The 137595-nt window shown below is 43.9% G+C and overlaps 5 protein-coding genes, 1 long non-coding RNA gene, 1 other non-coding gene and 2 pseudogenes across 12 annotated transcripts; 6 read left to right on the top strand and 3 right to left on the bottom strand.

Annotated features, from left to right (window-relative positions):
* The first annotated feature begins 28006 nt into the window (after window positions 1-28006).
* Window positions 28007-31722, top strand: Nat8f2 (N-acetyltransferase 8 (GCN5-related) family member 2). Its single transcript, NM_053096.3, has 3 exons — window positions 28007-28110; window positions 28221-28365; window positions 28692-31722. The coding sequence occupies exon 3, from the start codon at window positions 28766-28768 to the stop codon at window positions 29480-29482; it is 717 nt and encodes a 238-aa protein (NP_444326.2). The 5' UTR covers window positions 28007-28110; window positions 28221-28365; window positions 28692-28765; the 3' UTR covers window positions 29483-31722.
* Window positions 31723-36010: 4288 nt separating this feature from the next.
* Gm38847 lies at window positions 36011-40812 on the bottom strand. Its single transcript, XR_869210.3, has 3 exons — window positions 40552-40812; window positions 40199-40342; window positions 36011-38091 (listed from the first exon to the last, which is right to left on the bottom strand). It is a non-coding gene; the product is annotated as a predicted gene, 38847 (long non-coding RNA).
* A 10941-nt stretch (window positions 40813-51753) lies between these two features.
* On the bottom strand, window positions 51754-53323 carry Ptges3-ps (annotated as a pseudogene).
* A 6963-nt stretch (window positions 53324-60286) lies between these two features.
* Nat8 (N-acetyltransferase 8 (GCN5-related)) lies at window positions 60287-66757 on the top strand. Of its 3 annotated transcripts, NM_023455.4 has the most exons (3): window positions 64865-64966; window positions 65215-65351; window positions 65924-66757. In NM_023455.4, the coding sequence occupies exon 3, from the start codon at window positions 65995-65997 to the stop codon at window positions 66676-66678; it is 684 nt and encodes a 227-aa protein (NP_075944.1). In that variant the 5' UTR covers window positions 64865-64966; window positions 65215-65351; window positions 65924-65994; the 3' UTR covers window positions 66679-66757. The 3 variants fall into 3 exon arrangements, with proteins under 3 accessions (NP_001348989.1, XP_006506599.1, NP_075944.1); NM_001362060.1 differs by lacking the exons at window positions 64865-64966; window positions 65215-65351 and adding an exon at window positions 60287-60587; XM_006506536.3 differs by lacking the exon at window positions 65215-65351 and having other exon boundaries at window positions 64267-64966.
* A 9414-nt stretch (window positions 66758-76171) lies between these two features.
* Window positions 76172-79926, top strand: Nat8f5 (N-acetyltransferase 8 (GCN5-related) family member 5). The gene is made up of 3 exons (NM_023493.2): window positions 76172-76237; window positions 76433-76519; window positions 79094-79926. Exon 3 carries the CDS (start codon window positions 79168-79170, stop codon window positions 79849-79851), a length of 684 nt encoding a protein of 227 aa, NP_075982.2. The 5' UTR covers window positions 76172-76237; window positions 76433-76519; window positions 79094-79167; the 3' UTR covers window positions 79852-79926.
* A 7340-nt stretch (window positions 79927-87266) lies between these two features.
* On the top strand, window positions 87267-89100 carry Nat8f6 (N-acetyltransferase 8 (GCN5-related) family member 6). The gene is made up of 3 exons (NM_001201389.1): window positions 87267-87325; window positions 87417-87543; window positions 87907-89100. The coding sequence occupies exon 3, from the start codon at window positions 87979-87981 to the stop codon at window positions 88657-88659; it is 681 nt and encodes a 226-aa protein (NP_001188318.1). The 5' UTR covers window positions 87267-87325; window positions 87417-87543; window positions 87907-87978; the 3' UTR covers window positions 88660-89100.
* A 3986-nt stretch (window positions 89101-93086) lies between these two features.
* Window positions 93087-105027, bottom strand: Alms1-ps2 (ALMS1, centrosome and basal body associated, pseudogene 2; annotated as a pseudogene). The gene is made up of 8 exons (NR_040440.2): window positions 104897-105027; window positions 100897-101014; window positions 99549-99752; window positions 99028-99269; window positions 98379-98532; window positions 97622-97685; window positions 94067-94166; window positions 93087-93243 (listed from the first exon to the last, which is right to left on the bottom strand). The product of NR_040440.2 is annotated as an ALMS1, centrosome and basal body associated, pseudogene 2 (transcript).
* A 1882-nt stretch (window positions 105028-106909) lies between these two features.
* Mir6375 (microRNA 6375) lies at window positions 106910-107004 on the top strand. The gene has a single exon (NR_105794.1). It is a non-coding gene; the product is annotated as a microRNA 6375 (primary transcript).
* A 24372-nt stretch (window positions 107005-131376) lies between these two features.
* Nat8f3 (N-acetyltransferase 8 (GCN5-related) family member 3) lies at window positions 131377-136513 on the top strand. 3 transcript variants are annotated; one of them, XM_030255683.1, is made up of 3 exons: window positions 131377-131793; window positions 134544-134711; window positions 135291-136513. In XM_030255683.1, exon 3 carries the CDS (start codon window positions 135366-135368, stop codon window positions 136047-136049), a length of 684 nt encoding a protein of 227 aa, XP_030111543.1. In that variant the 5' UTR covers window positions 131377-131793; window positions 134544-134711; window positions 135291-135365; the 3' UTR covers window positions 136050-136513. The 3 variants fall into 3 exon arrangements, with proteins under 3 accessions (XP_030111543.1, NP_001032931.1, XP_017177330.1); NM_001037842.3 differs by having other exon boundaries at window positions 131400-131793; window positions 134490-134711; XM_017321841.2 differs by lacking the exon at window positions 131377-131793 and having other exon boundaries at window positions 134490-134711; window positions 135294-136513.
* Window positions 136514-137595: the final 1082 nt, after the last annotated feature.

Raw genomic sequence — 137595 nt, 5'->3', positions numbered from 1 at the left:
CCTTGTGTGGCAAGTGCTTTTTGACTGAGCCTATCCCTAGCTCCTAGCTCCGCTTTCCTCGAAGCACTACATTCTAGCTAGAAATGAGCAGCTGTTCCAAAGCATAACACAGGCTCTGGACTTCACTGGTTACTGTAGAGACCATTGTTCTTATATGGGCTCAAACTGCCCTTTGAGAGACATGAGAACTTATGTTAACTTCCTCCCTGGGAAATGGAGACACTTTATTTGTTTTCTTGGTCAGAGGCTCACAGGGATCAAACACATCCCGAGGAGACAATAAGCTTCACAAATCATCTTCCAGATACAAATTAATAAACTGTACCAGCCACGCACAGGCCAAAGTGGAGGATGTATTTAGTAACTGGCATTGCTTACACGGTTGCTTTGGGGTAGCTCATCCCTGCACTGGCATTCAGAGAGTGGTGGGGCAGCATCCCCCATGTGCAGGCATTAGAGGTGCTGTGGAGCTGGCTAACTTGGACACTGGCATTAGTAGTGCAGACAGTAGCAGCCTCACACCAACATTGACTGAGGAGTTCCTGCCACCACTTTATCCCACTGTTTCCATGGTAGGGACGCCAAGTTCAGTGCCAGGATCCCACAGTGGTAGGAAAGATCCAGCTCTTAACAGTCCTCCTCTGACTTGAACATGTAGATTATGGCTCCCTTGCCACCCCTCCCAGTTTTTTCAAGTAGAGTCTGGGTGTGGGGTTCTCACCATCCCAGTGCTCATGCGAATGCAGCAAGAGCATTACTCCTTGCCTCGTCTTCCCAGCCCCTAACGGTGTTGATTGCTTAGGTACTTGTTATGTCAGGAAGAATGTTTAGACAAACCTGATGACTTTCCATTTGAGATGTTAGGTAACATTTGTTTTCACCCTCCTCAATGATATCAGACTTGAAGTGACATTTGCTAAGACATGTTTCAAAATCCCTAGTAGCAAAACAATACAAGGAATTAGTGTTTACTCTGACTGAGATATCTCTGGACCATCTTCCTCAGTCATGGGCTTCCTTGCTCTCAGATACAAGCTTTCCTTTCAAGTGGTTGAACATATTTTCCGTGGAGTTCTCATCGTCATTTTCCAGTTTGTCGTGGGAAATCTGATGGTGGCTACCAGACTGAACATGGGTCAACCATCATAAAAATTACTCAGAGCCTGAAGCATCCTCACAAATGAATATGTTCTCTGCACACAGGTCTCTGTGGGCGAGTAACACTGATCTAGTTGTTTTATTCTTTGATTCCTAATGGACCTTAGTTTCATGACCTCAGTAATATTGTTTACACAGCGTGATACATTCTTTTTAAGGTTTTTCAAGACAGGGTTTCTCTGTGTAGTCGCTCTGGCTGTCCTGGAACTCATTCTGTACACCAGGCTGGCCTTGAACTCAGAAATCCGCCTGCCACTGCCTCCCAATTGCTGGGATTAAAGGCGTGTGCCACCACTGCTAGGCTAGCATGATACATTCTTAAAGTAGTGAAATGAGTGTTTTTTTTTTTTTAATTAAAAACAACGTGATTGAGGGCAAAGTCTGAGTACCTACTGAGCATGAAGCCTTAGAGACCAGTAGACACACACTCCTGCAAACACAAGATCTTCAGTGGCCTCTGCTCTCTCGTCCTGCCTCAGCCTCGGATCCTGCCGCCAGGGGGCGCCGCGCGTCCAGAGCAGCGCTGAGGCGCGCACCCCTTTCTTACACCTGCTCTCACACTTGGCCTTGGAGGGCGCACAGCATCTCAGGAGAAAAGTGTCCGCAAGGCAGGAGAAGCACTCGCTGGGTCAGTTCCTTAGAGCGGAGCTCACCTTTAGTCTCGGTCGTCCCAGAAAGATCTTCCCCACGGAAACAAGTCCGCCACTTCCGGAAGACACAGTTCCCGCCCAAGGTGAGAGCTGCTGAGCTGCTCAGGAAGTCTTTCAGATGCTGGTGGGTGTCGCCCTCACCTTCTTCCGATGAGTCTTCCTCAGCACAGAGCCTGAGTTGCTGACCGAGAGGAAAACAGATGCTTTTCAGGAAAAGGTGGAAATTGAAATGGTGTTTTGAGTCGTGCCTTTGTTCTTAGCCAACATCCTGGCTCTCCTTAGAAACCCTCAGGTTCTCCCTGGGGTGGAGACAGATTACCACCACGGGAAGATTCACTGCCCTTTGCAAGAACATTCTGGACTCTTATCAAGTGGGCTCTCAGGAGGAATTAGGGAGGCATCCACTTGGGGAGGTGAGTGAGTGTTTTTGATTGAAGGAGCTCCAGGAGTGCTTGGAAGACTGGGGCCACATTAACACCCTCAGCCAAGTGGGGCGTTCCTCAGGACACTGAGTTTTCCCGGACACTACGTTAAACCGAGGTGAAACCTCCTGTTTTTGGCATTCTGGAGGCAGTGAATGGCTCAAGATCAAGACACTGCTCTTAAAGAGGCCACCAAGGAAAGGAGTGGGTGACAGGTGGCAAGGTCCTGCCTCTACAGGTTCTGTATCCTTATTCGGCAGCAGACACTCAATTCCAGGAACACAAGAGACCACAAATAGGCTTTTCCCCTGAGGATTGACTTAGCTAGGGTATTGGGGGATGGGTGGGTGGGTGGGTGTGTGACATAGCAGGAATAGCTTCTGGCTTTGGCAGGAATGTGTCCTTGCCGCTGAGTAAAACTGGGAACAGAACTCAGGTCCCAACCTGAGTAGGCTATTACCCTGTAGCCTACTCCTGTAGTCTCACTTAATGCTACCTAGGCCTCAAAGAGTCTACAACCTACCAAAACAGTGACAACATTTGGAGACCAATATTCAAATATATAAGCCTATGGGGGAACATTTGACCTTCAGTTGGTAACAGCAGCTTTCACCAGGACCTGAGTTCCAGCTTCCAGTTTGCCATACGGAAGAAAGCTGAAGGCAGCACTGACAGACAAGCCATGAGTTTTCCATACATGGCCTCGCCCCAGCAGGATCTTAGTTGCTCTTTTATAGTCATGTGCTCAGGGTGCTCAGCCCCACCTGAATCCTGTTAAATCTACTGTCAGTTTAGCTCCAGAATGTATGTCCACATGGTTGGAGGCTCAGAGGTCTTAATGTCTTCACTCTGGTCTCAGCTACCTCTGTGTCTCTTGGTTCTCTGCCAATCCAATGAATTCCTTTGTCAACTCAGACAAGGCTCTCCTTCAGACCATACAAACCATGAGATGCTGACAGACCATGAATGCAAGGTGGTGGCAAATCACACCTCTGAGTGAATTAACCGTAAGTCATGTCTTTTGTTTCTGCCAGACTCACTTCAGAGCCTGACCTCAGGTAGCTTGGTTTCTTTCAAGCAAGGTTGTTCTCCTTGTCTAGCTGCTTTGTGAGCCATCTGGGGCCCCTGCACCTGGGCCTTCTCTAGCTCAAATGCTACACCTGCCTTTGGAGAGGTCTGCTGCCATCTTTCTCTCTCCTGACTGATTCTCTTATATGTATCGTCATATAAACACAAACACAGTACATGGATCCCACTAATTAAAAACAATATCTATCTGTTCCTTGTAAGGGTTCATGCTACATGCACTATAAGTTGTTGCCTTTCCTCTCCCTCTCTCATTCCTCCCCCATCCTAATGTTTCCCCCTTCTATGTAGGGTGTCTTTCCTCCAAAACTGTGACCATATTCTCTTCAAGCTGCATCTTAGTCCTGCTCAGGGAATCTGTTTCTCTCCCTTCAACCTGAGAGCTCCCTGACTGATGGCGAGAGGTTAAGGAAGCTCTCCTAGAGCCTTCATCCTAAGTCTTCCCTGGAAGTCCTCACTGCCTCGCATCCTCTCCTCCACATCCTCCGGTCTTTATTATTGATTTTTGTAAAATTCTAAAGGTTTCCCCCTGTCCCTCAAGCCCCCAAACTCCTCAGAATCTTCTTCTGTATAAGACCCCACCAAGGCTGCCTTCCCTCTTTCTTCTTAGAACTTGCTTGCCTCCTTCCCTGGTGACCATAGGCCCAGGCTAAATATTATGCAGCAGAATACATCATGATCTTGTATTCTACATATTATTCCTGTCCTGTGGCCCTATTTCTGCTACCTAGACCATGTCCAAAAGCTACCCAACTTTGCCACATGATGACTCCTGAGGAGCTTCTGTGATGTAACGTTCTGTCCTCCTGGAATGTCTCCTGAGCCCACTGGCTCTGACTACAACAGGCCCAAGCTAACAGCAGCAAACAAGCACTGGCTTACAGACATCATGACCCTGTGCAGGACGCCATGAGTAGAGACAGAAAGGCCCTCACTGATGTTTAGGTCAGTACTGGGGGCAAAGAGCATCCACCTCATGGGGGTATCTTGCAAGAAAAGGTGCTCTTCTGTGTCAGTCTTGCCTGGATTGTTGAAGTACTTCCTCAAATAATCTGTGAAGTTGTGCCTTTCCCCAGCCTTGAGCAGGCTAAACAGACACTGAGTGCTTGCCACAATGGGTTTATTGACCCAGGTGGAGTCATCACCTTGCTGCACCTGCAATTCCCTACAGGAATTTAGAAGAATAGACTGCCCTCTGAACTTGCTTTGCAACATAATCCACCTGAAAAAATGGGTGGGTTTTGTGGTCTTCCCTTTATAAGCTGGAGCTGCAGAATTAAACTTTGAGCCTTGTCCAGAACCTTGTCTTGGCTTCATCCTTCTCTCCCTCCCCATCCTTTTCATTTAACCCCCCACCCCTTTCAGGTAACCCAGTTTATCCATGGCTAAAGGTAGTGCCTGAAAGAGGGGTCTGAAAATGTGGGACCCGCTGAGAAACTCTGTCTTGGGTGGAGCTCCACAGAAAAGAAAATAAGTAACAGCATCCTGCACAGTGAGCAACGAACAGCATTAATGCTAGAGCTAGTTATAAAGTTTACTTTTTGGAGGCTGTTGTTGCAGGAGGTACATTAAGGGGATACATCTAGGCTGAAGAGGTGTTGACCTGATGCTGACTTCACTTAGGGGTGACAGAGTGATGGGAGGGGAATTCTATATAGGCATTTGTCCAGGAACTGCATCAGGTGAGGGGAGCAGGGTTTAAAAAGCAAATGTTAGAAAAATTCTTAGTTCAAATAGATTTATGCTATCCATGGTTCTCAGAAGTAGGAATGGTAAATATACAAATGACATGAGAAAGAGAGAGGAAGAATAGGTTTCAGAAAAGCAGTTGTCCCCTGTCTAGCACACATTAGCAAAAGAGAAGGAAAATGAATATAAGCTATTTCAGCACTCTCCTTGGGATAGGAGGAAATCAGGAGATATCCTGCTTCCTTTCTGGCTCCCCCTGGAGATATCCTTAGTTCTGGTTATATCTAGGTCCCTTTGAGACATCAAGTCCTCTTCCCTCTCTGTCTATTGTCTGTTCTTGGTGCACCAATCTGTCCATGTGTGTCAGTTCATGTCTGTTCTTGTTTCGTTGTTTGAGTGATTGTTGCTCTGTATTTCATGTTCAAAAGAAGAAGTGGTTAAAACTTTATTTTCTGGCTGTCCACCCCTTGACTTAGTTTAACTTGTTTAAAAGGCAGTCTCAATTTGCACAGCAGAACTGATAAGTTACCATGCACCATCGCTGGGAGTCAAGCGCAGCTGGGGAAGCCCTGCTAGGGGCTGATCATCTGCCAAGCCACTTTTAAAGGGGCCAACAGCCTTTCAGCATCTTTGATAAGGGAGTTGATGGCTAATTTTTTTCCTAGAAAAAAATCTCTGTAGCTGTGTTTATTGGATTCAGCAAGTTTGACAAGGTGCTTTTTCTTTTGAAATTACAGCTAGAAAGGATAAGAAAAGTTTGTTTGGTCTAGATGTGTAAGATGTGTGTAGCCACTTCATTTTGTTTCTGACTGGTTTTAAAGGTATAAATATCTTCTGCATGTCTTGGTTATAGAGTATTGGCTTATAAGTTATTTGATATGATTAGAAATTTGTAACATTGGTAACCAAAAGTTGGCTTAAAACTTGTAACTTGCCGGGCGTGGTGGCACACGCCTTTAATCTCAGCACTTAGGAGGCAGAGGCAGGCGGATTTCTGAGTTCGAGGCCAGCCTGGTCCACAAAGTGAGTTCCAGGACAGCCAGGGCTATACAGAGAAACCCTGCCTCGAAACCCCCCCCCAAAAAAACAAAAAAAACAAAAAACCAAAAACTTGTAACTCACGGTTGGAATCATTCTAAACAGCAACCTGTGGCATGAGCCAACACAGGGAAAAAGGTCTCTAAAGATAACTTCTAAATTGTCATTATGTTTTGTGTAATTCTTATCCTAGAAACTAGACTTATAATGGATAGGATTTAAAACAATGTCTCTTTAATGAGATATTAAAAGCTGTACTGTCATGCATTCATATGTAAGAACTGGCAGCCAAACTTTGTAATGTGAAAGTAATGCTCTTGGTATTGATGTTTAAAGAGAATGGATTGTTTACACTGTTAAAAATTGGTTATTGGTCAGGTGTGGTGGTGCACACCTTTAATCCCAGCACTCGGGAGGCAGAGGCAGGCGGATTTCTGAGTTCGAGGCCAGCCTGGTCTACAAAGTGAGTTCCAGGACAGCCAGGGCTATACAAAGAAACCCTGTCTTGAAAAACAAACAAACAAAAACAAACAAACAAACAAAAAAGGTTATTGTTTTCCAAAATTATGGCTATGCTTTAATATTGCAAAAGAAATGTAAAGATTATAGTTAAACTGCCAATGTTCCATTGGCTGCAGTTTGCAATTTGATTACATGCTCAGAATTTTTAACTCACACATATTTGTAATTTTTAAAAAATCAAGAAAGTAGAGATGATTGCAAGAGTAATAAAGAGTTAAAAACAGCTGTAGCACAGTACCAGCCTGCTGCTCCTTTTACACAAGCTTCGTTGGATACAGTGGTAGAAGCAAATTTAACCTCCCAGGATTGAAAAGGAGATCTTAATGGGAGTTTATGTAACTCCAGAGGAACTGCTACAAGCAGCTGGTAGAACTTTTGGAGACCCTTAGGCAGGAGTTCCTTTTGTTACACAGTTAGCTTATGAGAATGCCAGTGCAGCCTGCTGTGTTACCATCCAGCCTTATCTGGATATATTCATCTTTGTGCAGAAATCAGATCTCATACAATCAGCATCTGGATATGGCTGCTGCCTTGCAGGGGACTACAGTACATGCAATGTTTTCACAGCACTGAGGTGATAAGGAACATTTTATAACTAGCCATCTGGACTCAGTTTAGATGATCCCAATCTTGTTGGCAACATCTAGGGCATCATAATCAGGAGCCAAGCAAACATACGCCTTCTTCACTCCATCGGGCCTTATCAGGGTATTGACTTTGGCTACATCAGCATAGAGTTTCTTTTTTTGTTTTGTTTTGTTTTTTCGAGACAGGGTTTCTCTGTGTAGCCCTGGCTGTCCTGGAACTCACTCTGTAGACCAGGCTGGCCTCGAACTCAGAAATCTGCCTGCCTCTGCCTCCCGAGTGCTGGGATTAAAGGCGTGCGCCACCATGCCTGGCTAGCATAGAGTTTCTTGACAGCCTGTTTGATCCGATGCTTGGTGGCCTTGACATCCACAAAGAACACAAGCGTGTTGTTATCCTCTATTTTCTTCATGGATAATTTGGTGGTCAGTGGGAATTTGATGAGAGCATAGTGGTCAAGATTGTTTCTCCTGGGCGCATTCTTTTGAGGATAGTTTGGCTGCCTCAGGAGCTGCAAGGTCTTGGGCTCCCTGAAGGTGGGTGACCTTCGGATCTTCTTTTTTTTTGGCTGTGGACGCCTTTCAGCACTGCCTTCTTAGCTTTCAAGGCCTTTGCTTTGGGCTTCAGCATTGGGAGGGGCAGGAGCTTCCTTCTTCACTTTCGGTGCCATCTTGGTGAAAAAGGGATGAGGAAAGTTTTAAGTCATTTTAGGAAAGACTGTCCAAAACATAGAGGCATAGACAGGCAGCAGAGTCACTCCCCTGGAATCTATCCTAGGTGCAGGGAGGGTAATCCTTGGGCGGGGCCTCAGGAAATAAACCCAGATTAAGAACATTTACAATTGAGTTCATGCAAAGCTCAGAGCAGCTCAGAGGAGGCTTGTGTAGCTTTTCTTTTGTCTTTGTCATCCTGACTAGCCCCTAGAGAGGTGTTTACTGGATTTTGTTTATTGCTTTGCTTGTTCCATGTGGAGGAGGGATCAGCCTCAGACCCCAAGGCACTCACAACAGCAGCTTTTAGGGTCATGAAGCCTTTTCCTAGCCAAGAAAATCCATTTCTGAATTTATCAGAGCAACCCCAGGAAGCGCAGGATTGGACCTCAGTTCTACCACCCCAGAAATGGGCATTCAGACGCTGCCTACAGGAGTTTTGGGGCCCTTGCCCCCAGGGACTTGGGGATTACCTGGCTTGTACTATTCCCTTGCATCTTAATGGTTGAAATAGGTTTAAATTTAGTATGTCTGCTTGTAATTTTAAATAACCCATGAAGCGATATCATTGGAAAGTTTTACCTCAAAGAATAGCTAATAGGGGGCTGGAGAGATGGCTCAGCAGTTAAGAGCACTGACTGCTCTTTCAGAGGTCCTGAGTTCAAATTCCAGCAACCTTGCATGGTGGCTCACAACCATTTGTAATGAGATCTGACGCCCTCTTCTGGTGTGTCTGAAGATAGCTACAGTGTACTTACAATATAATAAATAATTAAATCTTTAACAAACAAACAAACAAAAAGAATAGCTAATAGTCCAAAAATTTGTTTCTGCTTCAATACAAGAAGTTAGGACTTTGAATCTTTCAGTGTATATTATTCATTATATGAACAGTATTTTATTAGCTGATCCTTTTGATGGTGTTTTACTATAAGCCTTTGCTCTTCTTATACAACAAGTTTTAAAATTTTGGAGTAGTTGTTGCTCCATAAAAGATTCAAATGCAATGTCTTTTTCAATATTTGGGGCTTCAGTTAAATCCTAAACAAATTATGGCACATAAAATTCAAATAAGAAAAGATAGTTTACTTGCTTTAAATGTTTTCAAAAGCCATTAAGAAATGTTAATTGGCTAAGACCTCACCTTAAGTTTGCCACAAGAGAACTTAAAATTCTGTTTGATGACCCAGCCTGTGGGTCATCAGTGGGGTCTGCAAGAGAGAGAGTGGAGACTGAGGGTCAAGAGACATGAAGAATGTAGACAAGCAGTCTGTCTGATCAAGTCTCAAGTCTCATTTATTATGGGTATATATGCACTCGCTGGGGAGTGCAGCTGGAGACACTTAACCACAAGTCCAGGATATGTAGGAGAAAAACAAGATGTTATCAGAATGGGTTCACCTGTGGTGGACTTCTTGCAAAAACATGCTAGGAAAACAAGTCTCTCATCAGAATGGAAAAGTACCACCTGTAAGTAAATAGCCCGAGATGGCTGTGGAGTTGATAGCCGCTTTCTGCTAAGAGTCGGCTCCCAACAGTTTGATATTTCTCAAGAGGAATACAAATCCTAATTCCCCTGGACAATGAACTGATGGGGGACAAATAGCTTTGCATAAAGTAGAGGAAACTATTAGCCAACAACAGATACATTATATAGACTATGATCATTTATTGGCTGTTTCACAGCAGTCCTTTGGCAAAAGGGACCATTAATGTGGTCCCATTCATTAATGTGGACCATTCATCTTTCTTCATCTCCAATTAAGTTTGAACACCCTATGATGAAGCTGTTGCTGTGTTAATACAGAACTTTAGGATAAAATCATGAAAGTATTTTGGAAAGAATGTCTTTTGTTTTTGTTTTTTATTTTTGTTTTAGTTTTTGTTTTCAAAACAGAGTTTCTCTGTATAGCCCTGGCTGTCCTGGAACTCACTCTGTAGACCAGGCTGGCCTCAAACTCAGAAATCCGCCTGCCTCTCCCTCCCAAGTGCTGGGATTAAAGGCATGCTCCACCACTGCCCGGCAAGAATGTCTTAAGAACCTGATAAAATATTTATTCCTCATTCCAAGCAGCAATTAAATTGGTTATTGTAGGATACTGATATTTGGCCTACTGCATGTGCAATTTTTTCGGGTGAAATTGATAATAATTATCTAAAAGATAAGTTGTTACAATTTGTCTCTATGAATGCTTTTGTATTTTCTGTAAGGTGTCATATATAGCCAATAGAGAATGTGCTCACTGTATTTACAGATGGCTCATCTAATGGGAAAGCAGCATATGTGATTGGATCACATGCTTATTCTCTTGAGTTTCTTCCCGCTTCAGCACAGATTATTGAATTATGTGCTGTAGTCACCGTTTTTGAAATGTTGAAAAATCAAGCTTTTACTTCCAATATATATATGGTTTACAATTGCTTGAAATTGCTCCTTTTTTAGATACTGCTAATTCTCAAATTTTATAGTTATTTATACAAATACAGCTTAATTTAAGAAACATGCACTGTTCCTTACTTTATAGGACACTTAAGACTCATACTGGATTTCTTGTACCCCTAGGCAATGCCATAGCAGATTTGTATACTAGGCAGATTATAGGCCTTACAGGAACAATTAGCCAAACAATCTCATTCTTTAAACATCAAAATAGTAACAGTTTGAGACTACAATTTGGTATTTCTAGAAAAGTTGCATGTCAGATAATAAAGACTTGTCCTCAGTGTCCTCAATTTCTTCATGTAGGCCTTATGCCCAATCATATTTGCAAATGGGTGTAACTCATTATGCAGAATTTGGAAAATTGAAATATATACATGTCTGTATTGATACTTGTTCAGGATTCCTTTTTGCTTTTCTATATGTGGGAGAAACTTCTAGAAATGTAACTGACCATTGCTTGCCAGCCGTCAATGCTATGGGATACCTAGAGTCATCAAGACAGATAATGGGACAGCTTATACTGGAACAACTTTACATCATTTTGTAAGGAATTTGAAATTGAATATAAAACTGGAATCCCTTATAACCCAATGAAACAAGTAATTGTTGAAAGTACGCTTTACACTCTGAAAAATTGGCCTTTAAAAAACAAAAGAGGGGGAGTTATATTCCTCAGAATCACCAAAAGCACACCTTGCCTTTGTCTTATTTGTTTTAAATTTTTTGCAAACTGATGCTAAAGGTTAGTCTGCAGCAGATCACCACTGACATCCAGTCACTTCCAGCTCATATGCCGTGGTTAAATGGCGAGGCCCCTTCACTAATACATGGAATGGCCCTGACCCTGTTTTAATATGGGGGCAAGGTTCTTTCTGTGTTTTTTCACAAAAAGAAAACTGTTGGGTCCAGCCTGCGGCTCTCATGTCTGGGTTCAAGCCTGGAAGGCATCTTGGAATCTGGAAGAAAAGAGGGAATCTAGGCAGGTAGAGAGAGAAATGGAGTCAAGACTGTATTCTGATTAAGACTCAACTTTAATGTTAAAGCCAGACACGCTTTATAAAGAAGAGGGGAGGCCCATTCCCAGTCATGCAAAGTTCCTTTGAAGTTGTCAGATCAGCCTTTTAGCAACTTTCTTTTGAAACTTCGAAAGAGTGTTAACTCTGGAAGATCTTAGAGAACCGGTTCAGCCTCAGGCAGGTAGCAGGTAGTGGCACATCAAAGGAGAGGGATGAGAAGCAGCACAGCAGGTGGCTCTGCCTCAGTGGCAGATGGTCTGAGCCAGCCTAGCTAGGCTGGAAGGAGGTTACAGAAAATGGCGTCCGACTGCTGCCTGAAAGATTGGTTCATCAAGTAGACACAGATCATGAGCCTTCTAATGATTATAATACCAATGATGAAGATGGCTCAAAATTCCTATCAGCCAGCTGAGTTAACCTGGAGTGTAGTCTCCTTGCTTACTAGAGAGCAAGTGTTTTCTATCAATTCTCAAAGCCACCCTCCATATACCTGGTGGCCAGACTTTGTGTTTGATCTTTGCCAATTAGCAGCTGGATTAGATACCTGGGACATTCCCACAGACGACTTTAATTTCTACATTGCTTGGACCATTAATTATAATTTTGTTGCTTTTAACTTTTGGACCTTGTATCTTAAACAGATTGGTTGCCTTCACACAGGATCTGTTTCAGCAAGCTCAGCTATTCACCATGGCAGTTATCCATTGCTATGAAGAAATGTATTGAGTGCATAGTCATATGTCCTTCCTGACTTTGGTCTGAATGGGAAAGTGTGTGCTATAAAAGTCCAGTAGTCAGAGATGGGTAAAAGTGTTTTTGAACTCCTATCAACCTAAGGCAGAGACATATATCAATGCTATGTTTGTCCTCCATGATGGGTAAGAAAGAGCAATATAGACAACAACCTAAGAAAGGAACAGTTACCTTGCCACTCTTTACCCTAGATGGGATTATTGAAAACACATAAATCTTATACCACCATTCAGCTACCTGTACTACTCATCTTTAAAAGACAAAAAAGGGGAAATTGTGCCCTTCCTCAGCCTTGAGCATACTAAACAGACCTTGAATGCTTGCCAAGTGGACTTAATTACCCCGATGGAGTCATCACCTTGCTACACCTGCAATTTCTTACAGGGATTTAGAAGAATAGACTACCCACTGAGCTTGCTTTGCAACATAATTCAGCTAAAACAATGGGTGGGTTTTGTTGTCTTCCCTTTATAAACTGGAGCTGCAGAATTAAACTTTGAGCCTTGTTCAGAACCTTGTCTTGGCTTCATCCTTCTCTCCCACCCCATCCTTTTCATTTCCAGCCCCCCTTTCAGGTAACCCAGTTCATTCATGGCCAGTGGATGGCTACATGATGTGTATACTGTCTTGGTTATAAACGGGTGTCAAGCTCATTCCACTGTTGACTGTGGGGCCTATTTTCTAGACCAAAGCACTGCAGGGGATGAAAAGGACACATTCAGCAAAGCTGTTGCATCAGCATGGTGGCTGAGTGATCTTGTGCACAACGGTTAGGAGGGGGGACAGGAAGTCAGTTTGGGTTTTTGTTTGTTTGTTTTGTTTTGTTTTGTTTTGTTCTTTTGAGACAGGGTTTCTCTGTGTAGCCCTGGCTATCCTGGAACTCACTCCGTAGACCAGGCTGACCTCGAACTCTCCTGCCTCTGCCTCCTGAGTGCTGGGATTAAAGGTGTGTGCCACCTCGCCAGGCAGGAAGTTAGTTTGGACCATCAGGATCCATTGGCCTAGGACCAACCACAGCTTAGAGAGGAAGAGAAGCCCTGCTTGTCCAGAGTACAGGCTTCTACAAAGAGGTATGTGCCAATGCCAGTGACTAGGCTAGAAACCAGAGGTGGCAAAGTACACTGGGTATAAGAGGCTAGGATATGAAGGGGACAGAAAGGAGAGTGAAGCTTCCTGAAATGATGAGGAACTTGGGGCAAGCCAGAGCTAGCTTTCCCTCTAGGATAATCCTGTGTAGATCAAGATATAGATATGGGTCTCCTCCTGTAACCTCCCCCACCCTGTCAGCCTGGAACCTGTTTGCTCAGGAGTGGAGCTTGCCGCTCAATCATTCTGCCATGCCCACTGCTGGAAACTGCCACTTTGCTGTTCCGGAGCCATACACGTGGTCACCCTGCTACTGGATTCCAGGATTATTTGGCAGGAATCAGGCCCCTACCCCTCCTTCATAACTGAGTGTTGGAATAGTAAAATTGAGCTTTGATCAGGATGACTGTCTTAGCTGCATCTTTCTCTCGTGCTGCCTAGCCCCTCTTCTCTTCCAGGTTTCCAAGATGCCTTTTCAGGCTAGAACCCAGACATGTGATCCACTGGCCAGACACAACATTTGGCGCCCAACGTGGGACTGAGAAACGGCCGAGGACATTTGGAAGAAACACTGCTGGTTTAGAGCTCCATAGAAGAAGAAAATAATTAAAGGAAATTCATACTGGAGAAGGTCGGTATGGGCTAAGCTGAAACAGCATTTAACCTGCGCGCTAATTCACTTAGGTTCAGCAGTGAGGCACATCAGGAGCTAGGAACTGTAACAGGTAGTTAGCCGTAGCTCTCAGAAGCTACATTTTTAAGCGTGAGAAAAGAAAGGGTTTATTAAAAGAAAATTAAGAATCAGGCGGATGGCCGCAGTAAAAACATCAAAAAAACAAAACAAAACAAAACAAAAAACAAACAAACAAAAAAAACAACCCTGCATCATGTGGGAGGAAAATGTCCCAAAAAGCAGAGAGAAATTTCAGGAGTGCCATTCTTTGTTCTCTCTGGGCTTTATAGTAGAATTACTCTGCCCCTTTTGTGTCTTGTCTAATGTCTGGTGCACCAATCTGTTCTCGTGTTCAATTCATGTATGTTCGTGTCTAGTCTGTATGAATGAATGTTCTATATTGGATAATAAAAATGGCTAAAATACTTTATCTACAAAGCTGAGAGCTGCCACGTGCTTCAACCAGGAAACAGACACATGGCAGGAGGGTCCCTGCTGGAAAAACTGCTCGTTTTAGGAAAAAAGGGTGAGTCTACAGCCTCTTAGTTTCGGGGTAAAAAAGCTGATAAATGGTTCGTGATCAATGTGTTTGACAAATGATAAAGTGCTTTTTATTCTATGATTGTAGCTAGAAAAATTAATATTCTCTGATTGGTCTAAATGTAGCTGCTTCATTTGGTTCTTTTTTATTGGTAATGTGCTCTGCGTGTTTTCACAATCAGCTCATAAGTTGTTGGTTACGATTAATAGTTGTTACATTGCTACATATGGTTAGTCTTAAAATTGATAACTCAAGTTTAATGTCTTCGGACATGTGGCATAAGGCAGGCCAAGAGGCTGGGTCTCTAAAGATATTTCTAGTTTAAATAATAAATAATGTGGTTCCTATCCTAAAAAGTAAAATTAAAGATAAGATTTAAAACAATGTCTCTTTACTAAAACATTAAAGCTTACATGTATTCATAGGTATTAATTGGCAGCCAAACTTCATAATATGATAATAATGCTTCTAATATTGATTTTAAAGATGATAAATTGTTTTAAACTTGGGTTTTGCTTTCCCAAGGTTGTAGATATTATCCTAACGTTACAAAAGAAACTTGAAAATTATGGTTAAAATTGCCAATGTTCCATTGACTGCAACTTGCAGTTTGACTACAAATTTAAAATCTTTAACTCACCTGTATATTGTAATTAGGATAATTACAAGTGTAATCATCTTATGAGAGCACTAATACAGCTCTCTGTGGCCATAAAAGCTCAGAGCAGCCTTGGTAGGGCTTGTGTGACTTTCTTTTGTCTTACAAACGGTGCCTACGAAAGCTCTTGAAACTTGCCTCTCCCTGCCTCCAGGGAAATTTTGTTTTAGCTAAATGAACAGTGTTGCAGATGTATCCAGATGTTGTTCTAAATAAAGTTCTAAGGGTCAACCAGACTGTAGAACTTATAAAGGCATTACAATCTGGCTTGCCTACTTCATGTAAAGTTATATTATAGGTTTAAAGGTTCATTTTTTCCTTGCATGATAAAGGGTTTGCTTCCAGTGAACTGGTAATCACTGAAAAATTTTGCCTCTAGGTATGGCTAATATAGCTTTACATTATGTAAGAAAAATTTTTATTGTTTCTGCTTCTATACAAGAAGCAAAGAGTTTAAATCTTTCAGTGTATATTGTTTCTTAAGTAGAAAGTATTTTATTAATGCTTTCCAAGGGAAGTTTACTTTAAATCCTTGCTCTCACCCAGAAGATTCAGAGACAATATCTTTTTATTACTTAGGGTTTTAGTTTACTACAAAAGGTTTTACAAAAAATAAAGAAAGCTTTTATAATTGTTATTAATTATATTCATTGGTAATTAAATATTAGCTGTGCCCAAGACAATTCCTTGGCCAGAAAAAAAAAATTGTAAAGTCATTTTTCTCATCCTCCCAGGCGATTGTTGGCCCACGTGGGCCCAGCTAGCTGTTGTGGGGCGGAGTCTTGAGACATACAGTTCCCCCTGTTTCAGCACAAATAATCTAGTTGTGTACTGTAGATGGTGTTTTAAAATGCTGAACATTCAAACCTTAATTTGTATATTAATAGTCAATGCTATATCTCTGAGCTCACAATTGCTTAAGATTGTTCATCCCTCAGATACTATTAATTCTCAAATTTGCAATTGCTTATGCATATATAACTCATAGAAAAAATGCTGTCCTTTTAAAAAGGCAGTTTTTAGACATTTATTAAATTGTCCTAATTGCCTGGGAATTTTAAAACAATGCCAGGATAAATTTATATCTCAGACAGTCTATGGGTCGTTCATATAAGGTAGATTAAATATATAACCTCATTCTTTGTATATTCATAACAGTTATGGTTTAAGATAATATTTTAGTATTCTTAAAATTTGTGCATGCATAATTTTTTCCTTTTAGTGTCCTCAGTTACTACTTGTTTCCACATAATAGTGTTAATTCTTGAGGACTTTTACTTAATAATTTGCTACAAATAAATGCTTTTATTTCTAGTTAATAAATAAATAAATTATACACATATGACTCTTAATAACTTTTCAAGCTTTCTAGTTACAACTGCTCCTTAAGAAAAATGATTGAGGGGCTGGTGAGATGGCTCAGTGGTTAAGAGCGCCGACTGCTCTTCCAAAGGTCCTGAGTTCAAATCCCAGCAACCACATGGTGGCTCACAACCATCTGTAATGAAATCTGACTCCCTCTTCTGGAGTGTCTGAAGACAGCTAAAGTGTACTTACATATGAATAAATAAATAAATATTAAAAAAAAAAAGAAAAATGATTGAAAGCGCAATTAGTCACTGCCCCTTTACAGCCAAGTATTTAAAATGTTTTGTCAACAAGTTATTAATTCAAAAGATTAGATATTGTGAAACTTTAAAACTTTAACTTCTTAAAAGACAAAAAAGAGAAAAAATGTATCCCCATACATACTATTTAGTGCATTCCCATGCACACTATTTAAATCATACCTTTATTTTCAAATTTTGAAATTTAAATGTCAAAGAATTTAATAAATGCTTTATAGTATCTTAAATGGATCTACTTATTGGCTTATAGTTTGATCCTAAATAGCTACCTTATTAGGAAAGGGAAAAACAAGTTCTCTCCACAGAATGCTGCAAAAACATTGGTTAATTCGTGTGACGAGCTGGCAGGTAAGTTGACTCAGTGTCCTGATTAAAATGACTAAGAAACTAAATTAGATTCATGTTTTAGATCCATCCTTGCTTACAATTTTTCCAGTTTAGACTAGCTTCAAGTCTTTTAACTTTATGGCAATAGTACATCAGAGACTGTATATTCTGACTTAGTAAGATTAGTCATTTAATAGAGTCATAATGATTTTTCTCTTTTCTTCAGTGTGACCAGTCATTCTAACTCAACCTTAGACTAGTCTAATATTCAGTCCAATATTAGAGATTCCTATATTCTTAATTACCTAGCAAAGTTAATTCAAAGCACATCCCCCACTTCCCCTAGATCCCTAACCTCAGAAGGATTGCTGGCCTTACAGCTAGTGGAAAAAAGCTATTGAAGAGCAATTTGTCACTTATATAGATTATTCCTTGCCATTGCATCTGTTAATTTTTAATACGACTCATGTGCCTACGAGACTGCTATGGCAAAATTTTCCTATAATGTGGATACATTCGAAGATTTCTCCTAAACATAATATCTTGCCATATCATGAAGCAGTGGCACAGATGATTATCACTAGAAGAAGGCAGGCATTAACTTATTTTGGCAAAGAGCCAAATATCATTGTTCAGCCCTTTAATGGAACTATAGACAGCCACAACCCCCACAATAGGTTGATAAAACTTTTAAATGTACATGATGTGATATTTCCTAAAATGACTTCCTTACAGCCTTTATATAATGCTCTATTGATTTTTACTGATGGCTCCTCTAAAGGGCGAGCTGGATATCTTATTAACAACAAGTTATCATAGAGACTCCTGGCCTTTCGTCTCAGTTAGCCAAATTAACAGCAGTACTAAAGGTCTTTCAGTCTGTACATGAGGCTTTTAATATCTTTACTGACAGTTTATATGTTGCACAATCAGTACCCTTATTGGAGACCTGTGGTATGTTTAACTTCAATACACCGTCAAGATCTTTATTTTCAAAATTGCAAAACATCATTCTCGCCCGGAAAAATCCGTTTTATATTGGCCACATACGATCTCACTCGGGTCTTCCTAGACCTTTAGCTGAAGGCAATGATTGCATTGACAGAGCTCTAATAGGAAAAGCCTTAATTTCAGATCCTGTTGCTTTGGCCAAACGTGATCATGAAAGGTTTCATCTCTCTAGCCATACCCTAAGGCTCCGACATAAGATCACTAAGGAGCAAGCGAGAATGATTGTAAAACAATGTCCTAAATGTATTACATTATCTCCAGTGCCACATTTAGGAGTCAATCCTAGAGGCCTTATGCCTAATCATATTTGGCAAATAAATATAACCCATCATACAGAATTTGGAAAACTAAAAGATATACATGTTTGTATTGATACTTGTTCAAGATTTCTTTTTGCTTCTCTACATACAGGAGAGGCTTCTAAAAACGTAATTGATCATTGCCTGCAAGCCTTTAATGCCATGGGATTGCCTAAACTTATTAAGACAAATAACGGGCCATCCTATTCTAATAAAAACTTTATTTCATTCTGTAAGGAATTCGGTATCAAACATAAAACTGTAATTCCTTATAATCCCATGGGACAAGTGCTACATACTCTGGTGGAGTCAGCTTGACAGGCGAAAGTTTGGAAGCTATCTCATGAGGAAAAGAGTTTCACGAAAGCTCCCTCCTGGAGTCTGGCGAAAGCCATGTTCTCCAGTTAGGTCAGTTTGACAAGTGGAAGCTTGGAAGCTGGCCGTGAGGAAAAGAGTTTCAAGGAAACTCCCTCCTGGAGTCTGGCGTTCCCCCTAACCCATAAAATTAATTTTCCACTCCCGCGTTAGTCTAGTGTATGGATCCACGTGCCCTCTATTAAGCATTACCCTATTATAAGTGCCTTTTAAGATTGAATTCTGACATAGCTAAAGCCTCTCCCAGTGTTCCAAGATCCCAGATTACAGCAAGGAGTTTAACCTATTCAGTAACTAATTAAGCATTACAATAAAACGGCCATTAGCCCAGTTGATCTGCAGAAAGAGCCTGGGGATCTCACTGAGATAGAAATCTTTACTACAGGCTACATTCCATGCCAAGAGCAAGTTGATATACTATCCTGATAAATGGGGATTCTCCAGACAAGATAAGATTTTACAAGGCCTAGGAATTTAGGGGTCCGTGACACTACATTATTCTTGAGGCCTGTCAAGAGTTAAAACCCCCCTGGTGCTATTAACACTAAAGTGTGAAATTCTTGCCTGGCATTAGGCTGATCCTAGGCAGGGCTGTTGATCTCTATTGTAAACATTTATCCAGTTTCTGCAAATTCCTTTCTTGCTTGTATCTGGTAAATTTCAGTGTACCTTGTCTAATTGTGATTTGTAGCTCCTGATAATTCGCTTTATTATAAAATAGTCTAATGCTCGACCAGACATTACATTCAGATTCAACACCTCTCTTGTGTGCATCTGTTTGTCAATTTAATCCTAAGCTTTGCCCACCTACTCTAGAGACCCGTCCTACGCAGACACAGGGGCCCAGAGGGTCTGTGGCAGACAAGGAATAGTTGAACGTGCTCATCACACCTTAAAGAATTGGCTTTTTAAGACAAAACAGGGGCAGTTATATCCCCCAAGGTCACCAAAGGCACATCTTGCCTTTACTTTATTTGTTCTAAATTTTTTGCAAACTGATATTAAAGGTCAGTCTGCAGCGGATCGCCACTGGCATCCAGTTACTTCTAATTCTTATGCATTGGTAAAATGGAAGGACCTGCTGTAGTGGCTATTCCTGGTTGTCAACTTGACAATATTTGGAATGAACTACAATTCGGAATTGGAAGGCTCACCAGTGACCCTTATCTGGAGGCTTGGAGATCCTTATCTGGATCTTGGTTTGAAGATCTTGAGCCATAGTGGCTATGGATTCCAGAAGATTGAATCTCCGAGTTAAGGAACACACCTTTAATCTGGGCTATGCCTTTCATCTGGGATTAAAGGTGTGGTGGAACACACCTTTAATCTGGGCTACACCTTTTGCTGGAGACAATATAAGGACATTGGAAGAAGGGAGTCTAGCTCTTGCTCTTGCTCCTGCTCCTTCGCCTGCTTGCTGCGTGAGACTGAGTAACTGCTAGATCCTTGGACTTCCATTCACAGCTGTGACTGAACGATTGTTGGGAATTGAGCTGCCGACTGTAAGTCATCAATAAATTCCTTTATTATCTAGAGACTATCCATAAGTTCTGTGACTCTAGAGAACCCTGACTAATACAGAAGTTGGTACCAGGAGTGGTTCTAGAGTAACAGAAGTACAAGGATGAATCTTTTAAAATTCTGGAATTGGCTTGTTGATCCACCAGCACTTTCAACTATTGAAACCTCTCCAGATTCTCTCCCTCCTGGGAGCTCAGAGAATTTTGAAGACCCATGGTTGAAACTATATTCCGAACTTAAAGAAGCTAATGCCCTTGATTTTCTTAATGAATTAGGTGATTCAGTGCACAAAGCTTTCTACAAGATGGGGAAAAAATCGAAAAATGATTTTACAGGCTGGCTGCTCTTAGTATCTGTGGAAAAAATGATGAATGAAAGGAAGGAGTTGTGTGATAAAATCGAAAGGCTCCAGACACAAGTAAACGATCTAAAAGTTGCTAAGTGTGTCCTTGAGGAGAATCTTCTCTCTTGTAGCAATAGAGCTCAAGTTGCAGAAAATCAAACAGAAACTCTCATTGTAAGGTTGGCTGAACTACAGCGAAAATTCAAGTCTCAGCCTCAGAGTGTGTCGACAGTTAAAGTAAGGGCTCTAATTGGCAAAGAATGGGATCCTACAACATGGGATGGGGATGTGTGGGAAGACCATGTTGAAGCTGAGAATTTTGAATCCTCAGATTCTCAAGGGTTTGCCCCACCTGAGGAAGTAGTACCCTCAGCCCCACCTCTTGAAATAATGCCTTCCCCACATGAGGAAATTAATTTTGCAGAGTCTGCTCACGGCCCACCAATAGTTTCTTCTAGACCTGTAACCAGACTCAAAGCAAAACAGGCTCCTAGAGGGGAGGTAGAAAGTGTAGTCCATGAGGAAATTCGCTACACTACTAAGGAGCTTAATGAGTTTGCTAATTCATTCAAGCAGAAACCTGGTGAATATGTGTGGGAATGGATTTTAAGGGTGTGGGATAAGGGTGGAAGGAACATAAAACTAGAGCAGGCTGAGTTTATTGACATGGGTCCTCTGAGTAGAGATTCTAGGTTTAATACGGAAGCTCGCATAGTTAAAAAAGGTGTCAAAAGTTTGTTTGAATGGTTGGCTGAGGTGTTTATCAAAAGATGGCCTACTGGAAATGACTTGGAGATGCCTGATATTCCGTGGCTTAGTGTTGATGAAGGGATTTTAAGACTTAGGGAAATTGCAATGCTAGAGTGGATATATTGTGTAAAGCATAATTGTCCACAATGGGAAGGTCCAGAAGATATGCCTTTCACCAGCTCTATAAGACACAAATTGGTGAGAGGGGCACCAGCACATTTGAAGGGTTTTGTTCTTTCCCTTTTCCTTGTGCCAGATCTTAGCATTGGAGATGCTTCTGCTCAATTAGATGAATTAAATTCACTGGGTTTAGTTGGATTCCGAGGTAACAAGGGCCAGGTGGCAGCATTGAATCGCCCGAGACAAGGTGATTCTAGTTATTATAATGGACAGCGTAGACAAAAGAATGTTTATAATAACATACCCAGTAATGGTCAGCACAGGAGAGGTGAAATTTATAATGGCATGACTCGGTTGGACCTTTGGTACTGGCTAACCAATCATGGTGTTTCCAGGAATGAAATACATAGGAAGCCTACTGCATATTTGTTTGATCTGTATAAGCAGAAAAATTCTCAAACAAATGAAAGAAAGGCTACATTAGATCGTGGTAAACAGCCAAATGAAAGAAAGGCTACATTAGATCGTGGTAAACAGCAATCTCGGCCAGTGAGTCAATTTCCAGACTTGAGACAGTTTGCAGATCCAGAACCCCTTGAATGAAGGGGTGGCCAGGTTCCTCTGAGGAAGGATCTTGATAAGACACTCAAAGGTTTTGCTGTTACCCTTTCTCCAGTTCTTCCCCAGAGGGACCTACGGCCTTTTACAAGGGTAACTGTACACTGGGGAAAAGGAAATAATCAGACTTTTCGGGGTCTGCTGGATACTGGTTCTGAGTTGACACTGATCCCAGGGGATCCCAAGAAACATTGTGGCCCTCCAGTTAAAGTAGGGGCTTATGGAGGGCAGGTGATTAATGGAGTTTTGACTGATGTCCGACTCACAGTAGGTCCAGTAGGTCCCCGGACACATCCTGTGGTGATTTCCCCAGTTCCAGAATGTATAATTGGGACAGATATACTCAGAAATTGGCAGAATTCTCATATTGGTTCCCTGAACTGTAGAGTGAGGGCTATTATGGTTGGAAAGGCCAAATGGAAGCCTTTAGAGTTGCCTCTGCCAAAGAAAATAGTGAATCAAAAACAGTATCGTATTCCTGGAGGAATTGCAGAAATTACTGCCACTATCAAGGACTTGAAAGATGCAGGGGTGGTGGTTCCCACCACATCTCCATTTAACTCTCCTATCTGGCCAGTGCAGAAAACAGATGGATCATGGAGAATGACAGTTGATTACCGAAAACTAAATCAGGTAGTAACTCCAATTGCAGCTGCTGTACCAGATGTAGTTTCCTTACTTGAGCAAATTAACACATCTCCTGGCACCTGGTATGCGGCTATTGATCTGGCAAATGCCTTCTTCTCAGTACCTGTCCATAAGGACCACCAGAAGCAATTTGCTTTCAGTTGGCAAGGCCAACAGTATACCTTCACAGTTTTGCCTCAAGGATATATTAACTCTCCTGCCCTGTGTCATAATTTAGTTAGAAGGGATCTTGATCGTTTGGATCTTCCACAAAATATCACATTGGTGCACTATATTGATGACATTATGCTGATTGGACCAAGTGAGCAGGAAGTAGCAACCACTTTGGACTCATTGGTAACACATATGCGTATCAGAGGATGGGAAATAAATCCAACCAAAATTCAAGGACCATCTACCTCAGTGAAATTCTTAGGAGTCCAGTGGTGTGGGGCATGCAGAGATATTCCTTCTAAGGTGAAAGATAAGTTATTGCACCTGGCCCCTCCTACAACCAAGAAAGAAGCACAACGTTTAGTGGGTCTATTTGGATTCTGGAGACAACACATCCCTCACTTGGGTGTGTTACTTAGGCCTATTTACCAAGTGACTCGGAAAGCTGCTAGCTTTGTGTGGGGCCTGGAACAGGAGAAGGCCCTTCAACAGGTCCAGGCTGCTGTGCAGGCTGCTCTACCACTTGGACCATATGACCCAGCAGATCCGATGGTACTTGAGGTGTCTGTGGCTGATAGAGATGCTGTTTGGAGCCTCTGGCAGGCCCCTGTAGGTGAATCACAGAAAAGGCCTTTGGGATTTTGGAGCAAAGCTCTACCATCATCTGCAGACAACTATTCTCCCTTTGAAAAACAGCTCTTGGCCTGCTATTGGGCCTTAGTGGAAACTGAACGTCTGACAATAGGACACCAAGTCACTATGCGACCTGAACTACCCATCATGAGCTGGGTACTATCAGACCCTGCAAGTCATAAAGTGGGACGTGCACAGCAGCAGTCTATTATCAAATGGAAGTGGTATATACGTGATCGGGCCAGAGCAGGTCCTGAAGGCACAAGCAAGTTACATGAAGAAGTTGCTCAAATGCCTATGGTTTCTACTCCTGTTACAATGCCATCTGCTGCCAAGCATGCACCTATAGCCTCATGGGGTGTTCCCTATGATCAACTGACCGAAGAGGAGAAGACTAGAGCCTGGTTTACTGATGGCTCTGCACGTTATGCAGGCACCACCCAGAAGTGGACAGCTGCAGCATTACAACCCCTTTCTGGGACAACCTTGAAAGACACAGGTGAAGGGAAATCTTCACAGTGGGCAGAACTTCGGGCAGTACACATGGTATTACAGTTTGTTTGCAAGAAGAAATGGCCAGATGTACGATTATACACTGACTCATGGGCTGTAGCCAATGGATTGGCTGGATGGTCAGGGACTTGGAAAGATCACAATTGGAAAATTGGTGAGAAAGACATCTGGGGAAGAAGTATGTGGATAGATCTCTCCAAATGGGCAAAGGATGTGAAGATATTTGTGTCCCATGTAAATGCTCACCAAAAGGTGACTTCAGCTGAGGAGGAGTTCAATAATCAAGTGGATAAGATGACCCGTTCTGTGGACAATCAGCCTCTCTCCCCAGCCATCCCTGTCATTGCTCAATGGGCACATGAACAAAGTGGCCATGGTGGTCGAGATGGAGGTTATGCTTGGGCTCAGCAACATGGGCTTCCACTCACCAAGGCTGACCTGGCTACAGCTGCTGCTGATTGCCAGATCTGCCAACAGCAGAAACCAACACTGAGCCCCAGATATGGCACCATTCCTCGAGGTGACCAGCCAGCAACCTGGTGGCAGGTTGACTACATTGGACCACTTCCTTCGTGGAAAGGACAGCGTTTTGTTCTTACTGGAGTAGATACTTATTCTGGTTATGGATTTGCCTTTCCTGCACGTAATGCCTCTGCTAAAACCACCATTCACGGACTGACAGAATGCCTCATCTATCGTCATGGTATTCCACACAGTATTGCTTCTGACCAAGGAACTCATTTCACAGCCAGAGAAGTACGACAGTGGGCTCACGATCATGGAATTCACTGGTCTTACCACATTCCCCATCATCCTGAAGCAGCTGGGCTGATAGAAAGATGGAATGGCCTTTTGAAGACGCAGTTACAGCGCCAATTAGGTGGTAACAGCTTGGAAGGCTGGGGCAGAGTTCTTCAGAAGGCAGTATATGCTTTGAATCAGCGCTCAATATATGGTACAGTTTCACCCATAGCCAGGATTCATGGGTCCAGGAATCAAGGGGTGGAAAACGGAATAGTTCCACTTACTATCACTCCTAGTGACCCTCTAGGAAAATTTTTGCTTCCTGTCCCCATAACTCTAGGTTCTGCTGGCTTAGAAGTTTTGGCTCCAGAGAGGGGAGTGCTCCTACCAGGAGCTACAACAAACATTTCATTGAACTGGAAGCTCAGACTTCCCCCTGGTCATTTTGGGCTTCTAATGCCCTTAAACCAACAGGCTAAAAAAGGAATAACAGTGTTAGGAGGGGTGATAGATCCAGATTACCATGGGGAAATTGGATTACCTCTTCACAATGGTGGTAAGCAAGATTATGTCTGGAGTGCAGGAGATCCCTTAGGGCGTCTCTTAGTACTACCATGTCCTGTGATTAAAGTCAATGGGAAACTACAACAGCCTAATCCAAGCAGGATGACAAAGGACGCAGACCCATCAGGAATGAAGGTATGGGTCAATCCTCCAGGAAAAGAGCCAAGACCTGCTGAGGTGCTGGCTGAAGGTGAAGGAAATACAGAATGGGTAGTAGAGGAAGGTAGTTATAAATACCAATTAAGGCCACGTAACCAGTTGCAGAAACGAGGATTATAAAGTAATATGAATGCCCATTGTAAATTTACTAATGCGTTTGCGATTGTACGAGGGATAGTTATATCATGTTAGGCGTATTTACAACCTTGTTATTGTTTCATGTGAACATGAGATATTATTTGTGTCAAGTTGACAAGGGGTGGATTGTAGTGGCTATTCCTGGTTGTCAACTTGACAATATTTGGAATGAACTACAATTCGGAATTGGAAGGCTCACCAGTGACCCTTATCTGGAGGCTTGGAGATCCTTATCTGGATCTTGGTTTGAAGATCTTGAGCCATAGTGGCTATGGATTCCAGAAGATTGAATCTCCGAGTTAAGGAACACACCTTTAATCTGGGCTATGCCTTTCATCTGGGATTAAAGGTGTGGTGGAACACACCTTTAATCTGGGCTACACCTTTTGCTGGAGACAATATAAGGACATTGGAAGAAGGGAGTCTAGCTCTTGCTCTTGCTCCTGCTCCTTCGCCTGCTTGCTGCGTGAGACTGAGTAACTGCTAGATCCTTGGACTTCCATTCACAGCTGTGACTGAACGATTGTTGGGAATTGAGCTGCCGACTGTAAGTCATCAATAAATTCCTTTATTATCTAGAGACTATCCATAAGTTCTGTGACTCTAGAGAACCCTGACTAATACACCTGCTAACTAACGAATGGAAGGGTCCAAATCCGGTTCCAATCTGGGGAAGGGGCTCGGTTTGTGTTTTTTCACGAGATGAAGATGGAGCTCGGTGGCTGCCCGAGAGATTAATTCGTCAGTTGAACACAGATCCTGAATCTTCTTGTAAGTATCACTCTGGAGACTAAAATTACTCTTTTGCTTAGAATTCAGCTGGGAACTCAGGCTCCCAGAAAAGCTGTTTTCTTGCTACTCTCTAAGCCAGCTCCCCCACAGGAAGCTGGAGACTGAGCTTTAGCTTTACAATTTGCAACTGAATAAAGTACCTGGACTTCCCCAAAAGAAGCTTTGCATTGCTACTTTCTCATTGTCTAGATCTTGTTTTTTCAAGCAGGTTAATCAACATCCTCCAGCAAGACCTCAGAGCTTACAGGTGGCGACTGTTATTTTCATTCGAAGGACATTCCAACACGTTTTGTGGCTTTTAGGTCTGATTTGAGATTTAGATTTACTACGAGGGCTAGAAAAGCAGATATTTCTATACTAGAAGAGATATTCTGATAAACGGGCTTAGTCCCTTAGCTGGCCTCTGGTTTTCCACCCTTGCTGTTACTGCAAGGTCCCCTTAGTTCCTCAGGTTGTGGGAATAACAGAGATGAGGAGGATGAGTTCCAGCTCCTATTTTAGCCACAAATCATAGTGTTACTAATGACATAATTCTTGTCTAGGCCTTGCTAATTCTGAGGTTGACAATTCTCCTTTAGGAACTGCACAGTACTCAGAACTGTGCATACTAGTTCGTGATCATATGAATACAGTATGGGTACCACTTGGTGCAGAGATTTACTGCAGGAGAAGGTCCAGCTTGACCATTTCTGGGTTCCCTGTGAGATACACCCGGTTTGGATTGAGGTTGGTATCTATTTCCAGTTACAACCAAAAATATCTTTCTAAGGCTCTGCCTCCCCTCCACAAAAGATACCAAGAGCCACAGGTGTGGGTCATGACAGCATCCAACAGGAGGAATCGGATCAATTTCCACCCAAGCCAAGATTAAAAGCCCACTCATCTACGGATGAGAAAATCTTTTGATCACCTCAGTTAAGCGTGGCTTTATTAAACTTAATTAATAGCTAACTACTCAGGTATTCAGTAAAAAAATTTCAACTAGGAAATTACCTATTCAGTACTAATTAACATTATAAAGTCAGAGCCTACAGCTCAGGGCTATTCTGTTAGTTGTTTACTAGGACAGAAAGGACAGTCTTATCCAGATACGGTTTACCATAAAAAAAGTTAGGAAATCCCATGGAGACAGGTTTTTTTCTTTAGCCCTAAAAATTCAGGCAGAACTATTAAACATAGATAAATTTTTTGCCTCAGGCCAGCCTTTTCTTATTTTTATTAACAACAGGGAGGAGATGTAACCTCCCCCAGCCCCTCAGCCTGAAACCTGTTTGCTCAGGGGTGGAGCTTGCCGCTCAATCATTCTGCCACGCCCACTGCTGGAACCTGCCGCTTTGCTGTTCCGGAGCCATACACGTGGTCACCCTGCTACTGGACCCCAGGATTATTTGGCGTGAATCGGGCCCCTCCCCCTCCTTCATAACTGAGTGTCAGAATAGTAAAATTGAGCTTTGATCAGGATGACTGTCTTAGCTGCATCTTTCTCTCACGCTGCCTAGCCCCTCTTCTCTTCCAGGTTTCCAAGATGCCTTTCCAGACTAGCAGACATGTGATCTGCTGGCCGGAAACAACACCCTCCCATGTCATATTTCAGCTCTTGACCCTTGGTTTATGATTGTCCAGGAGTCAGCCAATAAAGTGCCAGACCAGATCTGCACCCTAGAGGTTCACCAGGCTCTGGTAGGTTTTACTGGATGTCATCGGAGGCAAAGGCCATCCTGGACATTTGGATCTGTCATATTAGGTGAGAGGACAGAAAAATGAAACTTGGTTCTCTGTAGGTCTGGAGTCCCAGAGCCTTCTTGAAGACCCTTGAGTGGAGAGTTTTTGCATTGATCCTTTGCTTTTCTGTAGACTGAATCATTCCAGTTGCTGGAAAGAGGATTTGTTGAAACTTGGACCTGGGAACACAGGAGTTTTCAACTCTGGGCCCTGAAGAGGAAACAGAAGATCTCAGAACAGCACATCTTTCCACAGTGTAGAACCTCAGTTCCCAAAGGTCAGAGAACTTGTCATTAGAGGAGGAGGGTGACAGGGAGGGCTCTACACATAGCTTCCTTTATTAAATCTTCAAAGCCTCCTAGAAACCAGATGCTGTTTTACCCTGGTCTCTAGGGGAAGACACACGGGCTCAGAGAGGTCATCGGACATGTCCCAGGGACACATAGCTAGAAAAGGGAGGAAGTGGGGTCATTAGTGAGGATGGCTTGACACTTCTCTCAGTAGTAGTGTCAACAGAGGCACACCTGTGAGTGGAGTCTCCCTGGCTTCTGAGAGTCTGGGAGGAAATTGGGGGGCTGACCTGGTTTCCTCTATTTCCTGCAGGGCTCAGGGAAGTTATGCAAGAAGGTCTGGATGTCCCTTGTGATCACTGATACTTGAGAGCCAGAAGTCTCCCCATGGCTGCTTATCACATCCGACAGTACCAGGAGAAGGACCACAAAAGGGTCCTGGAATTGTTCTCCAGCGGCATGAAGGAGCTTATTCCTGCTGCCATCCGACAGATGCTGACACTGCCTCATTCTCTCTTGCTCTTACCTGGAGTGCCTGTGACCATAGTATTGATGTCTGCCTCCTGGCTCCTGGCCACATTATACAGCTTCCTCTTTCTCCTTTGCCTGTGGCTTATTTTCTGGATTTCTTGCAGAAATTATGTGGCTAAAAGTTTGCAGGCAGATCTTGCTGACATCACCAAGTCTTACCTGAATGCACATGGCTCCTTCTGGGTGGCTGAGTCTGGAGACCAGGTAGTTGGCATGGTGGGTGCTCAGCCAGTCAAGGACCCTCCATTAGGGAAGAAGCAGATGCAGCTCTTTCGCCTGTCTGTGTCCTCACAGCATCGAGGACAGGGAATAGCAAAGGCACTGGTCAGAACTGTCCTCCAGTTTGCTCGGGACCAGGGTTACAGTGATGTTGTCCTTGAGACTGGCAGTGTGCAACATAGTGCTCAGGCTCTCTACCAGGCCATGGGCTTCCAGAAGACAGGCCAGTACTTTGTCAGTATAAGCAAGAAGTTAATGGGTCTTTCTATTCTTCAATTCTCTTACTCTCTCCCTTTTGCTTCAGGACCAGGGTATAGTGGGAAATATTTAAAAAAAGGTCCCATTCCATGCTAGCACCAGGTACTCTCTGGCCCCAGTGGTCTCACTGCCTCCATGGCTTGTCCTATGTAGCAACTGCCCATCTTGAGGATCTCTTGCTGGGGATTGTAACCTGGTAAAATCAAAAGTCTAGAGGCTTGTGATTTATCAGTCAGATTTAAATTAATAAATTCTCAACCCACAAAATGTCCCCACAATGAATTCAAAACTCAATTGAAATAAACTGAGGCTACACACCTAGATGGGGCAAACATACCCTATTTATTATTTAATCATCTATCCAATAAATTCCCAATATATATGGCTCCCAGGACTGTGTGCTTCTGGCTTCTCATCCTCTCCTATAGTTTTGATTTTGTCTCCTGCCCTGTGTCTCTTCTTCTCTCTAATATTTCCTGTTACACAAAGGATGTGATCCTTTTTTGATTTGTGTGTCCAGAAGGCTTCAGTTCACTCTGCTCTAGGAACAAGCCACTCCTGGCAGTTTCCCAGTACCAATCCCAAGGGCTCCCTTTGCACTCCTTTCAGATGCAGCCATGCTGGTGGTGACCTGTGGGTGTTGGCTCCATTCTGCCTTTTTAAGTATCTCTCTTTCGTCTTTCTAGTGCCATGATAAGATAGCACAAAACCCAACTGAGTCCATCCTGCACACAGTTCACTTAGGAATCTGTTAGCTGTCAGTATCAGCTAGGTGGTCTCAAGACTTCAAGGCAAGCAACCTTGCTGAGCTGAAGTTCCAGCAGCTCACAGGATTTAAATCTAAGACTTGTGTAGAAATGGAGCCTCCACTGGTAGAGGCACAGCACAGATCAGGGTGGCTGCACTGAGAGCACTGGAGCAACGAAGCCTGTAACTTACACCTAAGCCACCTCTGTGCAGAGGGAGGAAGGGGACCTCTGATGCAGTGAGAGTAACTTTGAATGGCCTCTCCTGGTGGAATGATCCCTCCTGGCCTCTTGGTCCCAGTCTTATGGGAAAGCACAATTAAATGCATGAAATGTACTTGGGGATTCATGAAGATGAAATGGGATCAGGAATTGTATGAATATGTCACCCTAGGGAAAATGCCTGGACCAACTGGCACTCGAGTAGGTTGGACATCAGTGGGCTTCCAGTGCTCCTGGATTTCCTCTGTAAAAAGTTAAAATGGCAGTTCAGGAGTTGGAACAGCACTGTAGAGTGGAGAAAGGCAGTCTCAGAACTAATAAAGTTGTTGGCTGAAGATGACCCTGCTAGGCATAAGAGACTTCCAGAATTGTTAAGGAAAGGCCCAGAGGGACATCAAATCACAGATGTGGTTTCCACTGCTTTTGGTTGCATGTTGGAACTGGAGAACTCCTTGCTGAGGACATGACCTGTTTGGTTTCAGGACACAGAAGAATCAACAGAGAGTGACCTGGAACAGCCTTGTGTGCTCGCTGGGTTTCTAGTGCCAAGAGGCTCGATCCAGGCTGCTGAGGGACAATTGTAGAGACAGTCTTGCTCCCTGTGCTGTGTTGTTACTTGCCGGGAAGATGTATGTTGTAGTGTTATAGTGGCATTGTTATGTTTGCACACACATACTTTCTGATTAAGGCCTCCATAGGTGGATATTCCCATTGATTATTCTAAATCAAGACAAAATTATGTGATGTGCAGGCCACAGGCCATAGTAAGAAGACTAGTACTATTGTTTTAGTTTTTATTAAGCAGATATAAACTTTTATCAGCTTGCCTTCATTTCTTTTTATGCCCAATGACTGCTGTACCAGCATCACTTGTAAAGGGAGCCTTTTTCACAGTGAGAGGTAGTCACTCCAGAGACTCATAATTTCCCTGATTGCTGAGCATAACTGACTGATCCTTTGATATAATCCGATATTGGGTCATAAATGGAAGAAAATGGATATACACAAACACACACACACACACACACACACATCACCTGCTCCAAGGCTTGGAAGAGTTATGGAAGCGGATGCATAAAGATTTAAGATCTGGAGTGGGTGGGATACCCTGTATCTCTCTGGTCTGAATTGAAACTTCCCCTTTTAGGGGGCTGACAGAGGCCCAGGAGACTCTGGAGAGCGTTCCTCTCTGATGTCACCCAGGCAGTAAACATTTATCAGCAGAGAGAAGCCTCTTAGGAACCCCAGGGTTGGAGGTTTGTAAGTCATTACCAATGCAATGGCCATACTGCCTGGGCAACCCGTGCTCCTGTAAGTAATCCCTCAGCTGTGCTCCTGTGCTCCAATAAACTGTTTCATCAAACTTGACTCGGGTGGATCTGTGTTTGGTTGCTTGGTTACTTAGTTGCTTGGGTCTGTCATAGTGCCTGGATGATGAGAATAGATGTTCATTCACATTCCCAGGGAAAGTCAGACACAAAACACCCAAAACCAGATGGTTTTACTCATTTTGTACCCACTTGGGAGGGAAGCCAAATGACAGGAACAGAAAGGCCAAGCAAGTCCAGGGTGGAAAGACTGCCAAAGTGGGCAATCAGCATGTCCTTGGCACCTGGGCGAGCTGTGTGACCCTTCACCTCCTTACTGGAATCTCTCCTGCTCAGGGACTTGGCTCCTGGACACAGCCTTAGCACTCTGCTGGACCTCCTTGCCAATGCCCCGCTCCTTCCTCTACAGGCATAGGAGCAGCCCAGCGACAGCAAAAATTGCTGGCAGCATCCAAACATGCCACACTAATAGCCATTGACATCCTCCCACTCTCTCCCCCCCCCCCCGCCATTATCATTACAATCTCAGCAACTGCACTTTCAGCTAAGAGGAAAGGGTGACCCTTTGTCCTTTGTATTCTGTCTGTCATGGAGAGTTATTTCTATGCCTCATGTCATGTGTTCCCCTCAAGGGTAACACTAGCTGCCATGTTACCTGATGAATAGAAGGGGGAACATGGAGCTTTTTACACCAGAAAGACCAGTACCAGCACATAAATGTCCACCCTAACACAGGGTCTTATCCAAGTGCCATTTACCCATCTCCAGGAGGAAGGGAGCAAACATTCATCAGTGGCCTAGTACCAATTCTTCATAAGTTAGTAGTGCTTCCCCATCTCCTCCTGAAGGATGCAAAGACAGAGCCCATGCTGTGCTGATGGCTGCCTGTATCTGTGGATGGGATTGGCATCACTCAGTCAGCGCGGCTAATACAAGAAGGAAGATGCACTGGAGTTGGGACGTCTACACAATAAATAGGAAATTGTGCCAGGAGCTCTGAGCCAAGCTGCTCAGAGTTAACCTGGGAAAATGGAGGTGGCCAGAGTTTCAGGAGACAGAAACAGGAAGCAGTGTCTGCTGGGGATGCTTGGGATTTGATAAATATGGTTATGCACAACACTTTTGCTGGAGCAATGGCCACTAAGTCTTACAGTGTAACCATCGGTTAAGCTCATGTTGTATACCTTTCATCTAAAAAAAAAAAAAAAAAGACAAAGGAAAGAGAATTGTTTGGAAAAGAATAAACTCAAATGCTCAAATGCTGATTTCCAAGGTTAGAAAGAGCAAACTGTGGGTGGAGTTTTTGTAATAATGGAGTGACTGTGGCCAGAGCCAGTGGCTGGACCACTTTGACTCTGACTGAACTAATGAACTAATGAATTTTACTGTGGGTTACTTCCAGGAATGCCGGTGAGAGGGTACTTACAGGAGCAGAAGTGACTCACAAACAGGCATTACAACAGGTTGGAGACTGTCCTTTCCAAGTGACTCTTGTCTAAACCTCTTCCAGCCAGCTTGGCTGGTTCGTGCTTTTTCCAGGCAATTTGTCTGGTCTTGTTTTTTGTTTGTTTGTTTGTTTGTTTTGAAGCTTGGCTTGTCTAAGCATCATTTTGAAGCTTTATTGCTCATTCTAGGCGGGGAGGTGCCTACTGAATCTGGTCATTTTCAGGGACTTCCTGAAGCTAATGTGAGTTGTTCACTTTCCTGCTTAAGGAGCTTCCCTGCCGGATGGAATGTTTTGATTTCAGAGGAAGTTTTTACATGACATAGTTTGTACATGGGTGCTTGCCTATATCTATGTATGTACTCCATGTGTCCCTGGTACTATGGAGGTTAGAAGATGTCAGATCCTCTATAACTAGAGTTAAAGATGGTTATGAGCCACCATGTGGGTGCTGGGAACTGAAACCATGTCTTCTGAAAGAACAACACATGCTCTTATCCACTCAGCTGACTCTCCAACCCCAAGGAAGATTTTAAGGATCATGGGGAGGGCTACACAGAGTTAGTGAAACAGATGTTCTTAACCTCAAATAGTTAAATCTATGAAGTCCAAGTTCAGCAATCAGAACATGGCTACTCCCACCTTGAACCAACAGTCCCTGGCAGGTAGCCTGGCAGAGTCGCTCACTACAGTGTGTGGCTTTGGTCCAGTCTTTGTTGATTATTTCTTGCTTTAGGGTATACATCCTTGAACTCTTTCCTTCAGAGCAACCAGATAACCATATTAATTTGTTTGGTTACGAATCAAGGACAATTACTGGACTAATTTGGGCAGCTTGTATAACACCTGCCTGGAGTTGACTAAACAATCATTTTTTGGTTGATTGATCATTTACAAAATGTATCACATTTATTTACTTTGTGTGTATGGTGCCTGTAAAATAGTCCACATGAAATAGTTATTGACAACCAAACTGACTGAGCAAGTTACAAGTGTTGAGTCTTTTTTTTTTTTTAATTGACAGCCAGACCAAGAATGAATACATTCCTTTGAAAAGCTTCTTGGTGCTCAAGTTCTGGCTTGGAGTGAGATAAAACCATAATTACTTCAGTACTCGGGAGTGAAAGGAACATAATGAGAGAGTTAGAACAGCTGAGTAACACTTGGTTCCTTCTCAAGGCTCTACGCTATCTTTCAAATACTACTGAATACATTTGGACCTTGGTTAAGGTCACAGACAGTCCTTGAAGCATTGCCAAGGCAGAGGTGGCTGTTGGACGGTGGAAAGCAGAGAAGTGACCAAGCAGATATAAAACAGTTAGAACAGAATGGCATTACCTCAATTGTTTCACCTGTGTGCAAAGGTGGGCATGTACAGGCCAGAGAACATCTTACTGATTGGCCTGGGTTGTATGTCTTAACACTCACTGCAGGGTGATATAACTGAACTTCTCGAAGTCACCTGGGTTTAGTCCCTAGTGGTGGCAACTGATTTGCAACTGACTTTTTTGGGGGAGATATGTTTCTTCACAAGCATCAGGACATCAACAACAGACCAAGAGAAGGAGAAGGAGAAGGAGAAGGAGAAGGAGAAGGAGAAGGAGAAGGAGAAGGGGAAGGAGGAGATCTCTAAGATCTCTTCAAAGAAGAAGAGAAAGAGAAAAAAGAAAATCCATGTAACACCGTTGTCTTGGTCAAGGTACTCTTATAAAAGAAAGCACTTAATAGGGGTCTTGCTTGCAGTTTCAGAGAAGTCATTATCTTCATGTCAAAGAGCATGGTGGCATGCATGAGCATGCTGGTATGCATGACACTGGAGCAGTACCTAGGAGCTACATCCTGGTCCTCAGGCAGAGGCAAGGACTCCTATTGCATGAGCTTTTGAAACCTCAAAGTACATCTCCAGTAACATACTTCCTCCAACAAATACATACTTCCTAATCCTTTCAAATAGTGCCATTCCCTGGTGACCAAGCATTCAAATCTGTGCGCCTATGGGGGCCAGTCTCTTTCAAACCACCTCAAGTACCATCAGGGAAAATCAGGGAGTTGCCTGGGGTTTCTTAAGGTGCCCACATCAGCACAAGGAAAGAATTATAAAACCTGTGTCATTGGAAGTCCCTGAACAACAGGCAGTTAGCTCCATCACTCCCAACAACCATGGACTGCTTATGTAGCCCAGGAGAGGGGCTCACAGGCCGTGTTATGTTTTGAGGGTTTCCAAAGTCATGTGAGCCTTCTTTCTCTTTAGGATATGTCTCAATCTGGAGGACACAGCTATGCAGTACACTGCTTCTATATGAGACTTTAGATCCCAGAGCGCATCAGAGACCTCCACCTCCAACAGCTCCTCTGTTCCTACACCCTGGAACCTCCCTAGGAAGCCCTGGCCTTGGTGGCTAAGAAGTGACAGCAGAGCAGGACCTCACTACATAATACCATTATCCTAAGGGACCCACAGTTGAGAATGAAACTGGATCCACAATTCACAAGGCAAAGGATGTCTGGACATGGACCGAGAGATGTCTGGTAAGGATAAAGGGGCATTGTTGTTTGCCATCTGGGCAAAGTGGAGCCAAGATAAATAGGTTCCATGGTGCTCTGGTCCAGCCGTGAATGCCAACAGTGTTATAGCTCTTAGAAGAGAAGCAAGAAAGTTTGGGTGGCTCATGCAGGACCAGTAGCTGAGGTCCCAGCCTCTCAATAGGGACAGCTACTGCTGCAGCTCCAGCACCAGAAGCAGAAGCAGCAGTGGTAGTGGCATCGGCAGCGAGTCCAATGTCCAGTGATGAATGCTTTGGGAGAAAGAACTCTTCCCCAAGTGTTACAGCTCAGTAAAAACAGCCATTCTCCAAAGATCTTCAGTGAAATAACTTGTGCACTTTATTCCATGTGGACAGGGACTTTATGAACATTGAGGAGTGGGGTGGGATATAGGGTTAACTGTTTCCTATGGGCTCAGTTTGAGATGTTAGTGGTGATTTCTTTGCATGGGGGAGGACTCCAGGTGTTTTCTCTATGTGACTGACTGCGCATGCTCCTCTCAGTGGAGTGCTGTGGTTACTTGTTCCAGAGCAGGTACAGAAATGGGTAGGGAACAGCTCAACTCCTGCGGCTCTCAAGTCTCTGGGATTCCCTGGGGTCTGAGTCACTCAATCTTACCAGGTCTTCTGTCTGATGGCATGGTCCACTTGCCCCACACCTCCTCCTATTTGTTTTATGAAGGAGAGGTTTCCTTGGGGTAACTGTCTCCTGTGTTGGGAACAGTTTGATATTGAAGCAAGACCTGGAGAGTAGTGATCTTTGCAATGCTACTCATCTGCTGTTTTAGAAATCGGATAAGTCAGGGTGCCAGAAGAAGCAGGGATCCAGTGACTTCTCCAGAGGAGAAGCCAAGCTACCAAGGGGTTTGAGTACCATAGGGTAGGGGTATTGGGAGCACGAGTGCCCAGAGATCTCGCTGGAGATCTTTGAGCATTTATATATCTTGTTCTACCAGCCTGGATTCATTGACATAGAAGCAACATTGTTCCCCCAGCAAAACACATGTCCCTCCCTGTTCAGCAGTCAGTAAGTTCGGGGCCCTCTGGTTTTGGAGAACAACTCCTGCTAAGGAGGCTGTTTGGTGTTGAAGACACACAAAGCTGTCTGCAGTGGAAGTCATTGTCTGGTCCTGGAAGTCACTGTCCAGATGGTGTGTTTGGGTGAGGGCTGTTCCAGCAGTCCCTGTGGTGCCCAGTGAGACAGCGAGTTCAATGAGCAGAGGGATGAAGATCTCTCTTGTCTTTCAGTCTCCTCCTAGCTATAAGGTGAGTTCTTGAGGTTCATAGAGATAAACCCAGAGAACAATCATTATGGAGAGGCAGAAACCTTGAAGGGGGGGTTAGTGCAGGAACCAGTAGTGACTTTGCACCAGAAAAGAGCAGGGGGGTTAGCACATATAGGTTTGGTGATGGCGATGTAACAGTAACGTGTAGGATGCTGTCTTGAGGAGGGTCCTACAAGGCAAAAGGGAGGGGTAGATCAAAGAGAGGAGACTGTCTTGTTCTTTCTGTGTGGGTAAGGGTCCACGGAGTTCATGAAGGAAAATGTCAGTCAGAACAGCTGCCAACAGCGTTCAGGAAAGGGAAGCACAGAAAAAGTGTTGGGAGGAGTTGTGGTGAGTGGTTAAGGGAAGGAAGTACTGTAGCCGGGAGAGGGTGGCCTGGAGTTCCTTCTGAGATTGATTTTCCTGTTGAAGAATATTAACATGGGTAAAGAGACTGATTTGGAGACAAAGACAAGCTGGTGAGAGACAAGTTGGTTGACTAAGGTGTATTTGGCATAGTCATTAGGGTAGAGCTGACCCATGACTTCCATTTACCAACATTTGTCCCAGGGATTTCAGATGGAAAGTTGAAAATGAGTTTCAAGGTTGGTGAGCATGGGTGCTACCATGGCTGGTGGATTCAGTTCTACAACTCCAATATCAGCAGCCTCCATATGTGGAGGCCTACTGGGAAGCATTCACTTGTGTTTCAGCAAGGAAAGGAAAGCAGAGTAAAGAGCTGGGGTAGTGGGGATGAAATTAGGGTGTAGGGGGATTTCAATCTTGGTCCAACATCCTTCAAGTGGGCAATCGTGGGTTCCTATGCCCCTTGTAGACCTTTCTAGAGAAGAATCACCAGTGGTGAGTGTTGGGAAGGTTATAGAGCGGCTAGGCAGAACCAGAGTTGTATGAAGAGTGACAAAACACCCAAGAAAATAGAGGAGAGGAGAGCTTGTGGAGGGCACATGGCCTGGACTGCAGTCACCAGGTCATGGATGTCCTTCTAGAAGATCTTGTTGTTTCTTTGGGGTGGGGGTCTCCTCTGCCTCCTTTGTCTCCTCTGTCCTTGATCTGTTAGGGAGAGGAGAGCAGTGTTCTTGGTTGGTAGGGTGGTGTCAGACATCTCTGGCAGGAACTCATATAGGCCAAGACTGATCCTGTGAGAAACACAAACAAAACCCCTTCCAGTTGTAAGGAGTGAGTCTGGTCCCTTCCAAATCCCATCCAAGGGATGGTGCCATCATACTAGGGTAGAAGGGGTTATTTCTGGTGTGTGCCAATGGAGGGAGATAGGAGGGTGTTTGGTGCTCTTGTAGATGTTAAGTATATTTACGGTAGTCAGAGCTGTCTTAATTGTACATTAAGGGGATAGGTTGGGGAATGTGGGTTGTGGGAAAACTCAGCTAATCAAGGTCACCATGACTGGGTAGCCTCTGGATTCAGCACAATATGGAGGACTCCCTTCATCAGCAGGGCTTCTCTTTCTCTGACCTTGTCTGGGGAGTTTTAAGGCCCTACACTTGCTGCTACCTGAGGAATGTCACCTAGCCTCAGTTAGTTCATAGGATCAATTTCTTTCCACCTGAGAAAACTTGTTCAGCCAGCACCTGAGATTCCTGAAATGTTTCCCCATGCTGATGAGGCATTCCAAGTACCCAAGCTCCCAGCCAATGACCTTTGCACATCCTGGATGTCCCTACCCTAAATCCCCCAAAACTTTATAAGCCTTGACTCACCCTAAGTAAAGTTGATCTGCTTAGTGACAGCTGGTTCCAGTGTGGTCTTTCACCATGCATACTCACAGGGATTCCAACCCCCCTGTTCAACATCTCTGCTCCCACTGCCCTGATGGATTGTATTGGCCAATGATCCATGAGAGCTGAGAGACCCACAATGGGCAACATCAATTTATCATAGGGCACTGGGTTTGAGAGCTCATGGGTTGTTACCCATAGTTGGTACCAAAGCTGAGGGAATGCACAAGAGTAGTATGTTTTTATTATCCTTTGGAGTTGAGGGTTAGCAAGCCTGAAGCCCCTTGATATTTGTGTGTGTGTATGAGCAAATAGAATTGGTCTGTTTGTTTGATGGAGGCTATAATTGTTCCTGTAGATGCAGTTTGATCAGTGAACACATTTCCCTTGGATGTTGGACCTGGCAGAGGGCTGTGAGATCTGACATGCTGGACATAGAAGGGAGAGTCTCTTTCCTGTAAAAGGGTGGAAACCTGTATGAGTAGAAGGGAAAGTGAGTTGGCATCTAATTTAACAAAGGATTTGGATAGCCAGGGGAGCAAATTGGCAGCATGTACATTGTCTGAAAAGAGGTGAAAGGGCCTATTGACTTACCATAGGGCTAAATGGACAGCATATAGTTCTTTATATTGGGAGGGGTGATGGGGTAGCTCTTTGAATCATACAATGGGGCTGGGGGTTCATCCTCAGTAGTATATTATCACTGCAGCGCCCCTCTCTCCCCTAATGGTAAATATTGAGGGGTTCCAATTATGGGCTTTCTTGAAAAGAATCTGGGGGCAACCATTGCAAAAGAGGGAGGGTAGAAACCCATTTTTCATTAGGGTAATAGTTGTCAATTTGCTCTGGGAATCCTATTAAGCTGATAGCAAAGTGGGAGTGATTTTTAGGTAGACATTGAATATTAGAAATGGAAAAGGGGTGACAGAGGTACCAGGTACATTTAGAATATACTATAATGCTAGTATCTAGACACATGCTTATAAAGTTGGCCTCTTCTCCCATCAAGATGGACACCCTACTTTAAAAATCCCACTGGGCAAGTGTTCCTGATAGCCAAGAACATGTGCCTCACTGGGGCTCTGGGAGGAAGAAGACCAACATCCTTTTTAAATAGTCTCCTTTCATCAATTCCACTCTCAGACCAAAGGAGAGCAACTGTGGGCCAGCTTCTCACTGACCTGTCCATCCCTACTGCAGGGAGAGGACACCTGCTATAGCCACTGTCCTTCAGCCAGCTCTGGACTGCTCAGCCCATGCTGTGATCCAAGTTGGACCAAGTCTGGGGCTCTGCTGAGAGAAATCCAGACGCCACCTACCCAGGACTCATCTCTTCCCACCCCATCCAGCCCAAGGTCTTAGAGACAATCTCCTAACCAGTGTCTGAGATGCCTGTGAGCCTGCAGGGGTCCCTCTTTCAGAGCCTTCTCAGGGCAGCTGAGTCTGCCCTAGGCTAGACCCTCCAAACCTCTGAGTCACAACATCCCTTTTCACTTTGTCGGTGGATTACCTCAGCGACTTTGTGACAGTGATGTGGAGTTGAGTATCACAAGGACAGGCAGGAGTCACACTGAGGATGCTCTAAAGCCAGCATGCTGTGACTTTGAGCCTCAACGGGATGAGCAGAAGTTTGAAGTCACCAAGGCTGCCTGTTCTGGACAGGAAGGGAGGGAAGGTTTGGGGAACCTGGACAGCTGGGAATAGACCCTGTCCTCAAGGAGGCCCCAGACAAAGCACCACTCCCTTCCTCCATCTTCCAATCTCTCCCAGGCCTCCCACCTCATCCCCAGTGCCAAACCCTGGCTATGGCAGTACAGAGACCCAGTCTCCAGGGCAGAGGGTGAGAGGAGGGTAACTGCTGACCTCGGCATGAAGGGCTGTGAAGGCATCTAGGACAGTCAGTTGTGATGCATCTAAATTCTGTCCCCAGAGCAACTGACCCTGAAGGCCATGCTTTACTCTCTAGGGTGACTGAACAGAGCTGCAGCAAAGCCAAGAAAAACAGAACAACAAAGCCAGAGTGGCCATGAGCCAGCCCAGCTCAAGGCTGCTGAGCACACAGCTTGGGATGGGGTAAGTAGGAGGTTGGCAGCAGGAGGCCATCACACAGCCTGTGAGCACTGGGTTCTCCTAAAATGCAGCTGGAGGCTTAGGGTTAGCTGGGCTCTGAATGGTAGATGGAGTGTGCCAAAGCCACCTCCTCCATACTGACACAAAGCCTTGCTTGTCTTTCCCAATCCTGGAGTGCAAGAGTGACTACTGGTTTACACAGCCCCTCCTCCACCTTATCCCTGCTGGCTTCTTATCCAAATACATGTGACCCACGAAAACATCTCTCTCTTTGTCTCTCTGTCTCTGTCTCTCTCTCTCTCTCTGTCTCTCTCTCTCTCTCTCTGCCTCTCTCTCTCTCTCTCTCTCTCTCTCTCTGTGTGTGTGTGTCTGTCTCTATCTCTGTCTCTGTCTCTTGGTCTCTCCTTTCTTCCTTCCTTCTCTTTCAAATAAATTAAAATAGAAGTTCTGGGTGTGGTGGCTCATGTCTATAATCCCACCACTTGATTAGTTTGTGGGTATGTGTAGGTACTTCTTTGGGAAGTGGGCTACCATAGCACTGAAGGCCACTAGGCAAAGTCATTGCCTCCTAGCCAAAAGAATGGACATATGCCAGTATCTGCCATCTCAAGAGTTACCACAGGGGTTGGAGAGATGGTTCCATGGTTAAGTGCACTGGCTGCTCTTCCAACAGAATCAGGTTCAATTCTAAGTCCCACAAGGCGGCTCACAACTATCTATAACTCTAGTTCTTGAGAATGTGATAGCTTCTCTGGCCGCTGTGGATGCAGGTACACAGAAGCCGCCATACACATACTAGTACTAAAAGTACAACGGTTTCTTTATAAAAGAATCTGTTTGTCTCTTTGTGGTCCTGGCCAGTGCCTAAGTACACTTTGTTTCCCCAAGGATTTATTTATTTATTATTATATGTAAGTACACTGTAGCTGTCTTCAGACACACCAGAAGAGAGCATCAGATCTCATTACAGATGGTTGTGAGCCACCAGGTGGTTGCTGGGATTTGAACTCAGGACCTTCAGAAGAGCAGCCAGTGCTCGTACCTGCTGAGCCATCTCTCCAGCCCCTAAGTATACTTTGGCTGGTCCTCTGAGTTTGCTTGCTTTTCCCATGAAGCCCCAGAACCATGTGTTTTTCTTGTCTGCCATGTGGCTGGCCTCCATCTCAGGTTAATCCAAATGGCACATCTGACTTCATTTCTCTTAAGCTTCTAACTACAAAGCTCTAATAAACTTGTCTCTAAAACTCTAAAATGTGGTCCATGCATTTGAGTCTGAATTTTTAGACAATCACCCAGAAGCCCTTGCTAGAGCTGCCTTTTGTCATTCTCAAGTTTTCTAGACCCTTAGCTCCTCAAGCTAAGAAAGTCTCTGTTGTTCTCAACACCACCACATTCCTTTATGGATTACATTTAATCTGTAGGTTTGGGGGAAAAAAAAAATCTTTTTTTTTTTTTTTTTTTTTTTGAGGCAGTCTCTTGCTACATATCCCAGAGTGGCCTCAAACTCTCCATCTTCCTTTGCCTTGGCCCCCTGAGTCCCAGGTGTCTTCCACCATGCCTAATTAAAAAAATTTTTTTAAGTAAACAGAACGAGTGGGTTCCTCCCTCCATGTATCCTGGGGCTAAACACTAAACAGTGCACACAAAGCATGGAGTTCAGGAAGCCCGCGGGAAAGGTGACAAGGTGCTGAGGCTCAGGGACTTTGCTCCATACTCCTTACCACATCCCACTGCCACACTTCTCGGCCATTTGGGAGGTTAATGAAGCAGTATCTGTCACCAGCACTTTGCTTCCCCAGAGCTTCTACCCGGTGCTCCACTTTTGATCCTGGAGCCCAGGCTGGGAAGCCTCCATCAGGCTGAGCACCACTGTGAGCCCTGTGAGCTTTGGAGACTGCTTGTCGCTGTGTGGCCGGGTACTCACCAGAGAAAAATGCTCAGAAGTGTATTCAAGCCAACAGAAAGCATTTGCCAGACAGACTGGGTGTTCAAGATACCAGTGTAGCCCTGAGCCATTCTCAAGATGAACTTCTAAGCACAAAAGCCATGTTCTGGGTTAACTTACTTTAATTATCGAGAACAGTTAACTACGCACGTTAAAAAGCAAGGTTAGTGCATTTTAAGACTTTCCCAGAACTATGGACTTGGATGGATTAGGCTTTTATTTAGTTTTGGCAGCTGGTGTTGTCTCCATGCTGAGTGTTGCAGCCTACATGGAGCGTTCATTATGGAGTCAATTGTGCTAAGGTCTTGGGGCCCGACTAAGATCTGGGGCCCTTTACATTCCTGACTGGTCTTAGTGAGTGAGTCAGATTATGAACTCATCCTGTTTTCAAGAGGGATAGTTGGTCCTAAGGATCAGACAGTCAGTGTTGATGGTAGATTTGTTTGCCACAGACCAAGAGAATAGAGACTGGTATCAATTATTTGATTTCTGTTTGTGGTGGGGAGGGGTTAGCCAAGGCAATATTTTTTTAATTACTTTGATCATAGTTGCTTGTTCTAACTTCCCATTGGGTCCATTCATTTAAAAGCAAAGATAGGTTGACTAGCCTCTGCCAATGAGAAGCTGAAGAATGCATCTTTCAGGTCCAAGACTGAGTACACCTGTCCCACCAAGTTTAATAGGGCCCTAGTTCTCCAAGCTAAGAATCAGACTCATGAGAGTCCAAAGTCCCGGTTTTCGTCACAGGCAAGAGAGGTGTATTCCAAGATGACTGGCAGGGCACCAGAATGCTGCAAGCCACTAGGCAATTTGCACTAGAATTCCCCTTTTTGTTTCCAGGGTCATTGGGTACTGTTTAATCTGGACAGAGGCGGCTGAACTGGTTAGTTACAATTATAGGATCTTGGTGATCACCCAGACCTGGGGGGAGGGGGGGGATTTCTTCTGATACAGTGTGAGATACCAAAAATGTGCTGGGTATCTGTAAGTCTATGTCTTATCAGCAGAGAAGATGGTGGCGGCTCTCAGTTATGTAAAATGTCCTGTCCCAATCAGCTCTTTGTTGTTTAAACACCCTTAGGCTTCCTCCCAGCTACTGGGCCCTACTTAGACCTTTAAGTCTTTCTAACTTTCATAATTTGCTTTTAGTATCTGGGGCCAACTGGGTGACAAAGAAAATCTTTTTAGCAGCTATCCTTTAAAAAGGACTTAGTGAAAGTTGTTTAAAGTCTCCTTGGTCAGTCCTGGACACAAGGGAAAATCTGTCTGGCAGAGATTCTCCTGCCTAGCCCAAGGGAGTTGTTTGTTTGCTTGTTTGTTTGTTTTCAGAGAATGGTGGGTTTACAAATCATTGGTTAAAAAGAAGACATAAGTCGATGTACTGGCTGGTTTTGTGTGTCAACTTGACACAGGCTGTAGTTATCACAGAGAAAGGAGCTTCAGTTGGGGAAATGCCTCCATGAGATCCAGCTGTAAGGTGTTTTCTCAATTAGTGATCAAGGGAGAAAGGCCCCTTGTGGGTGGGACCATCTCTGGCTGGTAGTCTTGGGTTCTAGAAGAGAGCAGGCTGAGCAAGCCAGGGGAAGCAAGCCAGTAAGGAACATCCCTCCATGGCCTCTGCATCAGCTCCTGCTTCCTGACCTGCTTGAGTTCCAGTCCTGACTTCCTTTGGTGATGAACAGCAGTGTGGAAGTGTAAGCTGAATAAACCCTTTCCTCCCCAACTTGCTTCTTGGTCTTGATGTTTGTGCAGGAATAGAAACCCTGACTAAGACAGGAAAGAGAAAGGAGTGGAACTTTCCCTTTTCCTTTGGGCTCAGCCCAAGGGAACTTTTCCACTTCCCTGGGGCTCCTCAGAGCAGGCACCAAGCAGAGCAGAAGGCACATTCACCTGGAGAACTATTCCTCACTCTCTGTGTGCATTCCCCTTCAATGGCAGGGAACCCTGGGCGAGAGGCCTGGCTTTCTCCAACCCATCTCCCCATGCTCTCCCCCACACTCCACCTCCCCCCAGGGACCAACCCTGACCATGAGCAGGAGGCAAGCAACAAAACAAGCCAGCACTCCTGTTCCCTGAGTGGGACAGGTAGAGATTTTTGGTTACTCTGGGTGACCTGGCAGAGCCAAAAGGACTAGATCCCCAGCAGAAGTGGGTACAGATCTTAAGCCAGGTGTGGACAGTTGTACACCAAAGAAAACCACTGGTCACTACGGGGAAACAAAGCTGACAGAGACACATAGAAATACACACACACACACGCACACGCACGCACGCACACATGCACTTTGTTTTTTAGAGTTCATACAGATACTGACCACCTATCATGCTCTGTGTGGTAGTTTGTATGAAAATGACCCCCATAGCATCATAAGAAGTAGCACTATTAGGAGGCATGGCCTTGTTGGAGAAAGCGTGACTGGTGTCAGGCTTTAAAGTTTCAGAAGCTCAAGCCAGGCCTAGTGTCTCACTGTCTCCTCCTGATGCCTGTGGATCCAGATGTAGAACTCTCAGCTACCTCTCTAGCACCATGTCTGCCTGCATGCCTTCATGCTTCCCACCATGATGATAATGGACTAAACCTCTAATCCATAAGCCAGCCCCAAATAAATGTTTTCCTTCATAAGAGTTGCTTTGGCCATAGTGCCTCTTCACAACAATAACACCCCAAGACACTCTGATACTTGGGATTGTGGTGCATACACTGTCACCTTGGTGGGAACAAAAGCAAGTGCAGCTTCAGCTATGGCTAGAGAGTAGCCTACAGCCCACGAGGCCAGTGGTGGGATGGGAGGTGATACTGAGCGCAGAGTAACAGAAACCCACAAAACCCAACATGCTTTCAAGATGCACTGGGACTGAGGCCATTGGGTTTCCAGGAAGCCACCAAGGATATGAGGGCACAGAGGACCAGTAAAACCCACAGGCCTTTCAGCTTGACTTCTGTTTTTGCTGGCGGGAGTATGACTCAGAATCTGCCCAGCAACACTCACACACTCTGCTCCCCACGTCAGACCCCTAGTTTAATTTCTGCTTAGTATTCACATGCTAGAGACAATATCAGAATTCCTGAGACAGGGTCATCCATTGTTTTGTGACAGTATTGCTGGAAAGATGCCACACACACACACACACACACACACACACACACACATCTACTTACCGCAGATAGGATGATGACAGACCAAAGTACAGACACCATCAAAGTCTAGCCTAGTGAATCAATGACTTTTATTGGCGGATACTGGCGAATGGGTACTTACAGGAATAACTCACAAACAGCTGCATCATCAAAGCCTACTCCATCTTGGGTAACAGTCCACAAAAAAACAGAAAAACTTGAGAAACTGCATACTGGCACCTCAACAGGTTGGAGAGTGTCCTTTCCAGGTGGCTCAGTAGGTTGGAGTCTCTTCTAGGTAACGTGGCTGAGCTCCATTCTTCCATGGCAGAGTCTCCCAGCAGGCTGTCCTTACTGCTCATACACGCTCACATGCTTGAGGAGGGAAGGGGAGTGAATCTGGTCAGTTTCGAGGACTTCCTGAAGTACTTGCAATGCTTAATTCCTGAGTTTAGGAAGCTTCCCCGCAGGTTGAGCATTTCGCCTCCCCTTGCAACATTTCATTGTCTTACCTCCCTATAAACATCCTGGGTCTTAACCTTAGCTTCCCTCTGAGATGGAAGACTGGGATCCTAGGAAGCTGGTGCACAGAGCCCATTTTCTCTTGAGCATCATGAGAATGGTTAACCTGGATCCCTAGCTTGAAGATAACCAGAGTCGCCACAGCCTCTACCAGGACCTGGGTTCCAGCCTCTGGTTTGCCATGAAGAATCTGCGGGTAACATCCCTGAGCTTTCCAAAACTGGCCTCTCCCTACATGAGCTCTTATGTTCTGCTGCAGCCCTCTATGCACCTCTGAGGCCGTCCTCCTGTTCATCACTGTCCGAATGGTGCTGGTTCTTGTCTTTTCTGGCCTAAATGTACCTCAAGGTTAGTGCAGATTTCCTTCTGGCCTGTGTCATAATGGACAGGCCATAAGGCACACTGTTTCCACTGATGTCTCCTTAGTCAGCATTAAGGCTCCCCTTGCAAACAATAAACCCACTAAGTCTACAACATTGTGGGCAAATGAGACCTTTTACCAATTTCAAAAACAAACAAACAACCAAACCATCCACAGATCTCTACGCATAGCTCCTCCTCCTGCCTTGACTAACCTGTGTTCCCAGTGAATAAAGACAGATAAAGGTTTCACCACCACACTATCATTTAGTTTCTCGGCTAAAAGCATATTCACAGCCTCATGTGCATCTGGACTCTGTACTACTTGGCTAGGATGTGGGTCCTGTATAGCCAGGTCTCTACTAGTATCAGTCACTCATTCATTTGAGGACCATCCCTTTCCCAAGGACTGTGCCTTCATCCTGCCTCCAGAGCATCTCTCCCTTCAGCCAGAGACCAACCTCTTCTGTGCTGTTTCTCTGGGCATCCTTCTCCGAGCCTGACTTGTCAGGATTGTACCTCCCCTCCCCTGTCTCTGGCCCTTGTCACAGCTGTGAGGGTATCCCACTTTTCCTTGGCCCCAAAGCTCCTAGGACACCTTCTAAGCGAGGGCTCACTATAGGCCCCTCTCCATCCATGCAGGGTGTCATTGGACAGCAGGGCCTTCGCAGGCCTGCAGGCCAGTGCTACGGGAGGAGGAGCATCGCTTCTGCAGAGACAGCTCCATGGAGAACAGTGTTCCTCTGAGTTACTCTTGCCTGAAAGACAAACCCTCAGTTAACCCAGTGAGATGAATGAGCTGTTTTCCCGACTCTCAGCAGCCTCCAGAGTTCACAGGGCTGTCCCCTGTCCAGGGCCTGTCCTCTGGAAAGCAACACTTCTAGGGCTGAGAAGGCTGCACAGCAGGTAAAGTCACATGATAGTTGGAGGCACAGAGGGTAAGGCAGATCAAAAGCATTCATTGTCCTAGAACAATGGCCCAGGCAAGCTTAGACAGAAACCCTACCTCAGAGGGCTTTCCTGCTGAGCCAATGAACCTGGACTCTTATCAAGGACATTCGAGCTTGGGGTGAGTTGCACTGTTGCCTAATTGTGTGCATGGGACCAGGTTGTCCTCAGAGAGGGCCAAGTGTGCTGTATGTGAGGCAGTGTAATGTGAATAGATCAGGAAGGAAGGTTAAGGACCCAGGGACCACCCCAGCCTACTTTCCCTCCCAGATTAGCTCCATAGGGATCAGAAAATGAATAGACAGGTTCTTTTCTTCCCTGTCACATTCTAGTTCCTATCCCTTGGTTTGTGATTATCCAGGAACCAGCCAATGAGGTGCTAGACCAAGTTTTCTCCCCAGAGGTGGGGTAGATCCAGGCAGGCTCTTCTGAATGTCCAGTGTGCAATGTTCTGGGACTCTCTGCTCTGTGTTACCAGGTGAAAGAACAGAGAGGCAAGGCTGGAGGATTTCTGTGGGCCTCAACCTTCCTGGGGACTCATAGATACGGTATTTTGGCTTGCGCCATTTTTTTGTTTTGTTTTGTTTATTTGTTTGTTTTTTTACTAAATTAAACTTTCTAATTAGAGGGAAGAGGCTTTTTGAAACTTGTACTTGGAAACACAGAGCTCTGCAATGTATGGACCTAAAGAAGAACCATCTAGACACCAGATTGCCTGCCACTAGACGCTGTCTCAAGGCAGCAAAAATGCAGAGAACCTGTGACTGAGTGAGGGTAGTGATGTGGAATGGAGGCCACCATACTAAATCCTCACAATCACCCCGGAAGCCACCTGTTGTTTCACTGTGTTCTGCAGAGGAAGACATGGAGGCTCAGTGAGATCAGGTGGCATGACAAAGGTCGCAAAGATGGAAAGGAGGGAAAGCCAGGGGAGTAGCTGGGTGTTAGTGATGCCACACTTTCTTCCCATGAGATATCCTGTGGCTTCCTGGGTGACACTAGAAAACACCCTCGAGCCAACTTTACATGGCTCCTAGGAGCTTGGAGCAGGGTTGAGGGGTCTCAGTGGACGCACATGGTTTTCGTTCTCTTCTGCAAGGCTCAGGGAGTGTGCTGGCAGGTCTGGATGTCCTTGGATGCAGGCGGATGCAGATTTGAAACACAGTAGTCTCTTCATGGCTCTTTATCACATCAATACCAAGAGAGGGACCACAAACAGGTCCTGACTTGTTCTGTAAGGGCAGGGAAACCCACTACTTTCCAGCTTGCATTGGTGCTGCCCTGAATCCTGCTTTAATTTGGGGTGCCCATGGCCCTGGTTCTGGTGTCTGGCTCCTGGCTGCTGGCCATTACATATAGCTTCTGTCTGTTCTTTTTACTGTGGCTCCTTGCTAGACAGCCCTTGAAGAAGTTAGTGGCCATGTGTTTACACACAGACCCGACTGACATCACCAAGTCCTACCTGTGTGAGCCTGGCTCTCACTTTGTGGCGGTTGAATCTGAGGGCCGGGTGGTAGGCACGACAGCTGGTCTGCCAGTTAAGGATTCTCATTAACGAGGAAGCAGCAGCTATTCTTCCGTAACTGCATGCAACTGTTAACTGCTTATGTAACCCCTGGAAGGGGACCCTTGGAACATTTTTGTTTAGAGAGTTTCAGTGTCTCTTTCACCCCTTCCTCCAGGTCTTACATCCACACAACTCTGCAGTGTTCCCCGAGCCATGCGCGGGGAAATATAGATGACAAGAGTACAGACCGAGAGTAATACACACTTTTCTTAGCAATTTGGCTAGCTATTGGTCTCCACGGTAACACTGAGGGAAAAAAAGAAATTACTCTTCACACCAGTGATTGACCGAAGCAGCGTTGTTTGGGTATGAAGGCACATGCTTAGAAGGCAATTTGATAAACATGTGCATCAATGTAAAAAAAAAAAAAACCATAGCAGTAGACTCCACTCAAGGCCTATAGCCTCTCCTGACACAGGATCTTACCAACTTACAGTACCGTACCAGGGTTCTCCCCTGGGAAGCTGGCTTTACACTCAACCAGAAATCAGTCAGATGTACCCACAGCTGTACCCCTGTCATACCAGCAGGACAATCCTGGCCTGTCATGTGCTGACAACAAGACCATTTGCCACAATTCTCCCCCAGAATCTTGCACAGCCCTTTTCTGACACTCTAAATGTTAACCAGTAGGGAAGGAGTTTTCACCCTTGCCTGATCTCCTCATGTCTTATCAAAAATAAAAATAAGAAAGCTCAACATAACAAGCAAGCAACAGCAGTGTCAATAGTCTGTATTGTGTGGAGACACAGAGAGCTCCTGACTAATGGAGATGCCTCTGTCCTCACACTGGGATAATCACCCAACAACCATGTGACTAGTGGGAGTGTCCTTTCCCACCCACATGAGCACTTTGATTCAATTTTGTTTATTTCTCTCTCGTTTTATTTATCTAAAAATTGTTCTCATGCAATCTATTTTAATCATGCTTTTTCTCTCCTCTAGCTCCTCCCAGATCCACCTGCCCCAATGCCCAACCAACCTTCATGGGTTTTTCCCCCTGTGTGTGTGTGTGTGTGTGGGGGGGTTATCTTGTTTAGTTTTGATATTTTTTTGTCTTATTGTTTACTTGTTTTGATTTTTTGTTTTGTTTTGGAGAAAGAGGGAGGGAGGGAGGGGGAGGGGAAGGGGAGAGGGAGAGGGATTGTTCAAATTGTCTAAACTGTTGTGCTTCCCATTCCTCCAGGTGCTTTTACAAATCTGTAATACACTCCAGTGCATCATTATAAAACTACATCTCTTATCGTGGGTCAGTCAAATCTCTGAAGGGACACTTGTTCCTTCTAAGCAAGCTCCATCTGGCATTGGAATTCAGCTTCTCAGAAGACACTGAAGAAAATGTCAGCATGATTTAATACCTCAGCAAAAGATCCAAGGGAGCAACATTGAAAACAATTACATGGATTCGGACCTCACCACATGGAGTCTTCCATGATCTGTGCTCATTCCCCATGAGCCACTTGGACTCCTCAGTTTGCATTGCTGTCATGAGACAACCTCATGCCCCCTGAGTTTAAAATGGCTAGCCTGAACTATGTGATAGTCTCTGGGTCTAGAAGAAACAAGGGCATGTTCATGCTGGCTATGCCCACTGCTTGAGAAGCTCTGTGGTGGTTTGAATAGGTTTGACCTCCACAGATTCATGTGTTTCAATGTGTGGCCATGGGGAGTGGCACTATTAGGAGGTATGGCCTTGTTGGAGTAGGTATGGCTTTGTTTGAGGAAGTGTGTCACTGTGTAGATGGGCTTTGAGGTCTCCTATTCTCAAGCTCTGCCCCGTGTGGAATCAGAAACTCCGCCTGGCTGCCTTCAGAAGACAGTCCCCTTCTGTTGCCTGCAGATCAAGATAGCTCCTCCAGCACCATGTCTGCCTGCATGCTGCCATGCTTCCCACCATGATGAAAATGGACTAAACCTCTGGCACTGTAAGCCAGCCCCAGTTAAATGTTTGCCTTTATAAGAGTTGCCTTGGTCATGGTGTCTCCTCACAGCAATAAAACCCTAACTAAGACAAGCTTCCTGGGTCTGATAGACTCTAAGCTGGATCCACTGGGTTTTTTGCCCCCATTGACCATACCTTGCTACTGAAAGGACCCTGGGCTGCACTAACAATTCTTAGCCTCAGTGTACTTTCACCCAAGGGAGACGTATCGACAGCATACTCGCAGGGATAGAGATAATTTTCTGGGTAGCACTATCTACCCACTGTGTCCATTGCTTTGGGTGCTATTAGGGGTTTCCATGAACCAATGCACATCTGGCCAGCATCCACCAATGCCCACACATTCTGCACATAAGCAAGGAAATAACAAACCTGAAGATCTACATGGGTCCTCCAGTTGCCCTGCAGGTGACCTTGACCACTCCTTCAGGGAAGCCACTGATATCTTCTTCCCTAGCAGCAGGAGCAGTGGGGATCACCAACATCTGTTGCCACTCCTTAGGTGAGGAGCCCTTGGGCTTGAAAGCCTTCTAGATTCTCTCCCCCTCCTCCCCCCCTCCCCCCTCCCCCTCTCTTCCTTTTTTCTTTTTTTCTTTTTTTTTTTTTTTTTTAAATCTTCCAACAGTTTATTAGAAAGAATGTAGACATTTAAAAAAATCCCCACTGTCATGAACATAAATTGAGGTTTTCCAGCCAGGGCATAAGCTGAAATCAAAACAGAAAATAAAAAAAAATCCAATAGTGTATTTAACATTGTCCACTCATTTGCCATACTGACTGTGCAAATACAAATCTGGTCTAAAATGTACATACTCTCAAGCAACAATGTACAGCTTTCTTTGTCCTCCATGCTAAGAGATGTAAAAGCTTAAGGGCCAAACAATACCAAATGTATAGGCTTCAAAAACCATCTAAGTTAGGGCATCCACTAGTTTTTGCTAAAATACACCTGAACACTGACAAGTGATCACATACAATGATGTAAAGTACATTTTTTTTTTTTGAAAAATAAACTTTAGTGGAATAATTTTGAAAGGTATCCTGAAAGAATGGCAGGGTATCAGTTTAAGGTATTAGCCAATTTGTTTCCGCCTCCTTTAAATCCATGGTCTAGGATCTAAAACTTTCATCTTTCCCTAAGCTGAGAGCTTTCCTAATGTGTAAGTAATTGTGTTATGATGAAAGACTTAGATGAAATGCAATTATTTGTCCGAGCTGCTGGAGCAGTTGCCTAGGATCAGCTGCCTCATGGAATCCTGGGAAATGTTCATGCATAAGGATACTGCCTTAGCTGACTTAAATCGCCCCACACAATGGTACATAATCAACCCTTAGTGAAGCCTTTCAAAAAAAAAAAAAAAAGAAAAAAAAAGAAAAAGAAAAAAAAAGGTTGACAACTGGGTTAGAGGAGGCAAGTACAGCATATCTGCCTTTAGAGCTATCGACTCAGGGGTTTTCTCAATTGTGAAATCTTGCAGAAGTTATTTTCCTTTCTCAAAATCCAGGCGATGACAACAGCCCTTACTCCAGATCTGGCATCTTTTCATCATCACTGTCTTGTGAATCATCATCTGCTCCATCTACTTCTGGTAAATCTACATCCTCATCACCACCCATGTGATCCATCATCTCAGAGAAACGGTCAAAATTCGACATGTCTTCATCTGAGTCATCCTCCCAGTCTTTCCAATTATTGAAGTCCACACTGAGCCAATTAAGCTTTGCCCTTTCCTTTGTTAACCTAGGCCATGACTGGCCGGATTCTCCTTTTCGCAAACAACATAAAATCGATCTGTCTGTTCTTTTATGCTTGGAATCATTTGGATCGATACAATGAAAAAGATCAATTTCATTTAAATGCTTAAAATTATCGCTTCCTCCAAGACAACTGAAAGTAAGTTTGGATTTTTCAAAGTTTACATTAACATCTTTACTGTCTTCAACACAAAATTCAATGAATACATAGTCCCTTCGATCGTACCACTTTGCAGAAGCAGGCTGCATGGTGAACGGGGCAGAGGGCCAGACAAACGGGTGGGCGGGCCTCGCTGGCGGCGGCTGGCGAGTCGACTCCTCTCCGGCGGCGACTCCGGCGGTCTCTGCCCGGTCGCGGCCTCTCCTCCCCTTTTTTCTTTTATATTCATGCATTATGTATGCAGTGGCCTGCCTGTATGTAAGCCTGTAGGCCAGAAGAGGGCACCAGATCTCATTTCAGATGGTTGTGAGCCACCATGTGGTTGCTGGGAATTGAACTCAGGACCTTTGGAAAAGCAGCCAGTGCTCTTAACCTCTGACCCATCTCTCCAGCCCCTAGATTCTCATAAGTATAAGCTCTGTCCTTTCTTTTGTCCTCTCATGGTTGCTTTACCACACTATGAACTCCCTTTGAAAACCAGTTCAGAGCCGGGCATTGTGGTGCATGCCTTTAATCCCAGCATTCGGGAGGCAGAGGCAGGCAGATTTTTGAGTTTGAGGCCAGCCTGGTCTACAAAGTGAGTTCCAGGACAGCCAGGGCTGCACAGAGAAACCCTGTCTCAAAAACAAAAAAACAAAAGAAAAAAGAAAGAAAGAAAGAAAGAAAGAAAGGAAGAAAGGAAGGAAGGAAGGAAGGAAGGAAGGAAGGAAGGAAGGAAGGAAGGAAGGAAGGAAGGAAGGAAGAAAGAAAGAAAGAAAGAAAGAAAGAAAATCAGTTCAGGTCGTTGCGATTCACCAGCACCTCTTCTGTTATCCGAGAATTACGCCCTACCACGAGGCTGAGTAAAGCCATTGAAGCCCACAGCAGACCAGAGGGCCCTGACAAAATAAGTCTCTGGTAAACACAGACTCATCTACTCAGTGAACCGTGCATCTAACACCACCACAACCATGACGGCCCTTTACAATCACTTCCACCAAAGTCTTATCCCGCAGTGGCAGACTGGCATGCCCCATTAGTGCTCTCTTCCCAGGATCTGCAGTACAGTCCCTGCTCTATCAGCCATTCAGGGTGATCCCTGTACTTCTTTGGTAACCACATTCATCAAGGAGTTGCTCCACTCAGGAGAGAAACAGAAACAGCCCACTGGGATTTGCCCTGTGGTCCAGTCTGACTTTCCCCCTAAGAGACAGCCAGCCTACAGATAGGTATCTTATTGTCCATAGCAATGGTCATGAAACTATCTTTACAGCCAGGAGGCAGGATATCTTGCCACATAAAGACAAATGGCCCTATCATGATTGTCCATGCAGATGCTCCATCCTCAGACAGATCAGCCTCCTATAATCATCTATAGTAGGATCAGGTGCCATCTTCTCCCACCTCATCTTTGACTTTGTGTGTCCCTGTTTGGTATGTGCCTGGTAATATATTTAATACATCACCAAAGATCTGGGAACCACTGACTGTCTATGAACTCTATCTATACTACCACCAAAAGACCAAATAAATTATTCCACTCATGAGTTTATTGGATTTATTTGTGGTTATGTGGGGAAAGGGTTAATTACAGGAGCATGGCTGACTTGTCACCCAAAAGCCCACCCTAGCATGGTAACAATGTGTGACAATGTCTAATAGGCATTTGCAGATAGGTATATCATCAAAGATTTTCTTCACACTCTGTGAATGTGTCCTGGAACAATGAGTCTAGTATCTGTCTTCTGTGTTCTAGTGATTTTTTTTCCCGTGAGTTCTGTGAGCTTCCCTATTTCCCCCAAGGAGGAATGTTTTGAGATAGAGCGGTGGTTCTCAACTTGTGGGTCACGACCCCTTCAGTGGTTAAATGACCATTTAACAGGGGTTGCACATTAGACATACCACAAGTCAGATATTTATAAAAACATTTCATAACTCAGCAAAATTACAGTTATGAAGTAGCAACAAAAATAATTTTATGGTGTGTGTGGAGGGGTCACCACAACATAAAGAACTGTATTAAAGGGTAGCAGCATTAGGAAGGGTGAGAACCACTGTTCTAGAGGAACCAGTTATACAACAGGTCATGGAATCTTAGATCCAAGAATTCAGGCCTCTTTGGTCCTTAGAATTCCCTCAGCAGAGTGAGCCAGCTAATCTAAGTGGATAATTTCTGCTGGAAGTCTTTGTGTCTGCTCCCAATAGCCTGCAACCTTCCCCACTCACTCTTCTTCTTGACCTACATTCTCGTGACTTTGCAAATGCATTCTCTTTTTAACAGATTCATTGATTTTATTCTATGTGCATGAATGTTTTTGTCTGCATGTATTTCTGTGAACCACAATACATGTCTGATGCTGGGAGGCCTGAAGAGGACATCAGATCCCCTGGAACTGGAACTGTGGATGATTGTAAGCCATCTGTGGCTGCTGAGACTTGAACCCAGCTTCTCTGCAAGAGCAATAGTGCTCTTAACCACTGAGGCATCTCTCTCCAGCCTTCCTGCATTTTCAGATGGGGACAGGGATAAGTGCGTTCTAATGATGACTTGTGAGCTGGGTAGAAGCCCTTTGTCCTTTTGTTGTTGTTAGAAATGTCTCAGTTTATTTAAGTTGTTAAGTAGACCATAAAACCAAACTTGTAGCTTGCAGTCTAGAGTGGATGGACCTATCAATGTTTTATGAGGACGGCTTCTACACTGATCCCAGGAGACTGATGGAAAAGGGTAAAGGCCATGGGACTAAGCACATAAAGATGGTGTTTTAAACAGATCGTGCAGAATGGCCTGAGTTCTTGTTCTTCCAGAAGAGCACAGCTCAGGCCTGAGAACACACTTGGCGGCTCACAACCACTTGCAACTCCAGTTCCAGGGAGTCCAACATGATCTTCTGGTCTCCAAAGGCACTGTGTACATACATACAGGTGGTGTACATGCATACATACACACATACACATAGGCACACAGGTGGTATACATACATACACACAGGTGATGTTCTACATACATGGAAGTGGTGCATATACATACAAAGTATATATATATATATATATACACACACACACACACACACATATATATATACATACACACACACACATACATACAGGTGGTGCACATACATACAAATAGGCTACATATACATAATATAAAAACAAGTAAAACCTTTTTTTTTTTTTTTGTTTTTTTTGTTTTTCGAGACAGGGTTTCTCTGTGTAGTCCTGGCTGTCCTGGAACTCACTCTGTAGACCAGGCTGGCCTCGAACTCAGAAATCCGCCTGCCTCTGCCTCCCGAGTGCTGGGATTAAAGGCATGCGCCACCACACCCGGCTCAAGTAAAACCTTTTAAAAAGTTATTTCTACTTCATTTTTTGATATTTGCCAAGTGCACATATAACAGAAGGTAGCCATATATTTTCTATGTCTGGTGCTGACTATAATAATTAAGTATATAGCAAAAAATGCCTGCTAGCCAGAAATGCCACTGTTAATTAAGCTCTCAAATCTTAAGACCTTGAGTTGAGTTAGGATTAAAGAGAGTTGAATGTTAAAAAAAAAAAAAAGTTAATACTACGTTTGAAATCAGGAGAAATGACACTGTATTACAGCTAATCTAATAATAGAGGATCAGCCTGAAACGCTCCAAAAACCTAACAGCATTTCTTTTTTTTTTTTTTTAACTAGAAAAATAAGGATTATTTGTCAATGCTACTTTTGACAAGTAAACAATGATAACGTGCAGTGAAAAGGAAAAACAAACCAAAATCTGCGAGGCTCACAGATTTGTCTTTAGGGCACTATTTGAAAAACTCCCAGGTTTCATAGCAGAGGTGCCTGTGTTGTTGTGTTTGTGAGCCAAGAGGTCATTAAAATGTGCATCACACCACAGATGCCTTTCAGTGGAAGCTGATGTCCTAATCTTGGCCTCTGCTTGGAATGAATTATGCTATTCACAATTGTTTCATCAAAGGCTTCCTCTTGGCCTGCCAGCAGCCTAGCAAAGTAACCTACCCCGTCTTAAAGGGAAGGAACAGTCAAGCTGAACCAGAGAGATGGGGAGAGGGAGTCAGAGCCCACAGCGTCCTGAGAAGCCTTTTGTGGTCATTTTTAAAAGCTCACAATATTGGTTCTCCAAGAGAGTATGAAGATAGAACTTTAATATAAAGTGTTTCTAAATCTTTTTTGTTTGTTTTTTGTTTTTTGTTTGTTTTGTTTTCAAGATGAGGTTTCTCTGTGTAGCTCTGGATGTCCTAGAACTCACTCTGTAGACCAGGCTGGCTTTGAACTCAGAGATTCACTTGCCTCTGCCTCCCAAGTGCCAGGACTAAAGGCGTTCAGCACCACACCTGGCCAAGTAGGCTGAGTCTTTCTTCCTTCCTTCCTTCCTTTCTTTCTTTCTTTCTTCCTTCCTTCCTTCCTTCCTTCCTTCCTTTCTTTCTTTCTTTCTTTCTTTCAAAGATTTATTTATTTATTTAATTATTTATTTATTTAATTCCATGTATATGAGTACACTGTAGCTGTACAGATGGTTGTGAGCCCTCACGTGGTTGCTGGGAACTAAACACTCACTGTAGCTGTCTTCAGATGCACCAGAAGGTGGCATCAGATCCCACTATGGGCAGTTGTGAGCCATCATGTGGTTGCTGGGATTTGAACTCAGGACCTTCAGAAGAGCAGTCAGTGCTCTTACCCGCTGAGCCATCTCCCCAGCCCAGGCTGAGTATTTCTAAATATTAAGGTAAAGACAACACTTAAAGTGTTCTTCAGAGACCAAATCTCATTATACTGGAAACATGTTAATAAAATCCACCTTTCCTTTCTGCTTTAAACATTTTAATTTAAAATTTTTACCTGTATAAGTATTTTGCCTGAACACACACACACACACACACACACACACACACACACACACACACACACACCAGGCAGGCCTAGTGTCCCTAGAGGTCTTTGCTAGTCATCTTTGGGCTTTGCTGATGCTGGTCTTCAATGACAAGGCTGTGTGGTATTGGTTCACATTGCCTGTCTTTGCTGATCATCATTTGTGGTGACTTTGTAGAGAGAAACGCCATCAAAGAATTTCTGGTCTTCCAGTGGCTTCTTGCTAATTCCAAAGACTTGGGCTGATTGACAGGGCCTCGAGCTTTCCTCTAGAGAGAACTGCCTTTGCTGATTCATGAATGGTGTTTGCAAGTGGATCAAGCTACCGATGCGGATTCATATGAACTGAACTGCTGATATTCTGACAACGCAGTTTGGATTTGCTACAAAGAACTCTTTCTAAACAGGTCCGCATTCACCTTTGCCCTATTAACCTTTCCTTTCCACTGCCTCTGGCGAGTGGTGGGCGAGAAGGGAGGATAAAGCATTGAAGAGCACTTATTAAAGTAGGTTTTGAAAAATATAAGCCCACACCTTACTTTTATTTTAAACAGTCTTTACCGGGACTTTGCTCAAATGGAGACGCTCAAATTCAGGTTAAAAGATTTAACAAAAGAGATGTGAATACTTCTTAATTAGAAAGACAAACCATTAACTTTGCCATTTCATAGTCCTAATGGATGTGAAAGGGACAGAAAAGGAAAAGGACATCAGAGAATTCAAACAGAGAGAGTTTGTAGGACAAAGAGTAAGTGAGAGACAAACACCACTTAATTGCCATTTGGCAGCAGGCAAATGTCACTTAGCACAAAGCTAACTCAGTGCTTTGTGTGAAGCTTGACAAACCTGCTAGATTAATTTAACCTTTCATTTTAAAACTGTGGTCTTTTTATTTTTAATTATAATGTTCTTTATTCTTGAGAATTTCAAACATGTATACAATGAAAAATGATCCTCTGCACCCTATTTCCTTCCTCAGAATCTACACACAGCCCCTCAATGTGTCCTCCCTCGAACATCATCTTTTACAAAACTCATACCAGGAGTGATGGAGGAGCAGGAAAATAAAGCTGAATGCAGAAAGTGATGGAGACAGAGAGCCACAACAGGAACACATTTAAATATCAAGGCCACTGTGTTTCCCATTGTCCTCAGAAACTTAAACAAGTAAACTACTGGGGTGGTTTCTATGTGGATGGAAGCCTCACACACATGCTCCCACCAGTGCAAAAGAAGAAAGAAGGGAGAAAGTTTTTTCCACATCTGGCACAAGACAAAAATCCACCACCTCCATAGTCAAGGTGAAATGCACATTTGCCTGGCTTTTGTTTCGCACTATTAACGACAGAAAATTCCATGGCTGCACAAAACAAAATGGCCAATTTAACATTTTTCAAGTGAATGTGGCAAGCATGTAACGCACCTAATCACATGGGTAGATGAACATATGTATGCAGATGCTTAAGCATGTGTGTGTCTCTCTCTCTCTCTCTCTCTCTCTCTCTCTCTCTCTCTCTGTGTGTGTGTGTGTGTGTGTGTGTGTGTGTGTGTGTGTGTGTGTGTGTGTGTGCGCGCGCGCGCGCGCCTATGGGGAGGCTTGAATTTAACATGTGCCTCCCTTAATCTCTTTCACTTTATTTGTCGAGGCGGTCAGGCACACTCCGCCCCCTGCTGCTAGCTACATTTTCACTTGGGGCTTCCTTACAGGGGCATTTGGAAGGATTAGCACAAGCTCCTGCCAGTAGCGCCCTTAGCAATTGCTTTTGCAATAGTCTCCAATCCCCACATTCCCTTGAAAGCTGGTCTTTGCCTTCATCATCTGTCTCACACTTTCCTAAAAACCTTTCTACAAGTTCACTGACAAGCTCACTCACGGTTCTAAGCCACCTCCTGCTGTTTTCAAAACTTTTCCCCACTTGTGATGACACACACCACCTACCTGTTGCTTCTCTGAAGGAAGTTTTGATGGTGGAAGTCTCTACTAGCCTGCTGGACTCCTAGCTTGATCTTTCCTTTTAACTCTACTATTTTAGTCTTAACGATTATTCCTCATCTGGAAATAAAGGCAGCATTAAAGATATCATCCGAGGAAACTTCAAAAGGAAACAAGTCTTCCCATGCTGGTATCCCAAAGCAAGAGCGTCGGGAAGGGCAGGTTGTCTTCCTAGGAAAGAGCGCCCCCACGAGTTCAGTGCTTCTTACTACAACCGACTGCTCCCTCCCTCAGCCAGAAAGGAAGTTCTGGAGACCCACAGGAGGCTCCTTGGAACCCCAACAATGGCGTCGTCCCTGCATCTAAACTTTAGAATCTGAGGGTGGCAACACCAGCTTCACAAGAACAAAGTGGTCTTCCCTTCACCCTCAGTGGAGTTCTCTGGGAAGCTCCCAGGGGCCAGGGAGCGAGCTCTACAGTACCTAAGAAGGGGGATAATGTGAAGACTGTCTCACCACGAGAACTCTGACGCAAGAACTCTTCAAGGGCAGAGGAAGATTGCCAACTCTTGAGCCAAGATACATACTGTGTCCAACTTGCATCGTGGCAGTCATTGAGATTGAGGCCTGTGTTCCTGAAAGCCTCGTCTCTGACACCAGCTGCCAAAGTGCCTGAGACCCGTTCAACCCAGAAGTGGATACAAGGCATCTTCAATCCCCAAGGCAAGTAACATGATTTGAGTTTTTCTGGAAACCTGAGGTCGTTTTCCAGGATGTTGTATGAGTGGAGCATCTCCAAAGAGGTCTGGGATCCAATTATAGTCTAGTATGGCTAGCTCAGCTCTTCCTGAAGGGTGGAGAGATGCTGCGCAGGTGCCTGTACCCATGCCTGGATGGGCAGACTGGGTTGTTGGGTCACACGGTGAGTTAGGAGTAGCAGGAGGTTCAGTGGTGCCTCAGGCTGCTGAAGTCCTCGTAGCAAGTAGGAACTGTGCCAGAAGAGCCAAGACAAAACCTTAGATCGAGTGCAGACTGTGCCCTGGTGCCCAGGGTTTACAGAGACAGACCAGGAAGCTGCTGCTGTAGGAATACCGGGTGGCATCTGTACTGGGAATGGCTAGCATTTGAGAAATGTCAGCAACCAAAACATTGCCAGTGGGCCAAATGCTGCAAAGTCTCATAGTGCAAAAGCTTAATTTTATGTTGTAGAGATTTCAGCAAGAAGCAAGAAAAACATTTAGAAGGATTAAAAGTCACAAAAAGAGAAAAGAAAGGAAAAGAAAAGAGAAAAAAAGAAGAAGAAAAATGGAAGAGACCAAACCTGTGTATACAGTGCATTTAGGGATTCAGTGGGAGGTGCCACTTTGTACCCCCGCCCCCCCCAACTACACAAATAGGGTAGGGGACTGAAAGCTAAAGACAGTCATTAGAGGCAGGGCTAGGATATGAACCCTAATGGGTTCTATTGTAAGTCTGCATTGCCTCCAATTTAAAGCTCCACGCTCAGCGTCTCTCTTGACTCTGTGGAGCCTCAGGCATGGACAATTTAGGTCCTACCCTCAGCTTATAAACCAGGAAGTCCAAATAGAATTTCTTAGAAGGGCATGTGCTCAGAATAGAAGTCTCCTTCGCTGCTCGGTTGACATTCAGCCTTATCTGTTCAAAAAAAAAAAAAAAAAAAAAAAAAAAAAAGGAAAAGAAAAAAAAAGAAGAAAGTAAAAGAAAAGAAAAAAGAAAAGACCCATTTGGGGTCAAAACCAGAAAAATATCAAATAGGCCTAACCCTTTTAGTATCACAGATAAATCTTAAGGATTTTTTATATAGAAAAGTGAACCTCAAAAATTGGCTTTGTAACTTCACTAGAGATGTGGAATCTGCCTGGAGTTAGGGGGCATGACAACCTGAAACTATGAACTGTGAGTTCAGAAATCAGCAGAGTGGAGGGTGGGGCTGCGCTCAGCATCAAGAAAGCACAGGACCTTTGCACTCTCTCTGCTATGCTTAGAAACCCCACACTCCCCCAAGGGAGCTTATCCCCACACTAATTAACAACTCCAGGCCATTAGAAACTCAGGCCAGAAGGAATTTATCACCTCCCCGGAGGCAGGGAAGCCTGGTTGGCCAGCTTCTTCCAGATGGATTCTGTCCAATCTGGAAGGAGTTTGCCTGGAAGCTTCTGCTCTGGAAAGTGAGGCTGAGGGCCAGACTGCAAGGGCTGAGGACAGACAGGCCCTAAAGCCCATCCTCAGCCCACATCTCTGTGAAAATCCTCCATTCCACTGAACACACACAAGGACACAGATGTGTTGGTAAATTGCAGAGATGCTGTGTGGGTTATCTTCATCTGCCCAGGCTCACTTCAGTCAGACCCTCCCCTGATGCATAAGTCACCAAAGGAGGCTGCTTGGTCACAGAGGAGAGATCTGGAGGGTGTGTGCCCCAAAACTAGCAATACTCACTGAAGACTAAACTAGAACTGCATCTTGCTAAAAGGTCACCACAATCTTGTACTGGTCTGCCACTGTGGGAACAGTGCTGCTCTGTCTGCTAACCTGTCTGATAACCTCTCCATTTCTGTCTTTGTTGCCAAGAGAGGTTATGTAAGGATGTTACATAAGTCTTCTCCTTTATTTGGGCCAGCCACTGGAAAGCAGGCCCTGTGTGGGCAACATATACAGCATTGCAATGCCCTGAGATTCCCCACTGAACTAGATTGTATTTGGAGAATCAGCCTCTGCCTGTCATTCTATCTCTGTGAATTGGGGGGGGGGGCTCCTAGTTTAGTACCCACACAGCTTCTTATTGTGGACACTGCTGTCAGTTTGAACTTGGAACAGGGTGGTCACATGGTAAGAGTGAGGAAGGGGCCTGAGGAAGGGATGCTAGGGCTCTTGCATGGGATGTTTAGTGCACAAGGAGGGATAGAGGTCTCTGTTGCCTCTAGCTCCGTGCCCTCAGAACATCATGACCTCCCAGAAGGTAACTGTGGAGGTCAAGATAAAAGTGGACTCCTATTAATTGTCCATCCCATAATCGTCTGAACAGGATAAGTATGGAATGGGGGTAGGACCCCCAATACCAAAACTCTAGAGCCTTAATATCCTTGTAAACCTACTTTCTAAAAATACATTATTTTTATGCATATGAGTGCTTTACCAGTTTGTATGTCTGCGCACCACGTGCATGAAGTGCCCATGAAGGCCAGAAGAGCCAACACTCTTAATTACTGGGCCACCTTTCCAGCACTCCACCCCAAACCTACTTTTATGTGGCTTATGTCTCCACTGTAGGAAGTCTCGGGACTTCTGGACACCCTGATGGTAACCAGAGCCCATGCCCTCACTCCTGCATACATAGAAGTCCTACATCCCTATCTGAGTGCTTCTATTCTTGGCTGCATGATATTCTTCTCTTCTTTTGGGGTGCCAGGGTTCCTCATCTTGCCTTACATCTGCATCTCTATGTAGGTTTTCTTGGGTTCCCAGTGGTCCTTTACTTCTGTTGGGGTGCTTATGTTATTGAATTAATGGTGGCTTACATTCTGCCTTAGGTACAAACAACATTGAATTATGATGGTAGGTCTCTTGGGAGCCTGGTGCTCCCACCCTTTCTCCCTGAGGACCTCCATCCATCCGGGAGCATGTACACTCTTGCTACCAGAATCCTCTCTACCAGGTCACTAGGAATGCTGTTGTCAGGGGCCATCAGTATCTGTAGAGTATCAGCTACCTGGGATCACAGTGGCTTGAATCTCCAGCAACCTGGGGTCTTTGGGACTGAACCTCTTCAAGATGACAAAGAACTGACCCTTAACAGCAAAGGCACACTTCCTATTCTCAGGAAATACAAGTGAACTTTAGACTAATCAGCTAAATATCACTGACACTGGGATGCTGGGGCAGAGGGAACTAGGAAGCTTCGGGTGTCTCGGGACGGCATTTGGTTGCAGGAAGCTCATCCTGTGCTTAGAATGGCAGGAAAGTCCACAGTCCAACTCACCTTCAAGTCTTCCCAAGGTTTAGAGTTCTGGGCTTTGAGAAGCCCCAAGGGAGCACTGTGCACATAAAGACACAGAGGGCAGGGAAAGCCCAGAAGCTCCTGCGCTGCTGCTTGACTGGGTTTCAGTCTTGTTTTGTTTCCCCTAATGAATTTTAATGCCCTTTAAGGCAAAGCGCTCGTGAATCCTGGGCAAGAGATGGTATAACATGAAGAAGCCATGAAGAGGGATGGCAGCCTTCCACAGGAGTAAGATCTATCATGGAGCTTGCTTCTCCATGTTAGTCTTGTGGGGATCACAAAGCGAACAGACAAAAGCTCTCTCCTCTGTCACATACACACACAAACACACTCATCAAATATGACGACTTGCACTAGAATGGTCCCCAGTTGGTGGAACTTTTTTTTTTTTTTTTTACATTCACATCAAATATCTGAAATCATTAACCCAGTCCACATTTTAAACTGGGCTGTGTGCAGACAGGAGTGGGGATGGTGTGCAGTGCTCCACCACTGAGCAACCCTTAGAGCTCACAGAGGTACCCTTTGTCCAGGTCTGGCCACCAAACAATGGGTAGGTGAGCGAGAGCCTGTGTAGGTGAGAATGGGGACAGCAGGTCCCTGAGGACCACCCGCACCCATTGCCAAGGAGCAGACACAGCTTGGAGGGTGAGGAAGTGGACACTCAACACTGAGGCTCTGGAGCCCACAGACCTGGGTTCTTGCTTGTGACAAGTGAGGTCTAAGGGAGTGGCTCAGGTTCCAATTTCCTCCTAGCAGGTGCATGCAGAGACCAAAGTGGGCATTGGGGAGGACCAACTATGACAAGACACAGGCTGTAGGCCAGAAGGGCCAAGAAGAGAAGCGGCAGCCTCCCACCAGAGTGATGGCCTTTGAGCCATCCCAGATGCCCCTCCCAGATGCCCCTCCCAGATGCCCCTCCCAGATGCCCCTCCCAGATGCCCCTCCCTTCCAGGTTAATTCTGTGGTGATCACAAGCTCAGGTGGACTTTGGCTCCCTGCCTCATCACAAGCTCACTCCTTCCCCATGGTTATCAAACACCTAGGTGCTCGCCAAGGAGACCTCTACCCAGGGGAGCCCAGGGTAAGTTGCACTGTCCCAAGGTTCACCTAACACGTGCATCTTGGGCTTCAGGCAGGACCAAGAATCTTGGGCAAGAGATGGTATAACATGAAGAAGCCATGAAGAGAGATGGCAGCCTTCCACAGGAGTAAGAGCTATCGTGGAGCTTGCTTCTCCACGTTAGTCTTGTGGGGATCACAAAGCGAACAGACAAAAGCTCTCTCCTCTGTCACATTCCAGCCTTTGACTTCTGGTTTATGATTATCCAGGAACCAGCCAATGAGGCACCAGCCCACGTCTATTCTTCAGAGGTGGGGCATGGCCTGGCAGGTTCTGGATGTTATCAGTGACTGTGGCCATTTTGGACACTCGGCTGTAGTAGCAGCTAAGAGGACAGAGAGACAAGGTTGGTGTTCCTGAGGGTGGGGGTCTAGAGTCCCACAGCCTTCCTGGGTGTTTGAAGGTAGGGTGCTTGGGGCTTGACCCTTGTCTTTTAGTGGATTGAAACTTTCTAACCAGGGGAAGAAGATTTACTGAAACTTACTATTGGGAAAGTGTGATTCTGGTATTTATAAATCCTGAAGAGGAAGCACAACTGGGAACCACATCTTCCTTCCACGGGCTACCATGTCCATGTACCACAGATCAGGTAGCCTGTAACTTGGTAAGGATAGAGGTGGAAGGAGGACTGACTGTACAAACTTGCAGTATTAAATCCCCCAATTCACCCCGGAAACCAGTTATTACACTACCGTGGTCAGTAGATGAGCACACACACAGGCTCAGAGAAGTTGACATGCCTAGGTTTCAGTGACTTTGCAGGGGAGGAGTCTGGGGTATAATGTTCTGGAAACTGATGCCTTCTCCCAGTGTTGGTGTTCTACTCCCTCCTGGGTGGCTGTGAAAACCTGCGAGGCTAGAAGCTGGGTGGTGAGTAGAGGTTTAGAAGATGCATCTGGCTTCCTTTGTCTCCTTTAGGGCTGCGAGGCAGCAATATAAACAGATCTGGTGTCTCTCATGGATGCTGAGATTTGAGACGAAGTTTCCCCATGGCTTCTTTTCGCATCCGCCAGTTCCAGGAGAGGGACTACAAACAGGTCGTGGATGTGTTCTCCAGGGGCATGGAGGAGCACATACCCACTGCCTTCCGCCACTTGCTGACACTGCCCCGAACCCTCCTGCTCTTAGCTGTGGTGCCCCTTGCCATAGTCCTGGTGTCTGGCTCCTGGTTCCTGGCTGTTGTATGCATTTTCTTTCTGTTCCTATTCTTGTGGTTCCTCGCCAGCAAGCCCTGGAAGAATTATGTGTCCAAATGTTTACACACAGACATGGCTGACATCACCAAGTCCTACCTGAGTGTCCGTGGCTCAGGTTTCTGGGTGGCTGAGTCTGGGGGGCAGGTGGTGGGTACAGTGGCTGCTCGGCCAGTCAAGGATCCTCCGTTAGGGAGGAAGCAGCTGCAGCTCTTTCGCCTGTCTGTGTCCTCACAGCATCGAGGACAGGGGATAGCGAAAGCGCTGACCAGAACTGTCCTCCAGTTTGCAAGGGACCAGGGTTACAGTGATGTTGTCCTTGTGACTGGCCTTTTGCAGCAAGGTGCTGTGACTCTCTACTACAGCATGGGCTTCCAGAAGACAGGTGAATCCTTCGTGGACATACTCACATGGCTTGTGGATGTTTCTCTAATTCATTTCATATACCCACTCCCTTCTGCTCAAAAATATGAGTTGTGATCTCTCTCAGTGTGTCTGTCAGCCTCTGGTTTACTATGCTGTGGGAATAAATAACCCAGAGATTGTGGTGGACAAATCACAAAATTGTCTTTGTTGTTTTCATTGTATTCCTGCTCGTTAGATGATCAGTGGAGAATGAGGGCAAATGAAGTGCTCTGATGCCGTTCACACAACTCCTGACAGAGGGCCAGCACTGGCCACTGGTGCTGTGGGATAGTTTTCATGGCCTGACTAACATGTGTAGTCCCTGCTGGCACTAGCTAGACTCAGCCTATGGGCCAGTGTGAGTCTCTGGAGGATATGTGGGTTCAGAAAGAGGATGTGGAATTGGAGACTCTAATTCTCCTCTGTCACATCTTGCAACTGAGGCTGGACCCACCCTGCTTAATCATTCCATCTACAAGTCTCCAGTACATTACCAGACTGCATGCTGTTTCATCTCTACCACAGCAGTGCCATTAGGTGTTTAGGTGTCCAGGGTTCGCTCATACAATCACTTGTGACATGCAGGAAGCACCAGGGCTACTCTTCATCCTGTCATTTCATTCTGGTCACAGATCTCTTTTCTGAGGGATTTGATGGGTGACTGTCATCCTGCCAATGTGCCTTGCCACAGGCCCATTTATCTTCTTGAAGCCCCTTTGCCAAGTCATGGAGTATTTCCAAATTCAAGTATCTTATTACCAGGGACTATGGACCACACTCTGGTCCCACACAGTGCTCTTTGCCTTTCTTCCACTGCCCTGCAACAAGCCTGCCCTCCCCTCTTGAGCACCATCCCTTCTTCAGGCCTGCTTCCCTATGCTTGTCAGACAACTCAGCCATCCATATCTGCCCCCTGTCCATTCCATCCAGGCCACTGTCCAAACCAAGTGACTTATTGACTCTTGAAATCTGTGTCAGCTTCATACTCAGCTGCAGGCCTCTCAAGACGGCCTGATGTCAGGGAAGTGTAGGATTTGCCTTCCTGAGCCTTCTGATCTCCTCATTCATTAGGGTCAGGGCTTCCAAAGACAGCTCCAGAGACAGAGGCATGGGCCTGGTGAGATGGCTTAGTGGTTAAAAGCAATAATTATTCTTACACAGGATCTGGATTCAATTTCCAGTACCTACATGGAGGCTTAAAAACCATTAACTCCAGTTCAGGGGATCTGGTGTTCCTTCCCCATGGGCACCTGATGGTCTAATGATCCCTGCCCTTTGAAATACACATGTGATAGCATGAAAATGTTCTTAAACATTTGGGACACACATGGGCCTTGTATAGTGAAGATCAAATGGCAGCTATGGAGAAGGCCATCAAGAAAAGGAAAGCTTTCATAGTGACATGATGGGGAAACTTGAAGACAACACCTACATCTGCAGTTCCTCACTGCTGTGGATCCATCAAGGCCTGGACTTCTGCTTCTGATGTGTAACTTTTTCTATGGAAACATGAAGTAATACCCAGACACTGCAATGATGAAAGATATGAGTTCTTCCTGCTGTCTAATGAGCCAATGGGTGACACCCAGACATTGCCATGAAGAAAGAAATGGGTCCTTCCATGCTATCTGGTGCCAATGGGTGTATTGGCCTTTCATAGGGCATTATGGGTACTCATGAAACGACATAATCAAAGCCACCCCAGCATGGTGGTGACTCATGAGAACTGTGTCATTGCAAGGGTTCCTACACACTTGCAGGCTACTGAATGGTGAAGGGTATATTCTCCTTGGCAGTTGCTAAATGCTTATATAACATTAGAGGTGGGCCTCTGACTCCTTAAGCATTTTTAGGAATTCATGATCCTTCCCTTTGCTTCCATAAAGGAGAAACTGTTCAACACAAGTGTGAACATGAATGTCTCTGTCCCAAAGCAAGTACCAACTTGGGTGCATTTGTTCTGGAAAGTCCTGTGTTCAGAAATATGGGATCTGTATCTAGGATGTTATATGAAAGGAACTCCAGGGAGAGTTGGAGTCAGACTCTTACAATTGTATTCCTGGCTGCTTGATCTCTGAGGTCAAATCTATAGTCCAGTAGGTAGGGCCAGCCCAGCTCTTCCAGGAAGGTGCAGAGGAGAGATCTGTGCTATGGGGAACCTGCACCCACATTTGCATGTATAGATTTCATCAAGAAATAAGAAAAACATTTAGAGTAGTCTAAAACCACATAAGAACTAAAAACAAAAAAGTGAGAGACCAAAAAAGCTTAAAGACCTGTGTGTCCAATGCTCTTAGGGCTTGGAGGACAGTATCCAGATCTAGTGGAAAGTGCCAGTTTTGGTGGTTGGTGGACTGGAGACAGGTAGAATCCTAAAACCTATTGACCAGACAGTCTGTCTGAATCAATGAGCTGCAGGTTCATTAAGAGATCATATCTAAACATTGATCAAGGAGTGACACCTGACATACACATACATACACATGTGATATGTGTTTATGTAGCTACATGCATTTGAGCATACACTACACACATACATAACAACACACACATACATAACAACACACACATACACACACACACACAAATCTCAGGCAAGGGCCTCTGTGTAGGCCTTTTCTACCACCATAGTAAAGCTACACTGTGTGTTCCAGGGAGCTTAGTTTCCAGTTTGAAGCCATGGTGAGGACTGACTAGTTCAGAGATGACGGAAGACTGATAATTAACCCCAAGAGCTGACTTTAACTCGTGTCTGAAAAACCACAAAGGAAGAAGGGTAGGTGCTGTTATCCTTTACCCAGAAGAGCTAAGCAGATGGCAGGGACCCACTGGGGGGGCGAGATCAGGAAAAGGTAATAGTGTTTAGAGCCAAGTGTTATCCACCCTGGCCTAGGCTCTAGCCTAGATCCAACTCTTGTCCAGGACCTATAGATGTCACAAACACCAGAGCCCTTGCTGATCTCAGGCCTGTGTTCCTTGTGGAGGTTCACATGTGTCCCTCTGGACTCTTGACCACTAGGAAGATGATGAAGGAACTCAGAGACTCTCATGCAGTTCAGATAGAACCTGAGCACCCCTTGATAAGGTGACCTTTTATGGTGTTCCAAACGCCTTGGCCCTGTCATTGGTCTTAACCCTGTCTCGTTTATGAGTTGGGCTTGACTGAGTAAAAGCCTGTGTGAGGGAGGGTAGGATGTGAGATACCACTGTTTGAGGCTTGGAGAGGCTTCCTGATCAATGACATTAGTTCTGGAATTCTCTATCATAGTCCCTTCTCCATCTTGTACCCACATGAAAGTGACGTATTCTTCCCCCCATGGTCATCTTCATCAGGTCCCAGGGGAAGACCCCAGACTCAGACAGCACCACAACTCCAATACAAAACAGTTCCTTCTAGTCAAATCCCCCGTGTTTCTCTCTAACTTCTCCCCAAACCAAGGTCTATCTTGGGACATTCCCTGTGTGATGTTGCCAGTCTTGTCTGGTACAGGAAGGAACAGGGTAGCACTTAGCCTTCTAGGTGGTCAGAACCACCTTGTAGGTGGCTATCTGAAAGAAGATACTCAGATCCTTTCGAAGTCAGCATATAACGCTGGGCAGTGGTGGCACATGCCTTCAATCCTAGTACTTGGGAGGCAGAGGCAGGTGGATTTCTGAGTTCAAGGCCAGCCTGGTCTACAGAGTGAGTTCCAGGACAGCCAGGGATATATAGAGAAACCTTGTCTTGAGAGAGAGAGAGAGAGAGAGAGAGAGAGAGAGAGAGAGAAGTCAGCACAGCTAGAAGAGGCTTTGTCGGCAGTTAAATACATATCTCCAAGGAGAAGAGGAAACTTTTTAAAATTAAATTAAATTAATTTTTTTTTTTTACTTGTTCACTTTACATCCTGTTCACTGCCCCACCTCCCGGTAATCCCCTCCCACAGTCCTTCCCCATCCCTCCTCCCTTTCTCCTCTGAGTGGATGAGAACCCATCTGTGTATCCCCCGACCCTGGCACTTCAAGGAAGTTAGGTGCTTCCTCTCCCACTGAAGACAGACAAGGCAGCCCAACTAGAAGAACATATCCCACATATACAGGGAACTGCTTTTGAGATAGCTCCTCCTCCGTTCCAGTTGTTTGGGACCTACATGAAGTCCAAGCTGCACATCTGCTACGTATGTGTGGGGAAGCCTAGATCCACCCTGTGTATGTTCTTTGGTTGGTACTTCAGACTCTGAGAGCCCCAAGGGTCAAGGTTAGTTGACTCTGTCAGTTTTCCTGTGGAGTTCCTATGCCCTTAGGGGCTGCAATCTTTCCTCCTATTCTTCCATAAGAGCCCCCCCCCCAGTTCCATCCACTGTTTGGCTTTGGGTGTCTGTATCTGTCTGTGTCAGCTGCTGGGTGAAGCCTCTAAGAGGACAACATGTCCCTGTCTGCAAGCATAGCAGAGAATCATTAATAGTGTCAAGGTCTGGTGCTTGCTTATGGGCTGAGTCTCAAGTAGGGCCGGTTATTGATTGTCCATTCCTTCAGTCTCTGCTTGCTCCCCCATGCTTGCATTGCTTGTAGACAGGATACATTTGGGGTTGAATGTTTTGTGGGTGGGGTGGTGTCTCTATCGTTTTACTGGGGTTCCTTCCTGGCCACAGGAGGTGACCTGAGGAGAGGAAACTTAATGCTCTGGGAGTCAGGAGGAAAGGATGCTATGAAGCAAATATAAGCAGAATATAATGATACCCATACAGTGAAATAACATAACAAAATCCAGCTTTATATGCTTTTAAAAACTTAAATAAAAAGATGATGTCCTAGGCACAGAGAGAATAAACAAATGTTCTCTCTACCTTAAAAAAAAAATAACAGAGATGTCCACTTCTTTGTTTTTCTTTTTGACTTCCCCTGTTTCAGAAGTCATTGTTCCTAGACCTCCTTGTAGGAAGCCTAGGACTTCAGAGATATGTTTATCATTCATCTTCTACTTCTGTGACAAACAACCATGCTATCAAGTTTTGAGGAAGAACGTTTTATTTTGGCTCACAGTTTCAGTGAGTTCAGCCCATGGTTATTCGGCCCTATCAGTTTGGCCTGGGGTAAGGAGACTGTCATGGTGAGGCACTTCTGGTTATAGTATGTCTTAATACAAATAGAGGGCGGTTTGTCGCATTCATAACAACTACGCCACTCATGAGCCAGCAACTAGTTGGAAGTATAAAACTGGTTATCAGATCATTTATACTGTCACAGTGGATGGAACTTGGGGGGCTCTTATGGAAGAATAGGAGGAAAGATTGCAGCCCCTAAGGGGATAGGAACTCCACAGGAAAACTGACAGAGTCAACTAAGGTAGCCAGAAAGTAGAAAGAGAAAGGAACAGATTAGAGACCTAGTATAACCTTCCAGGAGCCACTCCAATGACTGTCTCCCACTCCTAAAGAATCTACAACTTCCCAACCATGTCACCAACTGGTGACAAAGCCTTCAATACAGGAACATTCCAGTTCTAAGTTATTATATAAGCCAAACACTAAGACTATGAATGAATTTTTCTCTTACTAATCACTGAAATAATTAGCTTAGTTAGTACATTTTAGAAACCTACATGTTTATTACCAGAAAAATCATAACTCTGAGGGAGTGGAGCTAGCTGAGATAGTTTAAGGTCCCAGATCATTTTTACTGTCACCTTACCCAGGTGTCTTATTGTAGGTAGGCTGGCTGAGACTAGTTGAGTCTAAAGAAGGCTCTCAGAGTGATCGCCAGGCAGTCTCAGACTTCATTGTACTCTGCGTTCAGGTGATACCCCATCCATCCCCAGGACAGTGGACCTTGCCACTGTGAGGAAAGACCTGGACAGAAAGGAAGCAGAAGGAAGTGCTATGCAAATTCATGGAAAGCCTCTACCCATTCCCAGAGAGGAAATGGACTTCTCCCTCTTTATTGGTCTACCCCTCTCCACTCTTACTACACAGCTCTCATCTCTGGATCAACAGTGGATAGAGAACATACCCCACTTCTACTCTTGACTAAGAAAACATGTCTCCTTTATTGCCCAATCAATACTCAGCCTTCCCAATGGCTCCACAATTCTGAAGATGTAAAAGGACAGACACATAGCGGTTGTCAAATGTCTAAAAGATAGTAAGAGCTTAACTTTTTAATCATAGACACCTAAAAAATTCAGTATGTACAAAATTAACCCAGAAGTTTGACGCAGGCACATCATCAGCTTTACCAGAGATGTGGAATCTGGCTGAAGTTAGGCTAGCTCATGTTACCATAAACATGAACATTAGCACTCAGAAGCGTCTGAGCCTTGAGCACCCTTGAGCACAATGTCTAATACTGCCTCTCCCTGCTATGCTCAGAAATTTCAAACTCCCTAAAAGTGGTTTTGGGGAGCCCTGTTTCTTCCCACCCACACTTGTCTTCACATTCATATCATAATCCTCATGGTATGAAGTATTTCTCTCCTATCCAGAGGCAGAGAAGCCTGCTCAGGCAGTTTCTTCCAGACAGGTTTATATCCTGGTCCAAGCCTAGAGTCCTGGGTTTGGCTGAAAGTTTCCAAACCCAGGGCTGGACTGAGGACAGGCACTGAAGCCAGGTCCCATCTCAATGTTGGGAATGTCATTACCCTGCTGAACTGTGCTAGGACACTCCAGTTACTCTGCACATGTTGCCAAAACCAAACCCAAATCATTTAAGTCAATTTTCCTGGCCAATGAATAAATCAATAAATTCAGTTGATTGTAAGGGAAATATATCAAGGCCCTAAAGCAAGAAATGCCAAAAGTTCTTGCTAGAACCACCCTTGCACATAGGCCACCATAGCCTGTACAGTGGACACTTCTGCCAGGTCACCTGCCCAGTGACAGTTTAAGATGGGAGTGGTGCCTTTGTGACTATTGATCTGTGAGCTGCTTTTTTAATTGCTGTGGTCAAGAGTTGCTGTTTCACTGTCTTATGTAATCCTCCCTGGGAACCTTAAACCCTCTTTTGCCTCACCCATTGGAATGCTCCCAGGGTTTCCCATGGCACACAGATACGGCAGTAGTGCTTCACTGGCCTTTGTTCATCTGTTCTTTAAAGACTTTAAAAATGTGTGTGTGTGTGTGTGTGTGTGTGTGTGTGTGTGTATGTGTGTGTATGTGTGTGTATGTGTGTGTATGTGTGTGTATGTGTGTGTATGTATGTGTGTATGTGTGTATGTATGTATGTATGTATGTATGTATGTATGTGTGTATGTGTGTGTATGTATGTGTGTATGTGTGTGTATGTATGTATGCATGTATGTATGTTTATAAGCATGAGCACATGCACTTTATTGAAACTGAGGTCACAGGCTGTTGTGGGCCACCCAAGACATAGGTTCAAGGAACTCATGTCCTCTGTAAGAACACAACTCCTGAGAGCTTCTTTTTCTACCCATACAGGTACCATCATTTATATTCCCTTAGTGTCGGTTTTTCCCAGTTCTTCCAGATGTTTTCCACAAATTCTTATTATACTCGATGTTAGTACTATATGAAGAAACAATTTTTACAAGAGCTCTGAAGGTTCACTGCTGGCCCTTTCAAGAAAGCTTCACTTGGTCTAGTGATTCAGTGGTTAAAGAGACACTAGATATAAATTAGCAATGTCTAATAACAGTAAGAAATGATTCTGTGGTGGTATGAATAAGAATGATCCCAATAGACTCATATATTTGCATCCTTAACTACCATTGAGTGGAACAGTTTGAGAAGGATTAGGAGGTGTGGCCTTATTGGAGTAGGTATGGCCTTGATTAAGTAGGTGTGTCACGGGGTGGGAGGAGGGCTCCAAAAGCTTGTGACAGGCCTAGTCTATCTCTTGTCCTACTGCCTGCAAATCAGAACATAAAGCTCTCAGCTCCGCTCCAGCGCCATGCCTGTCTGCTTCCCACCATAGTGTCCATGGACTAACCTTCTAAAACTGTAAACAAGCACCTGATGAAATACTTTCTTTCAGAATACTTCCTTTCTTTCTTGCCAGAGTCGTGGTGTTTCTTAACAGTAATAGAACACTGACTCAGACAGCCATGTGTTGGGAGCACAAAGGTCTTTTTGCCCACGGGTCACTAAGAAAACCAGGAATATTAAACACACAGGAGATTCTCCTCCATAGAGAAGATTAAATTGCCTGTTTTCCTGCCCAGAAAGCCAAGAGTGGATCTTGTTAATGATTTGGTGACCTTTATTGCTATCTGAAGCACCAGACCTTACCCACTTTTTGCTATAGAGGCTGCCCTTCCCAAGAATATTTATCCCAGACTCTATCCCTAGCTCCCAGTTAAGAGAACCCATCCTTGGGGGAAATGTCACATGTACTTTATGGCTTGCTGATCTCTATGTTATCTTGGTCAGAGACCACAATAGAGTCTAGTCTCTTTAGTTATAGAGCCCACCTTTGTGACCACATGTACTTCATATAGGAAGGAGTTTCTAAGTAGTCACATCTTAGGCTTTATTGTGCACCTGGAATGGTACAGACTGTTGTCTGGAAACTTTTCCCCAAGTTGTACTGTATTTTAAATATGCCGACAGTGAACTGTCTGGCATCAGACTCCCTACGTCTGATCCATGTTAGTGAAATCAATCATTCTTATCTCTTCTGGGTTCACTTCCCTGCCTGAACACTGGCAGGGTACCTGTCAGCCACCCTTGAATAGGTGGGCCTGAGAAGAATAACAAAGGAAGCCGAGCATATCACAGAGGTCAAGCCACTAAGCAACATTTGTCCATGCCCTGTGCTTCAGTTCCTGCCTCCAGGTTCCTGCTCTAGTGTAACTCCTGCCTTGGCCTCGCTCACGGATGGACTGTGAATGGAATGTCTAACCCAAATAAACCTTTTTCCAGCCCAAGATAGGCTTTGGTCACGGTGTTTATCACAGCAACACAAATCAAACTAGGGCAAGGGGATCTTCATTTCTCAATGATTGAGATCAAATGCCTTCCAGAAGCTCATGGGCACAGCTTCTGGTATTCTGTCAACCTCTCCCTTAGGCCCGCTTGAGCCTGTCATCTGGAAATGGCCACAATAGTGATGGAAAGGACATGTGCAACCTAGCAGCCACCTCCCAACTATGGCTCACTTGGAGCCTAATGATGAGATGGAGAAGCAGGAAGGCAGTATTCGGCTGCCAGGGTCCATTTTTATATGTATATGTACATCTTGGGCAGGGAGAAAGGCCGAAGTGTAGGTCATCTTTTGATTATGGAAAACCAGCCCCTTACCCAGGATGTGTGAGCCAATAGTGAGTTCCACAGTCCTTCAGCTCATCCAGCAGATGTGCATAGGGGAGCACAGGGCACCTCAGCAAGGCTACATGTGCCTAGCGAGAGGTGTGTGTGTGATGTGGTGGGATCAGGAAGAGAGGTGGCAGTCTTCCTATGAGGGTCTTCCCAAAGCCAGCTTCTCTTCCACGTTAATCCTATGGTGATTACAAAGCAAATGAGCAAAGACTCCTCTATCATATCCCAGCCCTTGACCTTTGGTTTATGATTACCCAGGAGCCAGCCAATGAGGTGCCAGGCTGCGTCTGCTCCTGAGCCCTCAGTCAGGTTCTAGCAGATTTTCTTTGGATGGCATTTGGAGGCTGACGATTTCCTGAAGACTTTCAGCTCTGTGATACCAGGTGAGAGAATAGAGAGTCGAGGCTGGGAGGGAGAGGTCTCTTGTGGACCTGCAGTCTTGACAACCTTTCTGGGGATTCAGGGTGGCGTGTTGGGAGATGACCTTTTGCCCTTTGGGCAGATTACATCATCTCAAAAAGTCAGAAGAGGGTTTTCTGAAACTTCTTCATGGGAACATGGGATTCTGCTGTCTACAGACCCTGAAGAAGAAACCAGTAGCTGGGGACACCACATCCTCCTTCCAGTGTGCCATATTAAGGTGTGGAACAACCAATTCCTTGGAGGTGAGTAAGCATATCAGACAAAGGCCAATCTTGTCCTCTAATGCTTGTTACATCAGCTCCAGTATCTATTAATCCTTCAAAGCTTTTCCCTTCAATTATTAATTTAAGATTAGGTCTCTGATTAGTAACAGATTGAACCCAGTACACATCAGAGGAACCAAAGTCACTCTGTCCTCTCTCACTCTTAACAAATCTGGACAGTAGCACATGCAAGGGAACTAAGATAAGTTGAGCAATTCTTTGATTAGCACATACCATGAGGGAAAATACCATGAGGGAAAGCAGCCATAATTTTAATTTCTCCCTCATAATCATTATCTCTAACACCTGGATAAATGTGCAGACCTTTTACAATAGAACTGCTTTGTCCGAAAAGAAATCCCCAAGCGTCTGCTGGTAGAGGTCCAAAAACTCCTGTAGGCAGAGTTTGAACTCCCATTTCTAGCGTTATTACTGCGTGGGTAGTGAAACTGAGGTCCAATCCTGCACTTCCTGGGGTTGCCCTGATAAGTTCAAAAATGGACTTATCAAAAACCCAATTTGATTAGCATTACTTTCATATTGACCTTCTCCTAAAAGCATGTTAATATCACATTCTGGGTTACCTGTCTGAACATTCAAAGAGGCAGTTTTCTTACTGGCTTCTTGCCATTCAGAACTCCAATGTAAGAAATCTCTTCTTGACAAAGTAGCCTTACATAGAGTCTTCCAATCTTGGGGGGTTAAATTTGACTCCATGACAGTATCCAATAACGCTCGTGTAAAAGGAGCTGTAGGGCCATATTGTGCCACAGCTGTTTTTAACTCCTTTATCACCTTGAACTCCAAAGTCTGATATTGTCTGACTCTATTGTTTTGCTGGTCAATTATCTCAACTACAGAAAAAGCTAGCACATCAGATCTATCCTGCCCTTTCCCACAAGCTGACTCACAGCTCTTTCTAGCCATTGGTACATTTCAGAATAGCTGTTCTTCTCTGTATTTGACACCTTTTTTTAGCTCCTGCAGCTCATTAGTCAATTTCTGCAACTTAATCTCAAACTCTAATCTATTTAGTTGCATGTCCATTTGAGTAGCATCTCCTATAGTGGAGGCCATGGGTGGACCAGAAGGTTGGCAAGGCGGCCAATCCTTCTCATATTTGGCGGCTCCTTTTTCTGAATGATCTTCTTTGTCTAATGTTAGCTCATCATTAGAATCTCTAATGAGAGGGCCCTTTTCTGAGAAAGTCCTCCCTGACAGGCGTTCTTCCTGAGATTCTTCAAGCTCTTCCTGGGCACTATCTGACACCTGCGAGGTCGCTTCATCAATAGCATCTTTTATGAGCACCCAGAGGCAGAAAATAAAATTATCTGCCTGGGTGTTTCTCAGAGCTTCTCCAGTTCTCTCCCAGGTTCTCTGAACCATGGTTTTCTCCTCTGAACCACGGGCAGCAAGAATCTATCTAATCTGAAAAATCTTCTAACAAGTTGTTCTTCAAAACATACTCCTCTTGCCTGAAGCAGATCTTGAAGGCTGTGGACAAATGCCTGTTTAGAATTTTCTATTCCCATTTTCCGCTGTCAACCCCTAAGTGGAATCAGCGCCAGATCAATGCTGTCCCAACTTAGCCCGTATCCTTTCACACCTACAGCAATAATTTCAAAAAGATGAAGTTTAAAGCCTGAATGAATGAATACAACATGTTGCTTACTGTGCCAGATACGGTCTTCTTACTTTTCCCTTCTTGTGGAGCTCCACCTAAGACAGAGTTCCTTCAGTCAATCCTGCTGTAGTCAGATCCCACGTTCAGGTGCCAAACTGTGGGTTCTTCCTGACAAGTAGGCTGGGGCTATATGGAAAATAGACGGCGAGAGAAAAAGGAGACCAAGACAAATTCTGATCAAGGCTCAATGTTTATTAAGAGTCTGTGCTTATAAAGGGGGAAAGCCCATCCCCCACTGATCCACTCTTGATGCCTTGTCACCAGCCTGTTAGAAATAAGTCTGACAGCACTTGTTGGCAGTAAGTTGTCAGTCACCAGGTTGTCAGCTAGCTCAGGAATTTCTCAGGAATTTCAGCCTCTCAGCAGGTAGCAGGGTCTTGGAGAAGAACAGCAAAGGTGACAGAACAATAGAACCAGCTAGGTCGGAAGACTCCACCCTAGGTGGTCTCATTCACAGTGGCAGCATAGGACTGAGTCAGCCTGCTCAAGGCTGGGGGAGGCTACTTTAAGGTATCAAAATATCAGATGACCAGTTTCCTGGGTTAGGAGGGCATTGGGAAAGGGCCAAATCACATCTCTGCTGCATACAGATCACCAGTGAATCCTGAAAGCAACCTAGAAGCCAGGTGTTATTTTCCATGTTCTATGATAAACACACACAGGCTCAGAGAGTCAAAGTGACATGTTCAGGGTCACGTGGCTAGAACCCGGGGATGGATCAGGTGTTCCTGACAGGAGCTTCTTCTCAGTGGTATTCTGTGATCTCTTGAGTGATACAAGAAGACACAAAGTTTACACAGCTCTTGAGAGGATTTGGGCAGGGTGGAGGGGGTACAGGGAACTCATGTGGTTTCCTCTCTCTCCTGCAGGACTCAAGGAAATCGTGAAGAACGGTCTAGCTTTCTCTTGTGATTGCTGATATTTGAAACCCACAAGTCTCCCCATGGCTCCTTATCAGATCCGCCAGTACCAGGAGAGGGACTATAAACTGGTTGTGGGCTTGTTCTCCAGGGGCATGATGGAGCACATCCCTGCTGCCTTCCGCTACACGCTGCTGCTGCCCCAAACCCTCCTGTTTTTATTTGTGATGCCTCTAACCATAGTCCTGGTGTTTGGCTCCTGGCTACTGGCTGTTATATGTATCTTCTTTCTGCTCCTACTCCTGCGGCTCCTTGCCGGACAGCCCTTCAAGGACTATGTGGCCCAGTGTTTGCAGACAGACATGGCTGACATCACCAGGTCTTACCTGAATGCACATGGCTCCTTCTGGGTGGCTGAGTCTGGAGGGCTGGTGGTGGGCACAGTGGGTGGTCTGCCAGTCAAGGATCCTCCATTAGGGAGGAAGCAGATGCAGCTGTTTCACCTGTCTGTGTCCTCACAACATCGAGGACAGGGGATAGCAAAAGCACTGGTCAGAACTGTCTTCCAGTTTGCACGAGACCAGGGCTACAGTGATGTTGTTCTTGAGACCAGTGTCATACAACAAAGTGCTATAACCCTCTATGAGGCTATGGGATTCCAAAGGACAGGAAAATACTCAGAGATCAGCATTATCAAATGGTTAATTACATTTTCTATAATTCATTTCACATATTCTTTCCCTTCTACTCAGAAACATGAACTATAATCTTATTTCTTACCATATAGATCAGGTTCCAATTACTGTACTGTAATAAATAATAAAAGCATATTTTTCATGCTCACCGGATTACTACTTGACAATGTTAGGGTGACAAAGTTGACCTCTACAGTGCACAGCCCTTCTCCATGAGACATTTGTTTCATCTTTGAGATCCTTTCCGGGGGCTACTTTGCATCTCTACTCTTATTAAACTGAGCATGGCTGTTGTGAGCTACTTGCCAGGCTACAGCTTGAAGGCCTTCCAGAAGCTCACAATCATAGCTTCTTTTTGGCCAATCTTTTCCTTACATGTTCCAACTTAACACAAGTCCTTCCGTGTTTGTTTTCAACTGATCAAGACAGAGCCTTTTATCTGATTTCCCTTTCCTTGATGTCTTTATGAATCCCATTTACATGCCTGATTAAATCATTCAGACCCACCAACACCTCTTCTATCATGTAAAGATCAGGTCCTACCAGGGTCATCAGCCAAGCTACTGAAGCCCCATTCTGTCTGTAAGGGCTCTGCTGAATCAACCAGTTTCTTAAGTCTTTGAAAGCAGTCCTATCAGTGGGGCATCCAACACCAAGATAATCATGACAGGTTGTTCTATGCTCATTTCCATTGATGCAATATGCAGAGAGAACAGCTTAGCAACGTAAGACTTCACTTGGTTTGGACTATATACACATCTTCCTTCTAACAATGCCCTTAGCAATCTGGGACCCTCACTGACATGTACTCCTCATGTATGTCCCATCCTAACAATATATGTGGCAACCTAAGACCCCCACTCCCATTGAGATGAACGTATACCTCATTCTAAGTGCTGCAATAGATTCCAGTACCACTAACATTTGTTAATGGCTCCACTTTTGTGGATATATTCCATTGTGCTATATTCTGAGATATATCCTGTATAAGAGAGAAGGTGTCAGGCTGGAGAGATGGCTCAGAGGTTAAGAGCACTGACTGCTCTTCCAGAGGTCTTGAATTAAATTCCCAGCAACCATATGGTGGCTCACAACCATCTGTAATGGATCCAATGCCCTCTCCTGGTGTGTCTGAAGACAGCTACAGTGTACTCATCATATATATCAAATAAAGAAATAAAATCAGAGAGAGAGAGAGAGAGAGAGAGAGAGAGAGAGGGAGAGGGAGAGGGAGAGGGAGAGGGAGAGGGAGAGGGAGAGGGAGAGAGAGAGAGAGAGAGAGAGAGAGAATTCAGCCTAGTGGTTTTGGATACATGTATAGTAAGGCAAACTATGTTATGTAAGTGAACTTTTTTTTATTAGATATTTTCTTCATTTACATTTCAAATGCTACCCCAAAAGTCTCCTTCCCCCACCCTGCTCCCCAACCCACCCACTCCTGCTTCCTGGCCCTGGCATTCCCCTGTACTGGGGCATATAATCTTCACAAGGCCAAGGGCCTCTAATCCCATTGATGGCCAACTAGGCCATCCTCTGCTACATATGCAGCTAGAGACATGAGCTCTGGGGGTATTGGTTACTTCATACTGTTGTTCCTCCTGGCTGCAGACCCCTTCAGCTCCTTGGGTACTTTCTCTAGCTCCTTCATTGGGGGCCCAGTGTTCCATCCAATAGATGACTGTAAGCATCTCCTTCTATATTTGCCAGGCACTGGCATAGCCTCACAAGAGATATAAGGGTCCTGTAAGCAAAATCTTCCTGGCATATGCAAGTGTCTGGGTTTGGTGGTTGTTTATAGGATGGATCTCCAGTTGGGGCAGTCTCTGAGTGGTCCTTCCTTCCATCTCAGCTCTGAACTTTGTCTCTGTAACTCCTTCCATGGGTATTTTGTTCCCCATTCTAAGAAGGAACAATGTATCCACACTTTGGTCTTCCTTCTTCTTGAATTTCATGTGTTTTGCAAATTGTATCTGTTAAATCCATTTGTTTCATAACTTCTGTTAGTTTCATTATTCTCTGTTTAGTTTCTGTTTCCAGGATTTGTCCATTGATGGGAGTGGGGTGTTGAAGTCTTCCACTATTATTGTGTGTGGTGCAAAGTGTGCTTTGAGCCTTACTATAGTTTCTTTAATGAATGTGGATGTCCTTCCATTTGGAGCATAGACATTCAGAATTGAGAGTTCATCTTGGAAGATTTTCCCTTTGATGAGCATGAAGTGTCCCTCCTTGTCTTTTTTGATGACTCTGGTTTGGAAGTTGATTTTTTTCGATATTAGAATGGCTACTCCAGCTTGTTTCTTCGGACCATTTGCTTGGAAAATTGTTTTCTGGCCTTTTACTCTGAGGTAGTGTCTGTCTTTGCTCCTGAGGTGGGTTTCCTTTATGCAGCAAAATGTTGGGTCCTATTTATGTTGCCAGTCTGTTAGTCTATGTCTTTTTATTGAGGAATTAAGTCCATTGATATTAAGAGATATTAAGGGAAAGTAATTGTTGCTTCCTGTTATTTTTGTTGTTAGAGTTGGGATTCTGTTCTTATTATGGCTGTCTTCTTTTAGGTTTGTTGAAGAATTCCTTTCTTGCTTTTTCTAGGGCATAATTTCTTTCCTTGTGTTGGAGTTTTGGATTTATTATCCTTTGAAGGGCTGGATTCGTGGAAAGATATTCTGTGAATTTGGTTTTGTCATGGAATACTTTGGTTTCTCCATCTATGGTAATTGAGAGTTTGGCTGGGTATAGTAGCCTGGCTGGCATTTGTGTTCTCTTAGGATCTGTATAACATCTGTCCAGGATCTTCTGGCTTTCATAGTCTCTGGTGAGAAGTCTGGTGTAATTCTAATAAGTCTGCCTTTATATGTTACTTGACCTTTTTCCCTTACTGCTTTTAATATTCTATCTTTATTTAGTACATTTGTTGTTCTGATTATTATGTGTCAGGAGGAATTTCTTTTCTGGTCCAATCTATTTGGAGTTCTGTAGGCTTCTTGTATGTTTATGGGCATCTCTTTCCTTAGGTTAGGGAAGTTTTCTTTTATAATTTTGTTGAAGATATTTACTGACCCTTTAAGGTGAAAATCTTCATTCTCATCTATACCTATTATCCTTGGGTTTGCTCTTCTCATTGTGTCCTTGATTTCCTGGATGTTTTGAGTTAGGATCTTTTTGCATTTTGCATTTTCTTTGATTGTTGTGTCCATGTTCCCTATGGAATCTTCTGCACCTGAGATTCTCTCTTCCATCTCTTGTATTCTGTTGCTGATGCTCACACATCTATGGTTCCTGTTTTCTTTCCTAGGATTTCTATCTCCAGAGTTGTCTCCCTTTGGGTTTTCTTTATTGTTTCTACTTCCATTTTTAGATCTTGGATGGTTTTGTTCAATTCTATCACTTGTTTGGTTGTGTTTTCCTGTAATTCTTTAAAGGATTTTTGTGTTTCCTCTTTAAGTACTTCTACCTGTTTAGCAGTGTTCTCCTTTATTTCTTTAAGTGAGTTATTAATGCCCGTCTTAAATTCCTCTACCAGCATCATGAGATATAACTTTAATTCCAAAGCTTGCTTTTTGGGTGTGTTGGGGTATCCAGGACTTGCTGTGGTGGGTGTACTAGGTTCCAATGATACCAAGTGGTCTTGATTTCTGCTAGTAAGATTCTTACATTTGCCTTTCACCATCTTGTATTCTCTGGTGTTAGATGTTCTAGCTGTCTCTGGAGCTCATTCCTTCTGTGATTCTGTTAGCTTTGTCAGCACTCCTGGGAGCCCAACTCTCTCCTGATTCCTAGTGGTCAGAGCACTCTCTGCAGGCAAGCTCTCCTCTGGCAAGGAAGGTGCACAGAGGTCTGGGTCTCAGCTCTGCCTCCTGGCTGAGGATGAAGGCCCGAGGGGACCCTGTCCAAGAATCTCTGTTGATTCTGCAGCCTTTGAGCTCTCCTGCTTGGACTGGTCTCTGAGAGATCTGGGATACAAGATCATAAGTAAACTTTTAAAGAGAACGCTCTAATTACATAATATACTGTGTATGTCTAAAATCAGATGCATCATCAAAAAGGCTGTACACAGTCCAGACAAGGTTATATAATTCCAAAGTATCAATCAAATAGAAAACCACTGCTCTTATGAATATGTTTAGCCCCTGATAAGTGTCAGTAGCCAAAGCATTGTCAATGGACAAAACATTACAAAGTTTTACATTGTGAAAAATTGAAATTACAGTCTATAGTTTTCATCTCTGTAAAGCAGAGAATAATTTAGAAGAATCTAAATTCATATCTATGGTCACCAAGATTAGAGAGAGCAAGCTGTGGGTGCAGTGTTCTTATGGATCCTGTGAGAGTGCCCAGCCCCACTGGGACCACCACTTTGACCCCACCTGCAAAAATATGAGCAGAAGGCAGAGAGATGAAGCTATACACTAAAAGCAGACAGGGGGGGTTGAACTGTTGTCTGATTGTAACTTCTATATTTTATCTGACTGGGGCTTCACTGAGTAGAATTCAAACAAAGCTGCATCCATAGCACTGAGGGCATTCAACACAGAAAGAGAAGTGACAGGTGGGGCCTGGGGTGAATGGATTCTCCCTAAGGAGGTATGGTGGGAAGGGCTTTCCAGGAAGAGGCTTGGCACAGGTTGTTGTAGCCCTGAGGGTTCTCGAAGGCCCTGGAGCACCTTCACAGGTAGGACATACACTGCAGACTGACCTGAAGGTCCAGAGCAAACATTTGTCTCAAATGAGTGGCCTCTGGGAAGGTGTTCTTTCCACCTACGGTGGAACCATACTGTATATACCCTGAAGCCTAGACCCCAGCTATGCTGCAGACAAAGCAACCGTGGGCTAGCTGGAGGACGACAGTTGCCTAAGCAGCTGTTCCCACCTCCTGTCAAAATAGACACTAAAGAAGAAAAACAGGTGCTATTGTCCCTTGGTCAGAAATACTTCCCAGGAGTCTGATAGGAAGAACGTTAGGGGAAAGTGACAATGTTCAAAGCCACCATGTAGGTTCTAGAGATTGGACCCAAGTCCTATGAACAAGCAGTCAATGCTCTACCAGCAGAGCGGTTTCTGCAGCCACCAGTTCTGTCACCATCAATCCAAACTGGATCTGGTATAGTCTTCTAGCACATCCTCTAATGATGGAGATTCCTAAGAAGTGTCACCTTCTAAAGTACCCACCACCTCCCAAGACCTTGTTTCAGTGCAGGACTGTCCAGATCTAAACTGTAACAGGAGCCCAACACCAAGACTATGGGAGAATTTTTCTCTTGTCACTACTGGAAACAAAAGAGCTTTTCTAGGGTCTTGTCTAAATCTACATGTTCATTTCCAGAATAATCGACCCCCTGAGAAAACTAAACTCTCTGAGAGAGCTTATACGTTAACAGATGTTGGATCCTGCTTGGAATTAAAAGTCTGCCAGGGTGTCCAGCAGACATCTATAACTTCATTGTAAAGTACCTGCATTCTGATAACACCCTATCCACCCCAAAACATATATCATTGCATAATGAGAAAAAGAAAGAACTATAAAAAAGGGACAGATGTGGTGTGTGAATTCTGGGAAAATCTCTACTCACTCCCCAAGAAGACATGAATTCCCATGTCTTCTCTAGTCTATCCTTCCTTTCAGTTGTATTTTATACAGATCACCAGTGGATAGAGAAGTAGACTTGGGAGTATCTTCTACTTCTGCTTTTGGCCAAGAATGCAAGTCAACCTTGCTGTTCAACCAACACTCGGCCTTCTCATTGGACCCACTATTTCAGGATGAAAAAAATAACCCATTTTTGGACTCAGAACCAGCAATCAATCAAATAGGATCAGGTTTTTTAATATCACAGCTTTTGAGGAGAATCACAACAAAGAAAATGAACCCAGAAAGTTGTCACAGACAAACCAGCAACTTCACTAGAGATGTGGAATCTGCCTGGAGTTAGGGGGTGTGACAACCTGAAACTATGAACTGTGAGTTCAGAAATCAGCAGAGTGGAGGGTGGGGCTGCTCTCAGCATCAAGAAAGCACAGGACCTTTGCACTCTCTCTGCTATGCTTAGAAACCCCACACTCCCCCAAGGGAGCTTATCCCCACACTAATTAACAACTCCAGGCCATTAGAAACTCAGGCCAGAAGGAATTTATCACCTCCCCGGAGGCAGGGAAGCCTGGTTGGCCAGCTTCTTCCAGATGGATTCTGTCCAATCTGGAAGGAGTTTGCCTGGAAGCTTCCGGCTGGAAAGTGAGGCTGAGGGCCAGACTGCAAGGGCTGAGGACAGACAGGCCCTAAAGCCCATCCTCAGCCTGCATCTCTGTGAAAATCCTCCATTCCACTGAACCACGCACAAGGACACAGATGTGTTGGTAAATTGCAGAGATGATGTGTGGGTTATCTTCATCTGCCCAGGCTCACTTCAGTCAGACCCTCCCCTGATGCATAAGTCACCAAAGGAGGCTGCTTGGTCACACAGGAGAGATCTGGAGGGTGTGTGCCCCAAAACTAGCAATACTCACTGAAGACTAAACTAGAATTGCATCTTGCCAAAAGGTCCCCACAATCTTGAACCGTCTCTGCCTAGTTCACTGTGGGAATGGTGCTGCTCTGTCTGCTAACCTGTGCTCCCTCTCCATTTCTGTCTTTGTTGCCAAGAGAGGTTATGTAAGGATGTTACATAAGTCTTCTCCTTTATTTGGGCCAGCCACTGGAAAGTGGGACCTGTGTGCGGTAACACATATTTATTGCAGTGCCCTTAGATTCCCCACCAAACTGGATTGTATTTGGAGAATAAGCCTCTGCTTGTCCATCTATCTCTGTGAATAGTGACGGGTGGGGCACTCCTAGTTTAGTCTACACCCCTCTCCCCCAGCACACACACAGATGAATCCTACAAATACTGGCTTCACCCTAGGCAGAAAGCCACAAGCTGAGGGGCATAAGTGGGTCTCTTCCATGGGGACATTTTAACATACAAGGGTGTTTCTCTAAGTCTGGGGCCTAAGAAGACTAATGCACCATGGTATTTTCATCAACACATGTTTGAGGCAGGGATGGAGAAGTCAGCAAAGACCACCAGGAGCCATTAGAAAAGGAGGCAAGTGCAGCCTGGGCAGGGAGAAGTCCACAAATGAAGGCTCCTGCACTTGAGACAGTAGGTGTAACTCCTGCTTGTGATGACAAGTGAGCTCATGGGAGAGGAGCAGGGAGCAGAGAGCCTCAGAGAGGGATAAGAGTGCTGGGAGAGAGCCACTGCACCCGGGAAGGGACAAGGAGGTGAGGTGCCTGCATTCCATCATGAGATTAAGGACCCCTGAGCCATCTCAGATCCTGATTCCCTTCCAGGTTCATTCTGTGGTGGTCACGAAGTTGACTACACCTGAATGTCCCTCTCCACGGCCCATCTACTTGGCTCTGTGGTTTATAATTATCAAACATCCAGCTTTCAGCCAATGAGGTTTCTACCAAGTCTGCTACCTCAATAAATAACAGGCCACTGATTAGCCTCACAATCAGTCACAAGCACAGCACTAAGGCTGATTTGGACCCTGAGCTCTGAGCAACTAGGTGAGTATGTTTGGGGGCAAGGTTGGGGTTGGGGGGTGTCTCTGCATTTGTCTCCTGTAACAGGACCTTCTTGTTCATGTTTTCTCAAAAGTCTAAATGTTCAGAGCTGATGGGAAATGGCTTTGTTGAAACTTGATCTTGGAAATCCTGCATTTGCAATGTATATACTCTAGAGAAAGAGATCAAAGGAGCTGGGCATGAAGACTGGTGGCCTCAAGGTACTATCTCAATGCTCCATGAAATTTAGAGAGCCAGTAATGGGGCCAGGAGGGTGGAAGAGAAGGGGGCCGCCAGTACTTCAAGGGGAGTCTAGAAGGCAATTGTTTCTTTATCATGTTCTGCAGGTGAAGATATAGGTCCAGAGAGATTAAGTGATGTGCCCAATGTCTCACTTCCAGACAGTCAGAGAAAATAACATTCCAACCAGTGTGTCTGGCTTTATACATTCTCTCTGTTAATGGTTTCCTCTTAGGTCACATGTGCATGTACACACACAGACACACACAGACACATGTTGAATAGGTTAATGGCAAGCTGGGAACTTAGTTGGGGACTTGCATGGTTTCTTTTCTCTTCAGCAGGGTTACAGGGAAACCTACAGTCAGAAGCAGCTGTGTCTTTGGTCTTTGAGATCTTAGCCTCCGAAGTCTCCCATGGCTCCTTATCATATCCGAAAATACCAGGACAGCGACCACAGGAGTGTGGTGGATTTGTTCCGCAGAGGCATGGAGGAGCACATCCCCGCTACCTTTCGCCACATGCTGCTGCTGCCCCGAACCCTCCTGCTCTTACTCGGGGTCCCTCTTACTCTATTCCTGGCCTCAGGCTCCTGGCTTCTGGTTCTTCTGTCCATCCTTACCCTCTTTCTTTCCCTGTGGTTCCTTGCAAAATACACATGGGAAAAGCATGTGATGAACTGTTTGCACACAGACATGGCTGACATCACCAGAACCTACCTGAGTTCTCACTCCTCCTGCTTCTGGGTAGCTGAGTCTAGAGGTCAGACAGTGGGCATGGTGGCTGCTCGGCCAGTGAAGGACCCCCTCCTGCAGAAGAAGCAACTGCAGCTACTTCACCTCTCTGTGTCATTGCAGCACCGAAGAGAAGGCCTAGGGAAAGCTATGGTCAGGACTGTCCTCCAATTTGCACAGATGCAGGGCTTCAGTGAAGTTGTCCTTTCCACCAGCATGCTGCAGTACGCAGCCCTGGCTCTCTACCAGGGCATGGGCTTCCAGAAGACTGGCGAGACCTTCTACACCTATTTGTCCAGACTAAGGAAATCTCCAATGATAAACTTAAAGTATAGCCTCACTTCTCGGGAAGGGGACCTGTGATCTCTCTCCTCTGGCCGTCAATCAGGATCTGATTGCTTCTGTAATAGTAACAAGCAGACCCAGCTACTTCAGGTGCAAACCACTAACCCTCACTCTCAAGCACATCTGAGTAAGTGTTTTGTGGGTGGGCTTGGGGCAATGGTTACTCTGTGTTATCTAGGCTTTCTGAGGTATTCTTTAGCTAACATAACGCCATGTATAAAAAGTAACACAATATGAACTAACCAGTACCCTGGAGCTCTTGACTCTAGCTGGATATGTATCAAAAGATGGCCTACTCGGAGGCCCATTGGACTTGCAAACTTTATATGCCCCAGTACAGGGAAATGCCAGGGCCAAAAGGTGGGAGTGGGTGGGTAGGGGGGTAGGGGTGAAGGGTATGGGGGACTTTTGGGATAGCATTGGAAATGTAAATGAGAAAAATACCTAATTAAAAAAAAAGGAATGAAAAGAAAAAAAAACACTAACACAAAATAGTAAAATTTTACTTAGCTTGTGAATCTTTGGGTCATCTACTGAGCTTGGCAGGCCAGCTGTCAGGGTCTCAGGACACCTTGGGTTGGCAGAAGCATATTACCTCACTCTATCAGTCTGGCTCAGGCAGGGCTCCAGGTTTTTGTAGAGTTACAAAAGCAGAAGCTAAGGAAGTGAAGGTCTTTCCCAAACCCTGAAGGTGTCACATGCAGAACTAAGACTTGGTTGGAATCTCACCTACCTCTGCTTTAGAGGGACTGAAGTCCCAGAACCAAGGGACTGGCTATGGCCCTGTGACTAGCCAGGCAGCACAAGGTTAGGACAGTGGGTGGAGGTGAGCCACAGGGTGTTTTAGAAATTATTTACACCCTTTGGCAACTGATTGGACTCGACCTCGTGGAGCAGCATGCATGTCTTAAGATAGGCTGAACATGGAGTGTTCCCGTAGTCAAGAAAAGCTATAGGATTAGCAAGGCTCCCATACATCAGCCCTGGGACACAGCTCCATCCTGTCCACATTGCCCTGTGATTCCTCATTTCCCTAAGTGCCTCTGGCCTGAATGTGCTCCTGTAAGCCTTGATGTCTTAGGGTCGTGACAATATCATAATAGTAGTGCAAATGTTATCAAATGACACCAACTGTTTTTTTGTGTATTTTAAAATAGTTATTAACCCCAAGCATCTGCATGCTTTTAATCCCAGCACTCAGAAGGCAGAGGTGAGGCAGGAGGCTATCTGTGAGTTCCAAAACCAGACTCATCTACATAGCAAAATCTAGGCCAGCAAGAGCTACATAATGAAGCCCTATCTTAATAATAATAATTTTAAAAAAATGGTTAACTTTAAAGCCTGAAAGTGTTTTCTCCCAGTAATGGGAAAATGAAAGAAGCCTATAGCTATGTCTAAAACTCTGAAGTTCACAAGTAGTTAAAGAGAGCAATGCTGTCCATGGAGTCACATGCATGCATGTGAATATGTGTGCTCTCTTTTTTGTGTGCGTGTTCGTGTGTGTGTGTGTGTGTGTGTGTGTGTGTGTGTGTGTGTGTGAGCTTGTGCAAATATGTCAGAACTCAACCTCAAATGTTTTTTGACACAGTTTCTCACTGGCACGAACTGGCTGGCCAGGTAGCCCCAGGATCCATTTATCTTGATTCCCCATTGCGAGGATTACAAACAAAAGCCCCAACACCCAGCTTTTCTATGTGGGTTCTGGAAATCTGAGGGCTTGGGGGGTCACTTTACTGGCTCAGCTGCCCAGCCCCTGCATGAGTTCTATGGGGAACTGCTGCTCTGCCTCCTGCAGTCACATAGCCTCAGGAAAGTAGAATGTACCTTTCTAAACAGCTCCACTGATGCCAGAGGCTCCGGGATATTCTTGGCCAGTTTGACACCCTGCTCTGCAGTGGAGAAACACGTGCTGTTTAGCACTTGTCTTAGGAACCCCAAATCTTCAGGTAAGAATGGTAGGGTTACTTCTAACAGAATTGGGATGGGCAGAAAGTCAAGCAAACCCATGAACTTGGGGGATTTGTGTCAAAAGAAGGTAAGAATAGGGTGTCAGATCTCCTGGAACTGTTGTAAGCCATCATTTGGGGTGCTGGGAATTGAACCCAGGTTCTCTAGAAGGGTAACAAGAGTTCTTCATTGCTGAGCTCTCTCTCTAGCCCTGGTTAATCTTTTGAACAAAATCAATGTGGATGTATTCAGTAGACAGGACCCAGATTAAACTTTACCAGTATGGCTGGACATGGTTGTAATTCTAGGTCAAGGATAGCCAGACAGCTTTAGCAACACTGTGAGATGTTATCTTTAAAAAAAGAAAAAGCTAATGTGCACATTGTTAAAGCAAGTTTGTTTTAGGAACAGTTGTAGAGCTAGCAGAGATTTGTGGCCAGGTAGAAGGGTAGAACTTTAAAATTAGCCTGACTAGACAAAACAGTGGGCTAAGGCTTCTGCAGGCATCTACCCAGAGCTCAGGTTAATCAAACACACTGCAGGAGAAGGTTAAGGTGAGGCTCTTCTATTAACAGCTAATGTCCCCTCTCCATTGCATCTTAGCTCGGCTCTGTGTGAAGGAGGGAGGGGCACAGGCTGCTACCAGCAACCCTGCCTCACAGAGGTGAGCAGAATCAGGAGAGTGTGCTCTTGGCTGAGGGAACTAAGAAACAGGAAGGAGAAGCCTCAACTTGGATAAAATCCAAAACCTGTGGCTCCTTCAGGAGGGGATAGCTTGGCAAAGATGGCACCTGCGGCACTCAAATAGTGCATGGTATGAGGACATTCTGAGAAGGGAGTGGGAATGACTGTGAGTAGCACAGCGTCCTTTCCATTGGACACTGAGGTGTGCATGGCTTTACCCTGAGGCATGCAGACATAGCTGGAGTGTTGGTGAGTTTGCCTAGAGTGCTTTTGTGACTATATAACTTGTCATTACCTATTGTCCTGTGAAAGGAGGCGAGTTGTCCCTGCCCTTTGCAATGTTAGGAAGCTGCTGCCTTTAGCCTTCCTGGAAGGGCAGTGGGGTGCATCCTTGAGACTCAGTTGTTCAGTGAACACAAATCTCTTCAAGATGCACTTGGATTCCACTTAAGCCCCTTTCCTGGACAACTCTGGTGTGCCAGACTTGCCAATCCACTGAGCACAAAAGGGTCTTTTATTTTTAGTATGCATTTTCCAATGCAGGATAACTTCCATAGTTAGGATCTGGATGTTCGTCGTTCTGTGAAATTGCCTGTGCCCACTATTTAGCTCCTTTTTATATTACCAGTTTTGGAGGTTGATTCATATAAGCTTTTTATGTACCCTGCATATAGATCTTCTGTTGGTTACCTGTGTTGCAATTATATTCTTCAATGGGGGGGGGGCGGGTGCAGCATGGGGGTCTTTTCTCTCCCTTTATGGTTGATAACATTTTACATTTCATTGGAGAGGTCTAGAGAGATGGCTCAATGATAAAAAACACTTGTTGCTCTTACAGAGGACCTGGGCTGGGTGCCCAGCACTCACATGGCAGCTCACAATGTAAGTGAAGGTCCCTGAAAAGAAGCTGTGTCTAGCTGTGAACAGTTGTAGACTCTGAAGCCAGCCTCAGGTACCTAATGACCTCCCCTCTCTTTCCCTGGGCTCACATTAAGATTATGTCCTCTTCGCCCATACCCTCACTACAAACTGGAGGCCCTAGCAGCCACTGCAGGACTGGGCTGGGCTCTATAAGGAGTAGACAGCAGGCAAGCAGCTCTAAAGTAAATCCACAGTAAGTTAGAAGCAGCAGCAGGTGAGCAGCCCTGGCCTGGGCTTCCAGCAAAGTGAGAGGTATGGGTGGGTCCTGGTGAGGCTGACAGCGCGCTGACAGGGCATGTGCAGCTGGTAGAGAGAGAGCAGGGCAGGCTGACTGCCTGAGGAATGAAGCCAGAGATGGGGCCTCTTGATCTCTGTACAGTAGGGATGTCATCTTGTGATCTGGGAGCAGAAGGCAGGCCCCAGCTCTGAGAACTGTTTTCAAGTCCTGTTTCCATGCCCTCTCAGGTGCCAGACCTGAATGCTCTGGCAGGGCATCTGAACAATCCAGTGCTGGGCTCGAGAAATCCTATTATTTCCATCTTGCCTAAGTTGCCTTGCAAACTGGGGTTTGAGATAACCACCGCTTCCTATTTCTATTCTGAATGGTAACAAACAAGGCATGAAGTCATAGCATTTTGGAGCTGAAAAAGGTTTCAGAGTTACCTGCTCCTCTCCAGATAGGAAAGAAATGAGCTTTTGTGCTTGCTTCACTATGAGTCAAGCAGCAAAGTATAAAAACACACACAAGCAGGGGCTCCCTCTCTCCTAGAACTCAAGAGTTCTATCGTAAGGCATGGCCGTGGGCAAGGCCGCAGTGGAGAAAGGGAGACCTGCATCCAAACTCCCAGTGCCTCTGCAGCTGCCCCAGACCCCACAGGGACTAAGCTGACATAGACAAAGACAACGCTTTATTAAATCATATTCACACAAATATAAATTAGTCTCTTTGGGATCATTAAAAAAAAAAAAAAAGGATTCCTAGGCTCTGAAGAAAGTAGTCTTATGTCAGTCCCAAGGCACTTTTCTCCCCAGGAGATGATTGGTCACTTTCTGTGGAAGAAAACACAGGGCAGAAGTCAGATGCAGACACGGGTAGCTGCTTAACCTCACCTCGGCACACTGTGGAAGAGACTCAGACTGCTTTCCCTAAATCTTGTGTTGCTCACCTACTGACAGTGGCAATGAGGAAAAGTGTTTTGGAAAGAGAGTTTATAAGCCACACCTATTCCTCCTCCATAGCAGATGATCTAGAGTTCTGACTGCATCCCAGCACAGCCAGAGCCTGAGTGCTGCTAACACAGCAGGCAGCCATGTGGTTCCTGGGGTCTCCCCCAGTGCCCAGGCTCCTGGGTGCTCTAGACATGGTTCTTAACCTCACATAGTCTGGTCTGGTGTTCAGCTTCTGACTTTCAGGGTCCTCTAGAATGTAGTGAATAGCCCGGGAGGAAAACAAGAACTGTGAGGGACAGAACCCTTCAAGCTGGTGGCCAGTGTGGCTTCCAAGAAAATCTGCCCTAGGAGGTTCTTGGCAGGCTCCAGGCTCTAGCCTCACTCCCTGATGACTCTCACGTGATCCTGTGAGTTTATTTACTTCGTTCCAGAGGATTACAACAGGAACTTAATCACCATTTGGAAATTACAAGCCTGATACTTTGTACAGTTGAGCTGCGAGGGAGAAGTTGCCCTTGTGGCAGTTGTAGAGACATGGGAAGCGGCTCCCAGCTACCTCTCACTTGAAGGCTGATCACAGCTGCCTACTGCTGAAACCTCAGCACGCAGTCACACTGCTTCTCAAAAGCAAGCCAGGCCATTTCTAGTTCCTTCTGCTGATAAGCCTGACCACCCCTCCACAGACAGTGCCAACTCAACTAACCATTTTATAGTGCTGAGCACGCAGCCGGTAGGATTTATATTCTGATTTTCTCTTCTCCTCTTCTCTCTTCTTCTTCACTTCTGGAAGCTGCTCATAAATTCTTAGAAATGCCACAAATGGAAAGACAAAAAGCAGTAAAGTTATCAGGCATGAAGGCACAGGATGGCTCTGCCCACACCTCTAGCTCTATGCTGCCTAGGCATCCAGCCTCTAGATAAGGCCAGCCCTGTGGAACATCCATGTCCATGGATATGGAGAGCCTAGCCTGGGTATGGTACCCACAGTATGAAAGAGAGATGAATAAAAACACAAAACATTGACAATAGTGCTTACTTCCAGAAAAAGAATAAAATAGAGTAGGTAATATTCTGTTTTCCATGCCGTGTGCAAACTGTATAGTGTCAATATAATAAACAGGTATTACTGAGTACATACATACATTAACACAGACACATACCTCTATGTTTACATATATCATTATCAATTGGGGAACCCCAGGCTAGTCTGGAACTCAGTCTAGGCTTACCTTATCAAATGCTAGCCTATATGGGTATGCAACACCATCTCTAGCTAATTACTGTACTTTAAACGTTTTCAGGACACGCACCCAAGTCTGGTTTCATGACACTACTCTTTTGCCTCCTTTATCCCCCCCCCATTAAGGCTGACTTTCTATGTTATGTTCTACAAATGGAGAAAACATGGCTTAAACACTGCTTAACACGGTGACTTCCAGATTTACCCATTTTCCTGGAAATATATCACTTTTCACAACTGAATACAATTCCACTGTATATATGCCTCACATTTCCTTTATTCACGTTTCTGCTGATGACTATTGAAGCTGACGTCATTTCTTGGCTGCTGTGACTATTGCTGCAGTCCATGAATACAGAAGCATCTCAGTGATGTGTCAGCATAAGGCCTTCAGGTGTACACCCAGAGGTGCCACAGCTGGATCACAGTTTCATTTTCAGTTCTTTTAGGGGGGTGGGGGGTTGTTTGTTTGTTTGTTTGTTTTTGTGGAACATCATGCTGAGTCTACAGTGGCTGTGGCAGTGGTCTTCCCTCCCACAGTGCATGTCCTCTCTAGCACTTGCTATCATTTGTTCCTTGATGCTAGCCATTCTGACTGGCGTGAGAGGAAATCTCAAAGAGCTTTGATTTGTATTTCCCTGATGGCTAAAGATAGTGAACACATTGTCTAATATTTATTGGCTCTTTGTGTTTCTTCTTTTGAGGACAGTCTATTCAGCTTATTAGCCCATTTTTCAGCTGGATGATTAATCTCTTTAGGGTCTCTATAGAGTCTACAGAATCCTCTGTGGGTGGTGGTGTGAAACACCCACTTTGTCTCCCGTGTTGGAACACAGTTGGTGGCACTGTTTGGGAAGATTGTGGAACATCACTGGAACAAGTGGCTCCCTAGGGAGGGGTCTTGAGCTTGGACCTACTTCCTGTCACACTCTACTTGAGCCAGCCTCCTGCTCCTGTCACTATGTCCTCCTTCTCTGAGGCTGGAGCTGTAGGCTCATATTAGGATATTTTAGCAAAGCAACAAGAAAGTAACTAGACAGATGCATAGCTGTCTTCCATCTGGAAAGCCATCTCTTTACTCTGCTGTTTCGTTGCTATATGAAACTTTAATTTTATGAAATTCCATGTTCATGTCTTAGGACATTGCTGTTACCTTGATGTGTTTTGCCTCTAGCAGTTTCAGTTACTACTGTATTTAAAACACAGGAAATAAAGAAAGGACTAGAATAGATGCACCTGTAAAATACCATAGAGGTCAGAGAGAAGAGAAACTTATTCTGAGGAAAGGGCAGAGCAAGCTTCAGAGAGCTTAGGCTTACGATGGAAATAAAAAAACCTGTCAGGAACAGAGAAAAAAAAGAGAGACAGGGCATCTACAATGGGGAAATGTGTAGAGATGTGGTACAGAGGCCAGGCAGGAAGCAGGTCAGGCAAGGCAGCCACGAGCCGAGTGTCTAATGTGAAAAGTTAAGCTTCATCCTATAGAGGGCTGGGTGTCCCTAACTTCAAGCTGAGAGAGCACAAACAGGCATTTGAACACTGACTCCCAACAGAATAGACTGTGCAAGAATAAAGCAGAACATGTCTCAACCACGGCTAAGCGGTACGGAGACACATTCACAACAGGACAGAGAGAAAGCAGCAGTCAGACCTGCACACACAGAAGAAACACTACAATCACTACAAAGCCCACTCTAGCCACAAGATGACTGTTTGCAGGATGGAGGGAAGGATTTTGAGTAATATTTATTTTCTTCTTTCTACTTTTAAAAATATCTTCCAAAGATTTACAATTTTAAAAACACAAATCCTTGAAAAGGACGCAGTGCCGAGTGGTGGCAGCACCTGTAACGCTGGCTCTCCAGAAGCACGGCAGAGGCACGGGGATCTCAGAGAGTTCTAGGCCAAGCTGGTCTCCAGAGCAAGCGCCGAGCTAGCCAAGCTACCTATATCTAAATATTTCTTTCAAGCTATCTATATCTAAATATTTGTTTCAAGCTCTCTATATCTAAATATTTGTTTGTTTGCCCCAAACAAACCATCACTGCTAAAAACAACAGCAGCAGCAACAACCCACCATTTCAGCAACTCCATGACTGTTCTTATTAAAGCCAGCTTCTAATCAGCCCCAGAAACCTGTAACTTAGTTTTTCAATGGCATTCTTACAATCAATATGTGTTTATCAAGCTGATTAACCAATGAGTAGACAATGCTTCAATTGTATAAAATTCAAAGTCTTTATGAAAAACTCGTCTAAAGAAATGACTCAGCCCCAGTGGTTAGGAGCACTGGATGTTAGGCAGAGGAAGGACCCAGGCTCAGTTCCTAGCATTAAAATGTAGCTCACAAATGTCTGTAATTCCAGCTCCAGAAAACCGGACACCCTCGTCTGCCCTCTCAGGGAACTGCATGCCTGTGGTACACTAACATATACGCAGGCAAAACATTCATACACACAAAAAATAAAAAGAAGTCAATCTTAAAACCACAAGAGACCAAAGCCCCAGCCTCTCACGCGCCTAACCAGAGCCACTCAGCCCTTGCTTCCCAGAGGTAAGCGCTGTTACCAGTTCTTTTGCAATGGACAGAAATACTTTACACATGCTCAGGGCCTCACAGCTATTAAAGCAAAGGCATTTGTTTTTAAACACTACCAATGAGGCAGCGGACTGAAACTGTACACACTTCGGAAACCCAAGTTATTAAGCTAATGTTGTAGAGAGCAACCCACTATTTCTTACTCTGTTAGAAAAACTCCTAGAAATGAGCTTGCTAAGAAAATTTGTTTCAAAATACGTTTTAATTTCATCTCTATGTCTAATGCAGAGAAGCTCACCCTAGGCGTTCCCCTTCCCTCTGAACAGGAACCAGGTTCATACTATCGTCTGTTTTCTCTTCCTTTCTTGTGCCATGAGAAGCAACATCAAACCTCACCCCACCTGCTTCCATCTGGGCATGTGCTGGGAAGCAGAGCTGCGGGCAGCTGCACGGAATCACTCCCGTTCCTTCAGACTTACCGTCTGGTCCTCTGAATCATTTCCTTCTTTCCAATAGGCTTGTTCTTCTGGACAGCCAGGAGGACTAGACAAGAGAGGAGGCTTATCAGGGGACAGTAAGTGTAAGGAGAGGTAGAGCTTAGTGAAGGGCTGCTGGAGCCTGGGCACGGACCTGAGTTGGAGCACAGGAAAGTGACTAAGACCAAGGACAAGGCGCACTTCTGAACTGCCTTAGGGGTCAGAGGCCACCGCCCAAATCTGCTATGGCAGGGACCCCAACTCCTGGCCAGCTGAGCGGTGAGGCTGCCAGCTCTCGGTAGTGCTTTACACCCCCAGCTTCCTTGTCATTTGATGGAGACTTGCCACTCAGTGCAACAGAGAGAGAACACAGAGACCTGGGCCGCAAACCCAGCTCTTTCCCTAAGAAGAGTGTAAGTGGGGGTGAAGTAGGAGCAGCAGCCCATGGGTGGCCTTCCTTAGAGAGGCGCTGTGAGAACAGTGCCAGGCAGACCTCAGGTCAGTGCACCAGGGCTCACTTCTTGCCACACTCTGGAACCACAAACACCAGGTTAGTTCACAAGAGGCACCGTCCTTATGGCAGCTTGTCCTTTTAGAGGTGCAGTGGCAAGGCGAGCGGAACCGGCTTACTGGGGTCACAGACACATGACAAGCTAAGGTGGGCCAGTCTAAGGAGACTCACGTCTCAGCAAGCAAAGCCACGCTCAGCATCCTCGTGCTGCCTGGCATCCGCTCTCAGCAAAGTGACATGAGCGCATACCTCTCCTGGGCAGGGGCCTCGCTGAGTGGAACAGAGCCTCCCGCTCACTCTGGAACAGGCTCTGGAGCTTCCTCTCCTGGACAAGTAACTTCAGACGCTTTATGCGCTCCCCAGAGTGGGAGATGAAATCAGGTCTGTGAAGCTGAAGTGATTCCTAGAGGAGAGAAAGCCTCGCATTAGTGACACAGACTGTTTTCCAAGTCCCCAGAACAACAAGCAAACTAATAAAAAAACCAGCACCTATACCACAGGTCTAGGGAGCCTGAGGGGAGGGCACACCCAGGGAGATCAAAGGAAGCCCAGAAACACCTTTAGGAAAAGCTGAGAACCAAAGTGGGGTCACCTGCAACTCTTCCAAATGTTGATGAGACAAGAGGTCAATTCATTCACTTCAAACAAATTCCTCATTAAATATTTCCTTTAACCACCAAGGGGGCAGAGCTCAGGGATGAGCTCTTGGTTTACTCTGCACAGTGACCCAAACACTCGGCCTGATCTGTACACGGGGAGCCTGCACACAGCAACAGAGCCCTTCCTCTCCTCCCAGTCCACAGATGCTGAGGACGGTGGAATGACTAGACCCCAGCATGCCAGCCACACACCCCACAAACACATATGGCTAAAGTCAACCTCATGTCACTGTGCCTACCTGCAGAGTTGCTCTCACAAATGGCCGAAGAGAAACCTGGCCACTATCCCTGCCTGGGCCTCCCAGGGACCCACGACTGTTCATGCATTGGGCCTGCCAGTTTTGTTCCCTCAGTGGCTCCCTCCAGGGTTTGGTTTTGGTTACTGGTTCAAACCAGGAGATACCAGGTCTGTAAATCTTGGGCAGGTTTTCCTTCTTAGATCCTGATTGTCCATTTTCCACAGGAACGAACCATGAGACACCTACAGGAAATATTTTCAAGAACAAACATTTTAATAACTGCACCCAATGACATCAAAGAAATGTATGTAGTACTGACTTGCATGGGACTCATCGGTTGGGGGTGACAATCTTTAGGGTGCCCGTAAATTGGTCTCAACTACAGAAGACTCTACATAAAGTTCTAGTTACTTTCAAACTTTTCCAATGTGGTGGCTGGCAGCTGGTGGAGTACAAAGAGCTCTCCACAGACTCAGACAGGTCTTTTACTAGTTTCCGGCTACCTGGAGTTAGAAACCGACCTGCACAGGGATTTGGCTTGTTCTTCCTTAAGTTTTTGGTCTGCAGATAATTGGAAAGAAACTTTTTCTCTTTGGCTTTTTCTTCTGACGAAGAAGTCACACCACTGTCCTCTTCCAATCTGGCCTCACTAGAACTGGGAGTTGGGAAAGTCACCCCAACATCCTGAGTGTATTTTTTGACACCAGCCACAATCTCCAAGTTACCTGAGGAGAAAGACAGATGTATCATGGAGCAGACCGGAAGCAAGGCTGGCAGGCTTAATCAAGACAGATGGTGAGCCCCTATTAATAACTCAAAACACCATACACTGCATGGGGAGAGGGGACAAAGAAGGAGAGGAAGAGAGGGGAAAAAAGGCAGACTGATGCAGAGGAAAGAAGGTTTAATTCTTAAGTGGGTTTAGCTATCAGACAGAAAGAAGAAATATGGATTCCTTGGTTCAGGCTTTCATGAACTCTGACAGCAAGATAACAGGACAGTAAGTATGTCTGGCCCAGCTGCCAATCACCCGGGAAGAGGAAGAAAGCGGTGACGATGGCGAACTCAAGACTTGAAGGAAGAAGGAAAAAGACTGACTTGTATAAAATCAGAAACTGTCTAGCTCTGCTCTCCAGTTGTTCACAACAAAGGACCCCAGACACCGTCACGCAGGCCACTCTCTTCCCTATTCTGCTTTCACAAAATGCACACAGAAGCACTTTCCTGAACATCGAGTTATAAAGTATATATGCGTGGGACCTTCCAGTATTGGTTAAATAAGATTTCTTTATGTTTGAGTATGAGTGTTTTCTCTTCATGTATGTCTGTGTGACAAGCATTCCTGCAGAAACACTGAATTCCCCAGAACTGGAATTACACATGTTTGAGTATGCATGTGGTATGTATGTGTGTATTGGGAAGTGAACCAAGACCCTCTGCAAGAACAACCAGTGCTCTTAACCATCTTTTCAGCCCGTAGAGAGAGCTTCTTCATTCTACATAAAATTTCTTTATGGGAAACTACAATAATTAATTTCACCATTGATACTGATGGCTGTCAACATTGATTTTAAGTGTATCTACTGGCCAAATGCAAAATGCAAAAAATTCTGGGTCAAACTAAATTTGGTAAGAACTGCCAAACTGTTCTTCACAGGGGCGGAATTACTTGGACCTGCTATGAAGATACTCATTTCCCTAAACTCTTACTTAGAAACTTGTTTTTTTTTTTTTAATTAGTACATAAAAAATAGCATCTACACATGCAGATAACTTTTAATCTTTACACCTTTTATCATTTTAAAGTTAAGTAAGTGTGCTGAAGAGGTAGGTCTACATCAATGCAGAACTTAAACTCAAGGGACTTACCAGCTTGTACACCCTTGCTCACCATGCGTACAGTTTCCTCATTGGAAAGAGCAGAGTCCAAGCTCAACAAGCTCCCAGGAGATGAAACAGAGTCAGAAGAAGTCATATGGTTTGCCACCTGGAAAAATGAAGAGAGACTCTCTCAGAGTGACCTGCAGCCAGAGATACAGTTACTCACAGGGCCAGCCAGCAACACAGTTCAAAGCTTGTGAGTGATGATGTGACATGTGTCTATGACAGGGAGAAGCCTGCTGTGATGACAGGACCCAAGCTACTGCAACAGAGAGGTGGGAATGTCCCTCAGATCTGAGGAAACCAAAGAATCTGGTAGCTACACCTTAGTCTTAAACATCTCCAGAATGAAATTCTCAGCTGACATTTGTAGATAATTCTGGAGGTAAAAGAAATGCTAACCTAAGTGATGAAGTCCATAGCAGATCCATCAATCAGCAGATCAGACACTTCTTATATATCAGACAGATACCAAAGAGCTACAATGCACCTTAAGAAATCCCAAATAGGCCAAGTGAAAAATATACAAAAGCCCTTTTTAACTACATTCAGAGCAAGTAGATTGAGTTGAGGGACAGAAGCTGACACTGGTGGGTGAGAAAAAGTTCAAAATATAGCTGAGCAAATGCCCCATAAAACTGTTTAAAAGAATAATAAGTGAGTGCTAATAGCCCACGAGTTAATCCCAGTGTGAAGCAGAGGCAGAGGATCTCTGTGTGTGAGGCCAGTCTGTTCTACAGAGCAAATTCCAAGACAGCCAAGGCTGAGAGACAAACCCTCTCTCTGAATGAATGAATGGATAGATAGATAGAGAGAGAGAGATAAATAGATATATAAAGTCTGTAAGCAAGCTTACAAACACAGAGGTCAGAAGAGGGCATCAGCATCTTCCAACATCACTCTTAATCTATTCCTGTGAGGCAAGGCCTCTCCCTGGACCTTGGGCCCACATTCCAAAGATAGACTGGAAGCAGGAAGCCCCAGCTTTGCTTGGATCTGGGATTGCAGGGGTATAATGATGCACAGCTTGGTAGGTAGGTGCTGGGATCTGGCATGATGGCACAGCAGCTGTCCTTTTCCACTGAGATACTTCCCCAGCCTAAGAGGGTTTCTTAAGCCTGCTCATCATAAACTGTCTGGGGGAAGGAGAACCCTATGGGGGGTGGGGAGGAAGACAGAATCTTTTGGGGAGAAGTTTAGTCGTCAGTGTTTCTTCTAAGTGCCAAATGACATTTTTATAAGCAAGTTTGATAGAACCATAATGCAGTTCAAGCACTTTGAACTGGACAGACTCCAAGGCCTCTAGGAACTTAGCTCAGAATCCTGGAAAAGGGGGAGCCATGATAAGGCACCTGAAAGCAGGAAAAACTTTGATTTTCAGAAAAGTAAGTCCTATAAACTGGTAAGTTTAACACCATCAACCTGTCAAATTTAAAACTGATCTCATGGGTCTGCTAATGTGCAGGAATGTGAAAGTCAAAGGCTCTCAAATGTCCAAGCATGGTAAAGACGACAAAAACTAGCTTGCAGATTAGCCTTTTCCTAGTAGACATGGTCACTGAATAGCAGCATGTCTAGTATACTTACATTTAAGGACTAGAGTCCTAAGGGTTGAAATGACATACTGGCAGACCATGGTAAGTCCACATTTACCTAGTATTATTTTTAAAGCTCAAACAGGCCGTGCATGAGTGCATACCTTGCACTGTATGAATCCCCACAGAGCACCTCCTGTGTCTGTCTCTAGGTTTGGTTGCAGCCATCCCTGCCTTTTTCTGCATATCAATGTCTTGGATTTTTGGAAAGCAGAGTTTCTATGTCATAAACACCCAGAGTGCCTGAGAGGCTGAAAATCTCTTAAAAACAGGAGTATGGCCCAAATCAAATCAAAGATATTTAGTATGGATAGTTATATAAATTAAAGGTCAGAGCACTGTAGAGACAGAATGGTAAGATATTTGATGTAGGAGAGGAAACAAAACAAAACAAAACCAAAGTCAGCTCCAGGCCTAGAATCCTAAGACCTGAACCACTGCTAGGTCCTGTCTTTACTAATTAATTCTCAAGACACAAAGTTGTCTCTTTGTATCAGTTACCTCACTTACAATGGAACTGAAATTCTTACCCTGAAACTACAGGAAGTGTAGAAAGTAGCTAAACACACTGACTTATACTTAAATCCCAACACTTGGGAGGCTGCAGGAGGACTGCATGCAGCCTGTCTGAGGTTAGCCTGAGCTATATGGTGAGGACCTGTCTCAATGAACAAAGACATACATATATCAAAAAAGTGTTCAAAATAGCAATAAAAAATTCAACAAAAAGGAATACTAGAAAAAGATAAAATTTCACCTCTACATATTAAAGCGAGAGGACCATGATTTCAAGCCCAACCTGGGCAAAACATGAGGTGCTATCTCAGAACAAACAAACAAACAAACAAACAAATAAAGGTTTGCTGGGTGATGGTGGGCTCCAAAAGAGAATGAAAACACAACTAGTATAAAACTTTTAGAGTGCTAAAATGCACAAGCACAAAAGGGGCAGTACAGGCAAGACAAGTCTCTAAGGGAGAAATACACCTAAATAAACAGAGACACTTATGTGTGAGTTAAGACTCAAAACTGCTGGGATGGCATCTCCGCAAATTAATCTGCAGGTTCTCCATAAACCTAAAAACTCCTAATGAACTTTCCTGAAAAGAATGTGTAAGATGATTCCAAGCTTCCATAAAAAAGCAAAGGATCATAAGAGCCAAAAATTATTAGGAAAAGAAAAAGAACAGATAAAAATTAGATGTCCTCATTTCAAAATAAAGTTAAGAACAGTATAACAGAGATAAAACCTGGCGTATAGACACATCAGTCAACACAGAGTTGAGAGTGCTAAGGTAAACTCTTAAGATTATGGTCAGCTAGGGACTCAGAATAAATGAATCTTCACATGCCAAGTGACGCCAGCCACCACACCACATACAAAACATGCACTGAACATGGATGCAGATCTAAAGAATTACTAAACCCAGCAGATATGTCCAAGCTTTTCTGACATTGCTCTGACAGTGCAATCTTATCCAATGGTACACTCACACTACAGGTCGAACATGCCTGCATCAACTTTTAAAATGAAAACACAGGGAAAAAAAACCTCAGGTCTAATAAAAATAGCACAATCCACAAGGGGAAAACTGTTACACCAAACTGCATTATTCAGCCCTTAACTTCAAATTTCATTTTTAAAATAAACAGAAGTGCCAGAATAGGAGACATTCTCAAGTTATACATCTTATAAGACTTGTTACAAGAATACCGAGCTGATAAGAATAGTTAAAACATGATACCCAAAAGGCAGAAAAGTGACCCCAAATACATAAAACTCTTACTAAGTGAGCAGAAAGACAGACAACCTGGTTTAAAAATAGGCAAAATTGAGTATCCTTGTCAGCAAAGACAAACACACCAAAGGTCTTCACTATCCAGTCACCAGGAAGGTCGGATTAAAATCATGGCAGGGAGCCTTCACATCTTCTAGTATGGCAACCGTTTTGATAAGATGTGGAAAAACTGGAATGCGCAACACTCTGCACACAGGCACAGGAAAGAGCAAAGCCACTTTGGGGGAAAAAAAGGGCAAAAAGCCACAAACAGTAGCAACGGAAAACCAAACCAAAATCCCCCTAAACAAACAAACAAACAAACAAGCCCAAAAAGGGCTGGGAAGCAGTGAGTGGTGTATGCCTTTAAGGCAGAGGCAGGCAGATCTCTGAGTTCAAGGCCAACCTGGTCCACAGAGTTCCAAGGCAGCCAGGGCTACACAGAGAAACACTGTCTCAAAAAAAACAAAAACAAAAACAAAAAACAAAAAACAAAAAAAAAAAAAAACCAATAAATGACCGAGTGAATGAATAAGTGAATTAAAAAAAAAGTTTCTAAAAGCATTAAAAAAAATCACAAACCATTTCACACCTAAAAGAAATGAAAATGCTTACATAAAACTTCTAGACAAATGGTCATAGTTGTATTCCAACAACTAAAAACAATCTAAAGGCAGGTGTGGTAGGGAATGCCTTTGATCCCAACTCTCAGGAGGCAGAGGTAGATGTAGCTCTGTCAGTTTGAGGTTAGCCTAGTCTACGAATCGAGTTACAGGACAGCCAGGGATACACAGAAACCCGTCTCAAAAAAAAAAAAAAAAAAAAAGAGAAAAATTAAAAAGAAAAATAAAAACAAAGAAAAAACAATTCAAATATCCACTAATAGACACAATGTGATAAACAGCCACATAATCAACTACTACTCAGCAGGAAGAGGAAATACTGAAAGCATATCACATGGGTAAACACTGAAAACACTGAAGCAAACAAGTCATCTGCAAAAGGCTGTATCATCAGTGACTATGTGAACTGTGCAGAACAGACAGGCTAAGGGTTCCAGAAGCTGAAAATAAGGAATGACTGACTATAAATAAACAGACACTCTAAAGGTGGGAGAGCTGAGGACTGCACAACTCACTCGCACTAGACACTTAACACTGCTGCCTCTGCTGAGTCTGAGGCCTGGGAACAAGAGTGGGGCGCACACAGAATGCTCAGGCTACATCAGTTCTCAGGGTTCACTAGGCTGTATTACCAGCTCAAGAGAGACTCAACAAAAAGACTTCAAGTGGTGAGTGTGGCAATGAAGATAGGAGCTTGATGGTGTTAGGTTGTAAAAGTGTTTTAGCCTATAAATGTGGCAAACCATTCCTTCATGCTTAGTTCAAAGATCCAACTTTCAAAGTCTGATGTCCACAAACAGATCCCCAAGAAGGCTGCTGTATTTGAGAAAGGAAGTGGAAAGTTCTTCCATACAGTATGTGTGAGGAATGGTTAGAATGGATACCTAGAGAAAAAGATCTTGTGACCTAAGTGACCTAAGGTCACTAAGAGAAAGCGACCTATTTCCCATGCCAGAATTCAGAAAGGAAATGGCTTTTTGCAATCTTAATAGTGAAAACTGTTGCTACTTAGGGACTAAGACATATGCACTGGTCTCTGGATCTGCTGAAGCAAAGGCTGGTGAGTCCTGCTTCAGGCAGGGTGTGAAAGCCATGGATAGGAGCAAAGACCTTCTGCATTTCCAAAGACCAGTTGCATTTACAGTGCATATTTTGGTAAATTGCTATGAAAAGACAAACTTCAGGGTCAGGCGGATTTCTGAGTTCGAGGACAGCCTGGTCTACAGAGTGAGTTCCAGGACAACACAGAAAAACCCTGTATCAAAAAACCAAAAACCAAAAAAGGAAGAATGAAAGAAAGAAAAGAAAGACAAGACAAACATTCAAAACTATAGTCTAAAAAAAGTCCACCCAACAAAAAGTGCTTATGTACAAATGTCCTTATGACATGAAAGGACCTCTATGATGGTGAAAGTCAAATGAGACAAAACAAATACTAACAGGGATGTTCACAACTTGGAACATTCATACTGCTTCTGGGTGTAAAGTGTAAGGGCATGTTTGAACAGGAATTTGGGATTGGAAGGAATTTTCCCAAGCTCACCTCATGATGGCTCTTCCAAGTTTACTAACAAAAATAATGCTTATACTAAAGACTGTTTCTAGAACATTTCACATACAAAGAAAACATTAAACATTCTCAGAGGAATTTAGTATTAGAAGGTTGGTTTTTAAAAATATCCCTAGAAATAAATAAATATATGTGTATGTATGTGTGTGTGTGTATGCATAAGACAGTGAGCACATGCTACAGCATGACATGAAAGCACTAGGTGAGGTGCAGCTGAACATCCTAGAGTAAAGCCCAAGTCAAGCAACAGGACAGGCAGGGAATACTGACTTCTACCCAGATTCCAAAGTCACCTTGGAAAGACCTGTACTTGTGTCCAGCTGGTTTTGGGGATACACCACAGAATACATTTTTAAAGAGTCTTTGACAGATGCTGGCAAGCTACAGAACACGTCCCTTTGTCCATGAGGGTCACAAGCACCTTAGCAAACTCCAGGCATGTGTGAATTGGCTGACTGTATTCCAAAGTGGGGCTTCGACATAAAGATTTAAGCATTTCCAAGTTAAATGATACCAGCTACCACAGTGTAAACTTTCTGTTGGATACGATCTTGGAAGAAGATATTTGCTGCTTCTCTCTAATGTTGGAAAGTAAACTCACCTGCTGGTGCCTGGTTCTACACAGGAAGAGAAAAATGCCAGCATTACAGTGTTTCTGGACTTTTGTAGTACCTTTTAAGTTAAAAAGTACTAGATGAGACCCATTTCTACATTTATTGATTAACATCATTAAGATCCAGAGAAGAACCCTTAACTACTGTGTTTATGGAGGCATGATCTCTTAACTGGCTGTGTACTGAATTTCTGATCTACCTGTATCGGCATCCCAAGGACTGGGATTCCAGGCATTTGCCACTACGCTCAGGCTTCTTGAAACCCTTTTAAAGTCTAAAATTACTTCTAATTGTTTTCATTAATCATGCTAGCCAAAAGCTAGCCACTTAATTGGCAGGTGTGATGGTGTATAACCGTATCCCAGCACAGCAGGTTGGCAGGAGAATCAGGAGTTCAAAATCATCTTTGGCTAAACAGCAAGTTAAAGGCCAGCCTTGGCTACAAGGAGCCCTGTCCAAAATAAGAAAAATACTCTGAATATAAAATTGAGCTTGGAAGGGTGTATTTGTTATTATGTAGGAAATTCAGTATCAATAGCCTTGAATCAAACAGGCACCTCAGGGGAGGGAGAGGTCTTTTTGTTGTTTTAATTTTTTTTTCCAGAGGAGTGGATTAATGGTAAATATAATTATCCAAGCTTAAAATGCCAGAAATACACTAGTAAGTCAGTCAAAGTCAGAGAAACTGTCACCAAACATGCCTTCTTCTTGTCAAAAGGCTTTAGGAATGTCCTGAGGAAGTAAATATATAATTACAATGCATCTGTACAAAAACAAAAACAAAAAACAAAAAACCTCTTGACATGTAATTCCTAGAGATTGGGAAATTATGAAAAATGTCAGGTGTCTTTAAACCTAGCACTGGGGAGCCATAGGCAGTAGATCTTTGAAAATTTGAGGCCAGGCTGGTTTACACATAGTAAGTTCCAGACAGCAAGGGCTATGTAGACATGTCCTGTCTCAAAAAAAGAAAAAGAAAGTTTGTTTGTGAGTATAAAACCATCCCCAGAATGTGAAAAGGGCATCGTATCTGAAGAGGTTCTTGGGTTTTGGTTTTCTTTGCTCTGGTGCCCATGTGAGTGAGGACTGAAGACAAAACAGATTTGGGTTACATCGACATTCGAGCTGTAGCTACTAAGATGGCTAACATGCTATAGAGGCCACTGTGGTTGGGGTCAGGAAAGTTTCCCAGATACAGGAAGGCTGAGGAACAGAGGAGAAAAGTAAACTAAGAACTAAAATAAACTCCTCCAGCAACGCATGGGAGAAACCAGAAAGCTGACTCGTGATCATGACAACCTTTCAGAGCAGGAGAGCAGAATAGTAGAATTCCAAAGGTTTTCTGCCAAGTTGGAAAAGTGGTTTTCCCTTGTCCTCCCTGAAACACTGCTGCCACTGGCTCTAAATATCCACAGGGATCATGACCACTCACAGGGTGACTCTGCATCTTTATTTGACTCAGGTGGCAGCTACACCTGTTAGGTTTACTTGGAAGCTCTGACTCAACTTTAGGATTAGTGAAAATAAAACTTCATACTTCAGCCAGAATCAATTTCCTCTTCAGATCTTTTCAATTTGATCAGGTCCTCCATATTTCAATTGTTTTGGATTAAAATTCCAAAAGAACCAAGCTATTCAATTGCTAAGTCTTAATGATGGAGAGAGTCCAGCTTAAGAGGACACCAGATTTTCTTAGGAACTTTATATTGCTAAGATATCTATTGATGATTGACTATTTAGAGCACACACAAAATAAATTGAAATACTTAACAGTTTGAATGGACTGCTTCTCTACCTCTACTTCTTTCTAAAGTAGGAAATTTGTTTATAATCTTATAAGAGCTCCATAGTCATAGAGTCAATAGTGTATAACAGCACAATTACAGTCCAACTATTGTTTAAACATCAACAAAAAAAATCCTAAGACAAAAAATGAAAAAAACCACAAAAAAGACATGAGAAACATAAATGGCAGATCTGAAATATTTTTAAAAACACACTTCAGAGTATTGGCAGATATTAGAAAGCCACCAAGAAAGTCCTTGGCAAGGGCCTGAGATAACACAGCACAATCTCTCAGGCCTGCTGAATGGGAACTTTAAAAACTTTCCAGGGGGCTGGTGAGATCGCTCAGCGGTTAAGAGCACTGGCTGCTCTTCTGAAGGTCCTGAGTTCAAATCCCAGCAACCACATGGTGGCTCACAACCATCCATAATGGGATCTGAAGCCTTCTTCTGGAGTGTCTGAAGATAGCTACAGTGTAATTACATATAATAAACAAACAAACAAACAAATCTTTTTAAAAAAAACCTTTCCAGAGGGGACAAGCTTAGAGACAGAAGAGAGTAGAGCATAGATTATTGAGTGCAATTTAATTTTGATTAGATAACTAGGTAGGTTTTGTAACCTCTTGGTCAGTTTAATTTACATTTTGCTCAATCATCATTTAGATTTTAAAATATATCTGCATAAAACAATGCAAAACAATCTATAAAAGGTCACCCACATGATGCTTGCACATATACACAGGCAAAACCATTCATGTACACAAAGGAACCTCTGTCATCTGTGCTTGTGTCTCTGTATCACTAGTGTTGACACTCTTCCTCTGTGGCAACATCAGTCAGAAAGGAACTATTCTTTTAAAGGATCTGCTCCTGATTAGTCAGTCCTGGGAATGGATTCCTATCATGGACACGCCCTTCTCATCACAGTTAGACAAACCTCTAAGTTTTGACAAACCATTGCTACCTTGAAACATAAGAAACTTTTTTGACTCTCATGTATTTAAAAATTATACTACTTCAGCCCAGTTTTATTGTGTTGCGGTTACAAAACGGACTTACTTATAAAACTTTGGGATTTCTTAACATTTTGCCTAGTGTACAATAACTATAAGTATTCTATAGGTGTTTGGAATTAAGTCTTGAGAATGGAGTTTTACAGAGATATTAAAAACAAGCTTCATACAAGACTATACTACAGTCGACCATCCTCTTTTCATGAATATGAATCTCAAAGAAGCATCCCACATGCCAAATTCAATATTAGAACTGTGTGTGGATGGACAGGTCAATGTGCTAATGTTGGAAAGAAAGCAAATCTCTCTCTCTCTCTCTCTCTCTCTCTCTCTCTCTCTTTTTTTGGTTTTTGGAGACAGGGTTTCTCTGTGTAGCCCTGGCTGTCCTGGAACACACTTTGTAGACCAGGCTGGCCTCAAACTCAGAAATCCGCCTACCTCTGCCTCCCAAGTGCTGGGATTAAAGGTGGACACCACCACACGTGGCGATACAGAGCAAATCTCTTAAAAGCCTCTCTTTCTTTTGACTTGGAAGGAGTGTACACTGTGCTATACCAGAGTTTGGAACTATGGCAGACACTTAAAAGACAAATAGCATTCACTCAAAACAACAACAACAACAACAACACACACACACACCTTTAATTCAGGCAGGAATAAATACTTTGAAAAGAAATTTTGTACTCTTATATGAGATTGAGTATTGTGCAGCTTAACCAAAGAATCCCATTTCCAGTATACATGTAACCACTTCCAGTACACATGTAAAAATCTCACAGAGAACTCCCCTATCCCAGGTCTCTGACACGTCCTTGAGATGCCCCACAGTAGTGGGGATATCAAGCCTTGAAGAGGCCACTCCCTGTAGCCAAGCAGGAACCCTATTGGAGATATAGGGACACTAACCCACCCACAAAACTTATCCCAAAATTTATCCTGTCTACAAAAAATGCAGGGATGGAGTATGGAGCAGAAACTGAGGGAATGGCCAATCAATAATGGGTCCACTTAGAGACCCATTCTGTGGGCAAGACCAAACCCTGACACTATTGCTAATACTCCTGTCATGCTTGCAGACAGAAGCCTAGCAGTGGCTTCACCCAGCAGCTGACTTGGACAGATGCAGATACCCACAGCCAAACATTGGAGGGCACTTGGGAACTCTCATGTAAGAGCTAGAGGAAGAACTGAGGGCACTGAAGGGGATAGCAACTCCACAGGAAGACCAACAGAGTCAACTAACCTGGACTCTTGAGGGCTCCCCGAAACTGAACCACCATCCAAAAAGCATACACAGGCTGGACCTACGTACGCCACACATTTGTAGCAGATGTGCAGCTTCGTCTTGATGTGGACCCCCCAACAAATGGAGTTGGAGCTATCCGTAAAGCTGCTGCCTGTCAGTGAAATATGTTCCCCTAACCGTGCTGCCTTGTCTGGCCCCAATGGGAGAGGATGTGCCTAGCCCTACAGAGATTTGATGTATCAGAGTTGGGGAATACCCAAGATGCGGAGGCTCTATCCTCTCAGAGGATAAAGAGGAGGACAGGCGAAAGGAATGTAAAGTGAAAAAACAAAGACACAGAAGGACAAAGACCTGACTGCTTTTTTTACGTGCTGGCCAGGTGGGCTGAGTGTTCAGCAGAGCTCAGGCAAGTGTTCAGATACTCCATGGAATATTTTGCAGTGAGTAAACACCTGGGTCAGAGAGATATACCTGTGACTAGATGTCAATGGGTTCTGATTTTATAAACATGAAACATCAAACAGCATTGTGCCTTTTATACCTACTGAAATGCATGTACATGTACACATGTGTACAGACACAGACACACACAGACACACACACACAAATTTTTAAAAACCCAAGTAATTCAAAATCTGTTTCCAAAAGGTCAGTCATATGATCTAAATGAGAATGAGCACAGGGAAATTTTTTTAAAGGGAGGCCATGACTGGGAACACATTTAATTAAACCATCCTTACACTAAGGCGGGGTTTTGTATGTTTTGTTTTGTTTTTTTCTACCAAGCATAACAGTTTATACCTATAGTCCTAGTTGGGAGACTGAGGCTGGAGGACTATGAGCTTGAGATCAGCTTTGGATTACACAGTGAAACACATATATTAATAAAGATGAAGATGATGAAGAGAAGGGAAAAATAGAAATGGTATGGACACTGGCCAGCCTTTCTCTCACCCTCTGTCACCAGTTCTGAAAGGAGGCACATAACAAAACTGGAGTGTCAGATGAACTTTCAGGCAGAAAATAAAAATTAATGAGACTTGGAAATCCACCTTCTCTGCTCACCTATCAATGTCAAACTAAGTTTTGGTTGGGGGTGGGAAACTGGAGAGGTGGCTCAGTGGTTAAAGGTACGTTTTGTTTCTGCAGAGGATTGGGGTTTGATTTCCAGCTCCTGCATGGTGGCTCATAACCATATAGAACTTTAGTTCCTGGAGATCTGATGTTTTCTTCTGACTTCCATGGACACTAGGTAAGCTCCCATGGTGCACATACATACATGTAGGCAAAACACTCACACACATACAATAAAAACAAACACACACACACATACAAAGTTTTATGGTTTCTTTTTAGGAAATATATCTGGGCAAAGGTATCCAAATACTTGGTGAAGGACAATCGTCCTTGCAACTAACTAATGATGTCAGGCCAGCTGGATAGCAACACACAAAGGAATAAAGCTGTACCCATACAATCTTTTAAAAGAAGCTAAAGCTGACGTAAACTAAATAAAAAAATTATAGGCTAACTAGAAGAAAACCAAGGAGTACTTTTGTGTTCTGACTTCGGGTTGAGCCTGACCATCAGATATGACACTGAGGAGCACGTGTGCACAGAATAAGATTTTGCTAAAAGGGGTGCACTGCAAGTGAAGCCAACATTATGGAGAGCAAAGCAGAAAAAGGGAAGAACAAGCCCAGGTGCAGCATAGGCCTTTAATCTCAGCACTCAGTGGGGAGAGGCAGAGAGGGCTGAGTTTCACTCCGGCTAATTGGTCTATGTAGTGAGTTCCAGTGCAGCCTGAGCTACACAGATACTCTGTTTCAAGGAAAATAAAGGAAGAACATATTTTTCAAACCATATCCCCATTGAAAGATTTGTAATCAGGGTTTGTAGAGGACTCACACAACTTGACTAAAGGAATACTCCCAAAGCCAAGTGACATAAGTAAAATTAAGAGCCAGCCTTACTGTATTTCCTGTTTTCAAACATTTCCCTTTTATGTACAATTTAAAGAACAAACATTTACTGTCAGGTATGGTGGCACAAGTCTATAATTCCAGGAAAAAGGCAGACAGTTTTCTTTTGAGTTCAAAGCCATATGAAGTAAAATAAATAAATCTTTTTTTGATAACCAGAAAACACAAAATATAAAAACTGTCTCAAGAAATAGATACCTCAGACTTATATTGAGTCAGTTTTTAGAAAAAGGCCTCCAAAGAAAAATATGACCTATAGCAATTAAATTCTATCAAACACATAAAGAATTAACATTAGATTGCAGTATTAATCCTAATACTCATTATCAAAACACAGCAAGGCGACAAACGCATTCTACAAGGCTGGTATTATCCTGACAAGCAAAAGCAGCAAAGACATCACCAAAAAAAAAAAAACAGAAAAAACACTATAGGTTGCAAGAATATTGATAGAAAAAGTCTTCTTCAAAGTCTAGCAAACTCAATCCTATGGCACTTGAAAAGTACTGCGTTAACACAGCAAAATGGGAAAGACAGGAGGAATGCAAATTTGGCTCAACTTGTGATCATCAACGAATACATAACTCATCAATAGAAAATGGGAAGAAAAGGAAGTTGATGATCATTTTAATAGATGCCAAATTTGACTAATATCAAAATCTTTTTATAATAAAAATAAAATCCAAACTAGCAAAAGGGAACTTCCTCAATGTAACAAAAGTCACAAGAGAAAACCCCACAGTAACATATTCTCAACTGTGAAAGACAAAGTATTACTCCCGAGAACATGCACAAGGGCACCTTTTTTTTATTTTTAACCATTCAACACTCTACTACAAGTTCTCTGTAAATCAGCTGGAAAAATCAAAATCTTCCAAACTGAAAAGGAGAAGAAAGACTGTCTCTATTTGCAGATGACAGGAAAGTCTATAAGTTCTACAAGAAAATTAAAGAGTTAACAAATTAATTCAGTAACGTTGTAAGGTACAAAATCAACATGTAAACGTTAGCTATGTATCGCTACACCAACAAATAATCCAAAAATGAAGTTAAATTTTATAGTTACAAAATCATTAGAACAAATAAGATATTTACAAGTAGATATTTACAAGTCCTCTAAAGGGACTCTGGTCAAAACAATCTTGAAAACACGGCGGTTCGTGCTGTCAAAACTTACGATGAAGATAACTGAATCCAAACTATGGTGCTGGCATGATAAGGAAAAGAAACCAATAGGACAGAACTGAGTGCCCCAATGTGGACACACATACACACACACGATCAAGATTTCTAACGACAGTGCCAAGGAACAAATGGAGAAAAGTCTAAAGAAATGATCTTGCCAGAACTATACACAAACATGCCGAAGAATGAAAGTAGACCTTTTCTATATGCCATTAGTAGACTGAATTCCTAAATATAAAAGCTAGATTAAAAAGACAAGAATCTTATGACATTAGATCTGACAACAATTTCCTGGTTATGATCTCCCCAAGACATGGGTAACAGAAAGCAATGCTGAACTATTAAATCTGCTATATGTCAAAAGACACAATCAACAAAGTGATTGTGTGAGAGGCAGCCTACAGAGTGGCAAGATGTATTTTCAGATTATATATACATTTAGTAAGGGACTACCATATAGAAAAGTCCAACAACTACAAAACAAAAAGTCAAGCAGCTAAATTTCTAAAGGTCAAAGGACTTAAAAACAAGTTATACAAATGGTTAAAATGCACACAGAATGTCCAGTAGGCATGTAAATAAACCACAGCGAGAAACCACCTTATACTCAATAGTATAGCTAGTAGATAACATTCAAAAACAAAACAAAAACCAAAACAACCAACAACAACAAGATAAATAACAGCCAGAAAAGAGCAGTGAGGCCCGCAGGAGCCCTCAGGAATCACTGCTGGCCAAAGCATAAAAGGACAGGCACTGCGGTCTCGCCAGTTGGTCAGTTTCTCAGTAAGACACAATTACCACATGATTTGTTATTTCCATTCTTGGGTGCACCTCAAAGAACTGCATACGGGGATTCCAGGATCAGCCCCATTCACAATAGCTGAAGCATTGCAAGTGCCCAAGTGTCTATCATTGGATTTCTAAATAGATTTTTAAAAAGTGTGTCATATATATACAACAGGAAAAACTCAAGTACTGTTTGTGCTTTGGCATAGGTGAGCCTTGAAAAAAATGTAAAGAGGGTAGAACTGCAGCTTAATGGTAGAACTGCCTCAAAAGGAGTTGTCCTATGTTCAATCCCTGGGGACAGGGGAGCCTAACAAGAATCATATACTATACAATTGTGTTTATATGAAATAACCAGAACAGACAAGTCTCCAGAGACAGAAGCAAATTATTGACTCCCAGAGGATAGGGGAAGGGCAGAGTATGGATGATTAGTATAAGCCCCAAATGTTACTTAATTGTTTAATTGGGGGGGGGGGGAGAAAACCATCTGACCTCTGGAGCTAGGTCTCAGCTTCTGAGTACTTTGAGTACAGATCTGTACCATGATGCTCATCTCGAAGTATGAACTTTGCATTATTTGGCCATACATAAATCTTCAAGCAGGATCCTTTCCCCTCTTTCCAGCATTGTTTCCAGTTTTTTATTACTTAAAAACCACTATTAATTAACACACATAATCCCTGTCAATTCATATCTACCAAAATCTCAATTGTGGGAAATATTGATCATGAAAAACTTCATCTCCTATCTCCTTCCCTCTAGTCTTGTGATCTCCATGCAGTCCTACTGACAAAATATTTTTGAGAACAAATTGCCAAAATAGGTATTTATTTATAAACTATTTTACTTACCATTTTTATGTAATACAAAAATAGAAAATTTGAAAACTTGAATAAATATAAAATCCATTTTCCCTACTTCAATGGACAGAGCATCTCCCTGGAGAGCATTTCTCTAGATTTTACTTTGGTTGTTTTTTGGGTTTTTTTTTTTGAGACAGGTTTACACTAGGTAGCGGAGGCTAGCCTCAGACTTGTGGTCCCCTTTGCTTCAGCATCCTAAATGCTGAGGTAGCAGGTGCACCACCTATACATGGCTGTCGTTTTCTCTTGGGTAGAGCATCTGCCTTTACCAATCCTAAATGTAACGTGACCCGAATAGGCTCCGAGTCTTGTGCCATGTACCATGAGGGTCTTGGAGGACTTGTGACCCTGTAATGTCTTCTTTATGAAGACAGATGAGGAAACCTCGCTAGGGTATATATGACTGAAATGACTAATAATTCTGAGATTCCAAAGTGCTTTTATAGTACAATGCTAAGTGATCACAACTTATCTTCTATCATATCTAAAACCACACTTGGGGCTTATGTATCTAACCTCTCTGGTTCAATTTGTCCTTCTATCTCTTAGTTCATTTAGTTATGTACTTTAAATCATGTTGTGGCTGACCCATTTTCAATGATATGATCCTAATGCTTCATTTACTTAAAAAAAAGATCATATTGTATTGAGTGTGAATGTTTAAAAGCAATTCAAATACTTCTTTAAAAAAACAGGAGAAAATAATAAAAAAATAAAATAAAATCCCCCACCACCCCAGCCAAACAGAAGCCATGCTTAGCTCGCAGGTCCCCATGTCAGGGGCTTCCTTTTACTTCACAGACCCTGAAAACATATAGTGCAAAGCGTGGCTGGCAGGGGTGTGTTGGTGGAAAGAATGACAACAAACGATATCACTGGACTACACTTTCTCACTCTTTTCCAGCTCGGAGAAACGTTAGAGGTAGTGAGGAAAGGGCAAATGGCTGTTTTCTTCCACCTGTTGTGAAGAGATTAACTAAAACGTCCTCAAAAAAAGGCAGTCACATTGCCAGTTGGAATTTGTAGCCGTGTACCTGGATGTGCCTCCTTCTGCTGTGCTCAGAAGTCATTTGGGGACAGGCTGTGTTCAATGCCTTCCTGTTGTGCTTGCATGGCTTCTCCAGATATCTCCTCCGTTGACTAGTGACAGTACTGTATAATTTAATTCGCCTGGGCGACAAAGACAGTCTATCGTGGCCAAAAGCCTGGATCAACCAGACTGTGTCAATGGTGGATATGGAGCTGCTCCTCTCATTTAAAGGCATGTCCCTATCAGTCGGGGTCAATACATCCGAGTCCACAGGAGAATCAGTGCTAGAAAAAATGTTGGGACTATCTGTGAGAAGCTCGCTTTCCTCTGAGGGTCTAGAATCCAAGGAGGTATTGCTGACATTATTAAAACCTGGCTCTTTCCTCAGGATGTACTTATCTAGTTTAATCTGCTCAATCTTGAAATGACTGGATTTCCCACCTTGATGAGGAGAAAACACTTTGCTTTTCCTAAAGTCCCCTGTACTCTGGCCCCTCTCTAGGCTCTTACTCCACTTCCTGTGCTGCTTGCCTTTCTGTTTTTGTTGCCTCCTCCCAGTCCACTCCCTGGCTCTATGTCCCCCTCTGCTATCATCCTGTGCACTTTCTGAGGCCCGGAGTGAATGTGTGATGGGATTCTGAAGCAGTTTAGCCAAGCGATCAAGTCGTTCCACCAAGGAGAGCTCTTTCGTATCACAGGCACCAGATGGATTCTGCTGCTTCTGTCGCTCCTGGTATCTGTTCCAGAGTTCATTCAAACTCATGGGGCACTCAGTTGTTAGCTCTGGGGTGACCTTCTGATCCTTCTTTTGCTCATTTGCTTGTCTTTTGCCTTTTGGGTCTCTGGCCTGATTCTTGATAGTATGTATTTTCTCATGCTCTCCCAAATTCAAGTTGATGCTGAGGCTCTTAATTCTGGTGTAATCCATCTTGGTCTTGTCCAACTTGTCCGAACTTGGGCCAGGGGGAGGAAGGCAGCTGTGTCCTGAATGATGGTGAAAGAAATCCTTCCAAGAATGTTGCATGAAAACACTCCTTCCCAAAGATTCATGGCAGAAGTCTTGCTCATGGGGCAGGTGCACTGGATGATGGAAATAAAACTTGGCTGATCTGAAGACAGAGTGAGCAGTGTTTTCAAATGCAGAATGACATTCAGATTCTGAAGAAAAAAAGAAAAGAAATTTTTTGAAAGAATTTAGAAATATTTGTATTTCCTTATAAATACTGTTCTGCTTTTTCTTTAGACATAGAACATGTGCTTAACAATCAGACTGGCATGAGTCAAAATATAAGGATTTGGATAAACTCCAATGCTGTATGACAGATCTGGGACTGGACCCCAGCTCTAAAAGTGCTTGCCTGGCATGCACAAAGCGCTGGGTTAAATTCCTAGCATGCTCTAAACTGCACTTACAATCCCAGCACTCAGAATATTGAGACAGAATGATCAGGATCCAGGTCACCCTCTGCTACACAACCAATTCAAGGCCAGCCTGAACAAACTACTTGGTAGCCTATATCAAAAATGAAAAACAAGTGGTCCAAGTACTAGAGAGTACAGAAGCCATTGGACATCTGTGAGTTCAAGGCCACCTTAGTCTACACAGTGAGTTCTAGGACAGCCAAGAATACTTTGTCACAAAAAAAAATGTATATATGGATTGAACTCTACAATCATGTGACAAAGATGACCTTAAGCACAACCCCTTTAGTTCTCTACACTATAATTAGTTGCTTTGTAAATCCACCACTTATTCTATTTAGGCTACTTTCTGTATATGTTCTTTCTTTAAAAAATAGCGGGACAGGTGAGATGGCTCAGTGGGTAGGAGCATCAGACTGCTCTTCCGAAGGTCCGGAGTTCAAATCCCAGCAACCACACGGTGGCTCACAACCATCTGTAAGGAGACCTGACTCCCTCTTCTGGAGTGTCTGAAGACAGCTACAGTGTACTTACATATAAATAAATAAATCTTTTTTAAAAAATTGCATCCTGCTAGTAAGACAGAGATGGGTATTTCCAACTTAAAACAAAAACAAAAAACCTTGAGGTTTCATCATCAGCATTAAGTGGGTGAAGTAAAAAAAAAAAATTTAAATCCTCACTTTTGAGCAATCATCATTCCGTATCACAGTATGTACTGTTGAATACAAGCACATGTTATAGTTTACTAGGCTGACTGTGGTTCTCTGAACCACATTCAAATTTCATCCCTGATTGCTGGACCATTCAAAGTTATGGCATTCAAAAAACCCTTGTACTGGCTCATGCCTCTGTTCCTCTTCACAACTGAGCTGCTAAGGTAGAAAACATGTATTTCCCTGTTCTCTTTCCCAAACCATTCTCTCCACATTACTACGGAATTATAATAGCTCTATGAGACCAATGGTCTCTTCATAGAGCCAACTCTTATCTAGAGTGTGCTCATGCACTAAATTCCCTTTCAAGACACAAATACCAGTCTTCATGGGTTTTTTTAAATCACTTCAGTGTCAATATCTACTCTAAGATTTATATTTCAAGCCATGATTTCTCTCAATCAATTCATATCTATGTATCATATGCATCACTTTGATGTATAGTCAGTCACCTTAATTTTTAAATGTCTTTAACTGAATTCCATTCTAGCCTTTACTAAGAAAGCCATAAAAATAATTAAAACTAATACAAGATCTCAGTAAGGTTTCAAGATAAAAATATGTGTTTATAATTTGAATTTTATGTACCTACAGTAAATAAACTGAAACTAAGCATGTCTAGCACAAACATAAACATGTAACAAAGGATACCTAGCAAAAATAGCTATGTGTATGTGTTGTGGTGGTTTGAAAGGGAATGTCCCCTATGAATATTTGTCCCCTATGAATATATAAATATTTGGTTGTTATTGGAGCCACTGTTTAGAAGGCTTAGAAGGTGTGGCCTTGCTAGATATAGTATATCCCTGGGGACAGGCTTCGAAGTTTCAAGGCCTTACACCATTCACAGTTCATTCTGTATGCTTCCTCTTTGCACACTTTTAAGATTCACATCATAGTTTGCTGTTCTCATGGCTTTATCTGCCTTCCCCACCAAGTAGCCACACTTCCCTACCATGATCATGACGGCCTCCTATCCCTCTGGAACATAAGCCCAAATAAACCCTTCTTTAAGTTGCCTTGGTCGTATTTTATCACAACAATAGACAAGAAACTAAAATAAAAGTGGTTTTAACTATCAGTATGACTACTCACTAAATCAAACAGAAAAGCAATTTATATAATGTAATACATATATAATATACATAAGTATACACACAGACACACCCTATGCATGTGTGTATATATATACACCATAAAATAAAGTTGAAAGTCCAACACATCCTAGATCAAACTTTACCATGAATCAACAGTAATCAAGTCAGTTTGGTACTAACAAGAGGATCAAAGCATTAAATCAACCTTAATGGCTGGGCTATTTGGCTTAGTGTAGCTCCTTACAAAGTTTATCCATGTTATAGCACACTGACAATTTCCTCATGAAGAAGGCATAATAACCATTTTTAAATATAAGTCACATTTTTTATTGTTGTTTTGTTTGAGGCAAGGTCTAGTTATGTATTCTATAATGACCTTGAATTGACTATGTAGATTACAGTGGCCTCTAATTTGTAATCCTCCTGCTCTGCTTTCAGAGTGCTTGTATTACATGCATATAGCTCTCTATGAAAACTCTTCATTGACCAAGAATTCACTTTTTCCTTATCCAATTATCTGATGGACAACTGGATCACTCCTACCTCTTGGTTATAATAAATAACTACAATAAACATGTGTGATGTTTGAGATCTGGTTTTAAATTCTTTTGAATATATGCCCCAAAGTGGGATTGCTACATTTGTATGGTAATTGTTTAATTTTTTTTTTTTTGAGAGAGAGAGAATACATTGTTCTCCAGAACAACTATACCATTTTACATTTTGCTGAGGTTTGGTCTGTAACTATGTGTTGTAATGCTTAAATTCTGTACCCAAAGGGTTAGGCCTATGAAGGAATTCTCATGTTTACAAGCCTTTGCTGTGCAAACCTTGTCCCTTAATTTAAAACTATTGGTTAAATAAAACGGGCTACAGCAAATTACTAGAGGGATTAGAGGTAGGTGGGTTTTGAGTTTCCAGGTGGGGGTGAAGAGAGGAAGAGAAGAGAAACCCCGAAGAGACAGACAAGAAGGCTCCATGAGAAGTGGTTACCATGAGCCCATGGCCAGGAAACAGCAAATACTTGGGATACATCACTGGGGAAGGAGCCAGGCCAGCAATTAGAAAATATTAGGGGTGACCCCCAGTAATTGTCAAAGCCAAATAAAATAACCATAGTCTGAGGCTCATTTATTTCTAAGCTAGTCGGGGATAAGCTTAAATTGGTTGTACAACGTTCTTGCCGGTGATGCAGGAATTCCTTATTTTTCCTAACAATTCTTTTGGTAGCTTTTCTACATAATGTGAGCTGTTAGTTCCTTGTGGTTTTGAACTGCATTTCTCTTCAATTAGTTGAGTGCATTACGTATTTTCTTGGGTCATGTCTATTTTCTTTGGAGAACTATTTGTTTAACTCCTTGTACACTTCTAAGTCAGATTTGTTTTTTGTTTTCAAGGCACACATGCTCCTTATAAATTCTATGTTTAACTCTCAGCAAATACTTTGGGAAGCCTTGCTTCAGTTTCACTTGTCCATGACCGCTTTTGCTGTCATGCAAAGAAGTGATTACCAAATACAGTTTCTTGAAGCTTTTCTTTTATGTCTTCTACCAGTTTTTGGAATTCAGGTCTTGTGTTTATATCTCTAATTCTTCTTGATGTAAGTTTTATGTAATGATTTAACTTTATTCTTTTAATGTGGTTATCCAGTTTTTCTATACTCTCAGTTGGAAAGCCTATCCTTTCCTCACTGCATAGCAGCTATATTCTTATTAAACACTGGTTTTATACATTCTATATGTGAGTAGTTAATGGAAACTTTTCAGGAAACAGTGTGAGTAGAACTCTCTCTTCTGCTCCTTCCTCTTACATGGAAATTCTTATTTTCTAACAGTTAAAATTTGACAGCTGAATAATAATGGTTTATGTTTTGTATGTTCTTCTCTTTTATCATAATATTAGGGCCAAAAATATATAAATTGATTTAATTTGGCTTTTTACTGTTACATATTGATGCTATCCTTGTTTCTCATTATTCCAGAGTAGCTTCAGGTATCCATGATTCAGAACTAAGACTTCCAGCAGCAGCAGCCTTGGGGTACAGTCGTCCCTCAGTGTATGGTGGAAGTGGTTCCTGGACGTCTCACAGATGCCAACTACTTTACATGACACTTGCATACGCATATGCATCAGTGCTTCTATACTTTAAGCAGTCACTGGATTGCTTTCAACACGAGAAACAAAGTAACTGCTAAGTCAATAATCATCCTATGCTATCTGTGGAAAGTAATGACAAAAAAGAAATCTATACATGGTCAAAAATCATAACTTTTTCTCAAAATGTTTTCTGCAGAGAGTTGGTTGAACTGAGTATGGAGGCAGTATTGAAATGATATTCATAAGTAAAATAGAAAAGCATTTTATTTTTGTCAGAATGAACCAGAAACACAAACACTAGCACTCAGGCACACATACTAACATATACTGCATTACCTATCTCTAAGGATCCTTCCTTCTGTTTAATGGATTTAGTGTCTGGCAGATTTTCAGTTTTTCTGTCTTGTACAGTGATATCACTGGGACCTAAGAGAACAAACTGAATGCAGTAAATACATAAAAACCCTCTAATTTTTTAATATGTGAAAGCCATTGTTAGTGGCACAGAAAACATAAATATCGATACCATTGTTTAAAAAATGGGAAATGTTAATAAAAAAGTACATTTACACAAGCATGTCGTACAGAGCTACAGAATCATCATCAGGGGTGGAGACACAGCTCAGCGGTTAACAGCACTTGCTGCTCTTGCCGAGCATGAGTTCAGTTTCTAGCCCATGCAGTAGCCTACAACATCTGCAACTCCAGCTCCAACGCACCTGACATCCTCTTCTGACTTCCACGGGCACAAGGTATTCAAGTGGTACACACAGACATATAGGCAAAGCACCCATACTCATAAAATAAAATTGATTAAAAACATCTAATATATCTGTTTTAAAAGTTAAAAAAAAAGAATCACCATGAGATAGATGAAAAGGTATTAAGTGCTCAAAAAAAAAAAATTCTAGCAAACAGTACCATAGAATACTCTAGACAACAGACTTGAGTCTCTCAAGATGGGAAACATTTTGAAATGGAAATCAGAAGTCACTGAAAGCAAAGGTGGCTGTGTAACACAAGAGAGGAATCAGGAAAGCAACTAAATATCTACAGACTGGAGCATCTAATAAGGAAACGAGGGGAAACCAGAGCAGGAAAGGCTGTTTTGGAGCTCATCCTAACATTCTGGAAGACTGCTAAAAGACCTACGATTTTATTCCCGAAGACAATGAAGACTGAAATGCATCAGGAGACTAACAGGCAAAACAGTTTCAGGGACATTCATTTTGCAACAATTAAAAAAAAAAAAAAAAAACACGGTATCATTCTGGAGTGTTTCCCAGAATACAAGTCTAAAATCTTAAAGAGAAAGCTGGTGTGTAAGAAAGAAAAGTGTCTTCTGCTGTAAAACCTCTCTTGTCCGTACTGTGGTCTAACTAACACCCATCCCCTAATACACTTTCTTCTTCCTCTGCAAGAGCTGAGCATGGTACCAGAATAGTCTCACCTCCTTGGTGATAACTTGATGAGATCACACGACTCAAGCTGGCCTCTACGCCAAAAAGGGAGTGTAATTTCTGAGAAGCTCCACTAAAGAAGAATACGCCTTCCTCTTTCCATAGAGTCAAGGTCAGAAATGTCAACAATACAAAATGAGAAATGTTTTCTTCTTTAAATCTTGTCATTTTAGGGTGGTTTTTAATCAAAGCTGACCCTAAATTAAACACACTACCATAGGCAATTTCAGCATAATCCTACGGAAGTAAGATAAACACAATAGATCCAAAGTAAATAAGATGAATTTCTAAAGAGTAAACACTTTTAGTACAACAATGGTGTAAGATTATCTTTAAATTAAAAAAAAAAAAATGTGGCTGGAGGCCTTGGTGCTGGCAGGAACAACCAAGTGAGTTACCCAAGCCCCAGACTTGATCTTCTGGTCCACACCTCTAACTAATATCTTAGACACATGCAGCCATCAGTGACTACCAGGTGGGACCCTCTATCCCAACTCTCTGCCTTCTGGCCCCTCTGGGCAAACCCAGCAGTGGTGAATTCTGCCCTGCCCCATTGCATTCTAATTCCAGAGAAACAACTCTGCCCACATCCCGGGAGGCCTGCTACTGCCCAGGACAGAGGCCTGCAAACATCAGGGACCACTAGCTCTACCTTTATCCCAAGAGGCCTGTCCCCACAGGATAACCAGGAGCCTGAAGCTATCAGGGGTCTATCAGCTCTGCTTGCATTCCTAGAAGCCAACTGCCACCAGGTACAACCAGCTCTACCTGCAACCCCAGAGGCCTACTCCATCAAGGACTATCAGGCCTGCCAAACCATAGGGACAACTAGATGGCTGAACAGTACAAGAACACAATCAACAAAAGCCACGGCAATATAGTACCACCAGAACCCAGCTATCCTACTATCGAAACCCTGAATATCCTAACGCATCTTAATCACAAAATGATATTATAAAGATATAGACCTTTAAAAAAGAAATAAAAGCATCTCTTAAAGAAATACAGGAAAATACAATCAAACAGGTAGAGACCCTTAAAGAGAAAATGAAAAAGCATAAAGAAATACAGGAAACTATAATTAAACAGGTGAAGGAAATGAATAAAACTGTTTAAGACCTGATAATGGAAATAGAAGCAATAAAAATAAAAAACAAAAAACAAACAAACAAACAAAAAACCCCACCAATCTGAGGCAATCCTAAAGATGGGAAACCTAGAAAAGAGAACATGAACTACAGACACAAGCATCAGCAACAGAATAGAAGAGATGGAAAAGAGGGTCTCAGGCATAGAAGATACAATAGAAGAAATTGATACACTGGCCAAAGAAAATGCTAAAGCTAAAAAGTTTCTAACACAAAACACCCTAAGGATATTTGGGACACTATGAAAAGACCAAACCCAAGAATAATAGGAATAGAAGAAGACTCCCAACTCAAAGGCCCAGAAAATATCTTCAACAAAATCACAGAAGAGGGGCTGGTGAGATGTCTCAGCGGTTAAGAGCACTGACTGCTCTTCTGAAGGTCCTGAGTTCAAATCCCAACAACCACATGGTGGCTTACAACCACCCGTAATGAGATCTGTAGACAGCTACAGTGTACTAACATAGAATAAATAAATAAAATCTTTAAAAAAAACAAACAAATAACAAAGGATTCAGGTTTTTTTACCCAGGCAGTGGTGGTGCACGCCTTTAATCCCAGCACTTGGGAGGCAGAGGCAGGCTGATTTCTAAGTTCGAGGCCAGCCTGACTACAAAGTGAGTTCCAGGACAGCCAGGGCTACACAGAGAAACCCTGTCTCGAAAATAAAACATAACAAAACAAACAAAAAAAAAGAAAGGAAGGAAGGAAGGAAGGAAGGAAGGAAGAAAGAAAGAAAGAAAGAAAGAAAGAAAGAAAGAAAGAAAGAAAGAAAGAAAAAGAAAATCAGTTCAGGTTGTTTCAATTCACCAGCACCTCTTCTGTTATCTGAGAATACGCCATACCATGAGGCTGAGCAAAGCCATTGAAGCCCACAGCAGACCAGAGGGCCCTTACAAAATAAGTCTCTGGTGTACACAGACTCATCTGCTCAGTGAACCGTGCATCTAACACCACCACAACCATGACGGCCCCTTACAGTCACTTCCACCAAAGTCTTATCCAGCAGTGGCAGACTGGCATACCCCATTAGTGCTCTCTTCCCAGGATCTGCAGTACAGTCCCTGCTCTATCAGCCATTCAGGGTGATCCCTGTACTTCTTTGGTAACCACATTCATCAAGGAGTTGCTCCACTCAGGAGAGAAACAGAAACAGCCCACTGGGATTTGCCCTGTGGTCCAGTCTGACTTTCCCCGTAAGAGACAGCCAGGCTACAGATAGGTATCTTATTGTCCATAGCAATGGTCATGAAACTATCTTTACAGCCAGGAGGCAGGATATCTTGCCACATAAAGACAAATGGCCCTATCATGATTGTCCATGCAGATGCTCCATCCTCAGGCAGATCAGCCTCCTATAACCATCTATAGTAGGATCAGGTGCCATCTTCTCCCACCTCATCTTTGACTTTGTGTGTCCCTGTTTGGTATGTGCCTGGTAATGTACTAATATATTATCACCAAAGATCTGGGAACCACTGACTATCTATGCACTCTATCTATACTACCACCAAAAGACCAAATAAATTATTCTACTCATGAGTTTATTGGATTTATTTGTGGTTATATGGGGAAGGGGTTAATTACAGGAGCATGGCTGACTTGGGTTGGCTGTGTCACCCAAAAACCCACCCTAGCATGGTAACAATGTGTGACAATGTTTAATAGGCATTTGCAGATAGGTATATCATCAAAGATTTTCTTCACACTCTGTGAATGTGTCCTGGAACAATGAGTCTAGTATCTGTCTTCTGTGTTCTAGTGATTTTTTTCCCGTGAGTTCTGTGAGCTTCCCTATTTCCCCCAAGGAGGAATGTTTTGAGATAGAGTGGTGGTTCTCAACTTGTGGGTCACGACCCCTTCAGGGGTTAAATGACCATTTAACAGGGGTTGCACATTAGACATACCACAAGTCAGATATTTATAAAAACATTTCATAACTCAGCAAAATTACAGTTATGAAGTAGCAACAAAAATAATTTTATGGTGTGTGTGGGGGGTCACCACAACATAAAGAACTGTATTAAAGGGTAGCAGCATTAGGAAGGGTGAGAACCACTGTTCTAGAGGAACCAGTTATACAACAGGTCATGGAATCTTAGATCCAAGAAGTCGGGCCTCTTTGGTCCTTAGAATTCCCTCAGCAGAGTGAGCCAGCTAATTTAAGTGGATAATTTCTGCTGGAAGTCTTTGTGTCTGTTCCCAATAGCCTCCAACCTTTCCCACTCTTCTTCCTGACCTACGTTCTCGTGATTTTACAAATGCATTCTCTTTTTAAAAGATTCATTGATTTTATTCTATGTGCATGAATGTTTTTGTCTGCATGTATTTCTGTGAACCACAATACATGTCTGACCCTGGGAGGTCTGAAGAGGTCATCAGATCCCCTGGAACTGGAACTGTGGATGATTGTAAGCCATCTGTGGATGCTGAGACTTGAACCCAGCTTCTCTGCAAGAGCAATAGTGCTCTTAACCACTGAGGCATCTCTCTCCAGCCTTCCTGAATTTTCAGATGGGGACAGGGATGAGTGGGTTCTAATGATGACTTGTGAGCTGGGTAGAAGCCCTTTGTCCTTTTGTTGTTGTTAGAAATGTCTCAGTTTATTTAAATTGTTAAGTAGACCATAAAACCAAACTTGTAGCTTGCAGTCTAGAGTGGATGGACCTATCAATGTTTTATGAGGACGGCTTCTACACTGATCCCAGGAGACTGATGGAAAAAGGTGAAGGCCATGGGACTAAGCACATAAAGCTGGTTTTTAAACAGATCATGCAGAATGGCCTGAGTTCTTCTTCTTCCAGAAGAGCACAGCTCAGGCCTGAGAACACACATGGCGGCTCACAACCACTTGCAACTCCAGTTCCAGGGAGTCCAACATGATCTTCTGGTCTCCAAAGGCACTGTATACATACATACAGGTGGTGTACATACATAAATACATACATACACATAGACACACAGGTGGTATATATACATACACACAGGTGGTGTTCTACATACACGGAAGTGGTGCATATACATACAATATATATATATATATATATATACACACACACACACATACATACATACAGGTGGTGCACATACATACAAACAGGCTGCATATACATAATATAAAAACAAGTATAACCTTTTAAAAATTTATTTCTAATTCATTTTTTGATATTTGCCAAGTGCATATGTGCCACGCTCTCTGGTCGAGTCAGCTTGACAGGCTGAGGCTTGAAAGCTACTCAAGAGGCAAAAAGAGTTTCACAGAAACTGGCTCCTGGAGTCTGGCGTTCTCTCTAACCCATACATTAATTTTCCATTCCCGCGTTAGTTTAGTGTATGGATCCACGTGCTCTCTTTTAGTATTATCCTATTATAAGTGCCTTTTAAGATTGAATTCTGACATAGCTAAAGCCTTCTGCCAGTGTTCCAACAGTCCTAGAACGTCCTTGAGCAAGACCATGGGCTTGAAATTCAGTAAAAATGTTACTATTCACTGACATTTAGAATTGCCTCTGGCACTACACTATTCATTTTGAATAAAAGCTAAGTCATTCCCTTACACAGGAATTTACCATCACTAAGGAAGAAAGAAGTTTCAGACCAAAGGAGAAACCAGAATAGGTACTTAGAACTATAGTGGAGTTACACCCATACACACGTATTTACAATGGCCTAAGGGGAAGGTGGACTATACAATAGACTAAAATAGGAACTATGGCAAGGGCGCGAAGCCCTTGACCCTGGCTTCTAAGATTAGTGAATCTTAGGTGGAGCCCTTGTTGATCCCAGTTGTTAACAATAAATTCTATCCCAGGTGGTTCCCATTAGACCTTCTGTGTTTGCATTCCTCTGTTTTATGTAAGATTCCAGTAATCTCTTTGTACCTTGCTGGTGTGTCACCCAACTTCCTTATTGTCTTCTGCATAAAAAGTCTGATGCTCGATTTGACAAATTACATTCAGATTCTACACAACCTCTTCTGTGTGTATCTGTCTGTCAATTCATCCGACGCTTTGACCACCTGCGACTAGAAACCCGTTCCATGCAGACAAAGGGGCTCAGAGGGTCTGCGACAGTTGGCGCCTGAACAGGGACACCAGAGCAGGTTAGTCTCTATTTCTTTTTCTTTCATTTTTCTTTCTCACCTTTATTTTCTCAGGCAAAGATAGGATCTCGTCGTGACCGTGCTGCAGACGGCCTGATTCGTAGATCAGTTAAGAGACGAGTAAGTTTTATCATGGGGCAGTCAGAATTGAAAGGCAAGAGGTTGTTTCTGTCAGTCTTTAAGCACATGTTGTCTGGCAGAGGCCTAAAGGTCTCAGATAGATTTTATGATTTCGTGCAAAAAATCAGTCCCTGGTTTCCACAGGAGGGAAGCTTGACATTGGAGGATTGGAAGTGAGTAGGTAGGATGCTTCCTCCCTCGGAAGGGGCTGATTTATTAATAAAACAATTGGCTTGGGAAAACGTGAATACCTTGTGCCAAGACCTGAACAGACCAATCCGTAAGACAAATTCCCTACAAGATTATATTAAAGCATGTGTGTAGACGCCTCACCGGCCGTAATTCAGGGGATAGCTTATGCCTCAGCAAGAAAAGGGAAGAAATTCGGCGCCTATGTCAGAAATACTTATGGAATTACATGTTTTGGTTATAAAAAACCGGGGCACCTGAGAAAAGATTGTAAAAATCTCTCAAGAGACAAGAGGAACATTCCTTTGGGTCCCTTCCAGTGTTGTGACAAACACTGGAGAAGTGAATGTAAATCAAAGTCCCATAAGGATGGGACTCCGCTCACTAGAGAAGCGGGTAAGACAAAGAACTATGAAACTGCATGTTTCAGTTGTAAAAAACCGGGGCACCTGAGTAAAGATTGTAAGAATCCCTCGGGAAACAAGAAGGGCCTTTCTCCAGGACTCTGCCCAGGCTGTGGTGGAACCTTGGAGGAATGATTGCAGGTCAAGATCCCATGAGAATGGAACTCCGCTCACTACAGAAGCAGGTAAGACAGAAAACTTATGGGGCAGTCTCTTAGCCCCGTTCAAGAATTGTGGACCTCATTATAGGACACAGCCCCAGCTATAAGAAAAACTTCAAGTTGTGGATTCTGATACTTTAGGTAAAATTAAAAGTTATGGTTAAATTATGGTTAAAGTATAAAAAGAGACTTCATAAAGGTCAAAATATAGGTCACTTCTTACTGTCACCTTATTACAACTTCCCAATCCTACATTGTGCCTTCTGCACCCCATTTCCTTCCTCAGAATCTACACACAGCCCCTCAATGTGTTCTCCCCCAAACATCATCTTTTACAAAACTCATACCAGGAGTGATGGAGGAGCAGGAAAATAAAGCTGAATGCAGAAAGTGATGGAGACAGAGAGCCACGACAGGAACACATTTAAATACCAGGGCCACTGTGTTTCCCATTGCCCTCAGATACTTAAAATACCCCAGACAAGTAAACTACTGGGGTGGTTTCTGTGTGGATGGAAGCCTCACACACATGCTCCCACCAGTGCAAAAGAAGAAAGAAAGGAGAAGGTTTTTTCCACATCTGGCACAAGACAAAAATCCACCACCTCCATAGTCAAGGTGAAATGCACATTTGCCTGGCTTTTGTTTCGCATTATTAACGACAGAAAATTCCATGGCTGCACAAAACAAAATGGTTAATTTAACATTTTTCAAGTGAATGTGGCAAGCATGTAACACACCTAATCACATGGGTAGATGAACATATGTATGCAGATGCTTAAGCATGTGTATGTGTCTGTGTGTGTGTGTGCGCGCACACGCATGGGGAGGCTTGAATTTGACATGTGCCTCCCTTAATCTCTTTCACCTTTATTTGTCGAGGAGGTCAGGCACACTCCACGCCCAGCTGCTAGCTACATTTTCACTGTGGGGCTTCCTTACAGGGGCCTTTGGAACGATTAGCACAAGCTCCTGCCAGTAGCGCCCTTAGCAATTGCTTTTGCAATAGTCTCCAAACCCCACATTCCCTTGAAAGCTGGTCTTTGCCTTCATCATCTGTCTCACACTTTCCTAAAAACCTTTCTACAAGTTCACTGACAAGCTCACTCAAGGTTCTAAGCCACCTCCTGCTGTTTTCAAAACTTTTCCCCACTTGTGATGACGCACACCACCTACCTGTTGCTTCTCTGAAGGAAGTTTTGATGGTGGAAGTCTCTACTAACCTGCTGGACTCCTAGCTTGATCTTTCCTTTTAACTCTACTATTTTAGTCTTAACGATTATTCCTCATCTGGAAATAAAGGCAGCATTAAAGATATCATCCGAGGAAACTTCAAAAGGAAACAAGTCTTCCCATGCTGGTATCCCAAAGCAAGAGCGTCGGGAAGGGCAGGTTGTCTTCTTAGGAACGAGCGCCCCCACGAGTTCAGTGCTTCTTACTACAACCGACTGCTCCCTCCCTCAGCCAGAAAGGAAGTTCTGGAGACCCACAGGAGGCTCCTTGGAACCCGACAATGGCGTCGTCCCTGCATCTAAACTTTAGAATCTGAGGGTGGCAACACCAGCTTCACAAGAACAAAGTGGTCTTCCCTTCACCCTCAGTGGAGTTCTCTGGGAAGCTCCCAGGGGCCAGGGAGCGAGCTCTACAGTCCCTAAGAAGGGGGATAATGTGAAGACTGTCTCACCACGAGAACTCTGACGCAAGAACTCTTCAAGGGCAGAGGAAGATTGCCAACTCTTGAGCCAAGATACATACTGTGTCCAACTTCCATCGTGGCAGTCATTGAGATTGAGGCCTGTGTTCCTGAAAGCCTCGTCTCTGACACCAGCTGCCAAAGTGCCTGAGACCCGTTCAACCCAGAAGTGGATACAAGGCATCTTCAATCCCCAAGGCAAGTAACATGATTTGAGTTTTTCTGGAAACCTGAGGTCGTTTTCCAGGATGTTGTATGAGTGGAGCATCTCCAAAGAGGTCTGGGATCCAATTATAGTCTAGTATGGCTAGCTCAGCTCTTCCTGAAGGGTGGAGAGATGCTGCGCAGGTGCCTGTACCCACACCTGGATGGACAGACTGGGTTGTTGGGTCGCACGGTGAGTTAGGAGTAGCAGGAGGTTCAGTGGTGCCTCAGGCTGCTGAAGTCCTTGTAGCAAGTAGGAACTGTGCCAGAAGAGCCGAGACAAAACCTTAGATCGAGTGCAGACTGTGCCCTGGTGCCCAGGGTTTACAGAGACAGACCAGGAAGCCGCTGCTGTAGGAATACCGGGTGGCATCTGTACTGGGAATGGCTAGCATTTGAGAAATGTCAGCTACCAAAACATTGCCAGTGGGCCAAATGCTGCAAAGTCTCATAGTGCAAAAGCTTAATTTTATGTTGTAGAGATTTCAGCAAGAAGCAAGAAAAACATTTAGAAGGATCAAAAGTCACAAAATAAGAAAAGAAAAAAAGAAGAAGAAAAATGGTAGAGACCAAACCTGTGCATACAGTGCTTTTTGGGGATCCAGTGGGAGGTGCCACTTTGACACCCCCCCCCCCAACTACACAAATAGGGTAGGGGACTGAAAGCTGAAGACAGTCATTAGAGGCAGGGCTAGGATATGAACCCTTATGTGTTCTATTGCAAGTCTGCATTGCCTCCAATTTAAAGCTCCACGCTCAGCGTTTCTCTTGATTCTGTGGAGCCTCAGTATTTAGGTGGAGAATTTAGGTCCTACCCTCAGCCTATAAACCAGGAAGTCCAAATAGAATTTCTTAGAAGAGCATGTGCTCAGAATAGAAGTCTCCTTCGCTGCGCAGTTGACACTCAGCCTTATCTGTTCAAAAAAGAAAGAAAGAAAGAAAGAAAGAAAGAAAGAAAGAAAGAAAGAAAGGAAGGAAGGAAGGAAGGAAGGAAGGGAAGGAAGGAAGGAAGGAAGGAAGGAAGGAAGGAAGGAAGGAAGGAAGGACAGAAAAGAAAAGAAAAGGAAAGGAAAGAAAAGAAAAGAAAAGAAAAGAAAAGAAAAGAAAGAAAAGAAAAGAAAAGAAAAGAAAAGAAAAAGAAAAGACATTTGGGGTCAAAAGCAGTAAAATATCAAATAGACCCAATCGTTTTAGTATCACAGATCTTAAGGATTTTTTTTTATATAGAAAAGTGAACCTCAAAAATTGGCTTTGTAACTTCACTAGAGATGTAGAATCTGTCTGGAGTTAGGGGGCAAGACAACCTGAAACTATAAACTGTGAGTTCAGCAGTCAGCAGAGTGGGGGGTGGGGCTGCCCTCAGCATCAAGAAAGCACAGGACCTTTGCACTCTCTCTGCTATGCTTAGAAACCCCACACTCCCCCAAGGGGGCTTATCCCCACACTAATTAACAACTCCAGGTCATTAGAAACTCAGGCCAGAAGGAATTTATCACCTCCCCGGAGGCAGGGAAGCCTGGTTGGCCAGCTTCTTCCAGATGGATTCTGTCCAATCTGGAAGGAGTTTGCCTGGAAGCTTCTGCTCTGGAAAGTGAGGCTGAGGGCCAGACTGCAAGGGCTGAGGACAGACAGGCCCTAAAGCCCATCCTCAGCCCACATCTCTGTGAAAATCCTCCATTCCACTGAAACATGCACAAGGACACAGATGTGTTGGTAAATTGCAGAGATGCTGTGTGGGTTATCTTCATCCGCCCAGGCTCACTTCAGTCAGACCCTCCCCTGATGCATAAGTCACCAAAGGAGGCTGCTTGGTCACACAGGAGAGATCTGGAGGGTGTGTGCCCCAAAACTAGCAATACTCACTGAAGACTAAACTAGAATTGCATCTTGCCAAAAGGTCACCACAATCTTGAACCGTCTCTGCCTAGTTCACTGTGGGAACGGTGCTGCTCTGTCTGCTAACCTGTGCTCCCTCTCCATTTCTGTCTTTGTTGCCAAGAGAGGTTATGTAAGGATGTTACATAAGTCTTCTCCTTTATTTGGGCCAGCCACTGGAAAGTGGGACCTGTGTGCGGTAACACATACTTTATTGCAGTGCCCTTAGATTCCCCACCAAACTGGATTGTATTTGGAGAATAAGCCTCTGCTTGTCCATCTATCTCTGTGAATAGTGACGGGTGGGGCACTCCTAGTTTAGTCTACACCCCTCTCCCCCAGCACACACACAGATGAATCCTACAAATACTGGCTTCACCCTAGGCAGAAAGCCACAAGCTGAGGGGCATAAGTGGGTCTCTTCCATGGGGACATTTTAACATACAAGGGTGTCTCTCTAAGTCTGGGGCCTAAGAAGACTAATGCACCATGGTAGTTTCATCAACACATGTTTGAGGCAGGGATGGAGAAGTAAGCGAAGACCACCAGGAGCCATTAGAAAAGGAGGCAAGTGCAGCCTGGGCAGGGAGAAGTCCACCAATGAAGGCTCCTGCACTTGAGATAGGAGGTGTAACTCCTGCTTGTGATGACAAGTGAGCTCATGGGAGAGGAGCAGGGAGCAGAGAGCCTCAGAGAGGGATAAGAGTGCTGGGAGAGAGCCACTGCACCCGGGAAGGGACAAGGAGGTGAGGTGCCTGCATTCCATCATGAGATTAAGGACCCCTGAGCCATCTCAGATCCTGATTCCCTTCCAGGTTCATTCTGTGGCGGTCACGCAGTTGACTACACCTGAATGTTCCTCTCCACAGCCCATCTACTTGACTCTGTGGTTTATAATTATCAAACATCCAGCTTTCAGCCAATGAGGTTTCTACCAAGTCTGCTACCTCAATAAATAACAGGCCACTGATTAGCCTCACAATCAGTCACAAGCACAGCACTAAGGCTGATTTGGACCCTGAGCTCTGAGCAACTAGGTGAGTATGTTTGGGGGCAAGGTTGGGGTTGGGGGGTGTCTCTGCATTCCTCTCCTGTAACAGGACCTTCTTGTTCATGTTTTCTCAAAAGTCTAAATGTTCAGAGCTGATGGGAAATGGCTTTGTTGAAACTTGATCTTGGAAATCCTGCATTTGCAATGTATATACTCTAGAGAAAGAGATCAAAGGAGCTGGGCATGAAGACTGGTGGCCTCAGGGTACTATCTCAATGCTCCATGAAATTTAGAGAGCCAGTAATGGGGCCAGGAGGGTGGAAGAGAAGGGGGCCGCCGGTACTTCAAGGGGAGTCTAGAAGGCAAGTGTTTCTTTATCATGTTCTGCAGGTGAAGATATAGGTCCAGAGAGATTAAGTGATGTGCCCAATGTCTCACTTCCAGACAGTCAGAGAAAATAACATTCCAACCAGTGTGTCTGGCTTTATACATTCTCTCTGTTAATGGTTTCCTCTTAGGTCACATGTGCATGTACACACACAGACACACACAGACACATGTTGAATAGGTTAATGGCAAGCTGGGAACTTAGTTGGGGGACTTGCATGGTTTCTTTTCTCTTCAGCAGGGTTACAGGGAAACCTACAGTCAGAAGCAGCTGTGTCTTTGGTCTTTGAGATCTTAGCCTCCGAAGTCTCCCATGGCTCCTTATCATATCCGAAAATACCAGGGCAGCGACCACAGGAGTGTGGTGGATTTGTTCCGCAGAGGCATGGAGGAGCACATCCCCGCCACCTTTCGCCACATGCTGCTGCTGCCCCGAACCCTCCTGCTCTTACTCGGGGTCCCTCTTACTCTATTCCTGGCCTCAGGCTCCTGGCTTCTGGTTCTTCTGTCCATCCTTACCCTCTTTCTTTCCCTGTGGTTCCTTGCAAAATACACATGGGAAAAGCATGTGATGAACTGTTTGCACACAGACATGGCTGACATCACCAGAACCTACCTGAGTTCTCACTCCTCCTGCTTCTGGGTAGCTGAGTCTAGAGGTCAGACAGTGGGCATGGTGGCTGCTCGGCCAGTGAAGGACCCCCTCCTGCAGAAGAAGCAACTGCAGCTACTTCACCTCTCTGTGTCATTGCAGCACCGAAGAGAAGGCCTAGGGAAAGCTATGGTCAGGACTGTCCTCCAATTTGCACAGATGCAGGGCTTCAGTGAAGTTGTCCTTTCCACCAGCATGCTGCAGTACGCAGCCCTGGCTCTCTACCAGGGCATGGGCTTCCAGAAGACTGGCGAGACCTTCTACACCTATTTGTCCAGACTAAGGAAATCTCCAATGATAAACTTAAAGTATAGCCTCACTTCTCCTTGGGAAGGGGACCTGTGATCTCTCTCCTCTGGGCGTCAATCAGGATCTGATTGCTTCTGTAATAGTAACAAGCAGACCCAGCTACTTCAGGTGCAAACCACTAACCCTCACTCTCAAGCACATCTGAGTAAGTGTTTTGTGGGTGGGCTTGGGGCAATGGTTACTCTGTGTTATCTAGGCTTTCTGAGGTATTCTTTAGCTAACATAACGCCATGTATAAAAAGTAACACAATATGAACTAACCAGTACCCCGGAGCTCTTGACTCTAGCTGGATATGTATCAAAACATGGCCTACTCGGAGGCCCATTGGACTTGCAAACTTTATATGCCCCAGTACAGGGAAATGCCAGGGCTAAAAAGTGGGAGTGGGTGGGGAGGGGGGTGGGGGGGAAGGGTATGGGGGACTTTTGGGATAGCATTGGAAATGTAAATGAGAAAAATACCTAATAAAAAAAAAGGAATGAAAAGAAAAAAACAGTAATACAAAATAGTAAAATTTTACTTAGCTTGTGAATCTTTGGGTCATCTACTGAGCTTGGCAGGCCAGCTGTCAGGGTCTCAGGACACCTTGGGTTGGCAGAAGCCTATTACCTCACTCTAGCAGTCTGGTTCAGGCAGGGCTCCAGGTTTTTGTAGAGTTACAAAAGCAGAAGCATAAGGAAGTGAAGGTCTTTCCCAAACTCTGAAGGTGTTACATGCAGAACTAAGACTTGGTTGGAATCTCACCTACCTCTGCTTTAGAGGGACTGAAGTCCCAGAACCAAGGGACTGGCTATGGCCCTGTGACTAGCCAGGCAGCACAAGGTTAGGACAGTGGGTGGAGGTGAGCCACAGGGTGTTTTAGAAATTATTTACACCCTTTGGCAACTGATTGGACTCGACCTCGTGGAGCAGCATGCATGTCTTAAGATAGGCTGAACATGGAGTGTTCCCGTAGTCAAGAAAAGCTATAGGATTAGCAAGGCTCCCATACATCAGCCCTGGGACACAGCTCCATCCTGTCCACATTGCCCTGCGATTCCTCATTTCCCTAAGTGCCTCTGGCCTGAATGTGTTCCTGTAAGCCTTGATGTCTTAGGGTCGTGACAATATCATAATAGCAGTGCAAATGTTATCAAATGACACCAACTGTTTTTTTGTGTATTTTAAAATAGTTATTAACCCCAAGCATCTGCATGCTTTTAATCCCAGCACTCAGAAGGCAGAGGTGAGGCAGGAGGCTATCTGTGAGTTCCAAAACCAGACTCATCTACATAGCAAAATCTAGGCCAGCAAGAGCTACATAATGAAGCCCTATCTTAATAATAATAATAATAATTTTTAAAAAATGGTTAACTTTAAAGCCTGAAAGTGTTTTCTCCCAGTAATGGGAAAATGAAAGAAGCCTATAGCTATGTCTAAAACTCTCAAGTTCACAAGTAGTTAAAGAGAGCAATGCTGTCCATGGAGTCACATGCATGCATGTGAATATGTGTGCTCTCTTTTGTGTGTGCGTGTGCATGTGAGTGTGTGCATGTGTGTGTGTGTGTGTGTGTGTGTGTGTGTGTGTGTGTGTGAGCTTGT

Source organism: Mus musculus, chromosome 6 (genome assembly GCF_000001635.26).
Source record: "Mus musculus strain C57BL/6J chromosome 6, GRCm38.p6 C57BL/6J".
Lineage (NCBI taxonomy): Eukaryota > Metazoa > Chordata > Mammalia > Rodentia > Muridae > Mus > Mus musculus.
The sequence above is the reverse complement of the archived record's forward strand: the minus strand, read 5'-3'. Positions and strand labels throughout refer to the sequence as shown.

Coding starts and splice junctions, on each gene's coding strand:
- Nat8f2 (NM_053096.3), top strand. CDS start 28,766: ATGGCTGCTTATCACATCCGACAGTACCAGGAGAAGGACCACAAAAGG.
- Nat8f6 (NM_001201389.1), top strand. CDS start 87,979: ATGGCTCCTTATCATATCCGAAAATACCAGGACAGCGACCACAGGAGT.
- Nat8f3 (XM_030255683.1), top strand. CDS start 135,366: ATGGCTCCTTATCATATCCGAAAATACCAGGGCAGCGACCACAGGAGT.
- Nat8 (NM_001362060.1), top strand. CDS start 65,995: ATGGCTTCTTTTCGCATCCGCCAGTTCCAGGAGAGGGACTACAAACAG.
- Nat8f5 (NM_023493.2), top strand. CDS start 79,168: ATGGCTCCTTATCAGATCCGCCAGTACCAGGAGAGGGACTATAAACTG.